Below are 144,179 nucleotides of genomic sequence, written 5' to 3' on the forward strand. Positions count from 1 at the left end.
GAAAGATAAGGTCAACACACTCAATAACTTGTACCAAGACTTACATCAGACAGAAGAACATCAGAAATCTGGTGATAAGAAGGTTTTATTGGAAATTTACAAAATAAGACGTCGAATTGAAGTGATAGAAACAGAAGAGATGCCCAAATGACTGAGATTTGTCAAACAGAAAATCTTTGAGCACACCAATAAACTGGGAAGACTGCTGGCAAATACATTTAAAAATCATGTTTTGACTGGCTAAGTGCCGCAAATAAATTATCTAATCTACATTTAAAAAAGAATCGGAGAAGAGATGGAGTCTGGCAGTCTACAAAGATAAACAGCTATCATAGAAAGAAGAGGACATACAAGAGGTTTTTAAAACCTTTTATATTGAGCTCTGTGAAAAAACCAATTCCCCGTAAACCAATATGGATAAATATATACAGACAGCGAATCTTAGTGGCTTTTCAGAAGACTCTCTCAATCAAAGAGTCATCATGCAAGAATTGAATGATGCCTTTAAGAAATTAAAAATAGACAAAGCCCCAGGCCCGGATGGTTTGTCAGCCAGTTATTAAAAAGCTTTCGAGCAATTGTTGATGCCCCATCTTCACCAGGTCTTTAATAATCTATTGGAGGAAGGTAGAATACCGAAATTGTGGGGGGAAGATCACATATCAATAATTCCAGAAGAAGAACAAGATAGTCATCTTCCCCAGTCTTACAGACCCATTTCTCTACTCAATGCTGACTGCAAGATCTTTGCGTCGATTTTGACAGAGAGGTTGAAGAGATGTATTACGAAATTAATTCACTCAGTCGGGGTTCATTCCTAGGAGACAAATGAAATATAATGTTAGAGTCGTACTGGCTGCTATCAATCACATTAAGGCTAAAAAGATTAAATCAGCAATGATATTCCTAGATGCAGAGAAGGCATTTGATAATGTCTCTTAGAATTTTTTGTTTAAAACTCTTCAGCACAAACTGTGGCAAGCAATTTTTGATGGCAGTAAAAGCAATTTATATGACACAAAGAGCAAGGCTTGGTAAACAGAACATTGACCAATAATTTTCCTATTGAAAAAGGCACCAGACAAGGTTGTACTCTTTCTCCTTTGTTCTTTAATCTAGCCATGGAAGCGCTGGCTAGTAAGATAAGAAAGAATCCTAATATTAACGGTTTGAAATTTGAAGATCAAGAATATAGAATAAGAAGCTATGCTGATGATGTGGTGCTAATTTGTCAAAATCCAAAGGCGTCAATACAAGAGATGAAACAGCTGATAGACCTGTTCAGCTATTTCTCTGGATACAAGCTTAATAAACATAAAACCAATATGATCTTATACAATGTTTCAAGCGGGGAGAACAAGAAATACAGAACATTCTGCAATGCTCTGTAGATAAAAGGAGTGTAAAATATCTGGGAATAAAGATTTCTTTGGTGGGTGAATCATTATTTGACCTGAACTATAAAGCACTGTGGTCTAAAATGGAAAAAGATTTGGATAGATGGAATAGACTTCAAATATCATGGCTTGGTTGGATTGCAACCATAAAGATGAATGTTTTACCGAGAATGAACTTTTTGTTTCAGATATTGCCAATTTTCATAAGTACTGCAATTATGAAAAAGATGGAAACAACAAATTAACAAGTTTGTCTGGAAAGGGAAAAAACCTAGAGTCTGAATCACAGTTTTGCAAGATGAAAAAAAGAGAAGTGGACTAGCACTTCTGAATTTGAAACTTTACCATCAAGCGGCTTCTTTAGTGGCATTGCCAGACTGGATATTGTGTCCAGAAGACAGAAAGATCAGAGTAGAAAAAGCAGGACTGAATCGAGGCTTTCATTATCCTTTATGGAAAGAGAAATCCAAACCACCCAAGATAGCTGGCCATGAAGAAAACTTAGCAGGACATCTTTTGAAGGTTTGGGGCACCCTGAAAATGATACTAAGGGCGAAAACGCATGGTCGCTTTATCCTCCTTTAATCCCTGTTTTAGCCAGGATCGAACGCACATTAAGCGAAACGCATGCGTTCGATCCAGGCTGAATCCTGGCTGAAACAGAGATTAAAGAAGGATAAAGCGACCGTGCGTTTTCGCCCAAGGTCTCTCCCCATCAAGTTTAATGTCACAAACGGAAGCCTATATGGACTATGAGACCAGGAAGAAAAATGACTATTTAATATACCAGGATTTAATGAAAAAGAATGGCAAAATAAAGACTTTACAAAAACTCCAGGATGAAAATTTTAAGATCTCTTGTTTTGCTTACCATCAGGTTGTTTATGGTTTGAGAAGTGACTGTCAGAAGTGGCTAAAGGAAACTAATGGAGTTTGAACAGATCATTATGAGATCACTTTTTAACCAAGATATACCAACTTTTACTAACCTATGAAACTGCTCTGGAACAAGTCAAAACATGTATGATTAAATGGATGCAAAACATTGGAGAGATGACACCAATGTTAACTTGGGAAAGATTATGGACGACTGAAATCAAATTTTCCTCTTCACAGCTTATTAGAGAAAACTGGTATAAGATGTTCTACAGATGGTTTCTAGCACCGAAAGACCTCCAAACGATGTATAAAGCCAGTCAAGCAAACTGTTGGAAATGTTCTCAATCAGAAGGCACCTTCTATCATCAATGGTGGACATGCAAGAAGACTCAACAATTTTGAAAAATGATACATAAAGATGTTTGAGAAATGCTACATACAAACTTCGACTTGAATCCCAAATATATGCTGCTAGGAATAATTCCAGCTCAGATAGACTCTACTCATAGAAGGCTGTTTCAGTACGCAATCACAGCCACGAGAATCTTATATGCTTCCCACTGGAAAGCAAAGACAATTCCTGCTCTAGCTGATTGGATTGCTAAATTATTTGACTTTGCGACAATGTCAAGGCTAACAAACCTGGTTCATAGAAAGCCAATAGACGAATACAAACAGAGATGGCAACCATTCTTTGATAAATATACGTGACTCTATTCTAGTTAAAATTGGAGAATGGTAGATACTACAGATACTTCCAGGACAAAATCAAATAATAATCGTTGTAAGCTTTTAGAAAATTGGTAATTGCTTGTTTTTACAAGATGCTTGATTGTTTCAATGAGATATTACCCATGGTGTATACAGTCAACAAAGTGCCAATAGATATAGAAGAGAACTAAGGCTCATATTAAACAATTAGCTATGATAGTTAGTAATGTTCTACATTTATTGTAATGGATAAGAAACAAAGATTAGTTTAGTTTTTTTATAGTCAGTGATTGTGAAGACAGAAAAGCCATTTTGTGTTAGCTTTAGCTTAGCATCACTTATTCTCCATTTTGAGTATCCAGAATTCTGCCTTGTAGTTGTTGAGGCCTAGCAGAATCCTGCAGCCTGTTACCAGGCAGATAAGACCCATTCAAGGATGAGCCAACATACCAGCCTAATTGGGAGCTAGTTTCATCTCTGGGAAGTTGGGAGGGGGGGAATGATCTCACTCTTCACTCCTAGGGACCCGGTCCAGCCTGAACCATCTAGGAACTTCTCTGTAGTACCATCCCTGATTGGAAGTCATGGGTCATCTGACTAGGGTCCATATTGCCATACGTTTAGCCATACTCATTCTATGTTAACCTTCTTCATCACCTGAACTGCTTTGCATGTTATTCTGCTTGACTACAGCAATGCAGCAATTCAAGAAACCAAGGCCTGAACCAGCTTAGCTTAATAGCAAGGAACATCAGCTATGTAGTAGAGTAGTAAGTATAATTAGAAAGATTTTGTTATTTTCTTTGCCGGTGTGCCTTTAAGATTACTGTAACTCGCATTTCAATTAATTTGACTTTTTATTGCATAATAAACCCTTTCATTTAAAAGGTGGTTTGAGTTATTTGGCCTGACTCGGTTACGTTACAACACGGCTGGGGCTCAGGAGAGGGCGGCCGGTCGTGATAGCGATAAAACCTGCAATCAAGAAAGGTAGTTTTTTATGGGGGTTTGATTGATCAGATGAGCTTGAGCACTGTTAACTTGTATTCTTATTTTCCCCAATGTGTCTTTTTCCTTTTTCTTTCTGTACCCATACATTAAAAATAAAAAGAAGATCCCCCAGCCATAAAACCAACGAGTGTTTTTGCCATATGACAAGAAACAGATTTCTGCATGGAAACACTTCCTAAAGTCCCTTTGGGCATTCAAAGCTCATTTAGCAGGTTTTTTGTATTCCAGTTTAAATAAATAGTAGTACTTTCTGTGATAATGGAATGCAGGATCTATTGATTTACATTCAGAGGGGCCCTCTGTTCTCATGGAAAATATTATTTCCTGTGCAATGAAGCAGAAGAAAAAACTTCTCTGGTGATCTGTTTTTTTAAAAATGAAAGTTGATATTCTCAGGAACAAGAATTTTGTTTTTGGTACTATATTCTACACACACACACACACAAAAAACAGTCCTATATTGAGGCAGAACCTAACTGTCCCTATTTTAGGAAGCCACATTATTTGCAGTGATTCAAGGAGTGATTTGAAGTCTCATAGTTACAAACCACATATTTGCAATGCCCACCTCTATTCATTTCTTTGGTTCAGGAAGCTAGCAGCAGTCCCTACCAACCTATTACTCATCCTGTGGCAAACATTTCGTATTTCCCTCCCCTTCTTATTTATAATCTGTGTTGAAGCGGGAGGCCTAATTTCTTGCTTCTAAGGGTTAAAAGTGTTGTTTTCAGAGTTGCATAGCACTAAGCTATAATAGCAGGGACAAACATAACTCCATCATCATTCTGTTTCAAGTTTCATCACGTGAGGATGCCTGCACATGCCTGACTGCAAATGCAGACACTGTATTGTAAGTATGGAAACAGAAGTTCACCATCAGTCTCAATAATTATTATCATAGGTAACTGATTTGCCCATTCATCTTTCTGCTTCCTGGTTCAGAGTGCTGAAACAATATAAAATTCATGAGGCATATAAGAAAAAAGAGATGGCAAAAAAAAAGCAGGTAAGCTGTGGGGGGGGGGGAAGGAAGAGTGGAGAGAGGATGATGGAGATGAGAAACCGTAAGAGATGCAAGGTGGGCAGTGGAGATGGAGTTACAACTGCGGGGGGAAAGGCCAGGCAAGTGGTTTGGCAAGGAGGATGGAAGGAAGATCGTGAGTGATGGGAGGAGGAAAGAGTGTGAGGAGTGAGTAAGCAGAGACAGAGCAGAGGAGTTGGGTACCAGTGTGGGAGGGAATGTGTAACCATCTATTTAAGTAATAACAACAGAAACATCAGACCTACATACTACGTGCTTTAGTCTCTAGCTAATAAATCCCTTTTTTGGTTAACTAGTTCATCCATCCCCAATGAACTAATGAAAGTTAACCTTTTCTTTTCTATATTGGCTTTTAAAAATTATGTGCAATTAATTGTATGATCCGATGTGGTAGCATCCTGCTCTGGTAAAGGTTGGGTAGCAATTCAACACTTTGAATAAATGAGTCAGATATTGTGTGTGAAGAGTGTAGGAATGTAGTGCCAGAACTTTAGGCGAAATAAGCATAGTGGGGTAGAGGTTCAGGTTCATCTTCATGGAAACAGGCATAGATAGAGGCAAGGAGCCTTGCTAGTGAGGATCAGAGGGTTGACGCTGTCAGAAGAAGGCTGATATTCTTCAGTTGATTTAGGAGGATGCAACTTCAATTGATTTAGGAGGATGAAACTACGCTTAGGACTGCACTGTTAATCTTGCCTTTGTGGAATTTGGCAGCCCGCTTATGGTTCTCAAGCACTCTCTCATTTGGGCACTAGACTTCTTCAGCTTGAGCAAGGTGGCCGAGTTGTGTGTCTTCAGACCATACTTCAGAGATATAAAGATGACTTTTCAGATGATCCATATCCCCTTTCTAGCAACAAGTCACTTCTTTAGATAGCAAATAAGTCTTTTAAATCATGTGTTTCTTTTGCTTACATAGATAACTGTGCCTCTTCCTAGTAATTCAATGTGTTACAAGAAAATGTCTCATTATAAGACCTATTTGACATAAAGTTGCATGTTGCACTGCATAAATTAACTGAAGTTTTTGCATGTTCCACACCACAGAGTGTTAACTGACTACTTTACTCTCCGAGAACAGAAGTTCAGAGCTGCTTTACTTTGAGAACCACAATTCTGAATCTTTAACTGTGGCACAATTTGATGGAGCCTTTAGCTTTCTGCTTTGGTATCTGTTATGCAAACTTTGGTCTATGGCAAAATGATATTAATCTTCACCCCTCTGCTACAAACAGAATCATGTCTGCTAAGAGTAAGGTGGGCAATGATAAAAGCTATCCTTCTGTCATAAATAAAGGTCAGCTGTAATTATTTGCATGCATTGATCAATACTTAAAGAGAAAACCATTTTTAAGCCCCATAAGAACAACAGGCTATAATTTCTGCAACTCTAAATGCCATTTCTAAATGCAACAGTAGAATGAATATGAGAGAGTTAAGCAAGCTTCTTGTAGCTGGCTGGTGACAATATTCATAGTCCCCCCCCTTCCCGCAACTGTCCTTTTAACAAAAGCTGGCAGAAAATATCTAACATATCTTATGCAGGAGTCATTGGCTTATTTTAGTCTTCCTCCCACAAAGCCAGTTTGCTGACTATCACTTCCAAAGGCATCTTGGCCATCTTCTGGTCACTGGGTGTGTGTGTGTGTGGGGGGGAGGTAGTTGTGAATGTCCTGCATTGTGCAGGGGGTTGGACTAGATGACCCTGGTGACCCCTTCCAACTCTATAATTCTATGATTCTAAATATGGGCTGCTGATAGGTGTCTACGTGATTTAATGTAAGAGAACATTCACTAATAATTTCAGCATGTGTATATTCAACCCCAACATTGTACATGGCCTTTTACACAGTAAGGCATTATTCTACCCTAAGAAATGCATAGCTCTTATATTTACTTCATTTAGACCCCATCTTTCTCCCTTATGGGGCCCCCTTATATCTTTTTCTCCTCCATTTTCTCCTCACAACAACCCTGTGAGGTAGGTTAGGTTGAGTGTGTATGACTGGCCAAAAATCACCCAGCAGTTTCTATAGCAGAGCAGTGATTTGAACCTGGGTCTCCCAGATCCTGGTCCAACTCTCTAACTGCTGTAGCACACTGGCTCTTATATGGGATGTATGTGTGTAGGGGAGGCCCGGGGCCAGATTTAGGTTTGATGAGGCCCTAAGCTATTGAAGGTAATGGGGCCCTTTATATGTCCAGCTGTCCTTTGTCAACAGCAAATTGTCGCTGTTTTTTGTGTTGAATATATACTATATGGTAATTTATGGACCCAATAGGTATCTAAAGCCATTTGCACATAACAAAATATGTATTTTATCAAAGTAATTGTTGAACTGAAATAAAGTTCACAACACAACACTGTTGCTGTATGTAGGTTTTATTTTATTTGTTTTTTTATCTTATATTTTGGAAATGTACATCCAGGTTTTTTTTTTCCTTTAAATTTTTTTGGGGGGAGCAAGATAGTGGGCCCTAAGCTATAGCTTGTTTAGCTTATATGTAATTCTGGCACTGGGGAGGCCATACAAAGGAGAGAAGAGCCAAGGATAATGGGAGGGGACGGACGGACAGGCAAAGAAAATGCACTTTATGGTAGATGCTGTTGCTGGTAGTACTGTAATAAAAAATAACCTTTCACAGTGCACATTCAGACTGCGATGCCCACAAAATAGCATTAAAGGAACAAACAGAAAGCAAACACGATTCCTGTTGGATTAAAACACCCACAGAAAGTAAGAGGATCAGACAAAGGGCCGTATTTTTTAAGGGGGAACGGTAAGTCTGTTTTCATAACTTTGATTTGGATATGTATGCTGAAGCTATGTGTGCTAAGCATATTAAGCCTGCTTCCGCAGAAAGCCCTGCTAAATTTGGGGGGGCTGACTTCCAGGTAACCGTGCAGAGCAGAAAAAATGTAACAAAGTTAAGTCTGTGGGAAAGGACTTGCAACAGGTAGCTCTGAAGTCTCCGCTACGGAAGGGGAGGCAACAAGTAATAGTTCTCACAAATAGTTTCTTGATAATTACTCAACTGTACAGCTGCTATATTTCTTTTGCTTTACTTTAGCCTAGAATTGAAGTTCTGGAAAAAGTTGTGTAAATAAGGTTGAGTTCTGGAAAAAGATGTGTCAATAAGAAGGCAGAAGGGTTTTATTCCCCCCCCCCACCACACACACACACACAAAGAAAAACCCTGCAGAGGAACCTGTATCTTCTCTTTCGCCTGTAAACAAACCCGGTCACCCTCCTGCAAAGTCTATTATTCCATTTCTTCCAAGAAATCACACATTAATCTACTTTAGAGGAATTCCCCCCCCCCCTCTAAAGCTTCTTCGCGGGGCAAACGGCGACCCCCCCCCTCGTGTCATGCTATAGAGTCATACACACGCAGATCGGAAAGGGGGGAAACCCCCTCGACTGAGGAAAACTAGGCGGGAGTCCGAGCCGTCGGGTTCCTGGCCCCCCCTTCGCCCCCGAAGGCCGGGGGAGGGGGGCGGAGACCGGGGCTGCTGGCCGGCCGGGCGGCCCTTCTTAACAGGGGCGGCGGGCGGCGGCGGGCGAGACGCGCGGCGGGGACGATGGCGAGCGGCAGGGAGGAGGAGCCCCTCAGTGGCCGCGGTAGCAGCAGCCGCGACGGGGCGGCGCGGCCGAGCTCGGCTGCGGCGCCCGTGCTGGCGGCCCTGGAGCTGGCGGAGGAGGCGGGGAAGGCGGCGCCCAGGGGCCCGGCGCAGGAGCCCAACGCCTACAAAGCCCTCTCCCTGGTAAGGAGAGACCTGGCGGCCAAGGCGGACTGCAAGGCGGCCCTCCCTGCGAGGGCTACCGGGAGGTGCCAACCGGAGGGAGGGTAGAAAGTCGCCCTGCAGACCGGGCAGCCGGTGGCGAAACGGCCACTTGGGGACCTCCGAGGGCATCGCTGCAGCGGCGCCCATCCTCAGGCACCCCGGAAAGACGCCGCCTCTGCATCGGGTCGGGGGTCGGTTCCTGTCGGGCGTGGAGGCGACGGAGGGCTCCGGCCGCTGGCCCCCGCTCGCGCTCAGCCGGTGCTCGATGATGGAGTGCAGGGCGTGCTCCCGGCCACCGTTTACTAGCCTTGGTTTTCAGGGCTTTGGTTCAGCCTGGGAATACTTGAATTAATAATAATAATAATAATAATAATAATAGCATGAGCATCAGCGCACCCCTGTAGTGGAGTTCTCTCAACGTCCATCACAATGAACTCGGGCATCGGAAGCGGAGCCCAAGGACAGAGGACAGGAGGACCTTCCTTGAGAGCAGTGGCTCCCAACCTTTTCTTCACCAGGGACCACTAGGACTTTTTTGTTCGGTGCAGGGACCCCAAGGTTCACAATAAAAATTCCGAGAATTTGAAAATCAACTTGAATCATAACTGTTAGTTAAACATTAAGCTTAGAATAATATTTGAATCTATATTTTTCTAATAGAGAACTTTTAATTGAAAATATTTATTATGGGTTTATAACTTTGTTTCGCGGACCTTAATTTAGTTCTCGCGGACTCCTGGGGGTCCACGGACCCCTGGTTGGGAACCAGTGATTTAGAGATTAAACCCAGCGCCTCTCTCTCTCTTTATAAAAATTAGTTGCTCCGAATGAGGTGGCACACGCATACTGGGGAGAGCAAAACCATTCAATTCAAATTCTACACTCAAAGAGTTCCCCGGAAATTGGGGATCTGCTGTCACCAGTCATCATGCTGTACCACATGCATCAGACCTGAGAATTCTGATGTAAGATTATATAATGTGAATTAGTTATTTCTCAGCATCTGTTAGCCAACCATAGAAAAAGTTGGATTTCGCCACTCTTCTAATGCATGTTTATTGATGATGTAGGGATTGTAATCTGTGTTACTGATTATGTCTGCATTGTTCCAGATAAATTAATCCCTGCTTCACAGGGATAGTTGAGAGATAAAGCGGGTTAAAATATATTATAACCTGCATTGGGGGTGAAGTGAGAAATGATAACTAAATAGAGATTATGGGAGTGATCTTCCATAGTAAGGATCCGTGGTGTCTAGTCCTGATTTGACAAAAGTACAAGGTATGTTGCACAGCTTCTCTTCATCATATCTTGATGAGAAATCAGACAACAGAGAAGTTATTTTTGGCACTTCTATTTATATGGGACCTTGAGAAGAAAGTGTGTAATCTAGCTCTGGCTGGGTTGCCAACAGGCCTTGATAAAAAAAATATTTTGTCCTTTTAATAGAAGTTTAAAGTGTGGAAATGAGCAACTAAAGCTTTTCATGCCATGGAGGTAAATAGCCTCACCTGGTAAATGTCCTCTCAAGTCTCTGTTAAAGAAACAGGACATTTTTCTCCAGGACTGTTGGCAGCCCTATGTTCTGGTTGCATGTTTACTTGTTCTGGAAGAGCTCTAACCTAGTTGTCATCAAAAATGTTGTAAAGAAAACATGAGATGCAGCAGTGTTCTAACACTCCAAACCTTGAGCAACCTGAAACGACATTTGGAGTCACCCCACGGCACTCATCAAACTTCCGTGATTCACGAACAAAAGCTCTGATCTTTTCTGGAGACTTTAAACCCTCTTCTTCATGCACTACGTGGTGATGTGGCTTGAAGCCTGGTTAGTCATGTTATTGTCCAGTGGATTTATATGGTCAAAGCTGATAGCAAGATTGCAGTATTGGTGATAAACAGCCAGCCAGCCTTGATAAACACCATAGCTTTGCTTTTCTTTTCTTTTTTGCTGCTTCCATAGAACATGATTGATTTGGAATTATCCATCCGATATGTGTGAAGAAGCATTCTTTAGAACAGTCCTTGCTAGATACCTAAGTGGGAATTTGGTCTGCAGAAGAGTTCATTATAACTCAGCTTGCATGCTGCTTCAACACAAATGGTAGTCACCCATAATTACGTCACAAATGTTATATTGGTATTTTACTGAAATTTGCCTGAAAACTGAAAACAATACTTACTGTGAAATTTTTAAAAAATTAAACCACTCTCGGGGGATATTGCTTTGCAATTTGCTAGCTGTCTGCTGTCCACTTCAGTGTCCAGCAATTGCTGTTCTAGTTGATGCAATGAATCCTGCTTCAATTTCTGCTGTAGGTGAAAGTAGGGCTGTCGATTCGGTTCGGCCTGAACCCAAAAACACCCGAATTTCCCCTGATTTGGCGGTTTTAGTCCGGGATGAACCGAACTCAAAAATGGCGGGAAAATGGGGGAGCCGAATTCAGCGAGTTCGGGAGTTCACTAATAAATTCGGCAAATTCGGGGCGCAGCAGCATAACCGTCAGTAAGCAGCATTCTCCCCTGGCCAATCGGTGGCCAAGCTGGGTCTTCTTCTGGCCAATCAGTCAGGATTGAGTACTGGAGGAATCAGCTGCTGCGCGGCCCAGCCGGGGAGAGAAAGAGAGAGAAATCCTCGTGGGGGGGTGCGTGTGCACATTTGCTCCTTTCCGTGGCTGCAGGGGGTGCATTTTTGGGGGTAGAGACCCAAACTTTCAGGGGAGCTTCAGACGAGCCTTCTTAAGAGACCCCCCAAGTTTTGTAAACATTGGGTCAGGGGGTCCCAAGATTTGGGCTCCACCCCTTTTCCCTCCCCCTTTTCCATTTCCGTGGCTGCAGGGGGCACTTTTTTGGGGGTGCAGCCCCCAAACTTTCAGCACAGCTTCAGACGAGACTTAAGAGACCCCCCCAAGTTTTGTAAAGATGGGTTCAGTGGGGGCAGAAATATGGGCTCCCCCCTTTTCTCTTTCCATGGCTGCAGGGGGTGCATTTTTGGGGGTGCAGCCCCCAAACGTTCAGCATAGCTTCAGACAAGCCTTCTTAAGAGACCCTCCAAGTTATGTAAACATTGGATCAGGGGGTCCCGAGATATGGGCTTTCCCCTTTTCCCTATTGGGATGAATGGATCACCCAATCTTGTATGCATCTCCAGAGCGGCAAATCCAAGGCAAAACCTCCCGTGCTTAAATAGAATCATATTGGATTACCCAGTCCTCCCAGCCCCTCCTGATGGAACAGAAGACAGCCACAGTAAGACCCCTTTGGGGGCTTTAATCTATAATTTTTCTCCTGTGTGTGTGTGTGGGGGGAGGGAGCAGTTTCTGTGGGTGGGGGGGGAAGTCAAAGGGGGCTTTCGCCCGTTCTGCCTGGGGTGTGTGTGCCCCCTCGAGTCTCTCTCTCCCTGGTTTGAGGGGGGGCTTCAGTTGTGTGTCCTCAGGTTTTCCCTCATTCATAAGATCGGTTAGATCTATTTTGATGCTTGCTCAAAACTGGTTTTCAAATGGTGACTTAAAGAATGCATTTGCCTGGTCCCGAGTCCCATGCAAAAGGGGAAATTCCACCCCCTCCTGCTCATTATGCATAGCTAGCTGCCTCTGTCACTTTCCATGGTTTGCAAATTCCCAGGTGTCAGGTGTTGCTTTGCATGGTTGTGTTGCTTTGCAGTTGTGTTGCTTTGCAAACTTCTTCACACCTGCCCCGCCCTTGCTCCCCACAGCTCAGCTGTTTGTCGGGGCTGGGAGCTTTGTGCGTGGGCGGCAAGCTCTGCTCAGAGGTGCACACATTAAGGGTGGGGGGGCCCTTTCGGGGCCCATATCTCAGCCCCCCCTGACCCAATCTTTACAAAACCTGGGGGGTCTTGCAAGAAGGGTCCTTTGAAGCTCCGCTGAAAGTTTGGGACCTCTACCCCCAAAAATGCCCCTCCGGAGCCGCGGAAAGGCGCTGTTGTGTTTTTAATGGCTTTATTCTGCCGAACTTTGAATTCGCGGCGAATTGCACGGACCCAAAGTGGGGGAGTTCGGACTTTGGCATATCCCGAATCCAGACGGGCCAAATTCGGCTGAATCCGAACTATACCGAATTTGTTTTTCCAACAGCCCTAGGTGAAAGAAGGCTGCATTCCCTGTTGGCGATATGAAGAGAATACAATCCCTTCCTACTTTTTCTGACAGCATCCCATAAGCCTTTTGGGCACACTGCTGCAGCAGAGTGAGCCACTCAGTTTGCCACTCAGGGCTTGTTATTGTTCAGATCACAACTCTTAGGGCATAGGCATAACTACACAATATGTCCAACCTGTGTCAGGTCACAGATATGCCACCAGATTCACAGTCAGACGTGCATCAGGGGAATTCCCTGTAAAAGTGCCTGTTTGCTTGGTGCTGTGAGGGGAAGAAGGAGCTTCCAATTTCTGTGCCACTGGTTTTCTCTAGTCACCTCCACCCCTGCCACCATTTCAACTGGCAAAAAACTGGGTGAGAGGAAAATAAGAAGCATTTTTTAAAAAGATTTTTAAAAATATATGAACTGAACAGAAGAAAAATAAAAGCCATATCCCAGCAGCAATTACATCAAGGAAAAGGAGAAATCTAGGTCACTTTCACACATGCCAAATAATCCACTTTCAATGCACTTTGCAGCTGGATTGTACTATGTGAAAATGGTAAAATCCACTTGCAAACGATGGTTAAAGTGCATTGAAATTCAGGATTATTCAGGATGTGTGAAAGCACCCATATATACATAGACTATAATATAATAAACATGATATCATAAACAATATGATAGCAATAATTATTAGCAGTAAAGTAGTGATTTAATAGTTCGCACTGAATGGTGATTATCATAATATATCTTAGCATGAATTATAAGATATATTTTTTTGAAAATAAAATTTAAAAAGTACCATTCACCTCTTTATATTTCCAACATTTCCCTTTATAATTCTTCTTCATTTTCTTGATATCTTTTTGAGTAATATACTACCAATAAAACATTTTATATCAATTTTCTCTTAATGTTTGGCGGGCTGTAAATTCTATGTCTTTCATCCATAAAGTTTCCCATTGTTGGAGAGAGAGTCCTTCCTCAAAGTTTTGCATCCATGTAACCATACATGATTTAACTTGTTCTGTTTCTATGTCAAATTGAAGCAAGTAGCTTGTAAAAAATTTTTAAAGACCAATTGTGCCGAGTTAAGAATTTGAAACCCAGGAGAATCACCCCCACTTAGCCTCTAACCTAATTAATTGGGTTGGGACACAAACCTGCTTGTGCTTCCGTATTGTACACATTAGGCTGAGCAACCTTTGTGAGGTTTGGACTATGACCTTTATAAAGTTAGTCATTCAGTATCCTGATATGCAAGAGCTGCTTTTCTGAAAAAGAGAAGACAAAAAATGAATGTATTACAGTAATTTAAAAAAGAGAGATAGAAGGAAGGTGAGGGGTTTAGTTCAGTTTCCTGGCACAGCCTAAAAAAAACCTCTTCTGTAAAAAAACATCAAACAAATGACAAGTGAAATTCCAAACTCATAACAACACAAGAAGAATTCTGCTGGAACAGACCAAAATCCATCTCTGCCAGAATCTTGTTTCACACAAGGGCCAGCTGGATATCTTTAGAATGCCTACAAGCAGAGGCTAAACCTGTTGTTGCCACCCCAAAATTGGTATTCAGCGGTACACTGCCTCTGAGCATGGATGTTCCGTTTAGCCATCATGGATCATAAACACGGATGTATCTTTCTTCCATTGATTTGTTCAGTGTCATTTTAAAGCCGCTTACAGTGCAATCCTATGCATGTTTGCGCAGAATTCTGTTTTGTATAATGGGCCATACTTCCAAGTAACTGTTCTTGAGATTGCGGCCTTAATCTAGCAGCTATCATTATAATTTGGGGCAATGCATTCGTTACACAAATTATGCATTATTTGTACTTTCTTTTGTCTTTTTTGACTCCGCTGCCCAGCAGCTTACCTGTGTGCCCCTGAGTTCTAGTTTTAGAAAGGGAAAAATAGTTTGTTATATATTTATAAAATTTTTATTCATAATAAAAATTAGTATGTGTGTGCAGACACTGTGGCATAAAAAAGCCACAGTGGCATTTCAGGTTGCACAACCCAAAATGGTGTCCTGACAATGAAAGGAGGGAATGGGGCAGGGTGAATTGGCGGGGAATGCAGGGGGCAGCTGATAAGGGGGCAGAACTGGGTGGTGCAGTTGATGAGGGCAGGAAAGTCTGGCCAGGTGGTTGGAGTAGAAAGTCTGGGCAGGTGGTTGGAGTAAAGTGTACTACTAGGGGAGGGGGGGAGAAAAGGTGTTGGAAAGTGCAAAGGTACACCCATGGGCACCACTTTGGGGACCCTTGCTTTAGGCTTTTTTTTTTTTTTACCAGGAAAGGGTCTAGCCCATTTATTTTTATGGTTGCCCCTTTCTTCTTGTATATTGGCCTTTCCCACTGGAATATGCAGGAGAGAACGATGCATTCAGGAAGTTGGCAAGGCTCTGTAGACCAATAGAAGAACAACAAGAAGAAGAGTTGATTTTTATAGGCCAACTTTCTCTACCACTTAAGGGAGACTCAAACCTTCACCTTCCCTTCCCCTCCCCACAACAGACACCCTGAGGTAGGTGGGGCTGAGAGAGCTGTGACTTGCCCAAGGTCACCTAGCTGGCTTCGTGTGTAGGAGTGGGGGAACAAATCCAGTTCCCAGATTAGCCTCGGCCGCTCATGTGGAGGAGTGGGGAATCAAACCCGGTTCTCCAGATCAGAGCCCACCGCTCCAAACCACCACTCTTAACCACACTGGCTAGGAAATTAAATGCATCCATTCTACTCTGCAATTTATTGTTTTGGATATATAAATATGGGATTTTGAAGCCACCGCTTTGCAATGGTATGCTAGAGCCTGCTTCAGGGTTGCATCGGATTTAACATTTTGTGTTTGGAGATACAGCTTTTAAAGGCGATTACATGAGCATCTCCACATGGAAACACTGCAACCCTATGGTTCTTTCATCTACTGTTTTTTTTAAAAGGCACTGTAGTGTATAGAAAAAGGGGATCAGTAGCAGATGGAATGATTTAGGTAGCATGACAATAGGGTAGTGTCTAATGGTATGTGGTTGAAGCCTAAATGCAGTGTGGCAATGAAATTTGAATCAATCCTTTGGTTCTGTTCTGTCTTAGTTAGAGTTACCAGGTGATATACAGGCATACATCCTGTTTCAGAGATTTATGTACATCAAAATGTGCAATTGCTTTCTTGTAGTATAGATTGATTTTTCTACTCACAAATTGTACATGCACCAATTTGGCCCAACTGTGGAATACACGTCCTCTGCCTGCATACTACGGGATGCTGGCAACAATCCCCTTCCTCACTGATTACCACTTACCTTGGCAATGCTGTTATCTAATCACAGGGAAACAAAGGATTGACCATGCTCTGAAGTCCTGCAAAGGTTAGAGTGTGACATGTCATGATTGTGTGGGAATTGAAAGGGTTGGAAAGGGACGGGAAGTGTTAAGTATGCCATGTTTTCTTCCCCTTGCATTGGGATAATCCATAAAATATGTTGTGCATCAGAGAGTGGAGAAGGGTAGCAAAGCTGTGACAGAGGAAGGGTAAGGCCAAATTTGACAAGTATGGAAGAAGAAGATTATAAAATGATACATAATTTATAGACAATTGCTTTTTTATAAATTTTAATGCCAACCTTATCAATAACCAGGGAGATAATATTTGTTAGGAGCCCCATGGCGCAGAGTGTTAAGCTGCAGTACTGCAGTCAAAAGCTCTGCTCACGACCTGAGTTCGATCCCGACTGTGGTCGGTTTCAGGTAGCCGGCTCAAGGCTGACTCAGCCTTCCATCCTTCCAAGGTCGGTAAAATGAGGACCCGGCTTGCTGGGGGTAAAGGGAAGATGACTGGGGAAGGCACTGGCAAACCACCCCGTAAACAAAGTCTGCCTAGCAAATGTCAAGATGTGACGTCACCCCATGGGTCAGGAATGACCCGGTGCTTGCACAGGGGACCTTTACCTTTTTAATATTTCTTGAGTGTCATGGAAATGCATGCAAATAGAAAGCTGAAGGTACTTTGGTTTCCTGTTTCTTACACCTCTGAATGTTTGAAGTTGGAATGTTTTTGTGCCACTTGTAAAGTTGGGCAAAGAGACATCCCAACTGAAAAAGGTTATTATATTATTGGTAATTCACAATGGCATGTGTAGACTACACACTCTAATTATTTACAGAAATAAGTATAAACATTGTGTTCCACACAAAATGAATGAACATGAAAAAATTCAGATGTTCAGTTTGATTTGCTGTTTTGAAGTCAAGATGATGTTTTTTGTTCAGGTTGTTTTCAAATTTTGGATACTGTGCATTGATACTGAGATTTTTCTAGTCTGTAGTTAAAACAAAAATATTTTGAAATGTTCTGGGGTTTGTGGTGCTGTGAACCTGCCTTGTGTGTGGTTTGTATAGGACCCCAGAATGATATGAATCAGTCCAGCTCAACAGTAACATGGTCATTTCTGTAAGACTTCCTGACCACAGGAAGAGTTTACTGCAGTTTACTGACCATGATGATATCATGCAGATTGCTGTTTCAGATTAATTATGTCCATGGTAATATGGAACTATTCAGAACTATGACATGCAGTAGTTAGGTGGTGTCAGCTAAGGCTTCCTGGCTTTCGGCCTCTGCCCATCCCCCCCGGCATCTACACCTCAATGGAGACCTGCCCGGCTAATCGTTACTGTGTTACCAGGTCCAGGGGAACAATGCCTGGGAGCCCTGGCAATCACCTAGCTATTTCACACATTAGTTTCATGTATGGTTTTTCCTGTGAGTAGTTACCGGCTGTTACCTTCTGTATTGTTTCCTTATACCTAAGTCATCAAGACAACTCTGCCTCAACTCGATCCTTTTGTATTATGTCCTGAAACTAATCAATCCTATTGTATGTATCCTTTAAATGTACTGGTGTTTCCCCATGTCTGCATTCTAGCCTTATGTCCCAATGGACCCACTGAACTCGCTGGCTTTCTTAAATAAAACTTTTTAACTCGTGATTATGTCTGGAGTAAAGTTCCTTATGAGAGAAACGCAACGAGGTGCTGGAGTTTTACAGGTGGCAAGGTGGTGTTTCGGGATTAGCCAGTTTCTAGTAAATCATCTGTCTGAATTTTCCTAAAACGATACTTTAACCTTCTAACATCATCACTTCATAACTGCTGGAATATATTTTCTGTGGGTTGGATCCAAACCTGATATACCGTATATACTCGCGTATAAGCCGAGTTTTTCAGCCCCAAAAAAGGGCTGAAAAAGCCAAACTCGGCTTATACGCGGGTCAATACGGTAGGGTAGGGGAGGGGGGAGGAGGGAGGGGGGAACTTACTGCCGCCGCCGCCGGGCCCATGCCGCTTCCTGCTTCCTGCAGCTGCAGGGAGGCTGCCCCGGCCCTCGCCCGGCCGCGTCGCCGCTTCTGGCGGCCGGGAGCGGCCTGGGGCGGCGACCCCGGCCCTCGCCCGGCCGCGCCGCCGCTTCTGGCGGCCGGGAGCGGCCTGGGGCGGCCTGGGGCGGCGGCCCCGTCCCTCGCCCGGCCACGGCGCCGCTTCTGGCGGACGGGAGCGGCCTGGGGCGGTGGCCCCGGCCCTCGCCCTGCCGCGCCGCCGCTTCTGGCGGCCGGGAGCGGCCTGGGGCGGCGGCCCCGGCCCTTGCCCGGCCACGCCGCCACTTCTGGCGGCCGGGAGCGGCCTGGGGCGGTGGCCCCAGCCCTCGCCCGGCCGCGCCGCCACTTCTGGGGGCCGAGAGCGGCCTGGGGCGGCCTGGGGCGGCGGCCCCGGCCCTCGCCCGGTCGCGCCGCCGCTTTTGGCGGCCGAGAGCGGCCTGGGGCGGCCTGCGGCGGTGGCCCCGGCCCTCGCCCGGCCGCGCCGCCGCTTCTGGCGGCCGGGAGCGGCCTTCTGCAGCTCCAGGGAGGCTGCCCCGGCCCTCGCCCGGTCGTGCCGCCGCCGCCGCCAGGACTGCGCCGCTTGCTCCTGCGCCGGGAGCCCAGGTAAGCCTGCGGGGGGGGGAGGGGTTATAAGCCGACCCTCGGCTTATACGCGGGTGCCTAATTTTTCCCCATTTTTGGGGAGAAATTAGGCACCTCGGCTTATACGCGGGTCGGCTTATACACGGGTATATACGGTAGCAGAAGTGGAAAACCATTTTTTGTTTGTAGAAACTGGGCACTGTTTTGCAGGCCAAATCTCATGCCATACCCAAAGACCCACTGACCCCTAGAAGAAAACTTTTCTGGGGGCATTGTTGGGAATGCATCAAGAAGGTAGAAGCAGGAAAGCTAGGATGGCCAGTCTCCAGATGGAGACCTCCCAGAATTTGGTTTCCAGGTCACAGAGATCAGTTCCCCTGGAGAATATAGCTGCTTTGGAGGGTGGCTTCTATGGCATTATGCCCTGCTGTGGTCCCTCTCCTTCCCAAACCCCGCCCTTCCTAGGCTCCACCCCCAAAATCTCGAGTAATTTCCCAACCCAGAGCTAGTAACCGTAAGAAAGCATTTCTGCATGTGGTTCATTAGAAACAATCCTATATATTTAATGCATGCAAAACTCAACTAATTGATTTGAATATTTGATTTAAGATTTTTGAAACAATCTAGCAAATTTTGAGCATAAAAATTATACCTATCTGGCTAATAAGACCCCTAGGCCAGTTTTTGAAACTCCAGTTTGCTGTTTGGAGGTGGAGAGACAGACTGCTCTTTGAGCAATGCAAGTCCAAAATCCAAATGCATAAGTTACTGGCATGGTTTGGAAATAAAAAAGGCTATTCCTACAGGTATTGTAGCTTCACAGTATTGTGTGAGCTTTTATTAAATATGCTGATTACTGTTTTCATCCTGTTTATCATAATCTTCCAAATAACATTTTGTATGTTTGCTGCATTTGCTGGATTGTATGGGTTCCCTGTTGACAACTGGAATGTAAAATTGAACTCAGATTGCCTGGGCTTTCTATTATTATTATTATTTTTTGCCAAGTGAAAGTAATTAAAACAGAACGTATATTTTGCATGAATGGAGATAATGTTTATCATTGGTGTTTACTGTCGGTTGACTATGCCTTTCTTTTATGCTCTAGGTATTGTGTGTCATTGTGTTAACAACAATTTTAGGATGCATATTTGGACTGAAGCCTAGCTGTACAAGAGATGGTAAGTACAGGGAATTCTGCCATACATATTTTGAGGAGTTCCATTGACGAAAAAGCATACCATGTTAGGGGTTTATCATAGCAGCTCAAAACACTTCTGTTTATGTATATTGTTGGAAATAACTGAACTCAACTAAAATATAAAATTCTTTGTAAGGAACAGTAACTTAAATGGTTCTTGTAGGTTATCCGGGCTGTGTGACCGTGGTCTTGGTATTTTCTTTCCTGACGTTTTGCCAGCAGCTGTGACAGGCATCTTCAGAGGAGTAACACTGAAGGACAGTGTCTCTCAGTGTCAAGTGTGTAGGAAGAGTAATATATAGTCAGAAAGGGGTTGGGTTTGAGCTGAATCATTGCCCTGCAAAAAGTATCAAAGGTAATGTGCTAATCATTGTCCTGTAAGTATCAAGATAATGTGCTAATGAGGGTGTGGTATGTTAATATGGAACCATTGTATCCTGAAGTGATCTGTTAATGTGTGAAATCCAAAGCTAATCTGCATGGCTATTGTGGACTGTAGTCTGTAGTAACTTAAATGGTTAAGAACTTATAAGTTCGAGTACAGAACTAATGAGGTATAGAGGTATGTTCCTCTAGAATCTCTGTTCGATGTAACATATTATTTTGAAACAGCTCCTTAAGACTCCAATAGATTTAGTACATTTTCTGGTTCATCAAAACTAATCAGGGAAGAAGCCATAGCATCTGCTTTGCCTGCAGAAGGTCCCAGGTTCAACCCCTGGCATTTCCAGGTAAAGGGGTCAACTAGCAGGTGATGTGAAAGAACATTGTCTGAGACCCTGGAAAGCTGTTGTCGATCAGAGTAGAGAGTCCTGACCTGATAGACCAATGGTCCAACTCAACGTAAGTCAATTTCATGTGTTCAAACGTACACCAGCTCAAGGTCTTAAGCCTAACATTTCCATTAGTATCAAGTCATAATACAAATATATTGTGTGCCAGTTAAAGAGTTTATATTGATACATTTTGTAGTTCCCTTTTCATTACCATCTTTCTGCCTTAAAAAAATTAGATAGTAACTTTGTACCCACATGGTGTAATGGTTAGAATGTCTGAGTGGAACCTGGGAGAACCAGCTTTGAGCCTCCACTGTACCATGCCAGCTCAAATGGTAACCTTAGGCTAACTACTTTCTCTCAGTCTGATTTTCCTCACAGGACTGTTTGAGGATGAAATGGAAGAGGGGAAGCATATTGCTGTAAGCTGCTTTTGATCCCCATTAGGGAGAAAAGTATGGCATAAACACATAATAAATACCTATGAAATGTATTGATTAAAAGAAAAACATTAAGGCTCTTGCAAGTTATAGTAAGGTTGTAACCCAATGAACAGATGTCTTTCACATGTGTTCTACTTATCATGGCTGCCACAATAGCCAGGGTTGATTTCATGGTCTTACCAGACTGATGTAAAGGCTTCTGTATCGTTTCTCTAACTCTGGGTTTACCGTATCACACACAGCACACCAAGTGCACGGTACTAGCTGATGTATGTGTGGTATGCTAACAATGCTGTCTGAAGAAGTGAGCTGTGACTCATGAAAGCTCATACCCTGCCAGAAATTTGGTAGTCTTTAAGGTGCTGCTGGACTCTTGCTCTTTTCTACATGCTGTTAAAGGAACACTTACGTGTGCTTTGATCAGTACACAAGCAACCATGGTGAATGCAGAAAAGAGGGTCCCACTAGGAGCAAGTTCCTCAGAATGACTATAGAAAGATTGCAGTGTAACCTTTACATGATATTTTACTTGACTGAAGTAGATGGATTTGGGACCAACTATATAATGAAGTAATATGATGCAGCCATTAAATACATCAGATTTTAGAAGGGGTACCATTAGGGTTGCTGGGGGCCCCTGTCCACCAGTGGGGAATGGGGGGGTAGTGTTGCCATATCCAGGTTGGGAAACTCCTGGAGATTTGGGAATGGAGCCTGGGGAGGACAAGGGCCTCAGTGGGGTACAATGCCACAGAGTCCACCCTCCAAACATCCATTTTCTCCAGGGGAGGTGATCTTTGTACTCTAGAGATGAACTGTAATTCCAGGGGATCCCCAGGTCCCACCTGGAGGCTGGCATCCCTAGGTGCCATTTTCCTAGATTGTTTCCACATGGAGGCGATTTCCCCATTTTGCTCTCATGATTGCAAAGACTGTGCGATAGCAATGGAGCCATCATATGAATATTTTCTCTGTTTTCCGTTATGCCTGCCATTTTTAATCCTTCAGTAAAAGAAAAACCTGGCAAAAAGGTTGTCAATGGTGTGTGTATATGGCAGGCACAAAGGAAAATGGGGAGAAATTACACTGGATGTGGATGAAATCCACACCTTCGTGTCCACATTCACCCCAAACCCACTGCAAGGAAAGATCATACCAAAGCAGGTTTTGGAAAACTGCAGAGCGGAGCTGCAAGAATCCTGTCAGTGGATGACTGCACAGTGATGTTGTGCGGAAGCCCTCCTTACAGGAAAAACACCCCCCCCAAAAAAAAAACACAACCCAACTCTGAAGTTTGTGGGAAATCGCTTCTGTGTGGAAGCAATTTCGGTTCCTCTCCAAACAAGAGGTGCATGTTTTTGTTTTCCCTTCTGTTATGAAAATTTTTAGGGCCAGAACTTGGTGAATTAGCTTTATCTTAGAACTGTCTGGTGGTAGTCTTGGTAGAAATTATATCTTCTCCTAGTTCATATTATTCTGACCTAAATGTCTTGATAAGGAAAACCAAACCCATGGGTGCACAATCCACAAAACCCTTTTTGTGCACAATTTATATTTATTTTAATTGTAGCTTGTGCACAAGACATTTGAAATAAAGGGCTGTTACCTTGCTGCACTATTTTGAAGACTTCCCACCACAAACCCATGCACACCCAGTGGCATTTTCATTTTGGTAATTCATTAAGGAGAGACAGCATTGTGTAGTGGTTAAGGTGTCAAACTAAGATCTAGGAAACCCAGATTCGAATCCTCACTCTGCCCTGGAAACTTGCTGGGTGACCTTGGGCCAGTCACACACTCTCAGCCTCAACCCTGGCTAGTATTTGGATGGGAAATCTCCAGGGAATACCAGGGGTGTGATGCGGAGGCAGGCAATGGCAAACCACCTCTGAACGTCTTTTGCCTTGTAAACCCTACCGGGTCACTATAAGTCAGCTGTGACTTGACTGCCAAAGGGAAAAAAAAATCCATTAAGATCAGTTTACTCGTTGACCAATACTGAATGTTAATCAATGTAATATCCGTGTTCAGGCCATGATTCTGAAGATGCATTTCCTTGTTAAAATTTCAGTCAAAACCTGCAAAGGTCGCTGCTTTGAGAGAACATTTGGAAGCTGCCGTTGTGACACTGAATGTGTTAAACTTGGAAACTGCTGTTTAGATTTCCAAGAAGCCTGTATTGAACCTGGTAAGATTTTTTTTAAATGTTCCAGTTCTTTTTTTTAAATACATATTTTTTATTTTGTTTCAGTGAAAATAAAAAGAAATTAGAATTCAAAAAAATTCAGAAAAAACCCCAATACTATACTATACAAACATGGAACAAAAAATAGAGGAAACAACATATAGAATTTTGATACCAATTCAGTAATTCCTCTGTATTATATGCTATTCTAGCTTCTTGATAGCAAATATACTACTTTTAACTTACTCCTTCATTCTCTATGGTATTAATATTTTTGTAATTACATAGTAGAGTTTGCCTTACTAAATGTTCATCTGATTTTAACACTAGTGCTAACCTATATTTAAACAATTAATTTCTATTAACTTTTCCAAAATAAAGTTATTTCTAATATTTATCTATTTTGTGCACGTTTTACAAAACAAATGATACAATTTCCAGTTCTTTTGGAACTCTTTGCTGGGTCTTTTATTCACTCCCCACCCCAATTTGGCCATCATTGCATACTCTGTTTGTTTATTCTTCCATTCTTCTACATCCGGGCAGCGTTCTGATTTCCACTTTGTAGCAATCACTGCTCTAGCTGCTGTGGTCATATATATAAAGAACTCTTCTGAGGATTTCACAGTGGTGGTTGGTACTATTCCCAGCAGTATGTTTTTAGGATCCATTGCAAATTCAACTGTTAAATTTTTTTGATTTTCAGTACGGACTTTGCTCCAAATTTTTTAAATCTTCTTGCATGATCAACGTGTGTGAAAAGAACTCGTGTCTATCTCTTTACACTTCCAACAGTGTTCATTCGCATCCTTATTCATCTTCTGGATCTCCTTTGGCATGATGTACCAGCGAAAAAGCATTTTATACCAGTTTTCTTTTAATGCTTGACTTGCTGTAAATTTGATTGCTTTAGTCCATACCTGCTCCCACTGTTGCATCGTTATCGTCTCTCCAAAGTTCTGCATCCATTTCACCATGCATGGTTTGACTTGTATTTAAGTAATAATCATGCTTTCAAATTCTGTGATTTCTCTCAGACAATCCTGTCAGTTTTTATTAAAAACAGTCGTAGACCAGATGTCATTTCTCTCATTTTGCCCATTGATCGTCTTTTCTTAATCTTGAGGCCAATTGGCAACAAGTGAGCCATTGTATATTTTTGTTCTCCTCTTAGTCATCTGCCACGTTTTAATTTCTTCTGTCCTGTCATGTCCTGATATGTTATATAGTTATTTTTCTGGTTCAATGAGGGAATTTAGATGTCTCAGGGAATGATGTGTGCAATAAACTGTTCATTTAAATTAATAAGAATAAGGGTTAAGTTTGATAGTCCTGGATTTGGGAATTCAGGTTTCCACTAAACATGTGAAATGTTGTACAGAAGAGCATGAATTAAAGGGAGAAAGCAACAGGGAGGGCAAAGTATGGGGAGGGAGATATCAGCCAATGAAAGGTCCATCCCTCTCTCAATCCCCAACCAACCGCGGGCCTTTAGTAGGTTTACAGATGACAGTTTCTCATAGCCTCTAGCAGAAATGGAAGTCTTAGAGCATCCACTCTCTGCAGCCGCTCTAGGACTGCTGTTTCTCCTAGGCTCTGTGGCATACTGTAGTGTCCAACCTCCAAAGCTGCCATTTACTGTAGGGGAATAGATTTCTATAGATCTGCAGTTCAGTTATAATTCTGGGAAAATTCTAGGCCCCACTTTGAGATTTTTAATCCTAGTTTTAGTTTGGCAATGATACTCTGGTCCTCTGCCGTCACCCCATGGGTCAGGAATGACCCGGTGCTTGCACAGGGGACCTTTACCTTTTACCTACAGAATCTATAGCCTAATAATGTAAAGTCCCCCCCCCCCCAAAAACATATCCTATAGACCACTGAAGGTGTTCTGTGGAAGCTAGTGGGAAGACATGGTAGTGAATAAATTGGTTTTGATTACTTCAATGACTTGTGCAAGATTTTATGCCCTTATGCCCTCATCATGGACATGAAATTGTATTCCGACAGGCAAGAACTAAAGCATTAAAATAGTTTAGGGCTTTCCTGCTTTTCCTTGGTGTATCATATTTTGTACAAGTGTAGGGAAATTATCAGCTTTTTAAATATATCCTTTTAAAAAAAGCACACAGAAAGAAGAGTTGGCACGCAGTTATATTCATATGTGTTTGTTTGTGTTATGGAGTTAAGCCATATTTAATGGAAAGTGGGTTGCTTGGTTTTTTTATTGTAGCTCATATATGGACCTGTACAAAGTTTCGGTGTGGTGAGAAGAACCGGACAGAGTATCACTGCTCTTGTTCAGATGACTGTGTGAAAAATAATAATTGCTGTGTCAATTATTATTCAGTTTGTGAAGGTAAAAACAAATCTGCTTGCTTTACATTTGCATTCTTGAAAGATTTAAAGAACAGTAATGGAGTGGTCTTCATCAGGGGAGTTTTGCACATGTCTTTCTGAACTCTTTAGGACTTGGACAAAAAGGAGCTGAAATTTGAAAGAAGTTGTAAATGATAAGGCAATATGATAAGATACATTTAGCGTTACAGACTGGAAACCAACAAACCATGGTTTGTCATTGAGACATAATGACAGAACATGATTTGTAATTATAGCTGAATGCAACCTTGGATGGTTAAAGCTTAATGGGGGGGGGGGGGAGAGTTACTCAAGTTACTATTGCCCAGATTTAGTGAATACTTCTTGTCACTGATTTTATCAACTATATCAAGTAGTGTAGGTGAGGATCAAAGAATTTCCTGAGATATGCTGAAGGTCTTGGACATGCCTAGTGGGATTTGTTATTTTCCCACCATAAATAGTTTTTAATATTTTAGAAGAAATTAACAATACAATCCTAGGCAGAATTACACCATTGTAAACCTATTGATTTAAATGTAACTGATTAGGATTGCACTGAAAATGAGTAGGTTAATGAATTTCAGCTTCAATCAGTTCATTGATTTTTTTCCCCTAACAAAAATAGATTACTGTAATATTTGAAATAAAATCTCTTTTCTTAAATAAGGAAAGGCAAGCTGGCTTCAAGATGAATGTGAGGACATTAAGGAACCCCAGTGTCCGGACAGGTAAGGATATTTAAATTTGATTTTACATCTTTTTAAAAGGAAAAAAAAAGTTGCTTAAGTCTTTGACAGTGTAAATATTTCTGTATTGTAATTACCCAAGTTGCTAATAAAAGGCTTCCAGGGAGAAGATTACTACATAGGACATCAACTATGGCACATATATAACCCCCCACCTGATTTCAAAGACAGGAATTTTCACTGTTTAGTTTTCTTACTCGTTGCATTCTGAAGGAGATGGACATGAGTTTATGTGTTCTATATGTATTGCTGACTGTGAAGTCCTAGTGGCTTTAAATGACTTTTAGCCATAGATGTTGAAAGCCTCTTGGGAGAAGGCATTGTTGTGGCATATGTGGACTAGTTGTAAATACAGAGAATGAGGCTTACAAACCAAAATATTTTGGGGAAACTTCAGATAAGAAGCTCCAAGACCTGTGGCCCAATTCAGATTTTTTTTTCCAGTCCAGAAGTGTGTTAAGACCTTTGCCTTAAGATCTACGTTAATACGACTTTTTAAAAAATACTGTGATGTCTAAGGCACACTTTTAACAGTTTAATTTTTAAAATACAAATGTTGATAAAGAATAAATGGACTATTGCAGAACTGGTTTGCCAGCTTCTAAAAATTTTATTTGTTTTGCCGGCTTTTGAACTTGTCCCTCTAGCAATACTAATACTAGTTAAATCTGCAGCAATTATGAGGTGATGTTATTTAGCTCTATGCCATGACAAGCTTCAACTGCCCATTTCTACATAGTTAACCGCTGTTAAGGGGTAGGACCTTTTCCTAGCCAGATGGCAGTATTATTCAGAAGGATACTGCAGAATGCAAAGGGAATGATAACATATTACACGAACACTATTTTTATATACCAATATACAGTATAATTCAATTGTTTATTAAATGTCATATCCTGTTGATTATCTTTGCTCACTCTTCGTAATTCTCTTTGAGTCCAAGTGAGAAAGGTGGATGATAGTGTAAATAAATAAATAAAAATGAAATAAATAAATTCCATGTAAATAATAATTTTTTACTATTTCAAGATGCAAGTAAAGGTATTGTATTGTTGTAAATAAAAATGAAATAAATAAATTCCATGTGATCAAAAGGCATCCACTTTTTTGGGGGGGCAGTTATAAATAAAATGTTTTAATATTTTTTTTAAGCAATGTAAAATAACTTGGCTAGTCATTAATTTACTTGTTTTTGTTGCAGTAGGTTTAAAACTAAACAACATTTTATAAAGGGCTTTCTGCAAGTGACTAGAGCTTTACTGATGGCAGATTCACACATTATAAAAGTCCTCAATGCCCGCCCCCCCATATGTCTGGGCTGACCCATTTGGTTAAGCTTAAGCTGGGTGTTTTGTGCTTGGAACTTAATTCTCAGATGTGGATGGGCCCAATTTGGATCAGGATTGTGGTACATGGGGAGGAGCTTCCCCCCACTGTTTTCATAACCTGAAACAACCCTGGGGAGCCACTATTAGCCCTGGTGGGTGCTGTACGTGTACTGATGTAAAGTTACCCAAGAGGGCAAACAGTGGCTCCTCAGGGTAGTTTCGGATTTGGAAAATGCCATGGGGAGAGAGGTTAGGCCTCTCTGAATTGGGCCAACACATACCTGGGAATTGAATTCTGAACACGAGAACTCCCAGTACACATCTGATTGAAAGGACCAGAGCGGAGAAGTGAGAGATACAAGGACTTTGTAATGTGTGAATCAGCCCTGAGTGATTAATTCTTCAGGCTATAAACCAGAATGTCCCAAATGTCTGTTACTACCCCCAAAAGTGTATAGGAACTGTCTATTCTCAGAGGATCTTATCTTCTATGTTTTCACACAAGTCAACTTTTCCAGCTGTTCCTCTTCACAGTGTAGGTAATTTGTCTGCATTGGGAATGATTAGGGGTTGCCATCTCCAGATTGAGAATTTGTGGCTATTTTGGGGGTGGAGCCTGAGGAAGGTGGAGTTTGGGGAGGGGAGGGATATCAATGAAGGATAATGCCAGGTATTTATATAGCTATAAGCATAGGAGCAAAGGCAAATACTTCAGATAAGCAGCATAGTAGAACTATACTTAGCTTGTGGGTTTCATGCTAGCAAATGCCAAACCAGAAGATAGTTAGCAAAAACAAAACACAAGTTACATTTTTATTTTTATAGGAAATTGATGCTCCAAGCCTAACCATTCAGGAGTCACATTGACCTTTTCCTTTACAGAAAGTGTGCTTAGTACTGTGAAACATGTTTCTAAGGTTTTACGGGTACACCGATTTCACTGACACCTAAATAAAGAAGGGCTAAGAAAATTGCCAAATATGAAAGAAATGCCAGCAGCAGGAAACTTGTATGAAGTATGTTTGTTAGTTCCAGTGCCCACTTCCAATTTTCACTACTGTTATAAAACTGAAATTACCTTAAGAAATCATCCAGATTCTTGTCTCATGGATGAAGTCTGCTAAAACAAAACAAACCAATTAGTTGTCCATCTTGTTCTTGAAGATCCCATGTGATAAAGAACAATACTAATAGTCCGATCCTGTGCATGTCTTCTCGGACGTAAGCCCCACTATGCTCAAGGGTGCTTATTCCTGGTTAACTGTGCATATGATTGCATCCTAAATTAACTTCACCAGTGTCTCACCAGTTAGACAAGTTCTCCTAGTATTCAGCCAGATATTGTGACTGACTTTGAACATGTCCAACACATCTTACTATCCTTAAAGCATATGCAACACTTCAGGATTGACCTTCTGCATCCTCTTCTCCCACAGTGCCTTTAAGGCATTCCTTGTGGCCAATAAGGACAGCCAGTCTTTCTGGCATTGTTTACAGTGCTATCACTTCCATTACTAGCACTAATAGAAATTTTTTTGCTAGACTGTTTACAGCATGCCTCTTGATATTCTTTGGACTATGTTTATACCATTTCTGGTTAGTTCTGTCTCCTCTAGACATGGCTTGGCATGCAGAACTGAAGTTGATCCAGATGTTTTTGTTTGGTGAGAGCTGTCTCTCTCCCAATTGCTCTTTGGGTACACATCAACATAGGTGTCCCAGACTGAAAAAAATGTCTAGAACATGAATTAATAAATATCAAGTCCTTGTTTCTAACTGTCTCATTTCTAATTGCTCAGATTCACCAAGCCTCCAGTGTTGTTGTTTTCTTTGGATGGATTCAGGGCTGAGTATTTGCACACATGGGGTGGACTTCTTCCTGTTATTAGCAAATTACGTGAGTAGTTTCTCTGTCTGTGGGATAGCATGTTGAAATATTAAGAAAAAATAATTTAAGCTGCATATTTCCCTCATTTTATCACTTGAATTCCTTACACCTTCCATAAACTCCTTTTGACCTATGGTACCATGGTTGTTTTTGCAGCAAAGGATCAGTGAAGAGACAAGAGTCATTCTTGAGTTCCATAAAGCCCTGTCACGGTTAAGCAACTGTTTCTACGGCTGGGCAGTAATTATTTTGCACATTTCCAAAACCACATTCCTAAATATGGAACATTTGGTGAGACAGGACTGTTTGCATCCTTAAGATTTGTTAGGAGTTAGTATTGGGTAAAATATTAAAACACAGTATCACCTTAGAGACTAACAAGATTTTTTTGGGGGGGTATGAGCTTTCAAGAGTCAAAGCTCCCCTTGTCAGATACAAGTTGGAATGGAGATCTCTGAGTCCTTATATCCCTGAATATGGGAGGGATATATATGGGAGGAAGGTGGGAGGGATGCCTAATGGGATTTTTTTTCTTTGAACAACAGAACTATTTGGCTTGTGTTCTTCAAATACTTTTCCATCCGAGTCAAAATCTGGATGTGATTTTTAAAGTCCTATGAGTGTCAAAAGCAGTTCTGCTAATGGCAGGTAGGAGGGAAGGCTGCAGGTTGAGAAGTACAAAACAAATGTCGTGAGTATTCAAAGCTAGGTGCATAATTCTTCAGATCCTAGTTGTTGCTAGTTATAATTTTTAGTTGTGAATTTGCCTTATATAAATGGATTTGTAATAATTAATCCTCTTAAATTCAGATTGATGTTAAGTGAAATTCATAAAATCATAGAGTTGGAAGGGGCCATACAGGCCATCTAGTCCAACTCCCTGCTCAATGCAGGATCAGCCTAGAGCACCTTGACAAGTATTTGTCTAGCTTCTGCTTAAAGACTGCCAGAGAGGAGGAGCTCACCCCCCCCGGGTAGCTGATTTCACTGTTGAACTACTCTCACTGTAAAATATTTTTCTTAATATTCAGACAATACCTTTCTGCCTGTAATTAAAACCCATTTTTGCGAGTCCTATCCTCAGTTGCCAACAGGAACAGCTCTCTGCTCTCCTCTAAATGACAGCCTTTCAAATACTTAAAGGGAGCAATCATGTTCCCCTCAACTTCCTCTTCTCCAGACTGAACATTCCCAACTCCCTCAGCCTTTCCTCATAGGGCTTGGTCTCCAGGCCCCTGATCATCCTCGTCCCTCTCCTCTGGACCCACTCCATTCTGTCTACATCCTTTTTGAAGTGAGGCCCAGTTTTTGAACTGCACACAGTACTCCAGGTGTGGCCTGACCAATGTAGCGTACAGCAGGACTATGACCATGCAATTTGCATTTTATGCCTCTGTTGATACACCCCAAGAGCACATTAGCTTTTTTTGCTGGTGTGTCACAATGGCTGCTCATGTTTAGCTTACAGTCCACCCGTGCCCCAAGATTTTGTTCACACAAACTGCTACCCAGAAATGTATTCCCCATCCAGTATGTGTGTTTCACATTTGTTACCCAGATGCAGAACTTTGCACTTGTCCTTGTTGAATTGCATATTGTTCACATCTGCCCACTTTTCCAGTGTGTTCAGATCTCGTTGAATTCTATCTTTTTCTTCTGATGTGTTCGCTGCTCCTCCCAATTTGGTGTCATCTGGAAATTTAATGAGTAGTCCCTCCGCACCCTCATCCAGATCATTTATAAAAAATATTGAAAATACCAAGCCCAGAACCAAGACCTGTGGCACCTCACTGCTCACTTTCCCCCATTCAGATGAAATACCATTGATAGGTAAAGGTAAAGGTCCCCTGTGCAAGCACCTAGTCATTCCTGACCCATGGGGTGACATCACATCCCAACGTTTACTGGGTAGACTTGTTTTATGGGGTGGTTTGCCAGTGCCTTCCCCAGTCATCTTCCCTTTACCCCCAGCAAGCTGGGTACTCATTTTACCGACCTGGGAAGGATGGAAGGCTGAGTTAACCTTGAGCCGGCTACCGTCGGGATCGAACTCAGGTAGAGCTTGGACTGCACTACTGCAGCTTACCACTCTGTGCCACGGGGCTCCTACAACTGATAACTACTCTTTGAGAAATGCATGAAAAGGGACCAGCAATGGCTACTATTTTTGTGTGTGTAAAGTGCCGTTAAATCGCAGCCGACTTATGATAACCCCTTGTGGGGTTTTCAAAGAAAGACACTAGCAGTGGTGGTTTGCCATTGCATTCCTCTGCACACCACCCTGGTATTCCTTGGTAATTTCCCATTCAGTTAGTAACCAGGGCTGACCCTGCTTAGCTTCTGAGATCTAATGAGATCAGGGTAGCCTGGGCCATCCACATCAGGGCAGCTACTAATTAGGGTTTTGTAAATCTGAGGAAACACCAAGTTTACAGGGAAATGGGAGGTAACCATCCCCTAGACAAGTTACTGTGGACATCAACAAATACCTGGCTGAGTTGGACCAGTATGTGGATTGTTATATCAACTGTTGTGGATGTTGAGGCAGCTGTCTGGAAATTTGCTGAGGGCTGTGGAGGCAGAGGTGGCCAGGACAAAGGGATGGAGGAGAAAGATATATTAACAGGGAGTAGGGTGGGATAGTCAGGGGAAATGGAGAGGGGAGGTAATGGTGATCAGCACAAGGAGGTAAATAAATTAGAAGAAGGGAAAAAATGGATTTCTCCTTCCTCCGCAGATACCCTCCTTGTTCCCTCCTAATAGCATCCTGTTCTGCTCAGTCTGGAATGTCCACAGTGTGAGAATGGCAGGTAGCTAAGGAAATTGATTGTTTTATTTGCTTGCTTGTTTGTTTATTAAAACATTTATATCCCGCCTTTCGTCTTGGTTCAAGATGGCTTACAATAATAGTTAAAACATCCAAACTTAAAAGGCAAAAAAGAGAAATGAGGGAAAAACTGATGGGTGAAATTAAAAAGCTAGAAAATCAACATAGCAAGACATAAAAAGAGCATATTAAAATAAATTAAGAGGAAGAAAATAGAAATTGACATGATAGATACAGAAGAGATAAAGAAAAAAATAGTATTTGCCAAACAGAAATACTTTGAACAAGCGAATAAACCAGGAAAATACATAGCCCACTGTCTTACAATCTGTATTAAAAACAGTCATAGACCAGCACACAAATTACCACTGAAATTCCTAGTTTTACACTCTACCCACAGGTTTATACAAATAGTAAATAGTTATTTGCACAATTTGCAAACTATATAAACTACCCATTAAAATTATTGGCATACCGATGTTCTCAGCAGCGTCTGACGGATTCTACAGGCCGCTGCACAAAACTTTGCCGTTCCTACTGTAACCTGTGGATTTTCATCTATAAGCAACGTTTTAGTATACTCTGGACCTGAATGGCCAGGATGCCGACTAAGCCAGGCAGAGATAAACATAGAATTAACCTCTTGGTATAGTGGACAGTGCAGTAGAACGTGCTCTGTAGTTTCAATTTCCCTTAAAGCACAGGGACATACCCCGTCCTCCAAGGGAACCTTTCTGTATCTCCCATCCAAAACCGCAGAGGGAAGAGCTTGGCATCTGGCAAGGGTGAATGCTTTCCTGTATCTGAAGATCTCTAATTGGAAGAGGTAGGCGGCAGGAGAGGCTACATATCTGGACTGTTCTCCTGATAGCAAAGTTGGTGCCTTCTCTAGATCTTTTTGCTGCTCTGTATCCAGTATGCTTTGTTTTATAACTTGCCTTGCCTGATCATATCCCATTTCCAGGGCTGATTGAGGGGAAAAGCCCATTTCGGCCAACTTGCCTCTGACTGCCTTCAGCCATGTAGACTGGTAATTATCTAGAAGAATCAAGGGGGTTAGGCCGTTTTAGGTTTAACTTGAGCCAGAGGTAGATAGAAACAAGACATGCCCTAGCCTCTACTTTGATCTTGCCAGTCTCCAGGCGCAGAACAGCATTTGACACACAACAAGCTGCTCTCAAAAACTTCATTTGCACCCATTCCAAAGGGTGTGAAGTGAGAAGAAGGAGGACCTATCATGGTCCCATATCGAAGTTGGGCCATTGTTTTAGCCTGAAATAATTTAAGAGCAGCTGGGACATAGTGTCCACCCTTTGTTCGTAAACATTTAATTATAATGTGGGGGATTTTTGGCCAGTATCTGCTGTGTGCTGACAGTGGGCTTTCCTTGAACCTGATGCCTGCAATACTACCCTTAAATATGTAAACCTAGTCACCTGCTCTATCTTGTGTTCATTTGTACTCCATAACCAAATTTTAGGTCTCCTGCCAAATGCCATGATTTTGGTTTTTTGATAATTTATTGCTAGGTGTTCCTTGCTGCAATACCGAGCAAGTGTCCTTAATGCTCTTTTAAGCATTAAGTTCTTGATAAAATTACAGCATTGTTGGCATACAACAGAACAGAGATCTGGTGGTGTGCTAGCTTAGGAGGGTGAAAATCAAGGTTACTTAGGCATTTAACCATATCGTTGATATAAAAGATGAAAAGCTGCTTCATTCCCTTCGAGGTGTTAATAGGGTTTGTAAGATGCCCCTGCCTAGTGCATCTAACCTTAAGGGTGGTGTTATTATAGAGGGCACAGGAGTTAAGTTGAATTTTGATTAAATGAATGATCAATGAGATCTTAGCGATTAATACAAAATATATTCTCTGAAATATGGTGCACGTTCTATGTTTGTGAATGGATGTGATTGGTAGATGTTTGTTTGTATGTTATTGGAAAATTTAAATAAAAACCTATTAAAAAAAAAAAGTTAAAACATCCCCAGCTAAAACCAAAGGTGAAATAAGATTGAATGATAGCCCAGAAAATCTTGAAACATCCTATTAAGTTCCATGTAGGGTCTTATGAAACTTAATTATTGGCGGCAGGGCACACCCTTGCCATGTTAATATTGGTTCCACAAAACCCTGATTCTTGCCATATTGAAATATTGGTCATAACAAATTCTGGGTCTATGGAATGCTCCTGGCCAAATTCACTGACTGTATAGTGACCTCCTTACCTCAGTAACCTTAAAGGGATTAGCTTCGGGTAATCTCATCATTCTATGTAACAGACAGCCAATGTTTGCTCAAAGGATGCTGGCTACAAGGTGGAATGTGTCATTGTCTTCTTTATGCCTTGATCTCATTAATCATTAATTGTGGTATGCCTTGCCTAAGTTCCATTGTGTGATCACTGACTGACCTTTGCTATCCATTGTAATATTCCTTAATAAAACAGAGAGATCACTGGGGCAATTCAGTATGCGTCTTCCCTCAAAGCACCGTGAGTGCTTTCCCCAAGGCACTTTCGGGGTGCCTTCCCTTCAGTTCCACTGTATGGATTAGCTTTGCCCTACTTGGAACTGTTAACGAACAGCAACTCATAGTAAGAAATCAGATGGGAAGAGGGTTCTTTAGAATGTATTATGGTAATATGAGGAATGGAGATGGTTTGTTTTGTCTGTTGTAGTCTAAATTAAAACTGAAAACTGAAGCCTGAAGATATCAATGTTGGTTGTTTTTGTGGTTTCCTCAGCATTTAATTTAGAATTTCAGTAATGTGGGGTGATAATAAACTGAATACAATTTGTTCAGCACTTGTTTTATGTGTGTGCTCTCTTTGCTCTAATACAGAAAATTAATTCCAACATTGAAAAATTAATTCCAACATTTTGCCACCTGAAGAATTCTCTGTTCACATTTATGAAAGCCAGTCTTCATATGCAAACAGTTGTGTAGTAGTCTCTTAAAGCACCACTGCGGAACAGGGGGTGACTATGTGGCAGCTTCTCTCATGATCTAGGTGATTTTTACCAGTACAACACAAATTTTGCACAAACAAGAGAGTCACAATGGCAGGGCAAAAATTGCCTGAACTTGGGAGGGGAGCTGATTCTCACAAATGTGGTAAGGCATCTATGTGATTGATCCTGCTACCAAACAATAGATTACATGGGAGGAACTGGTGTTGAGCAGAGTTGCTGAATGCTCATTTTGCCATACTCTTTTAATAGTCTATACATTTTGATATGAACATTAATATGCTCTTTAAGTGTGGAATCGTTGAGTATTTATAACTTTATTTTTTACTGGTTCTTGTAGGTTATCCGGGCTGTGTGACCATGGTCTTGGTATTTTCTTTCCTGACGTTTCACCAGCAGCTGTGGCAGGCATCTTCAGAGGAGTAACACTGAAGGACAGTGTTTCTCAGTGTCAAGTGTGTAGGAAGAGTCCTACACACTTGACACTGAGAGACACTGTCCTTCAGTGTTACTACTCTGAAGATGCCTGCCACAGCTGCTGGCGAAACGTCAGGAAAGAAAATACCAAGACCACGGTCACACAGCCCGGATAACCTACAAGAACCAATGAACTCTGACCGTGAAAGCCTTTGACAATATTTATTTTTTACATTCACCAGAAAAATGTGGAACGTTTACTGATGGCATGAGACCAGTGTATCCATCAAAAACATTTCCCAATCATTACAGCATTGCTACGGTAAGAGCATTTTGTGATTTCACAGACACACTGAAGAGGAATTGCATTGGTTTCATTTACTTTCCTTGGAAATAGTATGTTGGATTTTACAGAATATTATGTTCTGTGACTATTGAAAGTATGCTGTAGTAATATGGAAATTAACATTCCCCCCCACATGTTTACAGCACATTTGCTGATCATTATCTTACTGAGTTCTTTATTTAGAATTGTACCTGTAGTTAGTTGGTTACTGAATAAAATCATAGACTGCAGGAAAAGAGCTGTAGCTATATACTATTTTGCAAATATCACAAGAGTTTTGGACAACTTGGACATGTAGGGTGGAACTTGGAACGGGTGGCCGGCTGCAGCACTTCACTCCAGGAGGAGGACGGGGACAGTAGACTGAGTGTCTGTGTGTGTGTGCGGGGGGGGGGGGGCAGTAGCCGCGCCCACAAGTCTCCCTGTTGAATCCTCACCTGCAGGAAAACAAAACAGAGATCCTTTCAGCAACAACAAGCAGCCAGGTGTGCCTTGCTGGGCACAGCCATATCTGTAGTGGCCCGCCAGGGACATCACACCATGGTCCACAGGGCAGAACTTCACCGCACACATACACTGGCACAGGCTGGCGCCATCCGAACCATGTTCGTCTGCCTTGCATTGAAGTGCTTAGTGAGTGCTAATGATCCCTCCACCACAGCAGCTGCTGCACAGGGCTCTGATTTTGCAAGAGAAGGAGTTAAAGGGTTGTGTGGCAACCTACCCCACTTAAAATGGAAGGGCTCCACCCCCCTCCCAACAAAGCGCCCTGCCTGGAAGTGAGCCCAGTCAAGGAATGATCTTAAAGCCCAGTGTGGAGCTGAAAACTTGGGCCACCTTGCTGGAAGCTCCCCTGGAAACTCCCCGCACACCAGTCCCTCTTGTGCATGAGGGGCTGTAGTGCTGGGAGGCTGTAGCTCTTGCTGGCCTCGCTCAACCACCATGCAGCTGGGCTCAGGTGTGGGAGGCAGCATCACTGGGGCTGCTTCCAGCCATGAGCAAGGGGAACGGGAAAGCAGGTTTGGGAGCCAGGCCCCCTGCTTATCTGTCAGTGTGCAGCCACCCCTTTGGATCAAGCCTCTGGAGATGGTAAACCTGTTAGCATCCTGAAATGAGAGAGGTCAGCCACAGAATGTGGACTTTGCTCTCCCCTTTGGGTGTTTGTGAAAAGTGCTTGCCCAGAAGTTTAAAGCGCCCTCTCTGTGCTCACTCCAAGTCCTCATGGCAGGGAGCTGAGAGCCAGTGTCCCATGCTGCACTCCCTACCTCATAAGTTGTGGGGTGACTTGGCAGGGTTTTTTGTAGGGCTGGGGGGGCATTTGGGTGTGGGGGAGGGGGCTTGGCCCCCCAGGGCAGGGAGGTGATTGGTCTGTAGTGGGAATCTTAAACTACCCCAGCCCTTATAGGCGTGGCCATGTCAGTGGGGGAGGGCACTTGATTTTTTAGTACAATTGGTGCCTATTCTGTTGGTGTAACTTTGCACCTCTGACAGAGGGTGTTCCTGGGCTGAGAGAGCTTAGGGATCCAACAGACTCTGGCTGTGCCCCCAGAATCAAACACACCAGTGTGGGGGCCTGTGCCTCAGTTGCACTGTCAGGCAACTACTGCAGGGCTGCACTGGTGTCTGAGAGCAGCGTAGTGGCGCAGAGAGCCTGCGCTGATGTGACTGCACCTTACGCTGATGTATCTTGGAGATAAGCCCATGTAAAGGTCAGTCAGCTCTGAAGCGCTTTCAACCCCCCCCCCTTAGGATAGCACTGTAAAGCTGTCAGCCCTTTTTCTTATACTCCCAAACTTTTTAGTTGATCCAAGCCAGTTAAGACACCCCCTGCATCCCAGTTTTCATCTGTATCTCAACAGGTGGCACTCCATTTTTCCTTTCAAATAAATTCTGTCCTTTGCTTTTACAATCATTAAAGGATGTAATCCCATAACCACTCTTGAACTTTACTGTTGCTCCACATGAACTGAGAGCATGCCTTAGAAAGCACCCAAATTTCCCTGAAGACTCACTGCAAAGGAAGACTACCATGCTTTCTTTTAGGGAATCAAGTTTGAAAATCACCGTTTTAGCCTTTTACAGAAGAGCCATGCCAGTATTCTCTTGCCTTCTCTTGTTGCCTGAAAGTTTCTAAGTGGACAGTAGCATAAACAGTGTTGATACCAAGGTAATAATGACTTGATCTTGCTTGCAGGGCTTATATCCAGAATCACATGGTCTAGTAGATAACAAAATGTATGAGCACAAGAGAAATGCTTTCTTCACCCTCAGAAATGAAGAGAAGTTCAATCGACAGTGGTACCTAGGGCAGCCAGTAAGTGATGATTTTAAGCATACAGCCCTGAGCTGTATTAATATCTAAAAATTTATGAATTTTAATGTAATCTGTTGTTCTTGTTTTTACTTCTTTAAAATGGGAAGTGTGTTCTGGGTTAATAGTCTTCAAAATAAGTATTTTATTGAACACCAAAGCAATGAATAAAGTTAGAAGGGTTGGTACAATGAGAAAATATAGTATTTTTTATGGAAAGTTATATTTGTACATGTTTTAAAAACTGCAAGGAAAAATTGCTAGCAGGCTGAGATCCAGGAAGCCATTTTGAAGCTGTGAATTATATTCCACTAAATACATAAATAGAAAGAATTCATGAGCAGCAATATTTTCTCTCTTTGTACAGATTTGGCTGACAGCTATGTATCAAGGACAAAAATCTGCTTCATTCTTCTGGCCTGGTTCAGATGTGGATGTTAATGGAAGTTTTCCAAATATTTACAAAGTATACAATAGGTAAGACTTTGTAGTTTGGGGGAAAGTGGTTAACAAAAAAGAATTATAGATGTTCCGAAGCATCAAAAATTGGGGACAGCTGTGATCTCAAGATGCTGGTGAATACAACATCTGCATTCCTCACGTATTTATTTTGCATGGTTTCCTTTTGTAGCAAATTCTCCCCACCCATCTTTTGTTCTGCAAATGGAGTTAAAAGTCTGTCCCTAGACGTCCAATCCTACTGTATGTTTACTTGGAAATAAATCTCCTTCAGCAAAGATTTTACTTCTCCCTGAGATTTACTTTAGTTCTGTTTTCAGGATAATTAATGACTTCCATTTTTCTCAAGCTCTCCTGGCACTCACACATTAAATGCTTAATGCTTAGTTCTTGTGGGGTAATTGTTTTAGCTTGCAGCAAGTCACAGTCACCACTCAAGGTTTATTGTTTTTATTGTTGTAGCACTATTACAACATCATAGTTATAACATGGGGGAAAGACCAGTGGCTTAATTTTCTGCAGTGCTCTACAAAAGTTCTTTCCCTCCCTGAACAAGAGTTGATAGTTAAGCATTTATTAATGAGTGCTGGGGGAGAACCCAGAAGCTCCTAGAAAACGATAAGTAACTATTCATGCCAAAAAAAGAACAAAGTGCTTTTCCTAACAGGAACAGTAGCCTTGGGAAGGCTCAATAGTATTCTCTCTGCCAGATGAATAGAAAAAAGTCACCACAAACAACATTGTAAGAGATGGAAAATTGGAGCAGAAAATGCTAGAAACCAATGGGTTGACTACAATACCATCTGGAAACTGAATGATCAAAATATGACAATTGCAGATTAAATGGCTATTGTGGAATCAGCCCTACATACACATTGTGCCTCTTGTGAACATGAGGGCAAACATGCGCACATAGACAATACTTACTGTCTTTCTCACACTTCTAACACTGCCAGTACGGGCTCAATTTGGGTCATTGCAAGATGCTGTTGGGTTTGGTAGGGATAGGGTACAGCTCATCTGTTCCAATACTTATTTCACCTTCTACAGGTGGAGTGTTAGGGTTCATGTTAGGGTTTCAGACACAGGGAATCCTAAACAGAGTTCCTTGACATCAGCGGGCTTAGAAGGGTGTATTTGTATATTGGATTTCACTGCCAGTTCAGTTCATTTCAGTGGGACTCTATTAAATTGTCTCCACACCTTCAACCCATTCACAAAGCATAGCACAGCCCATCTACCTACCAAGCTGTAGACACCCACATAATGTTAGTGTAATTTCATAATTTTTAAAGTAGTGTTTTTGAAGCAGTCAACCTTTCCTATTGGCAAATACAAATTTACAATCTCCAAAGCCTAGAGAATGGACCTTAAATAAGTATAATGTGAGCACTAGTCCCGTGATAATCCCATAAACAAACATCCACAGACAAGTAGTCCAAAAGAGAGTTGATTTATTGGAAGATCTACAGGCTAACAGCAGCTAAGAGTCAAGTTGACACTAACGGAAACTAAAAGCATGGCACAGGGCCTATATCAGGAGGCATAGAACAATTCAGGATGCCATGGCAACCCCCCTCCCACTGAGGTACGATTCCCACAGAGTCCTGAGTCAAAACAAATACTTGGCCAGGAAACTAGGACAGTTTGTGAGCCCCCGTCAATGCTTCCAGGTTCCGGTGATCACTCCACACTTCAAAAGGGACTTTGGAACCCTCTAAAAATTGTCTCCATACCGTGAGGGCATGTTTAACCGCGCATGCCTCTTTTCCCCAAATTGGCCAATTCAACTGAGAGTGCGTGAACTTCTTTGAAAAGTAAGCGCATGGATGGAGTTGACTGTCTTTCCCTCACTGAATGACAGAAGCATCCACTTGGACTATAAACATTTGGTCCGAATCAGGGTGTTTTAATACCGGTTTGGAGGTGAACAGTCGTTTGAGACTGTCAAATGCAGTTTGGCACTGGGGCGTCCAATTCACCTTAGCCGAGGGCAGAGTGGCTGCGCTTCCCTTTCCCTTAGTCTTAAGGAGGTCTGTGATGGGCAGTGCAATTTGAGCAAAGTTTGGGAGGAACCCCCTGTAGAAATTTGCAAATCCAAGAAATCTTTGAACCTGTTTACGGGTTGAGGGTGGTTCCCAATTGGTTACGGCTTGTACCTTCTCCGGGTCCATTGTGAGTCCTTGGTGTGAAATAATATAGCCCAGAAAAGTCAACTGTTTTTGGTGAAATTCACACTTGGACACCTTAGCATAGAGTTGATTGTTTCTGAGACGTTGTAACACTTCTCTAACCAGGGCAACGTGTTCATCCATGGTTTTAGAGTAAATAAGAATGTCATCTAAATAAACCACCACTCCTTTATATAACAAGTCATGTAATATCTCGTTAATGAGTTGCATGAAGACCCCCGGAGCCCCCTTCAATCCAAAAGGCATCGCCAAAAATTCAAACATACCAAAGCAATTAGAAAAGGCTGTTAGGGGCTCGTCCCCTTCTTGAATTCTGATTCTGTAATAGGCTTCAACCAAGTCTAACTTGGTAAAAATGCACCCCTCCTTTAACTGCCCCAAAAGATCTGAAATCAGAGGAATGGGGTAGGCATTGGTTTGGGTGACCGCATTGAGTTTCCGAAAGTCAATACACAACCGCAGGTCACTGGTCTTTTTGCGCACAAAAAAAGCGGGGCCCGAATACAGGGCGGTAGAGGGTCGGATAAAATCTTGAGCCAGATTTTTGTCTAAGAAATCCCAAAGCACTGTTCTTTCAGAAATGCTCATGGGATAAATCTTGCTTTTTGGCAGTTTCCCCTCCCCCACCACCTCAATAGCACAGTCTGATCTGCTGTGGGGGGGGGGGGTAGTACGTCGCACTCTTGCACATTGAAGACATCTGCAAAGTCCTGATATTCGGCAGGTAGTTGGGATAATCCGACGATGCAGAACCATCCCCTGTTGGGGCAATTGTAATCCGGGACCCCGACGGGTCAATTGTAATCCGGGACCCCGACGGGTCCGCTGGCGAGACCTCGTGCGCCGGCTCCTCAACGTGGAGGGCTGGGGGCGCTTTCCGTCCCGGTGCGGCACTGAGATCCATCGTGGCGCTTCTCCGCCAAACGCGTCCTCTTCCGCGAGGTATCCCCTCCAGGCGGGGAGTGGGAGCTGGTTGTTCCGACCGAAATGGGCAGGCCGTGGCAAAATGACCCATGGCACCGCAAAATGACCCATGGCACCAGGGAAGGAGCACTTACCACCTCTCAAGGAAGTCTGTTCCACTGAGGAACCGCTCTAACTGTTAGAAAATTCTTCCTAATGTCTAGACGGAAACTCTTTTGATTTAATCTCAACCTGTTGGTTCTGGTCCGACCTTCTGGGGCAACAGAAAACAACTCGGCACCATCCTCCATATGACAGCCCTTCAAGTACTTGAAGATGGTTATCATATCCCCTCTCAGTCTTCTCCTCAATACCAGTAGTATGCTTTAAAGAATTCTTCCAGTCCGAAGCAGAGTTATACATTTCTGAGCCCATTGACGTCAATGGATTTAGAAGGGTATATCTCTTTTTAGGATTGCACTGTTAATTCCAGGCGCTTAAGGAGCAAATAAGATTACCCCAAAAAGGTACCCACAACAAAAACACACCTGCACTAAAAAGTCTTTGCGTTTTCTTCAAACAACACTTATTTTCCTCCATTCCTTATCTCTGCTCCATACAATGACCTCCTCTTCTGCAACTCAGGAGTGCTTTTCAGTGCCTGAAAATTCCTGCAACCTATTAATTATCCCTGTATCAAGTGAACCTCAGGGCCAACAAAGAAGGAAGAATATTAGTACAAAAACATAAACCATAAACAGTTCTCAAGATGTAACAAAAACTTCATCTAATAATAAGCAGTGTTTTACATATGCAAATAAAATTGGTTAAGTAATACATATCACAGTTTTTGTTAAGTTTCTGATTTTTCATTTTGATTTAGGTCAATACCATTTGAAGAAAGAGTAGCAACTTTACTTAGTTGGCTACAGTTACCAGAAGACAAAAGGTACCTGTTTAGAATATTAGAATGAAAGAACAACCATGTGTTTCTTAAATAGTATTTGTATCCATCACAATGCACAATCAAATCAGGCCTGTTTTCCAAGCTTTCTCTCTTATGCAACACTTCTTCAACTAATAGCTCCAGAAGTGTAACTTTGTTAATTTGTCATAGCAGAACAACAATTACTTCTGTTGCCTCTTAACAACTAACCACTTTATTGGCTGCATTAAGATGTTGCAGTAAACTATGGTTTGAACTGTGGTGTATTGTGACACATAAATGGAGGCTGCACTTTGTTGGTGGCTGCTAAACAGGCATTCTAAACCTCACTTTGTACCTGGCTTGTTAACTATGGTTTGTACTAACCTCTGATCATTGTGAGGTGTGAATACAGAAAACTTTGTTCATTAAATAGTTCATTAAGTAGTTTTGCCCTTCTCAGCTTTCTGAATTTAGACTTCTGTACAGAGCAACAGAAAAATCTTGTGCTTTTTGTGCTTCATAAAGCTACTGATGGTGCTTTCTCAGAAAACAGCCTCCCTCCCTCCCTCTGCTTCTCTTTTTTGCTAGTGATAAGTCACCAAGAGGACTACATTTCTAGAAAAGTCACAGTTATGTCATTTTGGGCTGAATTTTCATAGCAAAACCCTACTGATGGACCATTTGAAGATGAAGGTGGTGCATTTGATAAGACGGGATCCTGCCCATGGCAGTTTATGTCTTAGTGCATTTGCTGGCATAGTATCCAAACAAAGGTATTTATTTCAGTGGGAAAGACTTTAAACGCATGCTTCACTTTCCTACTGAAATCGGTGAGTCTTGGAAGTGTTTGATTTTGAAGGAATTGTACTGCCAGGCTGTGATCTTATACACACACTTACTTGGGAATAAGACCCATTGAACCCAATAGGACTTTTGTTTGACTGTACAGAGATATGACTGGGTTGTAAGTACTTGAGGGCTACATATCTTTTTGTTGTTATCACTTTAGTGAATATTGCTCAGATGTTTCTGACAAATGCTGTCTGTATGAATTCCACACCTTCTCACAGTTTATCTGTAAAATATTAAAATTTTGATACTGTTTGATATAGACCACACTTTTACACTCTGTATTTAGAAGAACCAGATTCTTCAGGCCACAGATATGGACCAATCAGCAGTGAAGTAAGTAAATGGATATTATTTCTGTTTTTAAATAAGTTCTATAGTGAGTCAGAGATATGGACTTTAAAAAGTATATAGCTAATATTGTCGAAGGCTTTCACGGTTAGAGTTCATCGGTTCTTGTAGGTTATCCGGGCTGTGTGACCGTGGTCTTGGTATTATGACCACGGTCACACAGCCCAGATAACCTATATAGCTAATGCTTTATACCACAATTGTAAAGACTAATACATGCATATAAACTGGTACATTAAGTATAAAATGAAAAATGACTTAAAGTCTATGATTTACTATTAAAGACAGGTGATATTTTCATTTAACCATATTCCTGAGGCTTTTCATAATTCTGTGGATATTCTTTAATTTTGTAAGCCCTTTCAGGTGGAAAGTATCAGATATAGGCCAGTGGTCATTCAGTCCTGTTGACTAGATAGACCATCAATGAAGTGATTTTCCATCTTGGTTATAAAAAATAGTATAATTAATCTTTGGTCTTCTTGTGCAGCCCCACATGGGGACTGCGCTTGCGCAGGCCTGCCACTGGGTTGATTTATCTTAAAAGCTTAGACTAACCTAGGGAGCACTCTTTCCCTAGTCTGCCCAGTGACAGCTTCCTGCCTGAACCGTAACGTGAGTAGGGAAGAACGACCCCCTCTCCCTCAGTTCCTTTCTTGCTGCCGCTGAGATTGGTTCTTCTTATGAAGTGCTTCAAGGTTTTTGTGAATTTATCAAGGATCTTGTGGGTGTTGGGCGATTCTGCTCAGCCTAACCCTATGTGACTGTTTTCAGCTATTTCGCTGTTCTACTGAGAGAGCTGCTGGGGTAAGACCTACCTTACCATTTTTTCCATGGCATCGAAGGCTCTCTTTAAAAAATGCGAGAGGTGTTCAACCAAAATGCCCCACTCTGATGAGCACCATTTGTGCCTCCTCTGCTTAGGAGAGGCACATGTTGTCCAGTCATGCAAAATTTGCATGAAGTTCACTCCCAATCAAGGGGAGATAGGGACACCAGGCTCAAGAAACCCTTTGGCAGAGCGCCGTTCTGGCCAAGCCGTTATCTGAAGTGGCAAAGAACTCTTCCTCTCAGTTGGTTCCTGCCATGCCATCCGAAAGGTCAAACATCGAGACTACCTCAATTCGATCATCAGCTTCATTATGGGCTGTTCCAAGCTCGGTTCTAGCCTTGGTTCCGAAGGTATCTTCAATGCAGCCCCCTGTGGCGCCCAAGCACAAGGATAAAAGGCTTGATGCCGAGGTGGAGCTGTGTTCAAAGAGGCATCACTCTAAGTCCAAACAGAAGGATGGATCCAAGTGCAAGAAGAAGAGGCCTCCCGAACCAGAGGTCATTGCTTTGCCTCCTCAGACCCCTGCCCTGCAATCAGTGTCATCAACTCCATCACTTACCGATGTAGTTCCTGATGCCCTCTTCAGAGATGAGGTTCAGTCTGTGCAGGACTTTGTGGAACCTAGCACTGGAACGGTACAGGTTCCATCTATGGAATGGATTTACAATCCTATGATGGTGCAGGACTGGCTTGAATTTTGCCAATTCCATCAAATGGAGAGATAATCTTCACGAGCTCCCTCTGCCCCTGGGATCCAAGAAACATCAGTTCAACCACCATTCCGATTATGAACCGTCAGAGATGGATTTGATGGATATGGATCCAGACCCCTCTTTGGTGGACTCTGAGAGCCACTCTGGCACATCTCTGGATGAGAGGGTTGAGGACCCAACCCCCATGTCTCCTACTGAGGATGCCAAGCTTCACATCAATCAAATTCTCAGGATCACAGAAGCTTTAGAAATTGATGTGTACATGACACAAGAGAAGCCCAAGGATAAGATCCTGAGCAGACTCCATCCTGACAGTCCATCTGTTGTGGCCTTCCCTTTGTTAGAGGGTTTAGATGATCTCAAGGACACTATCTGGAAGAAACCTGCTTCAGCTCCACCCTCAACCAAGAGGCTGGAGAATCCTTACAGAATAAAGCCCAACACATCTGAGTTTCTTTCCATGCATCCGCCACCATCTTCTATTGTGGCCTCCGAGATGCAGCCTAAGCAGAGGCAGGGTCAACACTCCTATCCCAATCACCGCCGTTTTCTCAGATTCTGTTTCGTGGATTCAGTTTACCAATACCTTTTGGATTAGCTACAGCTCCGAGGGATTTCACTAAATGTATGGCTGTAGTGGTGGCCTACCTTAGGCAGCCATATAAGTGTCCATCCCGATCACCGCCGTTTCCTCAGATTCCGTTTCGGAGGTTAGATTTACCAATACCTGTCTGGATCTGGGCTTAATTGTCAACAAGGAGAAATCTAAATTTACCCCTTCCAGATGGGTCCAATTTGTAGGAGTAGTTTTAGATGCTGACTTGGAAAGGGCCTTTCTCCCTTTGGATAGAGCATTGGCACTCAGGAGCACAGTTAGGTCCTTAAAGAGGAAAAGGAGGCAGTCTGCAAAGGTGATTCAGCGACTCTTGGGCCTTATAGCTTCCACTACAGCAGTGGTGGAACTGGCCAGATTGCACATGAGGGACTTCCAGAACTGGTTCCTTAGGCGACACAATCCGAATTTGACGCCTCACTACCATCTCTAATCTATTTCAAAGATCAGTGATTAGATCACTGGATTGGTGGCTTAAAAAGGACAGCTTGGAAATGGGAGTTCCCTTCGGTTCCTGGTCCCCTGACAGTGTTATTACCACAGACTCTTCCCTCATAGGTTGGGGAGCACATGTGGGCCATCATTTGTTTCAAGCCTTGTGGGATTATCAGTCCGTGGGTTTGCATATTAATGTGCTTGAGCTTCGTGCAGTTAGATATGCCCTAATATATCTCTTTTACAGATATATTACTGGGAGCCAAGATGTTGGTTCAGACTGACAACATGTCAGTGATGTATTATATCAACAAACGGGGGAACGGGCTCCCTGCCCCTTTTGCAGAGAGGCTCAAAGGACATGGCAATTTATATCTCTACACAAAATGCAGCTCAGGGCGATACATATAGCCGGTGTTCTAAACTCATGGTCATTCTGAACAAATCACAAATTGACTATCAAGACCGAGGATCTCACTCCAGTGTTTTCCCATTGGGGTTCCCCGGGGTGGATTTATTTTCCAACAGAGTCAACAAAAAAGCAGAGCAGTTTTGTTCACTGGCAGGTCACGACCCCCTATCTCTAGGGGTGCTTTTCAATTCCGATATGTGGAAAGTCTGTTCTACGCATTTCCTCCAACTTCCCTGCTTTCAAGGGTCTTAGGCAAGACAATGTTGGACCACACAATCTGCATCTTAATTGCTCCCTGCTGGCCGAGACAAATTTGGTTTCCCCTTCTTGCCAAACTGGCAGGCCCCAATCGTATTCACTTACCAATAGTTTGGGACCTTTTGGAAGGGGAGGGATTAGGGCTTCACATGGTAGCCAAACTGAGACTGACCACTTGGTTCTTAAATCTCGGTCCTTATCTCAGCAAGTGCAGGACGTTCTTTTGCAATCCCAGAAATCCTCTACAAGGAGGTCTTATTCTAGAAAGTGGGATTTGTTTGATGAATGGGCATGTGCCCAGGGCTGTTGCCCATTTACTTGCTCATTGGGTAAGGTGTGGGAATATTTGCTTTTTTTGGCTCAGAGAGGCCTCTCTGTTTCATCTATCAGGCTGCTATTGCCACTTTCCATGATGAAGTAGAGGGTAAATCTTTATTCAGCCATGCCCTGACTAGAAGGTTTCTTAAGGGAATATTTTCCCACCCAACCCTAAATTGGTACCTCAACGGTCTTTATCTTTGGTTTTGGCAAAGTTGCTTGCCCCTCCCTTTGAGCCATTGGCTTCTTGCTCATTAAGCCAGCTTTCTGTGAGGTAGCCTTCCTGGTGGCTGTAACATCTACGAGAAGGGTGGGTGGATTGGCTGCTTTAAGAATTGATCAGCCATTCTTAAAGGAATTCAACAATAAGATTACACTTGACCCTAGTTTGGAATTTTTGTCCAAGGTGGTTTCCAAGTTCCATTTGGTCCCAGGAGGTTTCCCTTCCAGTTTTCTTTCCAAATCCTTCTTCCCGGGCAGAGAAATCACTATACACTTCAGATGTAAAAAGAGCTATTCTTTATTATACAGTTAGGACTAAAAGTTTTAGGTTAGAAAAGTCTTTGTTTGTTTCTGGGGCCCTACGAAGGGAAAGGCCGCTGCACAGACGATTGCACATTGGGTGGTCTCCACTATTCTGGAAGCCTGTAGGTCCGCTGGAGGGGCTTATTATCCTCTAGGAGTGAGGGGGCCATTCTGCAAGGATGGTGGGTGCTTCATCCACGTTCCATCGCATGGTCCTTCTGAAGGAAATATGCAGATCAGCTGCCTGGTCCACAGAGGAAAACTTTGTTAAACACTGTGCCTTGGATTTGCAAGCAAGGAGAGATGCGGAAGTTGGAAAGGCCATTTTGCACACATTGTTCCAGTAAGAGGCCTGACCTCCTCCTTTGTTGGTAAGCTTGCTAAAATCTCCATGTGGGGCTGCACAAGAAGACCGAAGATGAAAACAGAGTTTCACTTGCCTGTAACTGCTGTTCATTGAGGTGTTCTGTGCAGACACACATCCCTCCCTCCTGCCCTGCTGTGAGCTCTCTTACTGGGTCTTCTGCTGGACCTGGGGGGACTCACGGTGGCATACAGGAACTGAGGGAGAGGGGGTCGCTCTTCTCTAGTCACGTGACGGTTCGGGCGGGAAGCTGTCGCTGGGCAGACAAGGGAAAGAGTACCCCAGGTTATTATTATTAAACCCTTGAAGATAAATCAATCCGGAGGCAGGCCTGTGCAAAAGCGCAGTTCTCATATGTGTCTGCGCAGAAGTCCTGAATGAACAGCAGTTACAGGTAAGTGCAACATTGTTTTCTCATAGACCAAGAGTTCAGGATATTTCCTATGAATAGCTTGCTACTCTTGAAAACCTTCAGAACCATAGATTTTAAAATTGGCTTTTGCATGCTAAATTAATGTCTGTTTTACCTCTCTTTATTTTTGTCTGTAGATAATTCTTGCATTACAGAGAGTGGATAAAGTGGTTGGGATGTTGATGGATGGTCTTAAACAAATGAACCTGCACAATTGCATTAACATTATTCTTCTCTCTGATCACGGTAAGTTTATTAAAGGTGTATAGCATTCAGGTTAGACTAAAAATTTGGGGTCATTTTATTTTTATAATAAGAATATTTTCTAGCAATATGAAAAAAACTTTTAAAAGTTTATTACCGTATATACTCGAGTATAAGCCTAGTTTTTTAGCCATGATTTTTGGCTTAAAAAACTCACCTTGGCTTAAACTCGGGTCAATATGGTAATTCGCCTGCCGGGCCCTCTCCCAGCGCGCTCCCTCCTGCCAGCTGATAGGCAGGCTGTCCTGCCTTCTCTCCTCCCACACACCCGATCGTACCTTCTGCGCAGTGGCCGCGGCGGTTTCTCCCCCCCCACCCGCGGGCGGCGGTTAACCTTTATTAACTTTTATTATTATAAGTAAATATAACACAAAACAGAATAATGTCAAATAAATATTTGTATCATAATGCACATTCATAAAGTCAATAAAATAATACTATACCTATCTTTACATAGCTCATATTGTCTCTCAGCTGTACCAATTCAGTTAGTTTAGCCATACTCCAAGACTTAGCCATTCAGAAATAGAAAGTAGGCAGGGCTGGTGCCAAATCTTAGGTGCTAATTCTCTGGAAACTTTTAATATATTTTGGTCAGTGATGATGCAAGGGGCAGGCGTCCCATTTAGTTACATGTGTGATGAGCTTGCAGTATGATCCTAAGCGGAGTTACATCCTTCTAAACCTACTGAAGTCAATAGGCTTAGAAAGGGGTAAGTGTTTAAGATTGCATGTGTGAATCAGTTAATCGCTGAGAAGCGAACAAGATGTGGCACTAGGAGCTGTGTTTAGAACTCCTAAACATGTTTATCTTATAACTAAGCTGTACAGGTTCTTAGTTCAGATGGTGAGCCCATATCCTTTTTTTTCTGACCTGAAATAGCCCTGTGGACCTGTGATTTGCCCAACTGGAGAGAACATACAGGCAACATGCAAATTACTTGTATGTTTACCCCACTGAGGCAAACTGTCGTTTCACAGGGCCCTCTCCCCACACCACAGCACTGATCCCCTGTGTAACTTTTATTCCCAGAGTAAAATGCTAACATGGTACTCCCAAAGTCATGTCTAGTTAGGCCCCTACCAGGTCATGATTCCTGCTAAAATAATTGTGACTTACTTCCATGTAAAAGAATTCAGAAGCAGAGTGGAAAGGGAAAAAAACACCTTTAAAATCAGTTGACCATATTTGTTCAAATGTCCATTCACATCCTTCTATGTTTGTTTTTTTACTGCTAATTAGATATGGTTAGCTACATTTTCTCATTGTATGATAGGCAGCTACCCATTAACCAGCTGATTCTTTAAAATAAAGATTGCTTTTTCTTTAAAGGGATGGAGGCAGCTAGCTGTAGTAAAACAGCATACCTGGATACATACTTGGATGATGTTAGAAATGTGGCTGTAGTATCTGGCCCTGCAGCTCGTTTAAGGCCAAACAATGTTCCAGATGAGTATTTCTCTTGTATGTAATTGCTAGTCTAATATGCTCAAGTTCAATGTATTCTTTTGTGCTTTAAAAGTGCATCAAATGATACAGCAGTAATAGAATTAAAGCCAAGGTCAATAGTAAAATATCAGTGTTGAGCTTCTCCTGCCCTTTCATCCTGGGAACGGCTTACCTTTGGACTAGTCACAGCTTTTAGAGCTCTCTCAGCCCCACCTACCTCACAGGGCGTCTGTTTTTTGGGAGGGGAAGGGAAGGTGATTGTAAGCTGGTTTGATTCTTCCTTAATTGGTGGAGAAAGTTGGCATATAAAAAACAACTCTTCATCTTCTTTGTTGTCATTATTATTATTGGAGGGGAAAATAGGATTGAAAGAGAACTGAACGCTTAAATAAATTATGGCTTTCATCATCTGCATCCAGAATGATTTAAAATTGATTTAAAATTTAGTTATATGAAACATCTCACAAAGTATGCTCTGAGACATGATATCTAAAGGTAAAAATTAAGATGTTATTTATACTTCTGAGGATTTTGGCTAAGATGAACTGTAGATATTGATGCTTTGCTAATGATCACACAGGGTTTAGATTCTTCTAATAATTTTAGTAGATTTGAATAGTTGTCATTGTGTCTAATAGCCCAAAAGTAGGGTTGCCAGGCACTGCCTGGCAACTGATGGGAGGGCAGTGGGTGGGGATATTGAGAGCCACAATGCTGGGTGTGCCATCACATCACTTCTGGTAAAAGAAGTGACATAAGCAGCTCTAGAAATTGCCAGAAACTCTATGGTAAAATCATATTGTTTACAACAATTCCTAGAGCTACCCTTTCCCACTTTTTTTTTTAAACTGGAAGTTATGTGACACCACAGTTGACACCACTTTTTTAAATCACTACCACTCAGACCAGTGGTGGCAGGCAACAGGAGTGGCTGGCAACCCTGCCCAGAGGAAAGCTCAAATGGATCTGGAAACTGAAGCATAAGAATGATTATGGTTTCTGAGCAATTTGGTATAGGATTGCTTAGGAAGGAGTTGCCTGATTTGTGTAAATCATGAATTTGTTGGCATGTAGTTTAAATAGGTAATACTACTTTCATTCTGAAACAATGTGTTCTTACACTGAATATATTAGAAAATGGTTCAATTCTGTTAGAGAAAGTGAAGCAAATGAACTGGCAGGGGGGATTAGGCTGTGGGATGGGATAACAACAATCCTTACCTGGGCAGGAGTGGCAGGAATACTGTCAATGGTATTGCAGTCCACACAGGTAAATGGCTGCTGTTAATTTCTATCCAAAAATACAGAGCAGGTGCAAGTTTTTAATAATTATACTGTGTAAATATGTGAACAATGCCCTGGACTTTCAAATAACTCAGTGTCCATGAGAGTTTCAATAGTTCAATTGCTTCTGATCCTTTCATGATTATTTCATTGGCCAAAGACAGTTGCTGCATGTTGTTTACATTGATCTAAAAACTTGCATTTATTTAAATGAATTTGTATGGTTTTATATGTTAGCCACCCTGAGCCCAGTCTTGGCTGGGAGTTGAGAGCAGGGTATAAATAAAATAAAATAAATAATGTACCACTTAGAGGTTGCTTGCGGTTCAAAAAGAAGGCTGAGAGAATTTTTCAGCCAAGCCAACTTTGTGTCAGTCTGTAGCGTTGTCCACTCCCCCCTGAGGTATCTCCATGCTATATTATGCTATGTTGAATCCACATGTTGTGGACAAGAGCAATACAAAAGATTTTAAAAGAGACAAGTATTATGTGATAGTTACTTCTGATGTTGATGTGGGGTGGTGAAAATGGTGTTAATTTGATAAGAAAGATTAAGTATTATTCCTTTCCTTTATCAATAAATCATCATGCCTCATGAGGAAGTCTTTTATTTTCATTTTATCTTAACCTTTAGGCAATTAATTATTCCATCTAACTCTTCCAGTTGATTATGAAGGCACTGTGAGAACCCTTACAGTAAGTAAGTTTGTAGCTTGTTTTGAGTTTGTAGCTTGTTTTGAGTTTGTAGCTTGTTTTTTCACATGTGTGCATCATCTCCTATTCCAAAAAAGGAATGAATGCCTTTTTCTATGGAGCTGTTTGCATATGCAAAGATATGCAGATTTGATCAATGAAAGCATCATCTAATTAACTAACTTCTTTTTAACAGTCCTGGTTACATTTTCCCCCCCATAATGTGTTGCCATTGGTCAAGAGAATAAAAATGAGTTATGGTGATTAGTTGAGAAATCTTGATGCTATTCTGCCTACCCATGTGACTTATGTTCACACTCATTTCCTGGAGCCATGATTCTGCATCATGGGGGGGGGGGATGCTCTCTTGGTGCTGTTTGTATATATGTGCAACCATGTACATGATGAGTTGAGAGTGAGCAGCTTATGCCAAAAAGTTTCAGGTGGGGTGAGCCAGCCCAGATCTGGATGAGGTGGTGGTGTCCACAAAGGCAAGGAGAAAGAGAGAGAGAGAGACAGGAGGTGAGGTAGACCTGGCCTCCGGTTCTCTGTCGGGCTGCAGCTGGAAACCTGGCCTCACTTGCCCAGCCATCTCCCCCCCCCCCCACAGAAGCCAGGTCTACCCGTTGGCTTTCTAGACCTGGCCTCCCGGTGGGGACTCCGGATGAGGGAGAAGGCAGGGAGGGCGCGCCTGGCCCGCGGGGGCCTGGCTGCACCCAGAAAGCTGCAGGGGGGTGGCAGGGAGGGCACGCCTGGTCCGCGGGGGTCTGGCTGCGCCTGGGAAGTGGCGGGGGGGTGGTGGCAGTGAAGGTGTGCGAGGCCCAAGAGGCCTCGCTGCACCTGGAAAGGACAGGGGAGATGGGCCACATGTTTGATACCCCTGGTTTAGAGTGTCAGGCTAGGAGCTGGAAGGTTCAAATCTCCACTCTACCAGGGGAGCTTGTTGGGTGATCTTAGACCAGTCACACACTTTCATCCTAACCTACTTCAGAGAGTTGTTGCAAAAATAAAATGGAGGAGAGGAGAATGATGTAAGCAGCTTTGGGTCTCCATTGAGAAAGACAGGGCATAAGTGAAGTACAGTAATAAATAAAGTTTTCCATAGACATTATTGAACTGGCTTGCTGTGTGATGTGCTTGAGAATTTATAGATGGGAACACTTATGATGTATAACTGTAATATTAGAAATAATATAAATATTAATGTCAACATTTCAGTGCTTAGTCCCAGATCAGCATTTCAAAGCATACATGAAAAACCTACTCCCCAAGCGATTTCACTATGCCAACAGTGACCGGATTGAACCAGTTCATTTTTATATGGACGAGCAGTGGCAATTTGCTCGGTAAGTTACTAGTTTTTCTTAAGTAGCTGTACAAGTTTAGTTTTTTGTGGACCCATTACAATGTACCAATTCATGGACGCAGGGCTTCCTTGCTGGACCATAAAAGGTATGGTCCCATTTAATTCTTTAGGTAGGGATAAGAGACGTGGTCAGATTCTCTTCTATAGTAACTTCAAATTCTTCTTGCCTGCCTGCCTGCCTGCCTGCCTGCCTGCCTGCCTTCCAGAGCGCTGAGACTGATTTTTACTGGCTGGTGCCTAACTGCTCATTCAACAGATATGTATCTGCCAAAGTGGGCCACCTGTGATTCACAAAAGCTCATATTAAAATGAGTGTTGTTAGTCTTAAAAACACCACAGACTTTAAAAAAATGTTTTGTTATGACAGACTAACATGGCTATGCTTTTGCAAGGAATATTAAAGGAAATGAAGCAAAAAATGTTAAAGAGATTTAACACTAAGGGCAATAAGGTTGTTTTGGATTTGGAACGGGATAGGAGGCCAATGAAGAGGTCTGAAAAGGCATGTCACACTGCCTGAACAGACAGGTTTATTATTCCAGCAGTGGAATTTTAGGCAGAGGGGGAAAGGGCTGAAGTTCAGAGAAAACAGGGTTGCAATACTCACAGTTTTTCTATAATACATCAAAGCAGGTATTGTCAGTTATGTGTTCATGGCTATATTTTGCAGAATGCCATCTGAGCTCAAGTATTGCAAAGGTGGATTCCATGGGTCAGACAATACATTTGCAAATATGCAGGTAAGTTTCAGAACATACTCATTCTTATTTTTAACTGGACCAGTTCTTGGCTTCCAGTGAACAATTCAAGAGAAAAGAAACATAATTACCAACTTCAGACTTAAATGATAGTAACTGGGACTGAACAAATTAAAGTCAGCAGAATGTTGTAGAGGCTGGTTTTCTTGGCAGAGTCTGGGGTAATAGGGGGAGGAGGAAAAGTATTGGTGTACCTTCAGTCTGCACTGTGCCTTTTGGAGTCTGCAAACCTTTCCCCATATTCAGGGTTCAGAGTGCACCAGTTCCATAGAAAAACATTATACTTCCTAGAAAATATAGGCCATCTCTTTTGTGCTACCTGAAAGCCCTCTAACAGCGCATTCCTGAGCCTCCAGGGTGAAAGCCCTTAGATGGTCAGGAAGGTGCTGCGCCGGCATTCGGGGGCCCCCGCCGGCATCTGGGCTACTTATGCCGGCTTTAGTGTCCCAAACGCCAGTGTGAAGGCCCTGTCGTCGGTCACTGCCATAGGAGTGCCACCCCTGGATGCCGACGGGGCCTTCTGCCAGTGTCCTACTGGCGTAAAAACCCATGGCAGCATTCCAGGAGGCATTCCAGTGTCCCGGGGCAGGATGGGTGGAGGAGCTGCCGTTAGGCAGCTTCCTGTCCACTTTCACCCAGTGAACACCGGCACAGAGAAGAGCAAAGCTGCTCCTGCTTTTTAGCAGGTGTAGCCTCGCTTTTCTCTATGGGGTGAAAAGGCCTTGTTTTACAAAAAAAAGCCGCTAAAAGGCTTTTTTTTTTTCTGCGTGTGGGGAATGGCTTTAGGAGGTGGCGCGGCTGCGCCTTCTCCCCGCCGTTCCCCCACGTCAAATCTCAGGAATGCGCTGTCAGGAACCTGAACAAGCATTAAATACTTGAAGAAAGATGCTGGGCACTGAGATTTCACTGATGTTTCTCACTCAGATCAGGTCAGCCTTGGCTACTGACACGCGAGGCTTCGGTTTATTTGTTGGACTTGTGTCCATCCTGTTTCCACATTTTTGCTCATTTCACTCATGTTTGTTATGGGGCAGGACACCTGGGAGAAAAACTGGAAAGTGTTTCATAGCTCCTTGCAATTCCTTTGGGAGCTTTCTTCCAAAAAACTATCATCAAGATTTTTCTGTTTATTGTGTAGTTGTTGGCATCCAGCAGAAAGTTTTCCTACAAATTAAGAGAGAGAGAGAGACAATCTCCCTCTCTCTCAAAACTATACCACTACAGACTTCTGGTGAGGAGATGCATGGCTGACTGTTTATCCTAGGTTAAAATGTTCGGCATATAAAAACTAGCAAGGCAGATGCCAGGCTAGGCTATATTGAGTGCAAAAGCTTCTTTTGTAGAAATAGAATCTGACATTTAATTTAAATGTTTTGACAATGTGTACAAAGCCTACATGGATATTATGGCAACACATAGACCCCTGCTGGTGTCAGAGGTGGGACCAAGGCACTGGGTGAGCTGGATAGTAAGGCATGCTCTCCCTCGTTCCACCACAAACAGGGCCAAAATATTGTCTGTTTTGGCCCTACATTGTTGTTGTTTTTTAAAGACGAGGCTAGATGGATTCTTAAAGCACTCTTTTTTGACCCATTTCTTTATCCAAAATGGTCTGGTGATGCAGTAGGGTTCCTGAACCAGTGCCTTACTTCTGTGGCTAAATGGCTAAGAGTGAACAAGTTGAAACTGAATCCTCACAGTATGGAGATGATGTTAGTTGAAAAGGTTGAAGTCCTGAAGGACTCTGTATGTTCCATTTTGGTGGATGTCCAGCTGAAACTCGCTGACTTTGTTAAGGGCCTAGGGATTATATTGGACCTAGCATTATTATTGGAGAAGCAAGTTAATGCAGCTGCAAAAAATGCATTTTTCCATCTTGATTTAGCTTGGAAGACAGTACCCTTGGCTGATTGGGCCATGTAGGTTCATTTTATGGTTACCTTGAGGCTAGACTATTGAAATGCACTCTATATGGGCCAAAGTCACTTGGAAACTCAAGTTGGTACAGAGCACTGCAACCCAGTTAATATCAGGTGCTAGGCAGAGCATGCATGTCACACTCATTCTTCAGTCATTCCATTGGTTACCAATCAGTTACTAGGTCTAATTCAACATATTGGTTATCACCTATAAAGGTCTTAATTGCCAGACCCACATACCTGCAGGACCACCTTTCTTGTAATGACATGCCATGCTATGGCTGTCATAACAGCTTCCCTCATCTGAGCAAAGCCTTCTGAAAATGCCAATTTACCAATGGATAAGATCAGCAACTGCCTTTTCATGTGCATTCCTTGCGGTGGCTCATGGAGTTCATGAAGGCTCTTATACTTCTATCATTCTGCAGAATGTGTAAAACAGAACTGCTCCGGGGAGCATTTTTATAGAACTGTAGTAGAATGGAACAGTCCATGAGGGTGCCTTTATAACGGGACAGGATTTCAGTCTACTACACTGATTATTTTAGGTATCATCTTGCTTTTACAGCATTGTCTCCTATCTGTATAATGCCACTAAACCTTGCCTTGGAAGTTGTGTTTCAAAGGGTGAGTGTGTTAGTTTGCATTAGAACAGCTAGATTTAGTCCAGTAACACCTTAGAAGCCACCAAGATTTTGGGGGGCATGAGCTTTCAAGAGTAAAAGCTCCCTTTGTCAAATACAAGTAGGAATGGATATCCATGAGTCCTTATATCACAATCTGAAGGTGGGAGGGATGTTACAAAGAAAGGAGTCAAGAGGCAGTGGTTCAATGTGAAATGTAATTAGCTTAAAGCAGGGGAGAAATGCATAGGGGCAGAAAATTAGCATCTGGGGTGAGATAAGAATCCTATGTCTGTATTCAGCCATGGGAGGCAATTGTTCTGAATGAACTCAAGTTCAACAATCTCACATTGTAATCTCCCCCTGAAGCTTCTCTGTTTGGGTACTGCCATTCTTAGGTGAGCAATGGAATGTGTGGAAGATTAAAATGTTCTCCCACTGTTGCAGGCAGTTGTGGTTTGCATTGTTTACTAATTTCATAATGCTAGTCCAATTGCACTGTTCATTGGATGTCTTATACTGTATGATTGCATTGTTTTTATTCTGTAATTTGCCTTGACTATCAGTGAAAAAGGTAGGCTAAAATAATGTTTGAAAAATGTAATATTAGTATAAAATTTGATTTGGACTTCTATATTAGCCTAAGAAATGTTCAAATTCTGCTTGCATGTATTGCTTTACAATAAAAAGTCATGTAAAATATTTTAGATACTATAAGAAGGCTGAGAGCCAGGATGGACTGTAGTGGTTAAGGTGTTGAACTAAGAGCTGGGAAACCCAGGTTTGAATCCCCACTCTGCCATGGAGAGTTGGCTGGGTGACCTTGGGCCATTAAGTTATTCTTATCCTCCACCCTGGCGAGTATTTGGATAGGAGACCTCCAAGGAATACCAGGGGTCTGACACGAAGGCAGGCAATGGCAAACCACCTCTGACAACAGCAAAAGAATAAAAATAAAAATCCATGTACTATCACTGATATGCACTAAGTCACGTTTGCATTCATATGTCGCAGGTATGAATTGCATTCATACGTCGCTTGACCAAATGGGGTCAAGCACTTGTCGACTGCAAATAATGGGCAGGGTAAAATAAGTGGTTAAATATCTTTCTTGAAGAAAATGTGTCCTTTATATTTGTGCTGTTAATGAGAAGCTCTACATACAAATGTTGTTTATAGTGGAAAGTTAGTTATTGCTGCAAAATGACAATTCTTTTTTTTTTAAAAGATGAACAACATTTACAAGAGAAGAAAACGAAACCGTTTTCTTGGAGTGCAGCGATCTTGTATTTGTTGTTGTTTGTCTTGATGCAGCTGTGTCTGAATGTCTGAAAAGAAATAAGAGGAGACTAAGATTTAAACCACAATTGTAATGCCATTCCTACTAAAACATGTATAATTTGTTGTTTGTTCTAACAAGAAAAGGAAAAGCACTTTAAATTGAAGATTTAACAGTGTCTCATGGCTGAGAGCCAACATGGCGTAGTGGTTAAGAGAGGTGGCCTCTAATCTGGAGAACTGGATTTGATTCCCCAGTGGGTGACCTTGGGCCAGTCACAGTTCTCTCAGAACTCTCTCAACCCACATGGAAGCAGGCAATGGCAAACTACCTCCCAACATCTCTTGTATTGAAAACCCTACAGGGTTCGCTGTAAGTCAGCTGTGACTTGATGACACTTTGCACCCCCCACCCCCACCACGCCAGCCAGGTTAGATCAAATCTTGCTTTTTTGCAGGAATCTGTGTGCCATTTGGTGAAGGTAAACGGGTGGGACTGGAGATAAACCTCTTCAAGGGCTGTGTGGCCACAGGCAGCACCATAGATTGAGTTAGAGAAAACCTTTGAAATGCAGATGTGAACTAAAAGCCCATTTCTATTGCTAGCATTCTATAAACTATCTGAACATTCTACAAACTATCTGAGCTCTCTAATGTATGCCAGAAATATCTTCCTTTCCCCCCCCCCCCCTCAAAAGAACAGATCATTTTAGGTTTGTTTAGGCAACATGTGTACCATCAGTTATTATCATTAAATTGTTGTAAATGCATGTTGTAAATATGTGTGCATCTTTCCCCTCATGTATATACTTTGTAACATATGAGGACTCTCCTTTTTTCTAGGCTCTGTTCATTGGCTTTGGACCTGGATTCAAGTTTCAAACCAAAGTCGAACCCTTTGAAAATATTGAAATCTACAATATAATGTGTGGTATGATGAAGCAGCCATTTTTATTCCATTTGGGAATTAATCCTTATTGGAAACAAATAGTTCATCAAACTACAATTTCACTGGTCGTTATTTCTTGCATTGGAATGCTGTAGTATGCCCCTTGTATGTTTGTGTTTCTGCTAATATAATTTCCAATCCAGTCAGTGTTGGACTGTGATATCCACCTTAATTTTTATGCCATCTCCCCTCATGCATTTACTGTTTCCTTTCCCTTGGAAGAATGCTGAGGAACAGAATCTGACATTTAATATAAATTAAATGAGTGCGAGGTTATGGTAGGTTCCTCCTTCAGGATGAGCAAGGGGTGGAGGCAGGCCAGTGTGGGTGTGCAATCCTTAGAAGATCCCAGCATGCCTAAATGGCATATTCATGTTCATACACGAAAACTGCAGTGCAGAAGTGCATTTTAGAATATCTTAACGGGTTGGATCCTCCTGGAGCCATTTCTGATCCTGGCAAAGTTTGTTCCCAGTATCAAGGGATTTGCATGTACTGATTGGGTGGCTGCAGTGGGGAGAGGGAAGGGAGTGAAATCGCTCCTTTCTGCTTTGTGAAGAGAGCTCTTCTTATACAAGAAGCAAAAAAGATTAATCTCATTCCCCTCCCCCTCCCTACTACAGCCACCCAACTGGTGCAGCTGTTAATATTTAGAAGAGAGGGCCTCACTAGTAAGCAGAACAAGAAAGAAAAGCAATTGGTGTAGTGGGAAAAGATATTTTATTTGACTCAATGACCCCTCCGCATTTCCCCATGCGTCATCAAGGGGATCTATGTATACCATTGCCAGAAAGTTCCAACAGCTACTAAGCTTCTGAGTCAAGTAAAATATTTTTTTCACACTGCGCCAACCACTTTTTTGCCTTTTCTTGTGCAGCTATTAGTACATAGAAGTCCCTCAGCCCTGGAATAAACTTTCCCAGGTTCAGAAATGGCTCTAGGGGAAGGCAGGAAAGATCCCAGATCACTGGTGGTTTTTCAGGATCCAAGCCATTAATTATGTGTCAATTGTTACAGATCTACTTGACTTGACACCAGCCCCTAACAATGGTACTCATGGAAGCCTCAATCATCTTTTAAAGAAACCCACTTATATCCCAAAGTTTCCAGAGGAAGCAAGTTATCCTTCTTCATGCCCTTTCACAAGGCGGAGAACTTCTACAGGTGATCTTGGCTGCTCATGTGATTTGTTGGTATGTACATACACTAATAGAAATGTTTAGCTGTTTGCTTGTACTCCAGACTGAAATGATATACCCTTTCAAACTGTGAGATCATTGCCAACATTACTTCAGATTCAGTTAATGTCAATGAGAAGTTCCCATTGGCCTGGAATAAGAATAAGGTCATACCTTCAAAACAGTCCCATCTAGGGTTGTGCCCCCACCAAGGGTTGTTGAAAAAAAATTCGGTGAAGTTCGGCTTCGGCAAAATTCGGCCCTTTTTAATTCGGGACGTGCTGAAGTCTGAACTCCCCCGCTTCGGATTCGCCCCTCCCCCGCGCGCCTTCATTGTGAATGGGTTGGTAAAATGTTTGTTCAGAATCAGGTCCCGATGACTTCTGGAGAAAAGTTGAACCAGGCAATCCCTTGGAACTTTATTTTTTGTTGCAAAAGCAGAGTTGACTCTATAAGCTGTTACAATCATGCCTTCCACAATTGTTTCCTCTTCCCGAAGAAAATCAGCCAACAGCATTTTCAGATAATTTTTTAAGTCTTTTCCCTCAAGTTTTTCTTTGAGACCGTGTATGCGGATCCAGCTCTCCTTTATTTTTAGTTCAAGCATTGCTGTATGGTCATCATGTCTTTCTTCTCTCTCTTGACTTGCTCCATTGACAATTCTAAGACATCAACTCGTTTTCTGGTTTCTTTGCTGTCCTTTGAATGTTTCTGAAGTTTTGCCTCTAACTTGTCCTGTCTTACTGTCAAAGATGAAATAGAGTCTTGTAATGCAGAAATGGCAGCTGTATTTTGACCTACAACTGCTGTGTTTTGGTTCAAACCTTGTTTAACTGCTTCCACCTCTTGCTTCATTGATGTCACCTCTTGTTTCATTGTTGTCACCTCCTGAAGTGTTTTAGTCAAGAGTTCTTGTAGAGAGTTCAGGGTAGCATCTGGTTTTTTAGCCATCTTTGTAGCTACAGTTGTCGCTGTTACTGGTGAGGTGGCTGGTGAAGCAGCTGGGCTGGTAACAGAAGCTCTTCTGCAGGGGTGGTAAAGGTTGCTGAATCTGAAGATGTTTAGGATCTTTAATGAAACCTTTGGGATGTTTTTCTATGTCTTTCTTTTCTTTCTCTTCTTTATCTCCCATCAAAAAACTTGAAGTGGCTGCTCTTTATAATCCAGTAAAAAGAAAAGGAGGGAGGTGAAACTTATTGTTTAAATCATCAGTTCAAAAGTCATTTGCCACTGGAACTTTAAATTGCTTCAAAAGTCAGACCTGGAGGAACACATTAGCACAGCTGTATCTTCAATCAGTTTTCCTTTGCCAGCTTTTAAACACTTTCAGGTTTCTACTTAGATTTATTTCAGAGTTAGCTTAGCTGGCAGACTGAATTCCAAGTGTGCAACAGCTGGCAAAATGCCAAGTTTCGCTTTGGTATTGTTAGCGAGTGTAAGACAAAATCCAGGGTGCTTTTCACTACTTCACAATTACTGTCAGACACCTTCGTGTTTTTAATATCCATAAAACGTAGAAAAAAACCTTATTTTGTTATAGCGATCCGAGTCTCTGCACCGCCTTCCCCGGCTCCTGCAATTTTAATGGTGCCGGCTCCTCCGTTCGCCCGTCCAGGCGCTTGCCGCCGCTTCCGAGGCAACAAGCGTGCCTAGGACGGGGAACGTGCCGGCGCCCCGATCAGCATCCCTTCTCCTCCAAGGGGTGCCGCGTGTCAGGTGTTGGGGGGGCGGATTCCCTACCCCCCAGCCGCTTTAAGCCCAGAGTGCGGTACTCGCGCTGCCGCGGCGTTCGCCCCCGGATCTGGAAGATGCCTTCTTTTGAATTAGATTTGATATGTTCATATTTTTATTTTATTTATGCTCAAAATTATTTATTTAGAAGTGCTCAAAGTAGCTAAGAATTGAAGCCAATAGCAAATGTAAACATGTAACAGAAAAACAAAATGCTAATGCAGCGGTGTTAAACTCAATTGTTACATGGGCTGGATATAACATAAATGTCACTTGGTTGGGCTGGGCCATGCCTTGCTAGCCCATATTGAGAGCGGGGTGTGTGGCTGCCTCAGCTGGTTCGCGGGCCTGATAAGAGCTCTCAGGCCAGATTCAGTCCATGGGCCTTATGTTTGACACCCCTGTGCTAATGCAACCATAAAACATTATATTTGAGGAAGCAGAAGTCTCCAAATATGAATAAAAACATGAGTAAACAGGGCAAATTACACCTGGCATCTCAAACACATTAGCAAAGGCACCAGGTAAATGTGTATAGGGAGTGAGTTTCACAGTAGGACCACTACCACAAAGACAAAGATCAGTTCTCTCCAGTAGCCATCTACCTAACTTTAGAAGGTGGAAGCAACTGGAGAAAAGCCCCAATGACTATCTTAATTGATAGGTTTGTATAAGAGGCAGTAGTGCTTTCAATGCCCCAGATCCTGAATGTTTAGAATCGTACAAGTAGGAATCTGCAAGAAATTGTAGGAGGCATCTCATTTCCTCCTCTCCCACTATTTCCTCTTTCCCTTTCCTGCAGACCCCCATAACCTCTTTCTTTTCCCTGCTTCCTTCTCTCCATCCCACCCAACAGGGAACCTACATTTATCTGTCCCTCAGCATTTCCTCCCCTTTCAGTAGCCTCTGCTGAGGAAAACCGTGGCCCAGTTGTAGAGTTGCCAACCTCTAGGTGGTAAAAAAAGAAGGAAAACCTCCTGCTAAAGCAGAAATTTGGCAAACAAACTGTAGCACTGTGGCTAGAAAGTTTCACTTGAAGAACTATGTCAAAGACCAATTATATAGCGTTTCTAAGCAAAACTGTATTTATATAACAATTATGTAGCAATTTCTAAACAACCAAAATCTGTATAATAACAAATAAGAGAATCCACAGGCTTAAGGATTCTACATATACAAAACAGGCCTATCGATTCGGTTGATCCCAAACTAGAAATCAGCTGAATCCAGTTTGATTTGTGTCTTCCAAGTTTGGGATGAACCAAAGGCAAAAACCGCTGGAGATTCCCGAAGCCGAACTAAGCAGCTTCAGGGAAACGCTGATTAAATTCTGCGAGTTCTGGGGAATCCCCCACGCCTTCCTGCTTTCTTTGACACCAGGGAGTTAAGTTCTTTCTGCTGGCCAGGTCAGAAGTTAAAATCGTAAATTGCCCTGGAGGGGAGCTTTTTTTGAAAGCTGCCCTCAAGGGCAATTTACGATTTGAACTTCTGTGGGCTGGGCTGGGCAGTGGGCACTGGTCTCTGAAGAAGACTTCTGGCTTTCTAATCCCTGCTGTGGCCTGGAGTTGGCATAGGCCAGAGTTAGGCCTGGCCTGTGGTCTCTTCTCATGATTTAAAAGTTGCAGTGTGTTCAAACTGCAGGGAGATCTGTTTGCCTCACCTTTCTTCAGCTAGTTGGAAGGCAGTTTTTCAATAGCTAGTTGCAGAGGGTAAGCTGGAGACAAATGCAAAATAGGCAATCTCCTTGCGATTCATATGCAAAAAATTGCATGTCAGAGTCCGAATGTTTGAAAGTTTTGAAATGTTGCACAAGAGGAGCTTCTAAAACTTGATTATGGATATGGGAGCAATGCTCACCAATATGATATTTTATGGGGTGAGTAGTATTCCCCACATAAAGCAAATTTCCCAGCCTGGAGCTGTCAACCTTAGCCAGGCCTGGTTCCAATAAGTCCTGGGGAGGGTGGGATATAAATTTAATAAAAATGCTAAAATAGGAAAAGGCTCTGCCACCCCCACCCCCCATCTTCTGTTAGCAGAACCAAGACTGGAATGCTGTGGTTGCCTAGCAACAGCCACTGAGGGAATCCATTGCTGAAAGCTACAGATGCTCTACTTATCATTTTTGGAAGGTTAAACCTCCAATGTGTGTGTGTGTATTTTTTTTTTTAGTCACATTATGAGAAGACAAGAGTCACTGGAAAAGTGACTAGGGAAAGTTGAGGGCAGCAAGAAAAGGGAAGACCCAACAAGAGATGGATTGACTCAATAAAGGAAGCCACAGCCCTCAGTTTGCAAGATCTGAGCAAGGCTGTCAAAGATAGGACATTTTGGAGGACTTTGATTCATAGGGTCACCATGAGTCAGAAGCAACTTGATGGCACTTAACACACACACATATAATATAATATAATATCACATTTCAGGTTTTTCTGAAAACCTGGGGCGTTTTTCAGGTTTGTAGAAAGATCTAGCTTGTCTATTCACATTTCCAGGCACTGGATTTAAGTATCCTCAGATTAGGCTGACTTCACTATTAGAATAAAAGATAAATCAATGCTGGACCTTTGAATAGTGCTTAGAAACAGAACCAGTGAAGTCCTTTCAAAACTGGGAAAATGTGTTCTCTAAAGTGTGTTCCATGTTACAGCAGTCAAGCCTGTAGTCAATCATATTTATGAATAACTATAAGATCATGTCTGTCTATGAGCAGCTGACATACTGGCTTAACCTTATGAAAAGCACTCTGTGCGATGGGTTCTACTTGAGCCTTAAGGGAAGCTCTGTGAATATATTCAAACTACACACATGATTCTTATGGGGGAATATAGTCCCAAGTAGAACTAGAGAAGTAAGACTATCTTTGATTAATCAACTACTTACCAAGAACTTACTAGTTTTCATCCAGCCCATTACTAACTCACAAGAACCTGTTCGGAACATCCACTGCTTTACCTGATTCAAATGTAAAGGAGAAACACAATCCAGTATCTGCAAATTATTGACATTTCATGCCAAATCTCCAGATTACCTCATACCACTATCACTACACAAAATGATTTGTTCTCACCTTTTTCCCCCTTTTGCTTCTAGGGTTCACCACAGAGACAACCACAGATAAGTGTCACCACTTTACAGGGTAAGCATTTTAACTGCTATGAAAAAAGGAAAACAAGCAGAAAATATCATCAGAAAATAGACTGCATATTGGAGGTATAATTCTTTTTCTTTTTCCCACTGTAGTAAAGAAGGTAGAACAATACAGTTTGCCTTTTGGGAGACCCAGAGTGCTACAAAAAGATCTAAACTATTGCCTTCTTCACAATAATCACTACATAAATGGATATAACAAGGATATCAAGATGCCTTTGTGGAGTGCATATACTGTTAACAAGCATGTGAGTATGTTAGTACTAAGGAATAACAGAGAAAGCCTCTTGAAGCCTTTGAGCATTTTGAGGGAAAGTGGTTGTCATGGAACCTGGTCATTGTAACGGCAGTCTCTCTCTAAACTGCAGGTATTACACTATCAGTGTATCTATGTATAGAGAATTTTAGTAAGTAGCAAATGCAAAAGACAGGTCTTTGCTTTGGGGAGTCTACAGTGTAAATGGGGCAAGAAAGGGGAAGATGACAGAAGGAGAATGGACCCTACCAAAGCTTTATTTCAGTTGGGGGTGAGGATTTAAGAGTCAAAGAAAATATTTCATGGTCTTGGTGAGTTATGAGCTGGATTTGAAGGACATGGTACCATGTTGGTATTGTGGTCTGAAATTCCAAGCATAAGGATAGCATGTGAGAATCGAAGGAGTATTTTGGGCTGATGAAAGTTGGAAGGCTGAATGGAAGTGGAAATGGTGGGAATATATTATGATACAAGTTGAGGGAGATAACTGTTGTAGATGGGGAGCTGTAGGAATCATTAAAGGCAAAGACAAACATTTATGCTGAATGTAGAAAGGGTTGAAAAGTGATCTGAAGGCTTTACTAGGTATAGTTCCAGTTAATTACTTCATATCTTTAGAATGGTTAGAAGTTAATGAGGCTAGGAATCTGGCCTGGTTCCTTGAAATTACCCAAGGACTGCAGTAATCTTCCATTATCCAAACAGCACATGACCTCCCCCCCCCCGCCTGTCCAGTTGCCTATCCTGTTTGGACTGCATCACTGATTCTGGTCCTCACTGGCTCTGAACTCTGGGGTTCTGTGGCATACTAAATAGAAGTCACCTAGCCCTAGACAGTGCCTCTGCTGTGGGAAAATGTTGGTAGATATTGAGAACTAGAAAATGGAAGAGGTTTTCAGAAGTCATCTGTTCAGCTGCCAGAACTGAGGATTAGTAGTTTACATCGGGTAAATATTTAATTATCAAATTATGTATTGGTTAGCTCTCTATAAAAGATGCTTGAGATGGCTGACAATGTTAAAAATGCTAAAGATCAAGTAGACTTCCTGGACTTCATAATTTCATAAAATAATAGTCCAATTTTAGTGTTCTACAAGAATAAAATTACAGGGGACTGTTGTGAATCCGTATCACACATATTACATAATGGGTACATTGTGCTTGTGCAGCTATTGATAACCTGTTTTGTTATCTAGGACAATCAGAATGCCTCTAAAGAAGCCATCTCCAGCTGTCTCCACATTGATAATCGTATCCCTTTAAGTCTTGGCCAGAGTTGTTCATTTTACAAAGGCCATCCACAGCTAAACTATGGATTTCTTTTCCCACCAAGTAATTCAGTTTCTTTTGCATTTTGAAGCAAAGTTATTTATGAGCAGACATTGCTAACAGAGTAACCATTAGAGTTTGTACTGGCATATGAAGATTGTGCAGGTTTTCAAAATGCGTAAATTAAGTTTGTGCCTTACATAATCATTAAATGTGGGAGATAATACACGTGCCTAGGGAATGCCTAGTTCATGTTTAGAAAGACATTACTGAGCAAAAAAAGCCCTTTAAAATAAAGCAACATAAAGTCTTGTGGCATTCTATTGACTAACAAATTTATCATGGAATAAACTTTCGTGAGTTATCATCACTTTGTCCAATAAAAGCATATAACAATAAATTACGAAATTATAAAAGGCAGATAAAAATAATGAGATCACTATCAGTTCCAGTTTAAATTGTAAGAGACATGAACCAAGGTGTCATGTACGAATGCTGTACATATAAGGGCAATCAGGAAATGTTTCCGTGTCTGTTATGGGGAAACCCAGTCATTTATATGTTCTTATGCCATTCACACTAAATGGTACCATGCATGTATTTTGAAGTTTAAAATCAAGACACTTTTTGTACTGAGTTTTCATAAACATAAAGGCCCCCATTCACAAGCATTCTTGTTGCTAATATACAGAAATGTCTTCAACATTGAAGTTCCCTTGCATACATGAGAATTGGATTAGTATGATGCCAACTACATCTAGTAAAGCACATTTAAATTCCCACTGGAGTCAAATTTAATTCTTTAGAACCATAAATTGGAAAGTAAGGCTACAATCCTGAAAGTGGGGGCAAAGCTCCTTAGGAGTCAGCGTGACCCCACACTGGCATGAGTGCCAATTTAACCTGGGATAACAGGCACTTACGAGGTCCCAGGGGCAAACACGCTGACATTGGGGAGCAGCAGAGCTGCGCCGGCCCACACCACCAGCACAGCCATGCCGACAGGGAATTCTTGGAAGGGAAAGCGTACGCTGGCGTGTGTGTGTGTGTGGGGGGTGTTCCTGGGGCGTTCCTGGGGGCAGAGCTGCCTTAACCCCTTTTGCCCCCTCTTGTACCTTTTTTGGTGGCGTAGCCCTGTTGCTTTCTACGGGGGATTTTCCTGTTTTTTAATTATTATTTTTTAAAGATTTTTTATTATTTTCCATAAAATCATATATAAGCTTTTCAACAAATACTCAAAAATAACTACATAAAGATTCATATCAAAATATAGTTGTTGAAAATACATCATTATTAAAAGATTAAATAAGTGAAAACTTCCCCTTCATCCTCCTCCATCTTTCTATTTGCTTGTTTGGTCTTTTGCATTTAAAATTCTAATCCTAATGTTATTTTATATTATGTCAAACAATAACTTTCTTATTGCATACTAATTTCTTCATTTCAACCAAAGAAAATAAAAACAAAAACATAATATATTGTTTACAAACCTTGGTTTTTAAATATTATGTGTAATAATAATAAAAAAAATTAAAATAAACTATTCGGTAGAAAGATATGGTTTGAGTATTGCAATTTTTTACCTATACCTTATTGATCAGTGGATTAGAACAAAGAATAACCTTGCAGTTTCACCATATAAGTTTCAATCTCACAGTAAGCCCTCCATGCCTCCCATTCACCCATAAACTGATTGTTTTTTTTTTATTTATTTTAATGGTTAGATTTTCTTTTTGGCAGCCAGGATACCTCTGTGGAGGTGGTGTGGCTGCGCTGCTCCCGGCCATCGTGGAGCTACCCCCCCCTTCAGGAATGGGCTGCAGTCAGCAAGACTTTCTTTTGGATAAGAGGCCACAGCCCAATAGAATTAAGTGCACTAAACTCATTGAAATTATTGCCTTAAGAGTGCTTAAATTTGATTTGGATTATAGCCAGTGGCCAGAGTCAAAAAAACTATATTAGATGTGCTCAAGAGTTCACCCACACTTAGACGGGATTTTTTTGCTCCCCCCCCCCCACCCTTAAAATAGACTTTCCATGGACATGTCACAAACTACTTCAGGAAATATTTGTAGCAAAAGAGACAATCCTGTAACAAATTAAATTTATTTTTTTAGATTTAATAAAAGATGAAAGAACTGGGAGCTATGAAGGATTTTTCACAAGCAACATTGCTCCAATGTATCATGCATTTCAAGGTAAATGTTACTTTTACATTTTTACAACAAAAAAGGCCAATGTTCGTCTTTGGTCTTCTGTGCCGTCACATGGGGACTGCACTTGCGCAGGCCTGCTGCGGGAAGGGTTTTTTCTTAGCTTGTTGACTATGGGCAGGGAGCGCCCGCTCCTCTGCTCATGTGTCAGGCTTTGTGCTGAAACGCAACGCTGGGGAGCCATGCCCACTGCCCTTCAGCTCTTCTTTTGCCACTGACGAGGAAGGACATCTCTTGGCTTGCTCCTACCGACTTCTCTTGATCTGTAAGTTCAGCCACTGAGGTTCTACGATGGCTCAGTTGGCCCTATTTAAAAAATGCCTACAATGTTCAACGGAAATGACTGAGACAGATGTTCTGTCTTTTTTGTTTGGGAGAATCCCATAATGTCGGGACCTGCAAAGTGTGTCAGCAGTTCACTGCCAAGGCCTGTGCTGATAGAGCCTCTTGTTTGAAGGCCTGGCTGTATGAGAAGGTTCTCTCTGGGTCTGTAATGCTGGCCTCGAAGCAATTTGCCAAGCAAGACCTATCCTCGCGCCCGGAGTCGGTTGGTTTGATCAGAGCCAACTCCTGTTCCACAGAAAAGGCGAGGCCATTCCCCTTAACCAAAGGATCCGAAGGAGAAGGCACAGAGTTCTTTGGAACCATTGCCAAAAAAGGCCAAGCAAAAGACAAAGCATTTAGAAAAGTGCCCTTCTAAAGCTCATAAGGATGCAGTTCCAGCCACCTCATGTCTATCAGAACTGAGTCTTTTGGGGAATGTCTCCACTCCACCACCTCTGCCATTCACACACCCTCAGCCTAACTTTACTCACATGGTTGTTGTGAGGATAAAATGGGGAAAAAATGATGTAAGTCACTTTGGGTTCCCATTGTGGAGAAAGGTGAAGTATAATACAATAAATATATTGACCATTTAATTAGAATGTGAAGTGATCTTAAGGGGCTGTGGTGGTTATGGAAAACTTGATATGGAAAGACTGTCCTAGATAACTACCAAAACGTCTTCCAGATTTTGAATATGGATGTGCAGAGTGCTTTCCAACCTAGTAACCAGACCAGAGCCCATGGCTTTCTATCAGGGTAGATATATTTGCAGAAACAATCTAGAACTGACTGCTTTCTAACAGTTTCTAGGGCTATTTTGTAAATACATGAAAGGTAGGCATAACAATTGTCACCATACCCTTAGCACAATGGAAGCTTCTGAATATCAAAGGCCAGGCCTAGAGCAGTTAAGGATGTCCTCTAGTTTGCATTATATATAACATTGTAGACTCCAGGACTTCAGTGTGTAATGACAGATGTTTTGTAGCCCTAGCCTGGCAGCAAAATGACATACAGTGTACCAAGGCAGTGGTGAATCAGTCCAGTTTGGAATTTTGGTAGACCAGAAATGCATTCATTTCACACAGATTCTACAGGTAAACAAATATAATGCAGCCTAAGAATTTAATGTGGGAAATGCAGTCCAATGTACTTTTATCCAGGACTGTGATGGGCTTTATCTTGTAACCATCAATCACACAAACTCATCCTTTTGTCTCCAGTGATCTGGAACTATTTCAGTGCAGTCCTTCTACCAGCATATGCTAAAGCCAGAAATGGAGTAAACGTAATCACTGGTCCTGTGTTTGATTATGACTACAATGGCTTGTACGATACACCCAAGGAAGTGAAAAGGTGGGTACATGGTAGGTTTAGCTTTTATAATAATGAAAATAAACAATAGTATGTTTTTATGAATTAGTTACCAAAGCAGAATTCTTCTTAGACTTAATTTCTGGCAAGAAAACTGCAGTCCAACTCTTTGTGACCCCATTAAGATAGTCACATAAACAAAACATTGACGAATTATCTGAGAAATAAGTGAAAGTCACAGCAACAGACACCCCCCTCCCCAGGTTTATGATTGTACAAATTCAGCTTTTGGTCCACAGTGCTATGAATCCTGTCTTAAGTTTTTCTATCAGCGGAATGCAAGTTTGCTTCCTCTCACTTCAGCCCTCTAACCTTCATGGAAAATGCTGTTCCTGGAGGATAGGAGAGGCTGAGGAATGACATGAGGGGGCTCTGCAGCAGGGTGGGGTAAATGTTGGAAATTATCCATTTAGTGGGGGTTCAGCCAATGAGGGATCAGCAACTAGAATGACAAAATGCAGAGGGATAAAAATGACAACGAAATCACAGACTGTCAACCCATCATAATTCAAAAGAATTCTTTGGCACAAGAACAGCCCATTCCTGAGACAGCTCAGCCGCATTACCTCCAGAGGAGGTTTCAGCCCCCTCACTGAGGCCAAAGCCGAAACCTTCCCCTTCTCACAAAAACCCATGCAACCATTCCATGCAACCACCCTATGGAGTGGTTGCATGGGGATACACCACCTAAAAAGGGCAAGAGGGCATTCCCGGGCCGAATGTGACTGTTCTGCTGCAGACCAACATGGCTGCCCTCTGAAACTATTTTCATGCATTATCTTTATGCAACACTGTGTTATCCATGCACTCAAAATTAACAATAATAGTGTGAGTGGAGAATCCTGAGGTTCACCTGAGAACACAGTGGGGAGCCTTGAATGCACAGAAAATCACAACCACAAATGGAGAGCAAGCAGATTACCCTGGGCTGTCTGGAACCTCTATTGCAAGGGCAGTTTCACACAGAATCACATCAGCAAACAAGCTACCACAGAAAATCACCCTGATGTGGAAGCAGCCCAGTTTGCAAAATAGGTGTGTAACTGAAGTTAGAAAGTGTGTTTCAGCCTGATGAAATCAGTAGATTAGGACTGGAGTAATTCTGCATTGGCTTGCACTGCAAATGTGCTTAAAAGTTTCACTGGGCTACAAACACAGTTGCTTGTTGTAGGTATGCAATTTTGTAAAAATGTATTTCTTGCTTTAGAGCTTTCATTGTTTAGTGTTATCATTGTTCTTGAAATATATGGGTGTTGACTGTAGTATACCTGCATAGGCCTAAATCTGCCAGGAAGTTCTCCTGTGCAGGTATCATTGAATTGAGTGAATTTATTGCAGTGGAACTTACCTCTAAGAACATGTTCCAGTACAATAAGTTCATTCGTTGTAATGGAGCCAGCACTGGAGAACTTCCTGTTGAATTGAAGCCGGTGGAACTGCATCAACAATTTAGTTAAACAGCTAGTAGGTTGTTCTACTCATGCTGTTGTAGTGTGTTCAATTTTTAGCTTACATAAATGCTAATTTTTTTAAAGAGTGATTTTTTTTAAATTTTAGATTTGCTAATAATTCAGAAGTCCTGATTCCAACTCACTATTTCATTATGTTGACAAGCTGTAAAAATGTTTCTCAGACTCCTTTGCAATGTGAAGGGTCTCTCGATGTAAAATCTTATATTGTACCTCACAGAGAAGACAACAGTGAAAGCTGCGTGGTGAGTAATCTTCATTTTCATGCATGAATAATAAGCACTTGTACGTATGTACTACCCAGCTTTGTGTTTTCAGCTTTTTCACCACAGTGTAAAAAATGTGCATAATTTTCTGTTCGGTATGAGTTTCTAGCCCTTATAGTTGTGAAAATAGGTTTGAAAACTGTGTAGGCAATGTCTGGCAAAAAGCTCTGAAGCCAAAAGAATGGGTAGTCTTGGGTAACTTGAATAACTCATTATTCTTTTTAGTAATAAGTTGAAGCCCCTCCAATATATGCAAATTTACTTGATCTTTATTTTATTTTATTCAGTTTGTACCCTGCCCTCCCCCAGTAAAAACTGGGCTCAGGGCGGCTTCCAACAACATATACAGTCTTGGTGCCTTACAAGAATTCCCAGTTTAACAACATTCTACATTTATAATGATAAAATCATTATGATCAACAATAAAATCATTTCCAATTAAAACTCAGCATTTGGCTCCTTCTATTCTAAACAGTATGGCACCCCCCAAAATTGTGGTTAGATGTAAGTTTTGGGGAGGGGTAAAAGTGAGTATCAACAATTTAGCAGAGTTTCTCTATGTTAATAAACCAAAGTAAACTTAGTCCTGGTCCTGTTTCAGATGCAAGCATCTTTGTTTAAAAAAAAAAAAAAAAAGACACCTCACAGGCATTTATCCTTTTTATGTAGAACCTTTCTCTCATATTAGCTTTCTGCAGAAGCCTGTCCTTCCTCCTAGCCTGCCCTGTTGCTGTGAGGAAGACTGGGATTGCTAGTTACCCAGGTAGTTGGTTGGTTTTCTGTAGTTCATACAGCACAACTGAACAGAAAGGGAATAGAGGAAACGTTTTCCATAACGCCCCACCGTGATCATCTCAAACGTATTCAGTTTGGGGAGCAGGGATGGGATGGATCAATCTCTTGATTTTTATCCTTAATACCAGGAATTATTTTAAATACCCAAGATGGCTTTTTATGCATTTTACTAAATATTGAAATGCTGTACTAATATTGTAAAGCAAATTCCAGTAGCTGGAATTTGACAAGGGGCAGGGGATGGAGAATCATTACATGCATTGCACAGCCACCTTGCTGAAGTAAAGCAGATCTTGGTCAGTACTTGAATGGGGGGGGGTACCTCCTGGGCCTCTGGTCCATGCTTCCTTGAGTTCCATCACTGGAGAAAGGCAGGATATATACAGTATGTAATAAATAATGTAAACATACAACACTTTAAATCTGTGGCAAGAAAATACACAAGGTTTTATAAAGACATTACATTAGCAGCGCAATCCTATACAGTGTTATTCCAGTCTACACTCATTGACATCAGTAAGTTTAGACAGGAATAACTGCACTGTAGTCTCACCTTATTCATTGAAATATTTTCTTCAGTGGAAATTACCGGCTTCTTTGTAGTTTGCTGAGAATGTAATCCCAACAATAAAGTATTTCTGTAGCAATCTTTTCCCCTCATATTCTGAAAACCCTCTCTCTATCCCAACAGAGTGGCAAGACTGAATCCTTGTGGGTTGAAGAAAGAATGAGATTTCACACAGCCCGTGTCAGAGACATAGAACTTCTGACTGGGCTAAGCTTTTTCCATGAAAGAAAAGAGCCTGTGTCAGACATTTTACAGTTAAAAACATATTTGCCTAGTTTAAACAAGGACTAATTTTAATGCTTGCACACTATTGGAATTTTTGTACAGAAAGAGAGCGACTATTATTGCAGGAAAGAAGTGTATATTAAACATGCTGGAAGATTGTCTGAGGATGCTTGAGCAAAACTGGAGCAGGAAAGAATCTGTGCCATGTTTCTATCTCAGGGACGTTTTATGGACCAGGCATAATAGAGGAGAGTAGCTTCTCTCAGCCTTATTATTCACAATGATGTGGTAGAATTTTGTTCTTTGTCATTAGTGCCAATCTGCCAGCATTTCATAAAATGGCACACATATGAGGGACAATGGTTTAATTAAAAGGGAACTGGCAGGCATGTATATTTTACACAAAAAAGAGAAATAATATAAATAGTGTATAAAAACACATTTCATGTTCTCTAGTTTTTTTCCACTCTGTAGAGGTACTTTCAGAGTCAAACTATGTGATTTAGAAAGCCATGACCAAACCTTCTCCCTTTTAAACTTCTTTTAATATCAGCCTGAATTGGATTGAAAGCACAGTACAGAAGGATGGGTCAGTAATCCTTCATTCTGCACCATTTTCCTGATGTAAAATGTTCTCCTTGAGTTTTTGAGGCATGTGGTAGCTCCAGAGGGACCATTTACTGTATTTTTCAGTGTATAAGATGACATTTTTAGTTTAAAATTTAGCCCCCAAATTAGTGAGTCTTATACACGGAAGCTGGCTGTTGCTGCCTCTTTCCTCGCTTGCTCTCTTTTCCGCCCGTCAGCTGTTTGGCGGGGAAAGAGAGCAAGCGGCCAAAGAGTCCTGTTGCCCTAGCCAGCCGGAAACTAAGGAAACATGCCAGTAGAAAATTTCTACTTTGGATTGGAATCCACCTCCCTGATTCACAGAGATCACAGAGCCCCTTTCATGTGGGCTCTTTAAGCTGCTTTGGCTTCTGAAGGCAAATGGATTTTTTTTTTTACAGTTTCACACACCTCGAGTACTCCTGTAGTTAATGAAGTCTTAATCTGGGTTTTCCAAAACCTATTCTAATCTGAGTTTTCTTTTTGTCGTTCACTTTATCCTTTAAGGTGTTTGAAACCTTAACAAAATCCATTTTCCTTTAGAAGTGGGTTTAAAGAACCCGTATGAAAGGGACCCGGCCAGCCCCTCCCTCCAGCACCCTCTTTCGTTCCTCCCAAGGATGGAGAGCGCTGTCTCTGCGTGCGGGGGGGGGGGGTCCTAACGCCCCCCCTAGTGGGTATTTTTTTTGTTTGTCTTTAAGGTACTACTGGACTCTTGCACTTTTCTCTGGTAAAATGTTTTACAGATCAGAAGAGATGCTGATCTACAAAGCCAAGACATGCTGACAGTGAAGCTAACAAACACTAAGTGTCTTGAAAAATGTGTTTATTTTGCCCAAATTAATCCTAATTACTATGGGTTAGAGTGACACTAGTTGCTTTTTTCATGACACATGATTTGAATTTCATATGCATATTATTTTAGCTTTCTTTACGAGAAATTCAGTTCTTCGTTGATGATTTTGTTTTCAGTTTAAGAGAGAACACATATATATGGGAAAATGAAATCTTAGTTGAACATTCAGTGTCTCTCATGCATGTGCCCCAGACATTACAATATCCTATCAACAGTATGTCAGCATTATCAATACTGTGCCTTAGGAAGAACTTCACCTGGTCAGACTCTTTGACTCCAGTCACCTTTCCAGCTACTTCCTCAATACTGAACTAATACTGCATTAATAGACAGCCATTTATAGTGAACATAAGATCATAAGAAAAGCCCTGCTGGATCAGACCAAGGCCCATCAAGTCCAGCAGTCTGTTCACACAGTGGCCAACCAGGTGCCTCTAAGAAGCCCACAAGCAAGACGACTGCAGCAGCATTGGCCTGCCTGTGTTTCACAGCACCTAATATATTCATCATGCTCCTCTGATCCTGGAGAGAATAGGTATGCATCATGACTAGTATCCATGAATACTCCTCTCTTCCATGAACAAGGGGCTAATCTGCAGCAAAAGCTGAGAAACCACGAGAGGGCGGAGCCAAAAAGCGGACACTCTGAGCTCTGAGGGGGAGAAAGAGATTCTAAGCTGGGTAAGGAGCCTGGGAGGAGGCTGTGAGAGACTCTGAGCTTGGTAGCGAGTCTGAGAAGAAGCTGGGAGAGGTTCTGAGCTGGTGAACCTGGGTGACCGGCAGGCAGCAGTGAGCAACTCTGTGGAACCCGAGGGGGGTTCTGTATAGGCAAAGCTAGTGGAGCACACGACCTGTGGAAGTGACAGGGGTGAGAACTGGGTGGAAAAAGGGGCCCTTTCTCAGGTCCCAAGGGGGAATTAGTCTCTGGGGCAGAGCTGTTCCGGTCGCAGGGGTGTGTGGACGATTACTGCCACTGGTGTGGGGTAGTCAGAACTGGAAGAGGGAATTTGGTAATTCCCCATACTTCTGTATGTTCTCTGGGAATAAGAGATTCAAAGTCTCTTCATTCCTGTGAGCCAAGCTGGGAACAGAGTTTGTGAAACTGAGTCTGTGAGAGTTCTGAGGAACAGAACTAAGCGTGAAAACTAAGAACTGAAGGAACTTGTGAAAACATCTAAGCTAAAGACAACCTGAGTAACACCTAAACTAAGCTATCTCTCTGAAAGAATCTTGTGTACATATATGTGATTTTGTGTTTTCCCTCCAATTCTGCCTTTTCCTCAAAAATCCATCTTATGAATACTGTTAAATAAATTTCCCTGTTTTGTTTGTTTACATTAAGAAGCCTCTTGTGTCAAATTTCTCTGAGGTAAAACAAGGTGTGGGACTGGAGAAGGAGAAAATTAATCTCCTCACAAATACACTCAGGCTAACGCTTTCCCTCAGCATACACAGTCAGGCTGAGAGACTGGATACTAAAGAGGGTAGAAGGGTGTGTGTCATACATGTCCACTCCCCTCTTAAAGCCTTCCAAGTTGGCAGCCATCACCACATCCTGGGGCAGGGAGTTCCACAATTTAACTATGCGTTGTGTAAATAAATATTTCATCAGTTTTGAATCTCTCACCCTCCAGCTTCAGCAGATGACCCCGCACTCTAGTATTATGAGAGAGGGAGAAAAACTTCTCCCTGTCCACTCTCTCCAAACCGTGCATAATTGTATAGACCTCTATCATGCCTCCCCTTAACCGCCTTCTTTCCAGGCTAAACTGCCCTAAGCATTTTAATTGTTTCTCATAGGGCAGTTGCTCTAGTCCCCTTATCATTTTGGTTGCTCTTTTCTGCACTTTCTCAATCTCTATAATATCCTTTTTTAGGTGTGGTGACCAGAACTGTACACAGTATTCCAAGTGTGGCCTCACCATAGATTTGTACAATTGCAGTATGATATAGCAGTTTTATTCTCTATTCCTTGTCTAATTATGGCCAGCATGGAATTTGCCTTTTTTTACAGCAGCCGCACACTGGGTTGACATCTTCATTGAGCAATCCACTACCACCCCAAGATCCCTTTCTAGGTCTGTCACATATGTGAAGTTGGGATTTTTTGTCCCAATATGCATCACTTTACACTTGCTCACATTGAATCTCATTTGCCATTTTAATGCCCATTCTTCCGGTTTGTAGAGATCCTTTTGGAGCTCTTCAGTCTGATTTTGTTTTAACCACCCTAAATAATTTGGTGTCATCTGCAAACTTGGTCACTTCGCTATTCACCCCCAACTTCAGATCATTGATGAACAGGTTGAAAAGCACCCGTCCCAACACAGATCCTTGAGGGACTCCACTGCTCACATCCCTCCATTGTGAGAACTGACCATTGATTCCTACTCTCTGCTTCCTATTTTTCAGCCAGCTCTCAATCCATAAGAGGACTTGTCCTCTTATCCCATGACTATGAAGTTTGCTTATCAGTCTTTGCTTAGCAGACTTTGTCAAAATCCTTTTGGAAATCCAAATACACAATGTCCACAGGCTCATTCCTATCCACATGCTTATTGACACTTTCAAAAAACTCTTATTAGATTAGTGAGACAGGACCTACCTTTACAGAAGCCATGTTGGGTTTTGCTCAGCAGGCCTTGCCCTTCTATATGCTTGACAATTCTATCTTTAATAATGGTTTCCATCAATTTACCTGGAACAGACGTTAAGCCTGTAATTTTTTGGGTCCCCCCTGGATCCTTTTTTATAAATGGGTGTAACATTGGCCTTTCTCCAGTCCTCTGGTACAGAGGCTGATCAAAGGGACAAGTTACATATCTTTGTAAAGAGTTCAGCAATTTCCCATTTGGGTTCTTGAAGAACTCTAGGATGAATACCGTCTGTTCCCTGTGACTTGTTAGTTTGCAATTTGTCTAGATGTTCTAGGACTTCCTACCTTGCTACCAATATTTGCCCAAGTTCCTCAGTCTCTCCTCCCCAAAACCTCTGTTCAGGAGAGGAAATCTGCCCTATATCTTCAACAGTGAAGATGGATGAGAAGAATTTAGTTTTTCAGCAATCGCCTTATCCTCCCTCAGTGTTCCTTTGCTCCATTATCATCCAATGGTCCAACCGCTTCCCAGCCGCTGAACCTCAGCCTCCCAAGAACGCAGTCACCAGGCGCAGTTCACCATTGACACACCACCACAACAGCCCCTTCCACAGCCATGCCCATCCCTCCCCAGGGTCCGCAAGTGCCGCATCTGATGTGGCAGCCCCCAACCCTCCTGCCGCTCCCCTGCCACAAAGCCAGGAGTCAGGAGATGCAGTGTTCAGGGAAACTGCCTTTATTGGGGGGGGGTGGCCCATTGGGGAATAGGAGCATGCACAGGGAGGGCATTGGGAAGACAGAGGAGCAACGCGGTGGGCCGGCCATGGTGCGGGGTGAGTTGGTCGGCGACATGGCCACAGGCCCTCCAGCCTGGCCTCTGCTGAGGCCAGGTGAGCAGCCAAAGAGCCACTGTCAGTCCTTGGGCCATGGAGACTCCGTTGGCCACCCTCAGAGCGGCAGGTAGCTGTTCCAGGTGGCAGTGGGTTGTGCTGGGGCGAAGTCCCGGACACTGGCCATCACTGGAAGGGTGGTGAAGTCTCTGCCAGAAGCAACTTCCAGCGGGGGAGGGGGGAGCTGATGCGGTGTTCCTCCCTTGTCATCCCCCAGCCGTGTCTGAGCCTTACCAAGGGGCTCCCACCCTGGTGATGCCCACATCTGGACCCAGGCCGCCCAACCTAGCGGGCGATGTCCGACCTGTCCGCAAGGGCCAGGTCTCTCTCTGCATGGGCCACTCACTGCTCCTGCAAGACCAGAGGACATAGAGCTTATGGGGGCCTCCAGAAGGTCTCCTGCCGCACTCGCCCCACCCTTACCCTGCCCCCACCTTTCACTGGCTGTGCCATGCTCTGGCAAGGGGTGCGGGGACTCGTTCTTCTTGTCCGAGCAGGCTGGTTGGGGTCCTGTCCAGGGCCCCTAGTTGCCGGTGACCCCACTGGAGGCTGGGTGGTCAGGAAACAAGAAGAGCCAGCTGGGCAGGAGAAGACGCTTACCCTCCAATGGGTAGGGCCGTGGGCTGCTGCTTGGGGGCCCATAGATGGGCGACTTCCGACCCTGCAAGGAAAAATAGAGAGTCATCACCCCCCCCTCGGCTGCCTCTGTGCCCACAGCAGGCTTTTTCATCAGACACATGGCCTGAGGCGGGGGAGTGGCCGGGAGAGACACCCCAGCAGCTGCCCCCTCAGTGCGCTCTACGCCTCCGCTGGTGGCCGCCCATAGCATCCGTCCCCCACCCCTGCATGAGTGGGAGTGGGGGGCATGAGGCCCAGGGGCCAGGGCACCCCAGCCCCTCCAGTCACCCCCTCTCCCTCCTCCTCTGTCCCCTCCCATGCAGTCTGCCACCTCATCCTCACTGCCCTCAATACGCAAAGCCCAGGTGTGGAGCATGAGGGAGTGCTTTTGAGTACCAGGGCGCCCACACACCAGCACACACTTTGGAACGGGGCAGGGCAGCCTCCCCTGAGCAGCCACAGGTGAGGGTGTGGTGTAATTGGGGCGACCGGAGCAGGAGAGACATCAAACCTCATGGAGACGTCAAACACCTGGGGGTGGCCCTGCGAGGATGCCTCCTCCATTGGTAGAGGGCAGCTTGTTCTTGTCACTGCAGTTGTTGCCTTCCCCGTGAGAAGGGCTTGTCTTTGCATTGTTGTTGTTGTTGGTGGGAGTCTTGGTCGGAGTGGAGGTGGAAAGCATGGTGGGTGATGTGGTGGGAGTCATGTTGGGTTTGTGATCACGGCTGTGGAGCTTGGGTGGCCCATGTCAGTCAACAGCAGATATTAGGGTTCCAGGGTTAGCTCAACGCCTTCACTTGGAAAGTAGCGGCTGGGGCCTGTGATCCCCTGCTAGGGGCAAAAGCCACCTGATCAGATGGCTGTTTCCACACCGGTGCAATGCCCGAGGAGGGTGGCTGCGGAGGAGAGATGAGCCACGGCAAAAGAGCTGCAGCCAACTTGCTTCTACTGGCTGCAGGAGTTGGGCGGCTCTGCCAGGGAGTGCTGCCCAACATAGGGTGGCCCAAGAAGAAAGGCCAACAGAGTCTGCCATGTAGCCGGCATGTCTGATATGAGCCCCAGGTGAGTTTCTGAAGGCACCCAGATGGGAGGGGGCTCAGTATGGGCAGCCAGATTAAAAAAAAATGGTATGCCATGCAAATTAAGGGGTGGCTCCTGCCAGGTGCCCTTTCTTGGAGCTCACTAGCACAGCACCAAAGGTTCATTGGTGGCCCACCTGGGCCGCCTGGCCCCCCAATCCACCCTCTGCACCAATCAGCGGCACAACCACACCACCCTTACACAGAGCTTTCCCCAGCCCCGTGTCTCAAGAAAAACTTTATTGGGAAAATCCATGGCGGGGGAGGGCGGTGAGGAGCCATGAGTGGGGCGGGATGGCTGAGCACGGAGGTTGCTGCCCGTGTCCGGTCGTGTGGTTGGGGGGGGGGCAGCAAGTCGACATGGAGGATGGAGGTGGCGGGAACCTTTCTCCGGCAAGAGCTTCCTGTTCAATTGAGTGCATGGGGGGGTTCAGGTGGAGCGCCAGCCCATGGCAAAACCTGAAACGAGAAAAAAGGGTGGGCCAGCCAGGGGTCTGCCAAGCTCAGCATGGTGGTGTTTCCGTGCCTGGGCTGGTGTGTGAAGGCAGCGGCATCGAACGCAGGCTGCCCCTGGAGGCTGCAGAGGGCTGACTGCGAACGCGGTGTGAGTGGTGGCCGGGCGGCCCACGGGTGGGCGCAATGAGGGATGGGCAGAGTGGCATACAGGCGTTGGCAAGCCCCTGTTCTGGGCAGGGCGGCTGCAGCATCTGGAAAAAAAACAGAGGGATCAGAGGCGGACTCAACAAGGGGTTAGGCCGAGGCTGTCACTGGCACAAGGACAGGTGTGCGCATCCACTGCTCCATTGGAGAGGGCGGAGGGCGGCAGGCTCCCAGCAGGCTGCAGAGCTTGCCCACCCACAGCCCAAGTCCTCGACAGAGACTCCCGCCCAAGAGGTGGCTGACCCCTGGTTTTCGGGGGTGGCCCAGGCAGAGTCCCCCAACAGTGAGAGTGTGCAAAGTCCCCCGAGAGTTCGGCAGCTGGAGGACAGAATGCGCCAAGTCACCCGAGAGTTCTGGGGTTGGAGGAGAGAAGGTGCACAGTCCCCCAAGAGGCTGAGAGTAGGAGGGGGGAAATTGCAATGTCCTGAACTCCCGGCACAGACTGGCAGCATACCGGCCCATGCAAGGCTTACCTCTCAAGTGACTGTCGGCTTTGAAGTGCCGTTTATGAGGGGAATTTCCCACCACCTAGGGCCCTCCCCCAGGGGGTGCTGCCACTTCCTGGCCCGGCCCCATTGGTCAGCCTTCTAGTTGGGTTCCAGAGACACCAGGCTGTGATGGGCAGTGCTTGCATGCGGTGCAGAGATGAGGGTCCAGAGTGGTTGCATGGTGGTCAATGGGCTACGCCAGGTTGATACCTGGAGTAACTTTTTGGTGGCAAAAGTGGGCATTCCTGGGCTGAAAGGGCCTTAGCAGGCCTCCTAGTCGGCGGCATGCCCCCGGGAACGCCCCCCCCAGCCACTCCTGCGCCTCTCGGCTGTGGGCGTGGCCCTTGCAGTGGTGTGCCCACGCCTTCCCCCTCCGCCACCTGCCACCGCCGGCCTAACTCCCCTTATGCTGGCATCCAGGCCAATTGCACAGGAGGAAGGCCCTGTGCGGCACTCCTCCTAAGCACTTTCGCCTCCAAAGCTCAGGAACGCGCTGTTAATCTACTTAAAGAATTTCTTGCTGTTTGTTTGATGTGTTTAGCGATATGCCCCTGAATTTTTTTTTTCATCTCTACTTGTTTGCTTATATTTCCTTTGTGCAAGTTTGTGTTTGCTTTTGTTTGCCTCGTTTGGGCAATCCTTCCAGTTTCTGAAGGAAACTGTGCTATATATCTTCTGCCATAAGCTAGGAGTTCACCTTGCTTTCTCTGTTTCGTGGCTTCCATGAATTTCTCAAAATGATCTTTTTACTTATGTATTCTACTCCAGGATCATATTCACACTGTTTTTATACCTCTGTGATGCTGCCTAACATCCACATAACTCCAGCAACACCCTTTGTGATTTTGCATCAGACCTATGTCTCACCTGAACATGACTGTGCAAGACTCAGTGCGTCGACGTATGATAATTTCTAGCTTGGTACAATTACAGTACATGTGCAAAATACAGGTGTAATGCAATAGTTATGAAGGCTGCGCATGTATAGTATGTCCCATCAAAAACTCACAAGTAGAGACCATTCCTAGTCACCATTTGTAAGTACTTTGAAGGAAGAAGCCATACATGCCCACTGATGTGTTACGTCTGTGTTTTGTATTTGGATACTCAAATCTGAGTCCTCAGTGTATCATAGCTGGTGGCCCTTAAAACCAGGCCAATAATCTGTAGAGGCAAAACAGACTGCAAGACAGTTCACAGAGATCCCCTATATGTAAATTTTTCACATAGGGGTAAAATATAATGTGTGTTTGGAAGATATGCACATTGTATGAGATGCAAACAAGAATCAAGATACATGGACTGCGCATACATACATTTGGGATGTACACTCATATGCACTGATCACGAAATGTTCTACATGTGATAAGGGAGCTTACATGAGCATGACACCTAGATGACTAAGTGAACTGGCTCGTGAAAAATGTTGCAGATGTAATAATGAATTTCTACTTCAAAAGACATTGCACCAAAACTACATTTATGGTTGCAATCTTATGCACATTTGTCTGGGACTAAGCTCAGTTGAATACAGTGGAACTTACATCTGAGTGACTATACAAAGGACTGTCTGAGTGGCCATACAAAGGACTATGAGGTACTGAATAAGCTTTCAGTGGAGCTTGAGAAATGCACAGGTGCTGTGGTCTTCTGGTCACCTGTTTCAGTATTGTGTTGGAGTTAATGGAAAGCAGTGATTTTTTTAAAAGGCAATAATTTATCACTGTATGTATTGTCAGTCACAAGTTTACAGTTCTCATCCATTACTTTTTCTGAAGGATAAATATGTGTGTTATAGCAACGGTACAAATTAGTACAATACTGTATCAGTTGTGATCTCATTGCAATGATCTTATAAAATCTCTTTGCCAAATAATTCATAATTACATCTATACCTTTTCAGTACCTAGAACATATACTGACTGTATTATATTATACCTTTTCTTTAGAAAATGAAATATTCTCATTACTGTTGGAAGGCTTCAAAGAAAGATTGAGAAATGATCTGTATTTATTTGTTGATACATTAATGAACAATGTTAAAGCACCCATAAACATGTCCATTGAGTGGCTAGAGTTGCCAGCAAAACATTTGGAGCACATGAAAGAAGTTTTTCAGTCACTTTCTAAAACGTTTATACAATGCAGTGCACATATTTATGATCCATGTATATGCTTTATAGAATTGTATTCTGGGCTTTGAAATAAGGGAAGATTGCACTAGCAATCTAATGGTTATGTAAGCACTTGTCCCGTGGTAATCCCACAAACAGCATCCAGAGACAAAGAGTCCAAAAGAGAGCTGATTTAGTGGAAAACATACAGGTATGCAGAGCTCACAGGTACATTGGCACGAATGGCAATTGGGAGCACAGGGCAGGCCTATAAGGGAAAGTATTAGTCACAACAGATCAAGGCGGGGCCCCCCTCTACTGAGGAGCCGTTCCCACGGGAGATAGCACTGGAACAGGAATTCAGCAGTTAGCAAGTTCGGCCTTGAGGGGCACCTGGTGGAATCGAAACTAAAACAGTCACAGTCTGACAGGCTGCTTAGAGCTGTGGAAAGCAGTCCTGACAGGTTATGAGAGTGATTTTCTGAATTGCCAGTGTGATTTTTGATACCTCTCATTGATGTCTTTGAAATGTGACCCCTGAGAACTTTAGAAAGGCAATTTTCTCTACTGAGAAAGGGCACATGCTGCATAAACTTGTACCTTTTTTGGTCATTTATGATAAGTTCTCCTGTTTGAATGTATAGTACCTTCTGTGTAACTTAATGATGTTCTTTATCGATAATAATCATGCATGGTCTTGAGAATGAGAAAAATTGTTGAATGTGTAGCTTTTAGGGAACATTGATTGAGAACAGCTTTATAGTTGAGAAGCAGAGATTCATTTCTCCTAGATCGCCAAGGACCTAACTACAGAGGTCACGCATAGTGGAAAATTTCTGATTTTCTTTGCTTTATGTTGGCTCACTAAAGAAACTTTAGCTGCTATACCACACTGGCTCTTAGTGGGATAATTAGCCTAGCGCATCATGGTTTTTCTGGATTGTGCAGATAGTTGACCTTCTGTTCCAAAAATAGTGTAATGTGGGTGCTAAGAATTCTGTTAGATAGCTCTCTTCACAACTGAAATTCCCATGGTTCTTAGGGAATGGGAATGACAGTTCAACAAGTATATCTGCAGTGCAGATATGGCCTGAGAAAGACAGAGAGAGTAAATGAGGAAAACAGAAACTGAGGAGGATAAAAATATATGTTTAAAATTAAAGTTTGTCTCGATCTGAAAAAGTTGAATGCTATGGCTCTACAAGCGGGGGGGGGCACTCAAATGGTAATGCTGGTCTGATGTTCTGCCATCCCTTCTGCTTCAGTCCTATCTGAGTTCTACTTAAGTCAGCAAACCTGGTAAGGGCCGGTCAGACAATCGGAGCACTAAGACTGCAGCATCTGGACTGAGTGAAGAATTAAGCAATTCTCTACACAAACTCTCCAAGAAAGATCTTGTATGTGTTGAATGGGAGTTAGGAGAAGACAGATCCCTGCAGGGCCCAAAAGGGGATAATCTTAGCAAAATGATAAGTAACCAACTGGAACCACTCAGAAATCTGAAGAGTCCTCATCATTTCATGATGAGCAATAAAAAAAGATCATATGAGATGAGATTAATAAGATCTCATTAACTGGTTGAGATAATAAAATCAGAGGTACCGCTTCTCTGCCCCATCACTCCCCTTTTCCATTATCTGTATGCTGATCCCCTGCTTGGGCCTATGATGCTGCCTTATACAGAGTCATAGAAGTTGTCTAACTGGCGGTCACTCCCTAGAACCTTTGACAAAGAAAGGTCTTTCCTAATGCCTTGGGCTCCTTGAACTGGAAAGGTATGAAACCTAGGATGTTCTCGGGGGACAAGGCAAGTGATCTACCAGTGAGACACATCCCCTGTCTGATATTTCTTGCTGAGACAAAAAGAATGAGTAACTGATGCAAATTAAAATGTACTGGAAAAATGCAGAAAACCCAGGTCACTTTGAACTAGAATAAGTTCTTCATTGGAAGATATTTCTATTCAAAAGAAGCCACTGATGGGTATAAACATTTTCCTTTGGTTCCCAACATTTCATTTGTTTTTGCATTCATTTGTTTTTTATTTTCCATTGCTTTCAATGGAAAACAGATTTCTGGCTGCAAGTTCCCCCAAACATCCTTGAAATTTGAGCAATCTCAGCTCTCTCCCAATAAATTAGAAATTGGTTCAGAAGTGCTCAGACCACTTGGAACTTTCCCTTCCCCCATCTCTTGTTGCACCTGATCCATGTATGTTTACTTGGAAGTAAGCCCTACTGTGTTCAATAGGCTTACCCTGAGGAGACCAGGCCTCTTATTCAGGTTATTCAAAATGAGGCCATTTCTGTGACAGTGAAGGAGATCTCCGCAGGTAAACACGCTGCTGAGGTGTCCTTTAGACCTCTCTCAGCAGCAGTTAGCCTTCAGAGTCATGCATGGCTGTGCACAACCTCTTTGCCCATCCATACCAGGACACAAGTGGAGGACTTACCCTTTAAGGGTGACACATTGTTTGCTTCTAACACCACTGAGTTTCTAAAGGATATGAAAGAAGAGAGGAAGAAAGCTAGGGCTGTACAGCATACAGTGGACAGGGCAGAGAGAAACCACCCTTCCAGAGACAACAGGGTTACGCCACTCCTCAGAAACCAGTTTACCAGCAATAGTAACAATCCTTTCAGTCTGGAAAACACAGGGGTGGCCCTAGGCCCAAGCCTAATCTCCCTCAACAGTCCCAGAAGGATCAATAAGGGCAGAGCCAGAGATTCTGACTATCTCTGAACGTGCCAAGCTCTGGATGCCCATTTGAGGACAGGCTGGCCCCCTTTTACCCATGTTGGCCTGAAATTTGTTCTGATCGTTGGGTCTGTAGTATTATTAGAGATGGTTATAGGTTGGAATTCAAGTTTTTGCCCTCCTGTTCCTTACCTGAATCAGCAAGCGATAATCCTTTTCTTGAGCTGACTCTCCAACTACAGGAACTCTGGTCCAAAGGAGCAGTTGAGAGAGTTCAACCCATACATCCCATTAGGGGATTCTTCCCGAAAGTGTTTATTGTTGACAAGAAGGATGCGGGTCACAGGCCCATCCTTGATTTGAGAGATCTTAATAAATGTTTAAATGTTTCAAAATTTAGAATGGTTTCTGTTCCTGAAGTGCTCTTATTATTGTCCAGGAACTCTTGGATCGCAGTGTTAGATTTTAAGGATGCTTATTTCCATATAAGTGTCCACCCTGATCACCGCTGCTTCTTCAGATTCCGTTTTGGGGATTCCATTTTCCAATACTGGGTTCTACCTTTTGGACTAGCCACAGCTCCAAAAGTGTTCACTAAGTGTATGGCTGTAGTTGTGGCCCACCTCAGACAGCTAGGATGTTGCATTTTTCCTTACCTGGATGACTGGCTCTTGTTAGCCGATTCCAGGGAAATATTACAATGCCAGGTCCAATTAGTGTTAGAGACGTGCCTGGGTCTGGGGTTATTGATCAACAAGGAAAAATCTAAACTTGTCCCCTCCAGATGGGTCCAATTTGTGGGAGTAGTTTTGGATTCTGACTTGGAAAGGGATTTTGTCACAGGCTACCATATGTGAACAGGATTTTGATATGAAAACATGTCCCATTAGGCTTCATAAGGATAGAAATGTGTTAAAACATGTTAAAAAGATGTTATGTCACTTCATGGACTGGAACACCTTTGACTGTATAAGCTCAAGGCTTACTTGCTATACTGTAGAAGCAAACTCAGATTCTGCTGCTATAGTCATTTACTACAGCTGTCACAGATAAAGGTCACAGCTGCAGGTGTGCTTATCTGATTAAGCAAAACATACTGCTTGACAAGGAATGATAGACACTGTCATATCTACTAACTACTGCAGATGGCAGTCAAGTGCATAGTACTGCTTATAAGGCCTATTGATGAACTACTGGCTAAGTTACTGTTTATTTATAGAATGCTTTAGCTAAGGGATTCTAGAACCAAAGTTGCCTGGACCTATTCCAGCACAGACGCTTCCCTCAGGGGTTGGGGAGCACATGTGGGCCATCATTCAATTCAGGCCTTGTGGGATGATCAGTCCGTGGGTCTGCATATTAATGTGCTTGAGTTTCGTGCAGTTAGATATGTCCTAACCTCTTTTACAGATATATTACTGGGAGCCAGGGTGTTGGTACAGGCCAACAACATGTCAGTGATGTATTATATCAACAAACAAGGGGTGGGTGGGTTCCCTTTCCCTTTGCAAAGAGGCTCAAAGGACATGGCACTTCGCATCTCAACACAGGATGCAACTCAGGGCAATTCATATAGCCGGTGTCCTAAACTCACGGGCAGACATCCTGAGCTGGTCATTTCAAACAAATAACGAATGGACTATCAAGAACAAATACGTTTGATGAATGGGCACGTGCCCAGGGCTGTTGCCCATTTACTTGCTCAGTGGTTAAGGTGTTGGAATATTTGCTATCTCTAGCTCACAGATGCCTCTCTGCTTCATCTGTCAGGGTGCATTTGGCTGCTATTGCTGCTTTCCATGATGAAGTAGATGGTAAATCTCTATACAGCCATGCCCTGACTAGAAGATTTCTCAGAGGGTTGGTGAATATTTTCCCACCCAAGCCTAAATAGGACTTTATCTTTGGTTTTGGCAAAGATCCTTTGAGCCATTAGCTACCTCCTCGTTAAGCCACTTCTCTATGAAGGTAGCTTTCTTGGTAGCCGTAACATCTACAAGAAGAGTAAGCGAATTGGCTGCTTTGAGGAATGACCAGCCATTTTTAAAGGTGTTCTAGGATAAGATTACACTTCACTCTAGTGTGGAGTTTCTGCCCAAAGTGGTTTCTAGGTTCCATTTGGCTCAAGATATCTCCTTACCTGTTTTCTTTCCGAATCCTTCATCCCAGGCAGAGAAGACTTAACACACTTTAGATGTTAAAAGAGCAGTTCTTTATTATATAGATAGGACTAAAAGTTTTAGGTTAGATAAGTCCTTATTTGTTTGTTTCTGGGATCCTAAGAAGGGAAAGGCTGCTTCGTTGCAGACGATTTCACGTTGGATGGTATCCACTATTCTAGAAGCCTATAGGGCTGCTGGAGAGCCTTGTCCTCTAGGAGTGAGAGCCTATTCCATGAGAATGTTGGGTGCTTCGGCTGCATTCCATCGCAAGGTCCCTCTGTCCAAGATATGCAGATCAGCGACCTGGTCCACAGAGGAAACGTTTGTCAAACATTATGCCTTGGATTTGCAAGCAAGGAGAGATGCGGAAGTTGGAAAGGCCATTTTGCACACATTGTTCCAGTAAGAGGCCTGCCCTTTTCCTTTATTGGTAAGCTTGCTAAAATCCCCATGTGGGGCTGCACATGAAGACCGAAATTGAAAACAGAGTTGCACTTACCTGTAACTGCTGTTCATTGAGGTCTTCTGTGCAGACACATCCCTCCCTCCTGCCCCACTGCAAGTCCTGTTACTGGGTCTTCTGCTTGATCTCGGGGGCTTGCGGCGGCATACAGGAACTGAGGGAGAAGGGGTCGCTCTTCCCTAGTCACGTGACGGTTCGGCCGGGAAGCTGTCGCTGGGCAGACGAGGGAAAGAGCACCCCCAGGTTATTATTATTAAGCCCTTCAAGATAAATCAATCCGGAGGCAGGCCTGTACAAGTGCAGTCCCCATGTGTGTCCGCACAGAAGACCTCAGTGAATAGCAGCTACAGGTAAATGCAACTCTGTTTTTTCTTCAATTTGTTGGCAGCTTTCATAATTCATACAGATCTTTGGCTTGAAGATTTTGGACTAACACCTATGAAGGCTGCCAATTACTATCAGCAACATATTAATTGTGCTGTTGAGTTGGCAACTTGCTTCTCCTTTCAGTTATGACATAATATTCTTTTCATTTGCTTACCTTTTACCTAGCTGGGCTTCAAAACAAGCTCAAAGTCTAACAGTGTTATACTAAGCAAAGTTACATCTTAGTCCATTGTAAAGTTAATGGAGAGCACTATAAACCTCTTACATTTCAGAAGGTTTTTTTTAATAAATGGAGAAAGACACCTAAGAGCTTTCAAAACAAATCAACCACAGCCTATTTTTGACTGCAACAGAAGAAGCAGCACTTTAAATTATTATTGTCCCCTGATACTTCCAACTTCCACAGTTCCAACGAAAGCACTAAACCTGAAACACACGGGGGCAGCATGGCTTTTCACTGAGTTCACTGAGTTCCAGTAGTAAACTGCAGTTTTTTCAGAAATATGTGTGTGTTAAGTGCTGTCGAGTCGCTCCCAACTCATGGTGACACTATGAATTAATGTCCCTCCTAAACGTCCTGTCATTAACAGCCTTGCTCAGGTCTTGTAAACTGAGGGCCATGGCTTCCTTTATAGAGACAACCTTATCTCATAGCAAGAAGAAATTGGTATGTTCAGGGCCATGGACCATGTCTCGCCCCTGCAAAAATGATTCTGGCTAAACCTTCTCTATTTAAAGATAAGGGGGGATAAGATGAAAGAGAGATGGAGGAGAGGAAGGAATTCACCAGTTCTTAATGGAACAAAAAAACCTTTCTAGGAATGCCTAATTGTTCCCTTAACCCTTTGCTTAACTGTAAAATCCAACAATGTTCTTGCTGCAGGAGAACATTGGCTATTCTTAATTTCTCATGCTTTAGAATACTTCTTCATTGATTAGAACTTTGTCCTACCTAAATAAACCTTTCATTATCTGCACCCCATGTGAGAGAAGCTAGAACCTTTGACCTCTCTAATCTGTTACAGTCCCTTAAACAGAATCACACCTGAAAGACTGATGATGAGATTCACACCAAGCCTGTTTTTGCCCCCAACTCCTCCCTTTTATCCCTCATGGCTTATTTTACAGCTAAATTAAACATTTAGTAATTCAATCTTGAGCAACCAACCCCCCAAATCACACATAATTTTATGGGTCCTGACCATATACACGTTTGACCCAATACATTAGTGTTACAAGGTTCTTTATGGTTTATACTGCTACTTCTAATCCATACAATATTTAAATGTGAACAGTATTTTATTTTATTTTTGCCCTCAAAATAGCTCTGTGAAGAAAGGTGTTGTTTTCATTTGTTACAGACAGAGAACTGGAAATTGTGACTAATATCAGAGATAGAACCTGAAACAAGATTTCACAGCTACATAATTCAACAAAAGGATCTCAGCGTAACCTAGAATTTATACTCTAAATGTAATGTAATGGATCATGGTGATTTGCCCCTACACAGGATTTTTTGTGAACGGATACATTTTTATGCAAGAATGCGCACCCATAAATCCATCTACTTGTTGCAGTGCATGGATTGGATAGACAGGGGTGCTAAATGTATACAAGGCGATTCCTAGAGCTACCCAACTTCCAGATTGTACCTGGAAGGGATGTGCCAGCACAGCAGCCGGCAGCATTTTTATTTTTCTCACGCTGATGCTTGGAGTGGCAATGGGCCACAGTGGGAATCAGTGGGAGGCCTGGCAGCCCTAAGCCCCCCTCAAGTTCTTGAAACAGACTTTCCTGTGCTATCCTGATGCCTATGATGTGTGCTTGAATATTTCCATGCAGTTGGCCTCTTCCTTCATCCTTCCTCAATTGGTAGGCTTGCCAGCCTCCTGGTGGGGCCTTGGGTTCTCCCAAAATTACAACTGATGTTCAAACTGCATAGATAGCTCCCATGAAGAAAACGGTCACTTCAGAAAGCGAACTCTATGGTATCGCATCCCTGCTGAGCTCCCTCGCCCCCCCAAAAAAACTTAGCCCTACCCCAGTACTACTCAAAAATCTCCAAGAATTTCTCAAGCCAGAGCAGGCAACCTAGAGATGCTAGCCTCCAGGTGGGATCTGGGGACAACCCCCCCCCCAGAATTACAGCTCATCTCCAGACTACAGAGATCAGTTCCCTTGGAGAAATTGGATGCTTTGGAGGATGGACTCTGTGGCATTGTACCCCACTGAGATCCCTGTTCTCCCCAGGCTCCATCCCCAAATCTCAAGGAGTTTCCCAACCTAGATCTGGCAACCCTAGCCTTCATCCCCCACTGGTTGCCAAAGTGGACCGGGCAGCCCTAAGGCAACCCTACCAACAGGTGTTATGAGATAAAGGATGTGACCCTGAATCTGCTGAGACCACTGGAGCCATGAAGCAGTCAACAAGGACTAAGCAAGAAGTAGGCACACCCACATTTTGAAGGCTAAGGGGGAAGGATGAAAGAGGTGAAGAAACAGCAGAGAAGGGCCAGAGGCACTGTGTCATCACCAGCATTGGAAAGGAGGGGGGACAAAGAAGGAACAGTGCCCCCCTCCTCAAGCAGTCTGTATGCAACTGTTAGGTTTTGCCTACCCAACATGGGGAAAGTGAGAGTGTGAATGAGGTTAGCTTAGGATTCATAAGTAGTTGCAATAAATCTTTATTTCATTTTAAAAGATCCTTGCCCGCAGAAAGTTTCAAGCACCCAGGTTTGAAACTTGGGTGCTTGAAACTGATATGCAGTAAATAGAAGCATCCTATAATCACCTGAGTGGTATGCAGAACCTTATGCAAAAGGTGATACAAAGTGAATGTCTTATTCTGTGTATTGGTTGCTCTTGGTTATTCAGAAGTTATGTGTGACTATTTTTGCTTTGTTTAAGAATGGTGCCCTTCCCCAGTCTGTGTATGGGGTTGACATAGTCGGTTGGTATGAACAGTTGTTGCCACACAGGGCCAAGACAATAAAAGAAAAAGAAACTGATCCAAACAGGTTCAATAATAGACGTCGCATTTATAGAGACAGGACCATTAACGGTGGGGGTCAATGAGGTTGTACTACAGTCAGCTCTGCAGGAGTCAGCTATGGATTCTGTGCCGAAGAGATTTATGGAGCTGTTTATAAGCATTTCTGGGGCACTGACATGAAATTCCACAGGTAATACAAAATTTTCATGGGAGTATTGCTCCTCCCTCATCATCTGAACAGATGATCAACATCATCACCAAGGATATGACTTCTTGTGTACATACAAATCTAACTGCTGACCTGTAAGGGTCAGCTGCAGGTGGGGTATGGAGTTCTCCTGCAGGCCCAACTGACCTGAGAGATCAGTTCCCCTGGCAGATACGGCAGTTTTGGAGGTGGAGCCTATGGCATCACATCTCTGCTGAGCTCTCACTCCACCCCCCCCGAACACTGCTCCAAATCTTCAGGAATTTCCCAGGCCAGAGTTGGCAACCCTCGTGTACAGAAGCTGCTTCCATTGGATGCATATATTCTGCTTGCTGGAGCAACACAACAGTTGAACTCATTCAATATATAATTTTATTTTTATCTTGATAATATTTTGCTTTCCCATAAGTATGTCCTAAACATGTCGAACATATCACAAGCTGTGCACTGCGATCCTGGGGAGAGGTATGTTCAAAAGTGTGTTCCATTTAAGTCAGGGGAACTTACTCTGCTGTAATGGATTTTGGCCTTGTTGTATCCTTGGAAAAGGTTGTTTTAAGAAATCCCTGGTATTTCCTGGTTAATTCAGGCTGAAAATCCTGCTTAAATGTGGTATTTTGGTGACTTCCATGTATGGTCATATGTGGGAAATGCAGAGGTTAGGGGAAAAGAAATGGAAAAACGAAGTAAAAAAATATATTGACTGAACTCTTTCTGTTCTCAGGTTCCTCTTATTTTTTGGGCACAGCCTTCTGTTGCTTTTTCAGCCCAGCTGGACCGATTTCTTGGTAACTGCTTCCATATGTAAAGAACATAAAACAGCAGAGTCTATGTGAGTGAAAGCCACACCCTTCTCCAATGAAAGTGGGGAATCATAGACTGGAAGCACAACAAAATTTAGTAGCATGCCAGGTGGGTGGAATAATTTTTGTTTCGTTGATTTGATACCTTTCATTATAATAATAGCTAGCGTGTCTTCTTACCATGCTGTGTGTTTGGTAAAGGACTTGCAGTAATCAGAAGGAATGCAAATTACCTAACGGACTGTGCTATTTCTACAGAAGTTACTCAAAAGTCAGTTTTCTTAAGTGAATCCTGTTTCTTTATAAGTGAAACCGCTGGATTCTATACAAAAAATATCTTTGTTCTTGTGTAGTTAGGGATGATTTGTGACTAACCGTGCTGTCCTAGGAAGAGTTACACCATTTTCAGCCCACTGACTTCAATGGATTTAGAAGGGTGTAACTCTACTGTGGATGGCATTGTAATTCCTGAAGAGTTTCTTAAATGGCTATTATTATAATTAAATCTGGCTGCACTACATCTGATTGCTAGTATGACATTCTTACAAAAATTCCCATGTCTGTTGGATACATCTGCTTTTTTACAGAACTAAGGAACTTGTAGAGGATGGGACACCCTCCCCCTTTTTGGCTTCCCCAAGCTGTCTCCTTGCCCTTTCTCCCCCCCTCCCATTTACTCTGGCTCCCCCCCCCCCCCGCGCTTGCTGACCCCTGCTTTCCCCTTCTGGCTTTCATTTCCCTTCTTGTAGCCCCTGCATCCTCTTCTCCTATCCCCCCCTGCAATCCTTGCATCTCCTCCTGGTTGGGCATCCATTGGCACTGGGAAGGTAATGGAAGTAACAGAGGGCTGATGCCAAGAAAATGGCACCAACATGGGCAGGGCCTTCAAAAGTGAGCACCTTCCTAGCCACACAGTATGCAAAGGCACCTCTGCAGAGTAATCCCTCAAAGAGCTTCAGATCTAGCAGTTTATAAACCACTTCCACTTGACCTCTGGCATCCTTAGTCCCATCTTGCCCTCCTGTTGCTACCTAAGGATGCCATTTCTCATTTACTGTAGACCTTTCTCCATGATCCCTCACTGGATTTATTATCAGTTTCAGAGATCATCTGACCAAGGGAGCTCTGGACTCTCTCAACAGCTCAGACCCCGAAAATCTTGTTGGTCTCTAAGCTGCTACTTGACTTGGATCTTGCTCTGAATTCGCAACAAGGAGGAAAACCCTGAAAAGGCAATGCCAGAAATCATAGAACCCATGTGGAGAAAAAGCAATACAGCTGCAATGAGGAAGGAAACCCAGGTGAGATTATCCCTCCTCCCTCTAGCATCAGTGGAGAAGCTGGTAGGAACCACCACCTCAGATAACCATGCCTATGAAGGGGGAAGGATACAATAATTTATGTAGGAGTCCTGGTTCAGACACAATAGGGTATTTTTCTTTCAGAAATTGTGAACTACCTCTCGGCAAAATATAGGGTTGGGAGGAGTCTGAGGCTAATGTAGCTAGTTTTTCTCTGCCATAGTTCTAGGAGATACAGAAAACCATGGTGGCCATAGAGACCAAGTAAGGAGTGCCTGCCTTTTTAAAGCCAAGGGACTTAAGCACTAAACTATGCTCTTGATTTCACTAGGGTTTAAAATACTGTCTGTGCTGAAAAACCTAACAGAAAAAGTGTTCCCATTTTTCAGCATGCATGTTTATAGCTGAAGTCCATGTAGTAGTGAAATTGCTTGACTTGAAGCCAAGTAATCCCCATCCAACTCTTTGTACACTGAAAATAAATTCACTCAGATGAACAGAGTGGTTCTGCTTGTGCATTCATTTGTGGACAGGCAGATGTTCCCTCCTGCTGAAATAAATGGGGGAGCCCTGACAGGCAAGAAAGCTCTGAGTGTGTGTGTTTCAGTGGTACAGCATCTACTTTGCATGCAAAAGGACCCAGGTTCAATCCCCAGCACCTCCAATCATGATCATGTAGGAGGGGGTGTGAAAGGCCTGAGACCCTGGAGGGCCTTGCCAGTCAAAATACTGACTTTGATGGCCAATGGTCTAATTCAGTATAAGGCAGTTTCATGTGTGTGTGTGCGTGTCATTGCAAAAGTGCATTGGGTAATATTGGTGGGACTCAACTGAATCCATATAAATCCAAAATTTTGACTTAATGCAAACACAAGGCCTCCACATGCTACAATATGGTGTAGTCTAACTAGTGCACTTTACCGCCAAATCAAAGTTTCAGGGTAACATGATTTTCAAATAGTTGATGGCCAGCTTTTAAGAACTCTAGACATAATTACTTACATTTTCAGCCTTACTAACCAGCCAACATGCTGGACTTGCTCAGAACTTCCTGGTTGTGCTTTGGTTGACCTGGTAATTATATGCCATATTCACTCACCAATGCATCTGTACACATGGAGCATGCCAGAAAACAAGTAAAGAAACTTCCCAGGGTATTAGACTCAACAAAAGCAAGAGAACTGCAAATCAATTTATATAAAAAAATAAAATACTTTATTTTTCATCTAGAAAGGTGCAAACATGTAACTTTTGGTCACATTTCTCAACATATAACAAACTGTCCCCAAAACAGCCATGGTCAAAGAAAGAAACAAAGTTCTCCAGGTGGAAAGATTAGTAGTTGATCAATGAACCACTCTTCTTAACTTGGGGCCATTAAAGCCCTTCTTATCCCCGATTTGATGAAATGCTTCCCCAATTTGATGAAATGATTTGATGAAGGACATAATCAATCATCAATTCAGTTCACTATTCCCCCCCCCCACATTAACTGAACAAAACTCCTATTATCTATTTGAATGGTTGAATGTATTGGATTAGACAAGCCATTAAAAACAAAGGTAGAGGCTAACACTGATGTATCAAAGCATTTAAAAAGGCAATAAAACTTTAAATTAACTTAGATAACTGTACAAAATATATTTATATATATACACACATACACTATTTACAATATTAAAAAATCTGGCTTGTAACAGGGAAGCTCACTGTACAAGCTGTCCAGTCTAACACACACAAGACCAATTCATTTTGAAAGAAAGTACTTGAATCAGAACTTCAAAAAGCAGCATTATTGCTGTTCTGACTAACAGAATGTCATTACTTAGCACCTTGCTGGGTGAGGGGTTCCAGTCCAATTACCAGCACAGAAACTAGTGCTGGTAACCTTGCTAAGGGTCTTTTTCAATTGCACTATGTCTGTGAGTGCACATCTCCTTCAGTAATCCCTGTATATCATCCCCATAAACATTATATTCTATTCTGAGGCACAGTTTTTCTGTGGTTCCTCACTGTCCATCTTATTTTTTTTCCCTTCAAACCAAAGTTTGGGGTCAGTAGACACTTTTGTCTTAAGTCACATGGAACAGTTTGATTAAAAAAAATTAAATAACTTGTGCTATTGAATCAGGTTTTACAAAATGAGATGCAATTATCAGTTCAAGTTGACAGTCAAGTTTAAGAGTCCCTGGTCTGGCTTTATGCCATGTCTCCATACATCTTCCTGTAATACACAGACTCAAAGATATCATTGTCTCCAGGGCAGTTGTAGTGGCATGCACAGGTCTTGATGAACATCATCCTCTTCTTCATGACCTCACCGTCGGGACACTTGAATTCCACGGGGAGAGTGGCTGTTCTGTGGGGGGTGCAGCAACGCCCGTCAGTGCAGACGCCACAGAACTTGGCTCGGTATGTCTTCACACTGGTACAGCCAGACAGCTCAAACTTGACAGGACTGGAGATCTTGGGAGTACGAATACACTTTTTGCCTTTCTGTTGAGCAAAGCAGATAGGATTCATACATTTAAATGTCAGACATATTACGAATGGAAACCTGACATATGTAATGTAAACAAAGTATTTTTAATTTTACGTAATCTTAAAAACACATTGGGTACAATTCAGCTAGGAGACCATGTGATTATTGAAATCACAGAGGTGCTTAACTTTGACTGGCAAATCCTAAAAACTTCAATGGGGTTTGCATCCATGTGAGTTATATTACATGGACCCTTTGGAAAGCTTCAACACGTCAAGGACAAATCACATGTTCTCTTAGCAGCAAAAAAAATCTGCCTTTAAACTGCTTTATAATTGCTATGTATATTTGCATATTGGACTATACGTGCAATCTATTTGTTGCAGAGGGAAAGGAGCCGCAGGGCAATGCAGAGACATTTGCTGAAGAAAAACAAGCCAGTATTTACCCTGATGCTCTCCTCCAGGTCCGCTTCACACGGCCTCACCATGCACAGCCTGCTTTGCTTCTCCAGTCTGCAGTAGGCATTGTCATTGGTGACTCTGGCGGAGATGCCCATTCCACAGGTCTTTGAGCAGGCGCTCCATTCAGTGGTCTGGACCAAACAGTTGGCACGCATCAACGACGGGTCAGGGCCGTAAGTGTCTTCCAATCTATATGCTGAAGCGCACCGTGAAAAAAGAAGAATAAGTTGCAACTGTGTTGCGGGAGAGGTGGAAGACGTGGTCCCGGTACCCAGCGCCATGGGAGGCCGATGCTCCCATTGTCTGCAGGAAAGCTCCCACTTACCAGCCAGAGCCGGTCCCACGGCCGTCTGCTCCTTGTCCTTGGGCTGGTCGCACACCCATTCCTCGCAGCATTTGCCCGGGAGCTTCGCCCGCCGGGGGTGGGGGCAGTCGGGGCTCGGCAGGCGGACGTCCATGGCGCAGAGGGGCACGCAGCCCACCGCCCCGTCCAGGCAGGTGCACTGGTACTTGCAGCTGCTCTGGAACGACTCCCCGCTCCGGTAGACCAGCCCTCCGAACACGCACGGGGCGCCGTCCTTGGCTGCGAGGGGGCAGGGAAGAGCGCCACTGAGGACTCGCCCCGAAACCCAGCCCAGCCCCCCCAGTGCTCGTGCGCCCCCTCCCCGCGGGCCGGCAGGAGCCTTCCCTCCCCGGGGAAGCGAGGGAGGGGTGTGGGGGGGGGTGGGCGCTCACCGGTGCACACGCCGACGCGGCGTCCGGCGGGGGCTCCGAAGTCGCAGAAGAGGCCCTTGTGGGGGTCGCAGGGCTCCCGCTCGCCGCACAGCTCGCCCAGCTGCCTGGCGCACACGCGGCAGCAGCCGCAGCCGTCGCCCACCAGGCTCACCCCGGGCGGGCACGTCGGGGCCGTCGTCGCGGCGCACCGGCTGCACGGGCCGCCGCACTCCTGGCCGGACGCCTGCTGGGCAGACAGACAGACAGACAGACAGTCGGACACGCGCAAGAGCCGGGCCGGGAACAGCCCCCCGCCCGCCCTCGACGCCCCCTCCGGAGACGCTTACCCGGCCCGAGAGGGCGACGAGGAGCGCCAAGGCCCAGGCGCCCAGACCCGTCCTGGCCGGCATGCTGTCCGCTCGCTCGCAGCTGGGGGAAGCAAGAAAGCAACGAGGAGGTGGCGGCGGCGGGGGAAGCTGGCGGGCCGGCGAGAGAGTTGCGCTGCGCTGCGACGGCTGGGCTGGACTGGACTGGACTGGTCTGGTGCGGCGTCGTCCTCCGGCGCTGGTCTGAGGCTGCGGCGGGCGTCGGCGCGCCTTTTATGGCCTCCCGGCGGCCGGGCCGGGCCAATGGGCTGAATGGGCTCCTGCGCAAACAGCCGCATTCCTTGCATTCCTCGCCACCTGCCCGCCTCTTCGGCTCGAGCCTGACCCCTGCACACGCCGCATTCCTGCCGTCGGGAAACGCCGCCGCCGCGCTCCGGCCCACAGACGAGGCGCTGGGTGGCCGCCGCCGCCGCCGCCGCCGGCCGGGAAGGGAGGGCGTTTGCGCCAGCCGCCAGCCCGGAGTCTTCCCACCGCCACAGGCCTGACGGAGAGGACCCCAAAAGACGGCTCCTTTTCGCGCGCAAACCCCCCCCCCCCCCGGCCTTCACCGCACCAGACCCGCGTTCCGCAAAAACGCGGCCGCGGCGGGTGTCCGCCCTACCCCCCAGAACACAGAAAGCACCTTTACGACAAAAGGGAGCAAGAAACGAGATTATTTATTGCTTGGAAAGTACTGTGGCTACAAAAGAATCAAGTCCGCGGTTGGAACCCTCGCTGGTTACTTTTGAGAGGGGGGGGGGGACAATCCCCTTTAAATCCACAGGGTTCAAAATAAGCTGCTTGTAAAACTCTCTGGTCCTCGCACTTTAATGGAGAACTTGAAATGAACAGAGGGGCCCCTAAAAATCATCTCCATCTTTCAGGACTCCCCAGTTACATACAATATCTCCTTAAAACAAACGGATACGTTAAGAACACCCGCCTTTCAAACTTGGATGATACGCAGTACCAAGAAACCCTTAAAGACTATTTATTTAGATACTTATACCCTGCTTTTCTCCCCAAAGGGGACCCAAAACATCCTTTGCCCCTGTGCTATTTTATCTTCACAGTGACCTTCTAAGGTAGGTGGGACTGGCCCAAGGTCACCCTGCAAACTTCCATGGCAGAGTGGAGATTCAAATCTTGGTCTCCCAGATCCGAGCCGGACACTCGAACCACGACAGGTTAGAATCCCACCTGTGCTCACGAGACAAAAAAATGTGGCGTGCCTCGACTGCCCCTTTCTTTGCAATGGCAAGGTGAGCTCCTGGTGCAAAGAAGGATGCAGGTGCAGTCTGGTTCCTCTCCACCGACAGAAACGAGACGCCTCCGTTTCGAGAATTTGTGGCTGGATCTTGGCAATTTATTTATTTATTCTCAACAATTGTACTTCACCTTTGGCCATAGGAAGGGCCCCAGTCTCAATAAAGTGCAGCCGAACTGTGCTCTTAAGACCCATTTGCAATGAATGAAATGCGCACACTTTTCTTTGGATTGTGGCCACTGTGTGACATCCACAATGCACAGGATTTGGTGCAGAAGCCTAATAGGAATGAATGAAGGCTGCACAGTAAACGTTACCTGGTATCTGGGATGTAATCCACTAAGCAGCAGTTTATCAGCTCCATTTCCATTTATTTACTAGCTCCTTTGACCAAAGGTCTTGAGCTTAACCATAACAATAATACATAATACAACAACACATAATCAATTTACAACACCCAACGTATAAGTTTATCAGCTCTAATAAGAATTGACTTGGTAGCCAGTGGACTGGGCATTTAGACCCCGTTGGCTAGGTTCTTAGCAGAAGGCATGATAAAACTTCTGTTTGACTGGACGGGTTAAATCTCTTGTTTTTCTCAGGCACTTAGCGCCTCCCCCCCCCCAATATTTAATCCTCCCCAGAAACAGGTTAAGAATGTATTGTTTGATTCATCTCATGCCATTAGTGTTGTGATGGGCAGAGAGTTCAGATGGAAGAAGGGGGGGCAGGGAGAGGTTGCCAGGGTGGTTGCTATGATCATGCCTGGGAATTCCCCCCTCCCAGTTTCTTATCTGTGCAAGAAGACAACAAGGCTCGACAAATATAGAAGCAGACTGTTTTTGGATAATTTCTCATGATGAGTCAGTTTCCGACTGTGGTTGCGCTTTTGTGTGTGTGTGTAACATAGATATTTGTGGACCTTTCTTATTATCTCACTCCAAAGTAATATGTTATACAGTGTCTGGTTTGCAATGGGCTCTGTGGACTGCTGATTCACGCAGGGATATTTTTCCTAATAGGTACTTTCTATGAATAGAGAGAGTGAGCATGTTTGCCCTGAAATACTTGGCACAGGAAAGTGAGGCTGAAGCATAGAAGATGTGGCTCTCTTTTTCCCACTGCGTACGTTCAAGTAATTTGTAAGCAACACATTCCGCCCTCACACTTCTGTGCTCCTTATCCCCCCCTCATGACTATAAAAATCTATTAAAAATGAAAGGTCACCACTATTCCCCCCAAAAAATATTTTAGTAGAATATGGCACAGTGAACAGCAGTAGGCTTGCTATGGGAAGCCTGCTTGAATACGTCTCTCCCCCCCAGCTATGAAACTTATGGGGCAATCATAATTTTTTAGCTTATCCTACTTCACAGTGTTGCTGGGAAACAAAAACATTGCTCTAAGAATGGTCAGCAGCACCCTAGTCCGAAGAGCAGGACAGTTGCTGATTCTTCTCCCTTAAAGTTCTCACTGGTTTACCACAGCTGGTGCTGCTATCCTGCCTGTTAGCTTTCCAGGCCATGCCCCAAGGGATGCTGTCCACATCTCTTAAGACAATGGGAGAATCTTCTTCTTTGGGGTAGAATATGACCATGCTGGCCCTGATCTTGTCAGATCATGGGAAGCTAAGCCCTGGTTAGTATTGGGATGGGAACAAGGCTGGTTCCAGGTTTGGAGGGACTCCAGGCAAGGGCTCCCCTCCCCTCCTCTGCTCATCTCAGGCCCTCCTCTCACACTCTCCTTCTTTCCCACTCATCTGCATGCCTCCCACTTGCCTGTGTGTCCTTCCCCTGCCCGCCTGCAGGCCCTCTCACCACTGCCAGTGTTCACAGTCATCTGCACTGCCTGCGATCCTTTCCCCAGTGGCACTATAGCAATGTGAGTATCTGGGAGCACAGGTGGTGGAAAGCTAGCAAGTAAGTGGGTGGGAGTGACAGCAGTGAGACCTTCCAGAAGCCCTGGGCCCTGGCAGCTGCCCCACCTCAGGGTATGCTGATGCTGGCCCTGGATGGGAGACCATCAAGGGAGTGGAGGGTTGTTACGCAGAGGCGGGTAATGGCAAACCACTTGTGTTAGTTTGTTGACTTGAAAATCCTACAGGGTCACCATAAGTTGGCTGTCACTTGATGACACTTTCCACCACCATCTTGGCTCCAGGGAGGTCAACAAAAGTCCTCTCCCACCTCACTTTCACATTCCCACCCCTCCACCCCACAGTTCCTCTGGCCATCAGGAACAGTCCCACCAGGTACAGGATGTTGGGTACCATGGACATGCATCCATCTAAATTTCTCTTAAGTGGAAGTGAAAATATTAATATCCGTGCATAGAGTGGTAGCTTTTCTTTCCTAAATTCTACATTCTCTTAAACATTCTTCTTAGTGCTATTTGAAAAATGCTATTTAGGTCATATAAGAATGTATTTCTGTTTAACCGTTTAACAAATCAATGTGAATAAATTTAAAAGACAGACAAATAGATCAATTAAAATCAGCTACCAGCTTTAATCTTGCCCCCCCAGCGCAGCGCAGCTTGAACATTCTTTTTCACACACACCCAAATAAATCCCCCATACTTCCATTTATGATTCTATAGTATGTAAAGTAAGATAAGGAGCCCTGTGGAGCAGAGTGGTAAGTTGAAGTACTGCAGTCCAAGCTCTGCTCACGACCTGAGTTCGATCCTGACGGACATTGGTTTCAGATAGCCGGCTCAAGGTTGACTCAGCCTTCCATCCTTCCGAGGTCGGTAAAATGAGTACCCAGCTTGCTGGGGGTAAAGGGAAGATGACTGGGAAAGGCACAGGCAAACCACCCCGTAAACAAAGTCTGCCTAGCAAATGTCGGGATGTGACATCACCCCATGGGTCAGGAATGACGCGGTGCTTGCACAGGGGACCTTTACCTTTTTAAAGTAAAATATCTTCATCCAATAGTCATTAGATCATTTTAAGCTTTCTTTTTACCTGGCTACATTTTCATTTTTGTAAGCAGGTTGTATATAGTTTCGTGTGTCCACTATTTACTCAGTGCTGAATAAATGCAGCCATTTGCTTGCAAGCGTTCAAATAAATGTAGGTTTCAAATAAATGAAAGGATTTTTTCCATTAAAAAGGAGATTTTTATTCAAAACTAGTGTGGTACTGGAAAGAGGTATTACGTATGTTGTGGGATGGAAGGAGGAGAGAGAAACTGGAAATACAAATCACTAACCTATAAAGTTCATGGCATGTGAGAATGAATAGCTCTAATCCCATATGGGAATAACTTTTAAATACCTCTTATCTACAAGGTTGTTTTTTTTTTTTGGGGGGGTGTCATTTAGGAACCTGAAAATCACCCAGTTAATTCTCCTGAAGATAATTTGCATGTAAACTATCCTTAATATTCACCCATATAACAAATAATGCTAGATTGAGAAGTCCGGTTTTAATAAATAAAAGCCACTGTGCTGTGTTTCAGAACCCTTCTGGATCCAATAGAAAGCCAGCATGGAGAGGTCAGAGTGTTGGACTAGGTTCTGGGAAACCCAGATTGAAATCCCCACTTTACTATGAAGCTTGCTGAATGACCTTGGGCTAATCTCTCTCTCTCCCCATCTAAGGGTTGTTGGGAGGATAAAATGAAAGAAAGGAGATGTGCCTCCTTGACTTCCTTGGATGAACAGTAAGATAAAAAGGTACTACATAAATAAATACTGCAAGCCACAAATGCCCTGCTTACAAAAATGAAGATGATTACAACACAACCCATAAACAGGTTAAGTGTGGTGCTTAGATCTGAGCCAATAGCATGGGACTACCCTCAGTTATTTTGAATTACCAACGAGATTAATGGGACTTTGAAATATGTGTTTCTAAGGTCAGAGTGCCAACCAATTTCTATCCAAGCATTTCAGCTTCTCAGTGTGATAGATCAAATAATTGTGTTTGTTGTGCAAGTTACACAACTTTCTCCCACGAAGTTCAGAGCCAGGTGTTGAGATGCAATGTGGCTTTGAACAGGCCTGTACTTGTCAAAAGGGAAGGAGAAGTGAAGGCACAGTTAGTGGCAGACAGAGGTGGGCATGGCCTATGAGCTTAGAGAATGCCACAAAGTCCCATGCTTTGTCAGAGGGTACTGTTGGAAGTCTATCACAATCAGAGGCCATGTGTGACTCTTCAGCATGGTCATGTGAGTGTATGTGTCATGTGTCATAAAGTCACAGCTGACTTAAGGTGACTTATGGGGTTTTAAAGGCAAGAGACTAACAGAGGTAGTTTGCCATTGCATTCCTCTGCGTAGCAACCCTGGTATTCCTTAGTGGTCTCCCATCCAAATACTAACCAGGGCTGAACCTGCTTAGCTTCCAAGATCTGACAAGATCGGGCTAGCCTGGGCTATCCAGGTCAAACCAAGATAGGTTTGGATAAAATTAACCACACATATCCTTCACAAATTCATCCAAATCTGCCTTGAACTCATGGAGGTTGTTACACTTATAAGCAAAGAAAATCTGTAGAACTTCATCAACAAAAACCATAGAGCCCAAAATAATCACTTGTATAGCACTTTAGGTAGGGTCCTTCCCAAATAGGGTTGACAATCACATGGACTAGCTGGAGATCTGCTATTACGACTGATCTCCAGTTGATAGAGATCAGTTTACCTGGAGAAAATGGCCACTTTGGCTATTGGACTCTATGGCACTGAAGTCCCTCCCCAAACCCTGCCCTACTCAGGCTCCACCCCAAAAACCTCCCGCTGGTGGTGAAGAGGGATTTGGCAACCTTATTCCCCAAGGCATTTTCTCCAGGTTTGCAACAGTCCTAAGATGTCTATGAATATCACTTGAAGCTACCCTACTACGTATATCATATATTAGAGCTGTTTGCCTTATGTATTATCTTGCTCTCAATACATATCTATCTATCTATCTATCTATCTATCTATCTATCTATCTATCTATCTATCTATCTATCTATCTATCTAATTTCACTTTTGGGCATTGTTAACATATGTCTAATACTGATACTTTGTTTTCGGATTTCTGACCAATTTTATTCTCCATTTTGTTTTCAGAACTACACTGTGAGATAGATTAGACTGAGAATGTATCACTAGCCCAAGGTCACCCAGCAAGCTTCTATGGAAGAGTAGGGATTGCAACCTGGGTTCCCCAGATCATAGTCCAACCCTGCCCATGTGCCATGGTGAGAAGGTGCTGCCCTCCCTCTCCCCATACCCTGGCAGCCAAGCAACCCACTCTCCTTGCCCCCTGCAAGGCCATAGAAAGGTGGGAAGCCTGTGCGCACTAGGGGTGCCAGCTCCAGATTGGGAAATGCCTGGAGAGTTTGGTGGTGGAGCGTGAGAAGGGTGGGGTTTGGAGAGGGGAGGGACTTCAGTGCCATAAAGTCCAATTGGCAAAGTGGCCATTTTCTCCAGGGGAACTGATCTCTGTCGCCTGGAGATCAGCTGTAACAGCAGGAGATTTCCAGCCACCACCTGGAGGTTGGCAACCCTAGTGCCCACCCCTCTGCACTGTGGTGAGAAGCTGCTGCTGGCCTTCTTTGCCCCCACAGTGGTGAGGTGCCTGGCATGGTAATGCATGCCCTCCTTGCCTCCCACACTGTGGCAAAAAGGAGCTACATGCCTCCTCGCCATTCCTTATACTTTGCTTCACCATGTGAGGGCCCTTTACATGGACATTCATGTATTTCTGAGAAAGATTTATTTTGGTGTTTGAAATATTTTGAACTCAGTTGAGGACTGGATCGCGTATAGGAAGAACGCCAGTGGGCGGATTCTACAACTCCCATTCCCTGAGGGAGGAGCTTAATTCCAGAGGAAGGTCCCTTGCTCTACTCTAGAAAGGCTTCCTCACTCAGCAGAAGGGAACTGAAAGGTCTGGCACTTTGCGTCCCGGCTTTTTATTCTTGTCACTCAATGCACTTTTTGAAGTTATTCAACAAGCATCATTTGTGCTGATGGGGTGATGAGAAAATAAAAAGAACAACTTTTCTTAGTATGGGTCTTTGTTTGCCTTGAGGCCGTGCCACAATATCAAGAAAGAGGCTGCCATTGATACAGAGGATTGTTAAAATGGACTAATTTGGACTTGCATGCAGGTGTTTATACAGCAGATTCTTTTCAGACAGTATATTTTTTCTGGTAAAATTAGGAATTCACTGCATTGGCAACAGGGTTATGTTTACACAGCTATATGTGGAATGTGTGTGCTGACATTTACTTCAATTGGTTAAGTCTTGTAAAATGTACAGGTGTGGATATGTGGGGTTCTTTCTTTCATGTTTATCCGTCTTCTTCCCCCCTTCTTTTGGATGCTTTGCCCACTTCCCCAAAGAAGTCACCTGATCGAGTATCAGACGTACTGAAAAACCTGGCAGGACTGCAGGAAAGTGGCTAGACTCAGAGTGTTTGTGTACTTAAAGAAAGAATCTTGCACATTTTCAACCTTCAGCTGCAGCTATTTTCTTATAAGAACCACTGGAGGTCTGTGCCAGCCCTCAAAGCGGAAATCAAAGGCTCCTGGAGAAACACACCCGAAGAATGTGAACCTGATCCAAGAGCTGTACGCAATGCTCACACTGGGCTGTCAGCCTTGGAGGAAGTCTAGCCGTATATGGACATCGGCTCCCTGAGTTATTTGTCATCCTGATGAGCTGGTAGGCTGGCCTGCAGACGCTTTTGGCCTCAGGTTTAACGGCGTTTATTAATTCTCCTTGCCAGGATATTTCCACAAAATGTTTATCTTGCACTCCTAAGGGATCTTTCTTAACCATACATTAAATGTGTATTTACTTAAAGCACTGATTCCAAGCAAGGCTATTCAGCTTTGGAGCTGGAAATGAAGGACAAATAAAGGAAGTTTGCTTTTTATCCGGAACTTTGCTTTTCTTGTGTTTATTTTTTTTAAAGTTCATTCACTGGCTCATTCAATATATATATATATATATATACACACACACACACACACACACACACACACACACACACACACACATACATACAGAGTAGAATACACACATGTGTACACAATATATATATATTATATATATATATATATAAGCATCCCATTTTATAAACTACCACGAGAGTTTCATAAAATGTTTCCACTGGTTTGGTTTGGTTCCTCAGGGTGCAGCTCAAGGAAAGGCTAGATTTACTTGGGCCTTCTGCCTCATCTCCTGCAAGACCTCCCGTGTGCCACCCATTCAGTGCACTGGAGCCCTAAGAGCCAGTGAGGGGAGTCATTAGGTTTCCTGAAAGAGGTTACTGGATTGTGCTATGTGCCTAGGCTTGTCAAGCCCCTGTTGGGGGGGTGGGCAGGGGTTCCCCAGCTGCCAGTGGGCGCTTCCCACTCCTGCTCAGCTGGCTGGCGGGGGGGACATGGCAGGAAACTGGGGAGGGGTGGGTGCCAGCAGTTTTCTGATGCATTCCGATGTTCAGAAGTGAGGACTGTGTATCCCCCTGGACATCAGTACATCACAGCCAACATTATATCAGCAGCAAGCACACACCCCCAAGGTCAGTTTCCCACTGGTTGCTGTGGAGGGGGGTGGGGCTGGCAACCCTATATAATGTGCCTCTCCTTGTCTTCTTTGAAGCAACATTGCTATCTCCTTGGCATGCTATAAGCATGACAGATGGACATGGCATAGCTTTGGGACTTCCTGGGCCATTCAGTTCAAATACTTTTAGCACCAAACCTGCCAAAAGATGTGGCTGATGTATTCACTGAAAACACTTCTACCCTACTGGAAGCCAAAGAACTGTGACCTACCCCCTATATCCAACAGAGCTTGAGTGGAAGGAAGGGGCACAACGTTCAAGGCTGTTATGTGCTTTTTTCATTTCAAGTACAGAAATCCAATCTTGTCCCACACCAGGGTTGCCAGGTCCCTCTTTGCCACCAGTGGGAGGTTTCTGGGGCGGAGCCTAAGGAGGGCAGGGTTTAGGGAGGGGAGGGATGTCAATGCCAAAACGGCCATTTTCTCCAGGTGAATCAATTTCTATCAGCTGGAGATCAGTTGTGATAGCAGGAGATCTTCAGCCACCACCTGGAGGTTTTTCAAAAACACAGATGTAGGCTAATAATTCACTTATAACTATATTTTATACATATATAATCTTATAAGGTTGCACTATTACTTCATAGTGCCATTTCAACCAGCAAAATTAAATGTACAGAATTGTATATACAACAAGGCAATATTCTTATGAAATTAATAAAGTTAATAAAGTTCAACAGAAATCAGCAATTAGCTTGTAGTGTCTTTATTTCATGAGTTATGTATATACTGTCCATAAATGTCCTTAATTCCAGTTGGGTAGAACAGGATTCCGGTATCTTTGCCTGTTTCAATATTTCTTCAGCTACCCTGAAGGACATATATTTATGACATCTGGATCCTCTCTCAGAACGTCCTTTGTATCATCAGCATTTGCCTGCAATTTCAGAACGCTGCTCTGTTGATAAATTTTTCAAGTAGAACTATGATTAACATTCTTAGTCTTGAAACATTAATTATTTTATACATGTGTAATATAATTACATTTATACTCACAATCATGAACAAATTTTCATACACAGTAACTTGTGTGGTTTCATCTTGTGTGTGATATCTTGCATATAACAAAGTTGTTTTAGAAAAAAATCTTTCAAGAAATAAAAATAAATATACTATTAGAAAATCCTTCTTCTAAAGACTTACTAAAGCTGGTGCCATAACATCTTGCAAATGCTTGAACGCCAGGGTTAAGACATTGCCATGAAGATCCAACATGCATTAGACTGGTCTCCCTTATGTATGTTTTGGTTTCAGTGAAAAGACTTTAGCATTTACTTCCTTTCTTGATTTCACACAGAGATGTTTAATTGGCTTGCAGTTACTTACAGCGCATTCCTGAGGCCGCAGGCGTGGCACCGTGGCGGGGAGAAGCACAGCAATGGTGCAGCCAGAAGGCCTCCAAAGGGGCTTTGCAGTGGCATACGCGGCCAAGGAGGGGGGAAGCAAAAAAAAAAAAAAGGGAGAGGGCGAGGAGCTGGGCTGTGGTGGCACTGGGCTGCGGCGGTGCAGCCTGAGCCCAGCTACGGCCGTCAGGAGGCCGAGGATGGGGGCTGGAAGGCCGGGGGCGGGCCCAGGATGGGAGAGGATGGCCAGGGGACCCTCGAGGTTGGATCTGGAATTGTTGTGCCAAGAAGGACCACTGCGGTGGGAATATGGAGAGCTGCCTTGCCGAAGTCGGCACCCCCCCCGGGTCAGTGCGCCTACCTGTAGTTGCACCGAAGCACTACACCCTCTCTTCTCATGTCTGCCAGGGAAGCTCACGAGGAGTCAGCAGGAGCCATATTGCTGTGCTGCCTGTGTCCTGTTATCTGGGGCGACCGTGCAACAGCTGCAAGGGCTTCACCTGCTGGCGACTGTGGCATTGGGGATGCCTTGTGCCCGGCAGCACCGTCACCAGCACCGCAGGTACAGGGAGAGTGTCAGGACCCTCTGGCTAGTGCACAGGGAGGGCCTGGAGTGCTTCCACCTGCACAGGGCAGTCATGCCATGGCCGCGGCCATCCCTCCCCAGTTTCTGTGAGTGCCTCATTTGGTGTGGCAGCCCCCTACCCTCCCGCTGCTCCCGTGGCACCAAGTCAGGAGTTAGGAGATGCTGTCTTCAGGGAAACTGTCTTTATTGGGGGTCACCAGAGCATTGGGGAATAGGAGGACGCGCAGGGAGGGGGTTGGGAAGACAGAGGAAAAATGAGGTGGTGTCAGCACTTGCCCTATAGAGAACCACTAGCCACAGCAGGAGACGTAGGTGTCCAAATAAGTTGGTTTAATGGTAACAAAGGCAAACAGAGCATAGAGAACCCAAGACAGCAATGGGGGAAACTGGCATGCACTTGATAGTATAAAAGCATTGAAAAAAGCACTCAGCAGTACAGTCTCATGAGATTACTTCGAATACATTACAAACAGCACAGAGGTGCCGCTGCTCCCACGGACATCTGCAAGCTTCAAAGGGAACAGGAATGCAGTTTTGGGAAAACAGTCCTTGAAGGGGAGTCTGTGAGAAAACGAAACTATCTGAGACACAGGCCTGACATTCTGCTCCCCTTAGGGCCCCCTCTCATTCTGCAAGGGGGACGGTTTATGGGGGTAGGCGGTGTGGAAGGCGCTCACCAAGTGTGGGGCGGAGACATCTCGTGCATGAACCCATTCATCGTAGGCAGGGGGGAAGTGTTTCCAACAGACCAGGTATGCAGGGAGCCGTGACGCACACAAGAGTCCAGGATCTTTGACACTTCAAAATGCTCCTCCCCCCCCACCATCACAGGCTGCTCAGGAGGCAGTTCCGGGTGCCAATCTGAGGAGGCAACATGAGGCTTGAGGAGGCTGACATGGAAGACAGGGTGGATACGCCTCAAGGTTTTAGGGAGAGTCAGTTCCACAGTGACTGGGTTAATTATCCAGGCAATGGGATATGGCCCCACATACTTGGCACTGAGCTCATCACATGGTCAGGTGGACTGCAGATTCCTGGTGGAAAGGTACACTAAGTCACCAACCTGAAAGTCTTTGCTGGGAGAGCGATGCTTATCTGCTTGAGCTTTGTATTTGCGTTTGGCCCTGTCTAAGTTCTTTACTAGCCAGGGCCAGGTGGTGTGGATAGCTCGAGTCCAAGAGGCTACATCATCATTTCCCTCCTCCCCCGCCATATCTACATGACCAATAGGACAGAAATCCTGACCATACACAGCATAGAAAGGACTAAAGCCTGTAGATTGATGCACACCATTATTGTAAGCATATTCAGCAAAAGGCAATAGTTCAACCCAATCATCTTGGTGATAATTGACATAACTACATAAATAACACTCCAATACAGCATTTACACGTTCAGTTTGCCCATCCGTTTGGGCGTGATAAGCACTAGACAAACCCTGTTCCACCCCCACCAACTTGAGAAAGGTTTTCCAAAATTTAGCAACCTAGGTACTTCAGCAGTCGCAAATTATCTTACGCGGAAAGGAATGTAAACGGAAAACATGTGACACAAAGAGGCGGGCCAACTTGGGGGCAGAGGGTATACCTGCACACGGAACCAAATGTACCTGTTTGGAAAACAAGTCAGTAATAACCCATAGCAGAGTTTTCCCTTCACTGAGCGGGAGATCGGTCATGAAATCCATAGCAATCACTTCCCAGGGTCTGGTGGGAATTTCCAGCGGTTGTAACAGTCCTGGGGGTTTACCTTGGGAACGTTTGACAGTGGCACAGATGGGACAGCTGCGAACGAAGGAATCTACATCAGTACGCATGCCCGCCCACCAAAACTGCCTGCGCAATAAGTGAAGGGTTTTTAGGAAACCAAAGTAGGGCTGTTGATTCGGTTCGGCCCGAACTGAAAATCAGCCGAATTTCCCTTGATTCGGCGGTTTTTAGTTCGGGACAAACTGAACTCAAAACTGGCGGGCAACCGGGGGGCGCGAATTCAGCGAGTTCAGGAGTTCACGAATAAATCCGGCAAATTTGGCTTCAGACAATCCTTCTTAAGAGACCACCCAAGTTTTGTAAAGATGGGTTCAGTGGGGGCAGAAATATCGGCTCCCCCCTTTTCTCTTTCCGTGGCCGCAGGGGGCGCATTTCTGGGTGTGCCGACCCCAAACTTTCAGCGGAGCTTCAGACAAGGCTTCAGACAAGGTTGGGGCGTCAGTAAGCAGCATTCTCCTCTCCCGGCCAATTGGTGGCCAAGCTGGGTCTCCTTCTGGCCAATCAGTCAGGATTGAATACTGGAGGAATCAGCTGATGTGCGGCCCGGCCGGGGGGGGGGGGAGAGAGAGAGAGAGAGAGAGAGAGAGAGAGAGAGAGAGAGAGAGAGAGAGAGAGAGAGAGAGAGAGAGAGAGAGAGAGAGAGAGAGAGAGAGAGAGAGAGAGAGAGAGAGAGAGAGAGAGGGAAATCCTCCTGTGTGTGTGTGTGTGGGGGGGTGCTTGTGCACATTCGCTCCTTTCCGTGGCTGCAGGGGGTGCATTTTTGAGGGTACAAACCCCAAACTTTCAGCGGAGATTCAGACAAGCCTTTTTAAGAGACCACCCAAGTTTTGTAAACATTGGGTCAGGGGGTCCCGAGATATGGGCTCCCCCCTTTTTTCTTTCCATGGCTGAAGGGGGCGCATTTTTGGTGGTACAGACCCCAAACTTTCAACGGAGCTTCAGATGAGCCTTCTTAAGAGACCCCCCAAGTTTTGTAAACATTGGTTCAGGGGCCCCCGAGATATGGGCTCCAACCCTTTTTCCTCTCCCCCCTTTTCCATTTCCATGGCTGCAGGGGGCACTTTTTGGGCGGTGCAGGCCCCAAACTTTCAGCATAGCTTCAGACAATCCTTCTTAAGAGACCACCCAAGGTTTGTAAAGATGGGTTCAGTGGGGGCAGAAATATCGGCTCCCCCCTTTTCTCTTTCCGTGGCCGCAGGGGGCGCATTTCTGGGTGTGCCGACCCCAAACTTTCAGCGGAGCTTCAGACAAGGCTTCTTAAGAGACCACCCAAGTTTTGTAAACATTGGGTCAGGGGGTCCCGAGATACAGGCTTTCCCCTTTTCCCTATTGGGATGAATGGATCACCCTCGAGAGATGCATACATATGGATCTCATATTGGATACAAATGGAATCATATTGGATTACCCAGCCTCCCAGCCCCTCCTGATGGAACAGAAGACAGCCACAGTAAGACCCCTTTGGGGGCTTTAATCTAAAAATTTTCCTTTCTGTGTGTGTGTGGGGGGGAAAGCAAAGTCTGTGTGTGTGTGGGGAGGGAGCAGTTTCTTTGGGTGGGTGGGAGCCAAAGGGGGCTTTTGCCGGTTCTGCCTGGGGTGTGTGTTCTCCCTCCAGTCTCTCTCTCCCTGGTTTGAGGGGGGGGCTTCAGTTTTGTGTCTTCAGGTTTTCCCTCATTCATAAGATCAGTTAGGTTATTTTGATGCTTGCTCAAAACTGGTTTTCAAATGGTGACTTAAAGAATGCATCTGCCTGGTCCCAAGTCCAATGCAAAAGGAGAAATTCCACCCCTTCCTGCTCATTATGCATAGCTAGCTGCCTCTGTCCCTTTCCATGGTTTGCAAACTCCCAGGTGTCAGGTATTGCTTTCCACTGTTGCAAAGGTGTTGCATTGCGTGCTTGTGTTGCTTTGCAGTTGTATTGCTTTGCAATTTTTTTCACACCTGCCCCGCCCTTGCTCTCAGCTGTTTGTCGGGGCTGGGAGCTTTGTGCGTGGGTGGCAAGCTCTGCTCGGAGATACACATTAAGGGTGGGGGGAACCCTTTCGGGGCCCATATCTCAGCCCCCCCGACCCAATCTTTACAAAACTTGGGGGGTCTTTCAAGAAGCGTCCTTTGAAGCTCCTCTGAAAGTTTGGGACCTTTACCCCCAAAAATGCCCCCCCAGAGCCATGGAAAGGCGCGGTTGTGTTTTTAATGGCTTTATTCGGCCGAATTTTTTCCCCGAACTTTGAATTCCCACTGAATTGCACGGACCCGAAGCGAAGGAGTTCGGACTTCGGCATATCCCAAATCTAAACGTGCCAAATTCAGCCGAATCCGAACTATACCGAATTTTTTTTAATTCAACAGCCCTAAACCAAAGTGTCCTGTCGTTTTAGCTCCATGGATCTCTCTCCGAAGTATCTTAGGCACATATAATTTAGTCTTTGTACCAACAACCACCCCGTTCTAGCTGGCCTGAAGGTAGTGCCTGAGCAGTGCGCTCAGCTAGGCACTGAGTACGAAGGGAGTCCAGGAAGGAGTCGGGCAGGATCACCCCCCCTGCAGAGGGTGAAACAGGAGCCGTCGGCAGTGGCTACAGGGTGGAGGGGGGGCCCGGGTGATGTGGAGTGCTGGTAATAGGTGGCGCGGGTGGGTCTGGTGAGGGAGTCGGTTCCCTTTGGACAGATGCTCTGCTGTCCACTGCTTGGGTTTGGGACTGGAGCAGAGTTTGGGACCGAGTTTTTACAGCTAGAACTGGTAGAGCTCCCCTGTGTACTGGGGTGAATAAGGAGTCCGTAGGACGGTCGATTTTCACTGGATATTGGGGAAGCCTGGAAAGAGCATCAGCAAGCACGTTTTGCTTTCCAGGTACAAAACAGAATTGAGAGAAGTCAGCCCAACGTTGTTGTTTTGCGGACAGTTTGTGGCTCCCCATGAGGGCCTCTAGATTTTTGTGATCGGTCCAGACTTTAAAGGGGACCCTGGAACCTTCCAAAAATTGCCGCCACATAGTGAGGGCATGATGGACGGCTGCAGCTTCTTTTCCCCAAATGGGCCAGTTTAGTTGAGAGTGCGCAAATTTCTTAGAAAAATAAGCACAGGGGCGAAGAAGACCGTCAGGTCCCCTTTGCAAAACAGCTCCCCCCATGGCTTTAAGTCACCATTTGAAAACCAGTTTTGAGCAAGCATCAAAATAACCTAACTGATCTTATGAATGAGGGAAAACCTGAAGACACAAAACTGAAGCCCCCCCTCAAACCAGGGAGAGAGAGACTGGAGGGGGAACACACACCCCAGGCAGAACCGGCAAAAGCCCCCTTTGGCTCCCCCCCCACTCAAAGAAACTGCTCCCTCCCCACACACACACAGACTCTGCTTCCCCCCCACACACACAGAGAAAGGAAAAATTTTAGATTAAAGCCCCCAAAGGGGTCTTACTGTGGCTGTCTTCTGTTCCATCAGGAGGGGCTGGGAGGCTGGGTAATCCAATATGATTCCATTTGTATCCAATATGAGATCCATATGTATGCATCTCTCGAGGGTGATCCATTCATCCCAATAGGGAAAAGGGGAAAGCCTGTATCTCGGGACCCCCTGACCCAATGTTTACAAAACTTGGGTGGTCTCTTAAGAAGCCTTGTCTGAAGCTCCGCTGAAAGTTTGGGGTCGGCACACCCAGAAATGTGCCCCCTGCAGCCACGGAAAGTGAAAAGGGGGGAGCCGATATTTCTGCCCCCACTGAACCCATCTTTACAAACCTTGGGTGGTCTCTTAAGAAGGATTGTCTGAAGCTATGCTGAAAGTTTGGGGCCTGCACCCCCAAAAAGTGCCCCCTGCAGCCACAGAAATGGAAAAGGGGGGAGAGGAAAAAGGGGTGGATCCCATATCTCGGGGGGCCCTGAACCAATGTTTACAAAACTTGGGGGGTCTCTTAAGAAGGCTCATCTGAAGCTCCGTTGAAAGTTTGGGGTCTGTACCACCAAAAATGCGTCCCCTTCAGCCATGGAAAGAAAAAAGGGGGGAGCCCATATCTCGGGACCCCCTGACCCAATGTTTACAAAACTTGGGTGGTCTCTTAAGAAGGCTTGTCTGAATCTCTGCTGAAAGTTTGGGGTCTGTACCCTCAAAAATGCACCCCCTGCAACCACGGAAAGGAGCGAATGTGCACAAGCACCCCCCCCACACACACAGGAGGATTTCCCTCTCTCTCTCTCTCTCTCTCTCTCTCTCTCTCTCTCTCTCTCTCTCCCCGGCCGGGCTGCACATCAGCTGATTCCTCCAGTATTCAATCCTGACTGATTGGCCAGAAAGAGACCCAGCTTGGCCACCGATTGGCCGGGGGAGGAGAATGCTGCTTACTGACAGTTATGCTGCTTACTGATGCCCCGAATTTGCCGGATTTATTTGTGAACTCCCGAACTCGCTGAATTCGGCTCCCCGGTTGCCCGCCAGTTTTGAGTTCGGTTCGTCCCGAACTAAAAACCACCAAATCAAGGGAAATTCGGCTGATTTTCAGTTCGGGCCGAACCGAATCAACAGCCCTAATGTGCTGTTATGCTTTCAGAAATGCTAAATTGACTGGGTGAGAATGCTCCCTCCCTCCCTCTCTCTCTCTCTCTCTCTCTCTCTCTCATTATTATTATTTCTTTCATATGAGAAGGCTCAAGAGTCATAATACAATTGTATACTTTGGGAATTCATCTACTCACAGATTATAGCAGTCAACAAGGCAGGGAACCTAATGATCAATCTAGTGACTACAATATCTTAATACTTTACCAATCCTGCTCTTCCCACTCCTTCTAAAATAGTTTCCAGTATCAATTTTTAAGTATATGCAGTTGAAGTTATGTGTGCTAGGCAACCTGCTGCATTAGTGATGCAGATAGGAACCTTGGAGGTAGCACAAGAAGTCCGAGGCTAAATCATGAAGGCTTTTCTTATTGATCTGTAGATGGCATGTGAAATTTTTAGCAATTTGTCCAGCACTTAAGCATCATTTCACACGCACCTGAAAGTGGTTTGCTAAGTTGCTGCTGACAATGAGGTGAATGTGGGAGTGGTTGATGCAGGAGTTGTATGAGCATTGGAATTCCCTTCAACCTTTGGATTAGTACTGTTTTTATACATGTGCTAGCAAAGGAATAATAAATACACATTATTAAAAATTAAATTGCAAAGAGACATCCTTTCTTCCGTAAATAACTGTACAATTCTGAACTCAAAAGACTGAAAGAGACTGGTTAGCACCATCCCTGAACCTGGCCACTTGCCCTAGTTTGAGTTCTGATGATGATATTCTTTGATATTTCTTGGATAGCTATGCATATTTATCAGGGGATATGCATATGCAAAATGCTCTCAATATGCACATTCTGCTGAAAATTGTGCAGGCAAGATGCACGCTTTTCTCTTATATTATATATTTATTTTATACTATGTGCACAGTATCCGTGATGACTAGAGAGCATGCCTATTTGAGTATTAGTTATTTATTACTTTAAAATATTCATATTCCATGCTTTCCATAAAATTATGCCCCAGGAAGCTTAGATTTAACCAAAGTAAAACAATAAAATGACATAACAATATATGCATATATAAAACTAGACAGATAAAATAGGAGGTAACAAAATTATCAAAAGTTGTAACAAGTAAAAAAATCTCAAATAGTCCTTGAAACTACTGTCATAAAAGAAGAGTATGCAAACAGGCAATAGGCACCTTTTACCCTGTGCATACTGACTGGATAATGAACAAACGTTTGTCCATATAATCTCCACATTCTGCAAACTCTCTCAGAAACACATTCTGCATGATGCCTGGAGAGGTTTAGTGTTTATTCACATTGTCTATAAGTCCAGAAGCAGTCTTACTGATTCTGGAGCCTTGGAAAAAGTCCAGGATGGGTCCCAGGATACTGCCATCCGCACATATACACCCACCCCAAGCTCAAACAAGGGGTGGTCTTTTTCCTGTGCAGGGTGGGTAGGTACAAGTGGCAGGCCACCAAGACAGCTGGCTGCTGTGTGAGCCCTTGAGGGGGTGGACAGGTTGCATATGGGCCATCAGCTCTTCTTCTTCTATCCCCCCTCCATTATGGGGTGGTGGGACTGTGGGCAATCAGGGCTTGGGGAGGGTGCCCCAGGTGCCCCCATGACTAGACTGACCCACCATACTTCACATATTAACCATGACAGGGAGTATAGAAAATTTTTGCTAATTCCTCCTCTCCGTGATGGTCCCAAAATGGCACCTCACATTCTTTCTGAAGGTCACCAACCCTGAAATCTGTTTTTAGGAAACACAAGGAGTTTCAGCAGGAAAAGGAAAGTGGGAGGACACACTCCATGACCAAGCTGAAGTCCTTTGGCTCCACCTCACTGTTCTTTGCATATTGCTTACATTTTATTTTTACTTCACATTGAGCACAATCCTGAAGGGGGGTAGATTTGTGGTGGCCAGGAGCAGTGGAGCTGCGATGCCTCTTCAGAGGCTTCCTGGCTGCTGCAGACACAAAAAAACCCTTTAAAAAAATAAATTTTAAGGAAAAGAGGGGAAAGGCCCATGGCAAACAGCAAGGTTGCACCACCAAAGATGGTGGCACAGCAACGCGGTTGTGTTAGGGGGTGTTCCCAGAGTGAACAGGGTTAGGAAGCTGCCCAACAGCAGCTCTGCCCCCAGGAAGGCCCCAGGAATGCCTCCTGGGATGCCAGTGTGTGAGCTTGCACCAGGAGAACACTGGTGGGAGGCTGTGCCGGCATCAGAGGGCCATGTGGAAGAGTGGGGAATCAAAGCCAGGTCTCTAGATCAGAGTAAACCGCTCCAAACCACCACTCTTAACCACTACACCACAATGACAGAGATAAATGAACAGGTGAATTAGGAGCATAGCAATACAAACCACGTTCCTGATATATATTTCACAATTATCAAGCAAAATTCAGTGGAAAAGACAATAATGTTAGGAAAAGTTGAAGGCAGTAGAAAAAGAGGAAGACCCAAAATGAGACAGATTGATTCAATAAAGAAAGCCATAGCCTTCAGTTTGTAAGACTTGAACAAGGTTGTTAACAATAGGACATTTTGGAGGTTATGAATTCACAAGGTTGCCATCAGTCAGAAGTGACTTGTGTTGTAATAGTCAAGATCTAAATTTAGTCATTATGGGGTTAATGTATTTGTTTAGTAACATCATAGACCTGACCTCGAAGTGAAATCTGGGTTTTAGCCAATCCTATGTATTATTTGATGTGTTTGAGAAACTGATTTGCCAATTTGAATTATGTCATTGTTTGAGTTGGTTAACAAGCTCGATTGCTTTCCTGTAGAGATTTTAGTAAAATGGCTAATTTGTAACTCAGTCGTATAGCCACTTGCTGGCCATGCCTAATTGCTTCTTGGTATGCAACCTAATGTTTTAGTAAGTCTACTATGTAGAGTTTAGGAGTTTATTATTTTATCAGGAATTTCCCGTTTTATCTTTTCCCCTATAGACTAGATAAAGTTTGTTACTTTGATTAATAACTACCATCTCAGCGTTATTATTTTCAACAAATGGTAGCAGAGCATGGTTGCCTTTTTTTTTTTTTTGACGGTTGTTATTTACCTCATTTCCTATGGTGTTTGGATTGAAAGTTTTTCGGCAGTCTGAGAAGTTTTTCCTTTGCCGGAAGATAAGATACTGAAAGCTGGCACTGTATCTTGAAACTAAAGCAGAAGGCATTTGCAAACTTTCCTTATACTCAAACTGAGGAATATGTTGAAAAGAGCAAGAGTCCAGTAGCACCTTAAAGACTAACAAAAATATTTTCTGGCAGGGTATGAGCTTTCATGAGCCACAGCTCACTTCTTCAGATACAGCTAGAATGTATCTGAAGAAGTGAGCTGTGGCTCACGAAAGCTCATACCCTGCCAGAAAATATTTTTGTTAGTCTTTAAGGTGCTACTGGACTCTTGCCCTTTTCTACTACTGCAGACAGACTAACACGGCTACCCACTGTGAGGAATATGTTGTATCTGCTTCTTGCTCAGAAGTAAAGGAGATAGAGAAGGCAAGAAAGTGCTTGCACACAGCCAGCGATTTTCAGAGACTTAATTAGTACCGGAGTGTGGAGTTTGTAAACGGGAGGAAAGGAATTTAATTCTCATCAACCAGTGAACCTTTTTGGCAGCATAAATGTCCTTGCCCACTACTACAACAGCCGTTACTTCAACTTCTTCAGATATGCCTACTCAGCATTCCCAACAGGGAGTAAATAACAATAGTGTCATATTTGCAATTCCAAAGTTAAATCAGAACAATTTTCAAATGTGGAATGCCAGACTAAGAGTTTCTCTTGAATTACAGGACTGTTTAAATGTAATAGACCAAGAGATGTCAGAAAGTCAGCTTGAGCAGCATGAATATAAAAGGAAAGAGACAAGAGCTTTAATGACAATGTATTCCTGCATAGAAGACCATGAGAGTCCTTTAGTAACCTGTCAGGCTGTTATCTCAGTTTCTATGTTGCCTCTGTTCCTTTGCTGAACCGTCCAGACCTCAAGGACAGCTCCACATACCAAAGCCTGGGAAAGTGTGCTCTGTTTAGGCTTTGGTGATGCTTTGTAATCTCCCGCTGTTTTCAAGCCTTATATTGCCAACTAGCTAGCAAGACACTCATAGCTGTCATTTTATCTTCTGTGCACTGTATTGCCTATTTGACCAGTAAAAGCCATCTGCTTGGATTCTAAATGTCTCTGTGGTGATTTCTGGTTCTTTGGGTCAAGAGCTCACATGTAACAGCATGTAACAGCTAAAGGTTTATATGATGCTCTTAAAAGGAAATATTCTACCAAATCAAATAAGAATATCAAATTCTTAAAGGAAAAGCTATACAGTATGAGAATGAAAGAAGGAACCAGCATTGATATGCATTTAGATGAAATGTTAAGAATTGTTTCAGAACTCCAGTCTGCAGGAGCAGAAATATCTGACTCTGAGTTTCATACATGTATATTGCTTAGCTCACCACAGTCTTTTGCAAATCAGAAAGCTATGCTTGAGTGTACTGCAAAAGTGGATTTGGATTATACAATTGCTTATTTAAGAGACTCTGGACTTAGAAGGGCAGTGGATGATGGGCCTGGAAAAATATCTGTATTAAGAATGAGACCTGATCCTAAAGAGAGGAGATGTTTTGTATGTTCAAAGGTTGGACACATTTCTAAGCACTGTAGATTTAAAGGTGCAGATGGCCAGAGGTTTAGAGGTGCAACTGTGTCAACTGAAAGAATGCCCTCTAATGGTCAAGGACATTTTAGCAGTCATGGAAATTTTAAGTCATCACGTGGTAGATCAAACACAAGATATAAGCAAAGACATAATGATGGCAGAAATGCTAATGATAATAACCAAGTTATTGTCGAATGCTTTCATGCTCAGAGTTCATTGGTTCTCGTAGGTTATCCGGGCTGTGTGACCGTGGTCTTGGTATTTTCTTTCCTGACGTTTCGCCAGCAGCTGTGGCCGGCATCTTCATAGGGGTAACACTGAAGGACAGTGTCTCTCAGTGTCAAGTGTGTAGGAAGAGTAATATATAGTCAGAAAGGGGTTGGGTTTAAGCTGAATCATTGTCCTGCAAAAAGTAACAAAGGTAATGTGCTAACCATTGTCCTGTAAGTATCAAGATAATGTGCTAATGAGGGTGTGGTATGTTAATATGGAACCATTGTATCCTGAAGTGATCTGTTAATGTGTGAACTCCAAAGCTAATCTGCATGGCTATTGTTGACTGTAGTCTTTGTCAGTCTGGACAACAAAACGCAGCATGCAAACAAGGATAAAAGAACATGAAAGATACTGCAGACTTGGCCAACCTGAGAAATCAGCAGTGGCTGAACATGGACTGACACAAACAGGACACAGGGTCTTATTCCAAGACACTGAAAGACTGGACAATTCTACCAACTATTTTGTCAGATTGCACAGAGAAGCCATTGAAATTCACAAATATCAGCACAACTTTAACAGAAAAGAACTTTAACAAAACAAAAACAACTTTAACAGAAAAGAAGAGAGTTTAAGAATGAATAAGGCTTGGCTTCCTGTCTTGAAAACCTCCAGACTAACAAAGACTACAGTCAACAATAGCCATGCAGATTAGCTTTGGATTTCACACATTAACAGATCACTTCAGGATACAATGGTTCCATATTAACATACCACACCCTCATTAGCACATTATCTTGATACTTACAGGACAATGGTTAGCACATTACCTTTGATACTTTTTGCAGGACAATGATTCAGCTCAAACCCAACCCCTTTCTGACTATACATTACTCTTCCTACACACTTGACACTGAGAGACACTGTCCTTCAGTGTTACTCCTCTGAAGATGCTGGCCACAGCTGCTGGCGAAACATCAGGAAAGAAAATACCAAGACCACGGTAACACAGCCTGAATAACCTACGAGAACCAATAATAACCAAGGGTTTCAAATATCTGACTATCAATGTGTGAATGATAAAAGGCATTTTCTTCTTGACAGTGGCAGCTTCATCCATATTTGCAGATTTAAAGAAAGCTTCAGTGAACTTGACACAGAGAATAGACCAAAGATATTACAAGCAAACAAGCAAAGTTTAAATGTGCTTGGAACTGGGACAGTACCTTTGAAAGTTCTTACTTCTAAGGGTGAAATTGTAAACCTTACAGTAACCAGTGTTGCTTTTGTCCCTGAGGCTTCAAATAATCTTCTTGGTACTAAAAGGATTGTAAAGAATGGTTACACTGTCATACTTAAGTGTGATACTGGCAAAGTTATTAATGAAAAAACTGGTCTTGTACTTAAGGTTGATGAAAAGGATGGATTTCACTATATTGTGGATGTTAATGATGTAGTAAATGAAGAATGATCTAGACAGGATGTTTGTGACCATACAAATTGCCTGTATTCATGGCATGTAAAACTAGCGCACAGAAACATGCAGAGTATTGAAAAAACTATTGACTGAATGTGGAATTAATGCTGTTAAATGTGATAAGACAAGAGAAAGATGTGAGATTTGTATAAAAGCAAAGGGAACTGCTCCCAGCAATATTGGAAAATCTAATACAGAGGATAAAAAGTTCCTGAAAGAGGTCTATTAAGATCTTGTGGGTCCCATGCCATTATCTGCAGGCAAGAATAGATACTTTCTTACCTTTAATGAGTCTAAAAGTAAATACAGCTACTGCATGTATATGTACTCAAAAGTAAAGATGAGACTCTTGACAGATTTAAATGTTACATTGCCACAGTTAAGAACAGATTTGGCAAAGTACCCTTGGCTTTACGTACTGATGGAGGTGGAGAATATTGTAATGCATCCTTTAAGAAATTTATGGAACAGGAAGGTATAGAACATAAATTCACCATATCTCATTCCCCACAACAGAATGGATGTTCTGAAAAACTTAATCGTACATTGCAAGAGATGTCTAGGTCAATGTTAATACTAGCTGGATTATCAAACACTCTATGGGCTGAATCAGTAATGACAGCAGTTTATCTGCACAACAGAGTTCCATGTAGAGTGACAGGTAAAACGCCTTTTGAATTATGGTTTGGAAAAAGACCTGGCTTAAAGCACTTAAAGGCTTTTGGTGCTAAGGCATACTCGCATATTCCCAAAGAAAAAAAGAGGGAAACTTGATCCTAGAGCTGAAATTGGAATTATAGTTGGATATCCCTTTGGTGGGAAAGGATATAGAATTTTGAATCCTGAGACTTTGGAAGTCAAATGTTGTAATGTTGTGTATGTGAATGAGAAAAATACAATGTTAACATCAGAGACAACTAAACCCGCAGAAGTAATTGATTCACAGAGTACAGAGGCTGTTTCTGAAGAATTGGTTGATTGGTTACCTGCAGAGATCACTGGTCAACCAGTAGATCCACCTTTACAAGAAATCACAGAAATAGAAGGGGAAGCAGGAACTGGACCAAAGGAAACAGAAACCATAACTACTGTGAGGCGATCAAACAGAGATAACAAAGGCAAACCTCCAGAAAAATATGGATTTTGTGAAAATCTACAAACAGTGAAATACGGAGTTGACTACCTTGAAACATTTGCTCCAGTTATTAATCATACTACACTCAGGATACTTCTCAGTGTTGCAAGCTCAAGAAATATGTTTGTGGAACATCTAGATGTTAAGACAGCTTTTCTCAACGGAGATCTACGTGAAGAAATTTATATGCAGCAACCTGAAGGATTTCAGATAAAAGGACAAGAAAATCTTGTGTGCAAATTGAACAAGAGTGTGTATGGACTTAAACAATCAGCTAAGAGTTGGCATGATAAATTGAAAGATCTTTTAAACAAACAAGGATTTAAACAAGGAAAGGCTGAACCTTGTCTATATGTGAGATCTAAACATGATCAGTATCAATATATCTTCACTTATGTAGATGATTTGTTAATATGCTGCCAACATAAAGAGCATATTCAAGAAATAGCTGATAAACTGAAAGAGGACATAGAGATTAAACAACTTGGAGAAATAAGACATTACCTTGGAATGGAGATTGAAAGACTCAACGATGGAAGTTTTCTTCTAAGTCAGAAACGTAAAATCATGAACTTTTTTGAATCAGTCGGTATGACAAATTGTAAATCAGTAAATACTCCATTAGAACCAGCTTATTTGAAATTGAAGGATGGACAACCACTTAGAAATGTTCATGAATATCAAGAAGCTATAGGCAAGCTCCTATATTTAAGAAAAACTACAAGGCCTGATATTACAGCTGCTGTTAACATCTTAAGTAGAAAAGTGAGTTCACCAGATCACCATGATTGGAGCGCCATTAAAAGAGTGGCAAGATATTTGCAAGGAACTAAAAAACTTAATGTTAAAAATTTCGCCTTGTGAAAAATTAAGATTAATTGGGTACATGGATGCCAGTTGGGGTGAAGCATCAGCAGATTATAAATCAACTAGTGGATATTTGTTTTATTATGGAGATGGTCTTATTGATCGGACTAGTAGAAAACAGAATGTTGTAGATATTGTCGAAGGCTTTCACGGTCAAAGTTCATTGGTTCTCGTAGGTTATCCAGGCTGTGTAACCGTGGTCTTGGTATTTTCTTTCCTGACGTTTTGCCAGCAGCTGTGGCCGGCATCTTCAGAGGAGTAACACTGAAGGACAGTGTCTCCACTGTCTTTCAGTGTTACTCCTCTGAAGATGCCAGCCACAGCTGCTGGCAAAACGTCAGGAAAGAAAAAGACCATGGTTACACAGCCCGGATAACCTACGAGAACCAAAGAATGTTGTAGCTTTATCTTCAGCAGAAGCAGATTGTATATCTGCAGCTAATGCAATTACTGAATTGGAGTGGATTTTTCATCTGTTAAAGGACTTTGAAATTAATGAACCAACACCAGTAGTACTGTATGAAGACAATCAAGCCTGTATTACAATATGTAAAGGAGAAAGTACTAAGGCTAGAAGTAGATCAATTGGATTAAAATGTCAATTTGTAAAGGATTTATATAAAAAGGGACTAATTGACATTTAATATTGCCCTACTAATGAAATGGTGGCAGATATTTTGACTAAGCCATTGATAACAGAGAAATTTGTACACTTTCGTGAACTGTTGAATATGATTGATCCTAATGTGACAAATTTTGATGATTAATGTCATTGTTTATGTGAAATGATTAGATCTTGAAGAAGGGGTGTTGTAATAGTCAAGATCTAAATTTAGTCATTATGGGGTTAATGTATTTGTTTAGCAACATCATAGACCTGACCTCGAAGTGAAATCTGGCTTTTAGCCAATCCTATGTATTATTTGATGTGTTTGAGAAACTGATTTGCCAATTTGAATTACGTCATTGTTTGAGTTGGTTAACAAACTCAATTGGTTTCCTGTAGAGATTTTAGTAAAATGGCTAATTTGTAACTCAGTCGTATAGCCACTTGCCGGCCGTGCCTAATTGCTTGTTGGTATGTAACCTAATGTTTTAGTAAGCCGACTATGTAGAGATTAGGAGTTTATTATTTTATCAGGAATTTCCCATTTACCTTTTCCCCTATAGACACCACACATTAGACTATACCATTTGGTTGCCATATAATGCAAGAATGAAGGAAAACTGGCTATAGCAGAAAAAACATGTGCTCCAAAAATCAAAGGATTTAAAGCAGTTTCACATAGATGTCCTGGTCACAGCCACTGGTTGTTCTGGGTGATACTCTCCTTTCTAGAGTTAGACATAGAATTGTGACGCATGCTGAACTTCATACACTTTATGAAAGTGCGTTGTGGAGTCTATGGCTTTGTTCAGACATAACGCAAAATGAGTGTGATCATGCAAACACAGAAGACTCCACTACGGTTAGTTGGGGTAGGTCAAGCCAGGATCTGAATCTATGATTGGCAGTCGGTTTATTAACCAGATTAGTCATAATTGTGGTTTGGCATGAATATTTATTTATTTAATTAAAACCCTTTCCACACATTATGGACCCCAAGATGTCGAACCAAAAACATTATAACAACTTTGAAAACACTCACACATAAAACATTTAACCAAAACACATAAATGGGAAGAAGAGTCAGTGAGGGAATTCCAAACAAAACAGAGACGTCTTCAACCACTGGCAGAAAAAATGGTAGAAGGTGACAAATGAATCTCCCTAGGGAAGGAATTTCATAATTTTAAAGATGGAGAAATAAAACTTTAGGAAACTCCTCTAGAATCAGAAGTACTAAAATGTTCTGGGTGCCTAAGTTAACGTATTTATTTCAGACGATACCACTAGGAATTAGTACAAAAAAATTAGAACACTGGAATAGAATGATAAGAGGGTGGATATTCGATAGCAAAAAATGTAGAATTCAAAAAAGGTTGGTATATAGCCTTAGATCAGAATTGGGTTGGGGTGTCCCGGATTTGAATAGCTATTACGCCGCCTTTCAATTAAAGTCATTATTAGAGATAGGAGAAGAAAGTGACCAGAAATGGGTTAGATTTGAAAATAAGATTAACAGTGACATAGGAAGATTTGGCATTTTCTCAAAGGTCATAAGTAAAGATTTAAAATTAACCATAGGGCCCAGACGCACAGCACTAGAGGTATGGAATAAATGGCAACCTTTATGGCTAGGAAGGACTTCAAGATGGGCTCCACTAGAGACTATCCACACTGAAATGAGGGAATGTAAATGGTGGGAAACCCTAAGGTCAAAAGGATACTATAGACTGGGTGATATGTACAGAGGAGGAACCCTAAAACCTCTACAGGAGATAGTAGAAGAGATAGGCAAGCAACATTGGTTAAAAACAACAGGCCTTTACAGAAGGGTTAAAATGATTAATGAAAAAGGGGAAATATGGTCAGAGGAACAAATGGAAGAAATATATAAAGAAATGCAAAAATCAAAACAAGGATTGGCAGGAAAAATCTACAGGAAAATGATATCAAATAAAGATAAGACAATATCATATTTACAAAAAACTTGGAGTAAGGAAGGTCAGATATCAGAAAATACAGCAGATAAAATTATGAAAGGATTAGAGGAAATTAAAGTGATTAAATTTAATGAATTGGAACACAATTTTTTCACAAAATGGTACAAAACACCAGCGCAATTAGCGAATATGTTTCCAGGACTAAGCCCCATGTGCTGGCACTGTAGACAATCTAAGGGATGGTTCTCCCACACGTGGTGGGAATGCCCAGAGGTTAGTGACTTTTGAACACAAATACTAAAAATTATAAGGAGAATATGTAAAGTATCCTTAACCGTAGATTTTAAGCTAATGTTAATGAGTACAACAGGGAACTCGGGGGTAAACAAGAGGGACCAGGCCACATTCAAGGCTATGTTATTAGCAAGCAAAGCAGTAATAGCTCTGGGTTGGAAGGATAAAAGTAAATGGACTATAGAAATCTGGCACAACTATCTGTTTGAATTTATACAGTCGGATATCGTCGACATGATGAGTCAGAAGACTTCATGGGAAGATAAGAACAGGGAAATCACGAGTAGATGGAAGACCTATTTAGAGTGGATATCAATGGAAGGAAGAAAAGACATTCGGTGGAAGATTCAGACTTTGTGCCCATGGCTGGGGTTAAGAGACTAAAAATTATAAGGAGGAGGAGTGGGGTTAGCGAGGGGGATGGGTGGGATGGAAGGGAATGAGAAAAGAAAACGTTATACAAACAATGTATGTAGAAAAAGAAATATATATTTGAAACTTGTATAAAAAGAAATAATAATAATAAAAAAATGAATTTCATAATTTTGGTGCCACAACTAAGAAGGTCCTTTCTTGGGTCGCCACTACGGTTGTGCATATTGATAAACCTGAACCCAACCCCCCCACACACAAATTAACAATTTCTGTAATTTTCGGGTTTACCTGGGGATCTCCTTGAAGCTGAATAGGCGATTCCCAAAAAAGCCGAATAATTATTTGGCTTTTTGGGGTTTGGCTATTCACCTTTGCTCAGATGCACGGCTCTGTGCTTCCTCCCATTTTTCTATCTTTTTTTTAAATGGTTTTGTTAGGGCCCAACCCTGTTGAGGTTGAGGCCATGTAATCAGAGTCAGCTTGGTCTGACCAACCATTCAGTGGGTTGATATGGATCAAGCATAAGGTTTTTTTTTTAAAAAAAGACAGGGCTCACCAAGCCCTGTCCAGAGGGATATACCCTTCAACTAAAAAGTGCCAGTTTCAACTGCTGCTACCACCAGGCTTCTGAAGGAGACCCCCTCACCTGTGTGGATGAGCCCTCGTGGTTGAGACTTTGGCTGGCTCCTATAACACCCCCCCCCCCCGAAAACGTGCTCTGAAACTGAAGGTCGCCCCAAGTAGAGGCTTCATTTCCCCGCACTGTGATCATCTCTTGAAATCAGATTTTTGATGACTATAATAAAGGACTGCTCACAGGATGTCATTTGCCACAATGTCATTCTCCTAGGAACCAAGAGATTAAGAACGTTTAAAACAATATAGTAGCTCATTCAGCAGTACAATTCTTATGTTCCAATGCTTCACACTACCCACATGCCATGTGACTGGCCTCCGCTCTCTGTAGCATGCGTATTATGTACGCATGCAGTAAAAGAACCGTTTGTGTGAGATCCTCACATATGATGAGGTTGTAAGTTGTTTGTTGTACAATACTTTCAGGGTAGGATTTTGTAACACATGAATCAGTCCATAGTTTCTAGCACAGATGTCAAGGAAAGACCATATAGATGGTCTTTCCTTGACATTGTCCTTCAGTGTTACTCCTCTGAAGATTGTCCTTCAGTGTTACTCCTCTGAAGATTGTCCTTCAGTGTTACTCCTCTGAAGATGCCTACCACAGCTGCTGGCGAAACGTCAGGAAAGAAAATACCAAGACCACGGTCACACAGCCCGGATAACCTACAAGAACCGACCATATACATTAGATGCATCATGAAAATGTGGCAGTATGATTCCTTCCTGCTGAACAGCTTGAGATATAAAGGACCACCAGCTACCATGTATCCCTGCCTTGACGGACTCTTGTGTTCTCTATCTCAGGCCCTCCTTCATGCCCACCTGCATTCTCAGGCAAGGTGGATGGATTCAAGGACCTTTCCAGGGGCTGCCCCCCTGGCTCTGGAATGCCCTCCCCCTTTCTCTGCCCTTGACACTTTCACTGGGCATTTTTAAAATGCTTAGCCAAAACCTTTTAACAATAATGTGCTAATTTTTATTTGTTTCCCTCCTTGGTCCATATGGCCTTTAGTTGATTTTAGGGTTTGATTATCATTGCTGGGACTGTTTGAAAATCTGTTTGGAAATGTGCATTAAAGTTTCATCATCTTTCCTGTCTTCTTTTTCTTCTGATTTATTTATTGTCTGTATGCTTAACAAAAGCTTTGTTGTTTTTTTGAAAGAAGTACTTGTTATCCAGACTGCATTCAGCTGAATCAATCCCATAAACCTTTGCTACAGGTCCTCAGAGACCTATAATGTGTCTGCAGTCCCTCCCTACTCCCCTTTCAACTTTATTCTAAATGAAAAACTGAACTTCATTGCTTGGAATATGTAATGGATCAATATTAAAGAGAACTGTTATTCGGTTCTTGTAGGTTATCCGGGTTGTGTGACCGTGGTCTTGGTGTTTTATTTCCTGACGTTTCGCCCACAGCTGTGCCAGGCATCTTCAGAGGAGTAACACTGAAGGACAGTGTCACTGAAGGACCGTGAAAGCCTTCGACAATATTTAGAACTGTTATTATTTTTATAATCAGGACTCCCACTTGTACTGTAAGATTCCAGCATCTGTCAGCATTTCTTTATGAATCTGCATCTCAGGAGGATATAACTCGTCCAAAATTCTATTGTTGGGGCTGAAAGCTGGAATAGACACTGTCCATTTGGAAATGGTCCTTATCCCATCCAACTTCAAAAGCAATATGTGATACAACCTCATTTCAAACACAGCATTGTATTGTTTGCTGTTTTTTCCCCCTGTCATAGTGCTAGCCTCGAAAGAAGTCTCTAAAGGCCTGAGAATAAATTCAGATAAGCTTCCAACATTCTGTACCTCCCCCTGTCCAAAGCACTAAAAACAATTAATATAATAGGAAATGATGTGTATATCACATTGACAGTGTCTACTTGAACACACATGTACCAAAGTATTCCCATAAGATAGGGTTCCCGCCTTATCGGGAGCCATGTTTGCTGCCCCGGGGGGAGGAAGGAGCGATCGCGGCAAAGGGGGAGGGAGATCGGGTCCGGCCGGCCAACATGTGCGTTTGCGCGCGCACGGAGGCTCGTGCCGGACCCGATTTGCCCGGATACAGCCTTCTCATTGGCTGGGGCAAGGAAGGGCTCCAGCCAATGAGGGCGGAAGGCGGGAGCTGGGTGGGGGCGTGGCTAGCCTTGCCCCCTCAGTATATAACAGGGGAACGGGCCCGCCCACAGCTCACTCCGTTTTCTTTGTGAACCCACCCACCCTCCCTAAGGTTTATTGGCTTATAGTCACAGCTTGGTGCGGTTTAGCATGTGGATGTGTCATTTTGGGGGGGGAAGCTCCATAGGAATTGGTCGCTTCCCTGGTTTTGGGAACCCTATCCCAAGGGTTTGGGGAGAGGCTTCAGGGACATGCCCTGGCGGCAGGGCAGGTGTCGGCCTCTTCCAAGTGGTGGGGGATAACACCCAGTGGCGTTCGTCCTGGTGTCATCCTGGTACTGCCATCCCAGTTGCCCACAGCGGGAGCCCTGTGGGCGGAGGTTACTTCATGGCCATGGTGGACACGGCCTGGGCACTTGACACATCACGCATGCTGCGCCACAAGGGTCGCAGCTGTTTGCCAATTCCAAGCTGTGGCCAATTTATTCCAAAATCAATCTAATTCCTACAATTAAATGTTTATAATGTTGTTGTTTAATAAAGTTGTGTTTTAATAAAATGTTAACTTTTTAAAAAAATGTTTGAATTTATTGAATAGCGACGTTCCTTTTAATTAACCCTGGGTCAGCAATCAAAAATATATCAAAGGTTATCATGACAGGTTCTGAATCAGCTCAGGGAGGGCCCATGGTTCAGTGGCAGAGCACATATTTTGCACACATAACATCCCAGCTTCAGTTCTAATGTCTCCTGTGAAATACATAGCCAAAAAAGCTTTCTCTGCTTGAGAGCCTGTAAAGCAGCTACCACTGCTAGATAGAACATTGGACTGATTTGATATAAGACATCTTCATATGTTTATATTGACTTTTCCATCCTCCAGTCATGTAAGTAACAGCTGAGAATCGGGAAGCTGAACATTAATGGCCAAATTGTGTCCTCACCCCATGTTTGTAATGGAAAATACAAAAAAAAAAAAAAGCCATTTAATTATGATAACATTGATAGCCACCAACTTGGAATACTTTAAAAGGGAAGTGGACAAATTCATGCAGGATGGGCTTTCAGTGGCTACTAGTCATGATGGCGAGCAGTTGTGCTGAATATCTACTCCCTCCAGTACTAGAGGGAGTATTGCTCTTCGTATCAGTCGCTAGGGAGCATGGGGCAGGAGGATGCTGTTGCAGTTATCCTGTTTGTGGGCTTCCTAGAGGCAATTGGTTGACCACTGTGTGAAAAGAATGCTGGACTTAATGGGCCCTTGGTCTGATCTAGCATGGCTAGTCTTCTGTTCTTATATTCTTATAACAGGACAATATAAGCTGTTGGGGAGATGAGTGAGATGTGGGTCTATTATACAAATAAACCTCTGTGGTCTGGCTTAATTCTTGAATGTCCACAACAAAGAACTCAGGCCATGCAAAGCTAGACTGTGGATGAAAATGTCTGTGATAGAATCACCACAAAAGTAAAAACTAACCCCTTATTTTTACTGGTGATCCTACTAATATCAAACTATTGCCATAGTCACTCTTACTATTAGAATATTTATGTTTACCAAAAAAAATTGAATGTTCTTTGCATGCCATGCCAGTGGATGACATAATGAGTGACAATAATATTAATGTAGCCACAAAATTGTGCTGAAAATTTTGTGAGGATCAGCCATCTCATGTGGTTCCTGGCCCTTTTTGTCACAGAAAGAAAGGAAATCAGGCAAGCAACCATCTAGAACCCCCCCCCCCCATGAAACTCACTGAATAGTTCTTAAGTCCAGCAATGATTCATCTTGGTGGTTAGTTCTAAAATTAGAAGAAGAAGAAGAAGAAGAAGAAGAAGAAGAAGAAGAAGAAGAAGAAGAAGAAGAAGAGTTGGTTGTTATGTGCCGACTTTCTCTACCACTTAAGGAAGAATCAAACCTGCTTACAATCACCTTCCCTTCCCCTCCCCACAACAGACACCCTGTGAGGTGGGTGGGGCTGAGAGAGTGTGACTAGCTCAAGGTCACCCAGCTGGCTTCGTGTGTAGGAGAGGGAAAACAAATCCAGGTCACCAGATTAGCCTCCGCTGCTCATGTGGTGGAGAGGGAAATCAAACCCAGTTCTCCAGATCAGAGTCCACTGCTCCAAACCACTGCTCTTAATCACTACACCATTCTGTAGATGAAGAATGTTGTCTTGAGGTGATTAGAATTTGATTACTGCCATAAATCAGTTGTTTTTTACACGTTAGTGCAGGTTTGAGAAGGCTCCCCAGTTGCAGGTTCCTCTGCCCTGTACAGACATTCAGTTTTGGTGATCCACCTGCCCAATGGGAACAATCACTAGGAATACATTTTGCAGGAAAAGGGACAACTCACATATTTTCCATGTCTCTTCAGTACTTGTGAACAGAACTCCAAATTTATGATGGAACATGTTCACACATACCAAAACTGTATGTGCATGGAAAATATGCCCATTGCTCCCTTTTAGACAAAATGGCAATCAGATGTATTGAATGGATTGTGAGTAGTATGCACAGCAGTTACATCACAGAATCATAGAGTTGGAAGGGACCACCAGGGTCATCTCGTCCAACCCCCTGCACAATGCATGAAATTCACAACTACCTCCCCCCACACACACCCCAGAGACCCCCATTCCATGCCCAGAAGATGGCCAAGATGCCCTCCCTCTCATGAACTGCCTAAGTTCATAGAGGCAGCATTGCTGACAGATGGCCATCTAGCCTCTGCTTAAAAACCTTCAGGGAAGGAGCACTTACCACCCCTCAAGGAAGCCTGCTCCACTGAGAAACTGCTCTAACTGTTAGAAAATTCTTCCTAATGTCTAGACAGAAACTCTTTTGATTTAATTTCAGCCCATTGGTTCTGGTCAGACCTTCCGGGGCAACAGAAAACAACTTGGCACCATCCTCCATATGGCAGCCCTTCAAGTACTTGAAGATGGTTATCATATCCCCTTTCAGTCTTCTCCTCTTCAGTCTTCAAGTTATCATATCCCCTCTCAGTCTTCTCTTTAGGCTAATGTAAGCCCTTGGTCCAAATGAACCAGAAACTACGACATAGACAATTAGGTCCAAAGAAGCTGGTCTTTACTGGTCAAATAGAATAACAGAGCATAAAGGAAAGGGTGACTGCTATGGGGCTGTCTGGCTGAAACTTAGTAATATAGATGCACAGGAAGGGCGAGAGATTACATATCGAAAACAAAGTAGCTTCAAACAGAGAGTAGTAGGCATAACAGTCCTTGCAACCTTGGCTGCAGTTCAGTAGGCATAACATTCCTTGAATCTGGTTGGCAGGATGTGAAAAAAGTGAACAGCACTGATATGCCTAACAGCTAAACATACCCAGCTCCTTCAACCTTTCCTCACAGGACTTGGTCTCCAGACCCCTCATCATCTTTGGTGCCCTCCTCTAGACCCGTTCCAGCTTGTCTACATCCTTCTTAAATTGTGGTGCCCAAAACTGAACACAATACTCTAGGTGAGGTCTAACCAGAGCAGAGTAAAGTGATACCATCACTTCACATGATCTGGGCACTATACTTCTGTTGATGCAGCCCAAGATTGCATTTGCCTTTTTAGCTACCGCATCACACTGCTGACTCATGTATCCAATAGTCTGCATTTTAATCTTTGGAAAGTTTCTTCCTCAGTAAGCATAAGCAAGGAGTCGAAATTAAGGCCAATAGATTTAATTTTGCTCTCAATGTGTTGAAACAAAAGCATGTGACTCCATAAACATATAGTAAATAAGGGAAGAGGGGTCTACCTTAAAGTGGAGGCATAACCAGAATTTTACAGTCAAGAGCCATGCTCTAGTTTCAAGTAGCATTTGCCCAGTTTCCAAGCACAGTGCAGCATATGGGACACAGCAGGGCATAGCCATTATTTTTCTGAGAAATTTGGCTTGAGTGCATTCCAATGAATGTTCCAGTACACTAATCCAGACAGGAATACCATACAATAATTGCGCATTGACTTTAGCGTTATAGACCTTAAGGGCAGCAGGAATATATTGATTCCCTCTACTGAAAAAAAGACGAGTAATTTGTCAGGAGCAGGCCATGGGGATGGTATGCGGTAGTCTGATTGTGCTGCTTCCAGGTGCTGTTGTGCTATTCTGTCCAAGGCCAGTCTATGCCCCGTGTTTAGTCTTCATAGATTCCCATACTGTGGGAATCGCCAAGTACTCCTTCCTGTCTCTGGGAGGGGGGTTGCCTGGGTTACCAGTTATCTCCTTTTGCTCTTCCATATATGCTGTGTACCTTACCTTTGCCCCTTACTAGGGTCCTTTTGAATATGGCTTCTAAAACCTGTCGATTCTAACCAATAAAACTGCTTTTGTGGATTTGCCGTCTGCTGGAATCTGTTTATGGGTTTGCCGCAGGGCTAGAGCTGTCAGGCCTCAGCAAGTCGATGCGTTCCAGGCAATAACTTTCCTCCAGACGATAAAGTGAGTAAAAAGTTTATTTCAGAAGAACAGCGATTTCAGCAGGTCAAAAGACTTAAGGCTAGCATACAGGTATGGGGGAATATTGAAACATATATAGGGTGGATACAATGGGGTTGATTGGATTATTGGAAACAAAGACACAATACCGAAGCAAACTACCGGTAAAGACTTGAGCAAAAGTATTCAGAGTAAAATGCGTGCGTTAAGTGGCTGACCTTCCCGGGCTCCCAGTATTGTTCTGTGGGACCCGGTATCAGATCAGCCATTACCGGGTGGGTCTCCATTAAGCTGCAGATCTTGGGCAGGAGACCAGGTGCAAATGGGGAGGGACGGAGTGCAAAAGGACTCCATTTTGTCCATGGGGGAAACCATCTTGTTTCTATCTGGGGCCGGCGGAGAGCCTATCTGACAAGAGCTTACATAATTGCTAGTGAGCTGAGTTCTGCTGTTTTAGCTGCAAATTGATAATGGGGTTTCCAAGATGCATTATAATGGAAATAAATGCCTCAATTGGTTCTTGTAGGTTATCCGGGCTGTGTGACCGTGGTCTTGGTATTTTCTTTCCTGACATTTTGCCAGCAACTGTGGCAGGCATCTTCAGAGGATTAACACTGAAGGACAGTGTCTCTCAGTGTCAAGGGTGTAGGAAGAGTAATATATAGTCAGAAAGGGGTTGGGTTTGAGCTGAGTATTGTCCTGCAAAAGTAATGTGCTAATCATTGTTCTGTAAGTATCAAGATAATGTGCTACAGAGGGTGTGGTATGTTAATATGGAACCATTGTATCCTGAAGTGATCTGTTAATGTGTGAAATCCAAAGCTAATCTGCATGGCTATTGTGGACTGTCGTCTTTGTTAGTCTGGAGGTTTTCAGGACAGGAAGCCAAGCCTTATTCATTTTTAAACTCTCTTCTTTTCTGTTAAAGTTGTGCTGATGTTTATGAATTTCAATGGCTTCTCTGTGTAATCTCACCTCTGAAGGAGTATACCTTGCAGTTGTGGACAAGTTTACATTGGGACCACAAAACGCAGCATGCAAACAAGGATAAAAGAACATGAAAGATACTGCAGACTTGGCCAACCTGAGAAATCAGCAGTGGCTGAACATGGACTGGCACAAACAGGACACAGGGTCTTATTCCAAGACACTGAAAGACTGGACAATTCTACCAGCTATTTTGTCAGATTACACATTATACCCCATTGAAATCCCTCCCCTCCCCACACCTCACCTTTCTCAGGCTCCACCCCAAAATTCTCAGGTATTTCCTAACCCAGAGCTGTCAACCCTAACTTCTGCTCATAGATGTTTTGGTGGCAGATGCTGTCTTATTAAATATTATCTCTTACAAGGCCGAAGAAATTAGCTCCATGTTATAACAAGGCTATAATGAGATGTCTCCGAGCTAGCATTACTCAGCAGCCAAGGCAGATAAGATTAGAGTCCTACCATAGATACAGCTGAGGATGAAACCCAAACAACAAATGCCTGGATGCTGTTATGAGTTCTGAACAGCCAAGAGTTGGTCTGACACCTTTACAAGAGGAGTTAATAAGAATTAAAAGCAAAGTTGTGGGAGAGCCTCAGAGCAATGCTGTTGATTTGTCCGCTATCTTGGGACCCGCCTGGCAGATACTGAATACTCAGCACTTTTGAGAATGTAATGATTACTTTGATACTTTAATGGGAACAGGAATCTTAGAAAGTCTGGTTCTGACTCGGAATGCTGAACTGTTAGAAAATCAAATCTGGCTATGGTCATATCCAGCCTTTTCTCTTTATGGGCTTCTCCTTTGATGGAAACCCTTAACAGTGAGTCCTCCTGACACACTTGTCCAGTTCTTGTATACTTCAGATTTTGAATGCTTCTGGGTCTAGTATGCCACCTTTTATTTTTCAGGGCTTTTGCATTTATAACATGACAGAAAGGAAACAGCTGTGTTGGATGGATCCATGGATAGGGTAGCCAACCTCCAGGTACTAGCTGGAGATCTCCTGCTATTACAACTGATCTTCAGCCAATACAGATCAGTTCACCTGCAGAAAATGGCTGCTTTGGCAATTGGCAATTGGCATTGAAGTCCCTCCCCTCCCCAAACCCCTCCCTCCTCAGGCTCTGCCCCCAAAACCTCCCACCAGTGGTGTAGAGGGACCTGGCAACCCTATCCATGGAGCTTGTGTGGGTTAGGAAGGCCTGACTGAGCAGACATGCAAGAAAGGATGTAGCATAATCCTCTCTCAGACTTGTGCCATGTTCCTTGTCTGGAAGTACTCGATATAGATCATGTTTATCCTTCCTTTCCTCCAAGGAACTCAGAATTTCCATTTTCTCATCTTCACAGCAATCCTGAGAGAGAGTAAATGGCCCAAGGCCACCTCAGTGAGACTTATGGCTGAGTAGGTATTTGAACCTGGGTCATCTCTGCAGGCCAAAAACCTTCCAGCTGTGGAAACACTCCAGTGGTTCCAAGCTAATGTATCCCAACTTTTTGACATCTTAATTATATAGGAAAGTTTTGACTCAACAGTTTTTTAGACAAGTGATCCCACCTCATTCTGAGGTGGTATGGTCCAGAGAGAAGATGTTGGAATCAGTTATTCTGCTTGCAGCATCTCCAATGCGCCTTATGGTTTCTAGCAAACATTTTGCTCCCTTGGAGACATGTTTCTGCCTTCTTATACCAGCATTCCTCAGGGCCTATAATGTGTGAACCAGCTCTTAGGAATTCAGACTAGGTGAATGCTAAAAGCACCTGTGCTGTGAGTTGGAAATACAATAAATAATTCTGGGTTTTTTGTTCATATACTTTTAATAGCTGATTTGGCCATGGGGTCTTTCATGTTTTTCCTTAAACGTCTTTTATTTTCCAAAGAATTTATCTACATTTGTTTTCAACATCAAGTTGGAATTGTTTAGAACAGTGGCAAAAATGTGTTTTGGTAGTTACGGAAAGATGAGGAAAACATTCTTCCTTAAGTTGGCTTTCTAGGAGGTCTATGCTCGCAAATCATAAATAACTAAAAATAGAAACACTTGTTTTAGAAATTATACTGAGATATAAACTGAAGGCAAGTTTGGGAGAGGAAAAACAGTATCAGCACTATGTGATATTTAAAAATATTTCTTTTACAAGATTCTAAAATCCATCCACTGCCAAAACGATGTTTGTTCAAAATCATCCATTTAGGGTGTCTTGATTTTAGGGCTGCATCCCACCTGTATTCCATAGGTGGAAGTCCTAGCACCCCTGGAAATGGTAGCTTGAACCATTTCCAATGCACATGAAGCTGTGCATAGTATAATGTGGAAATCATTTATTTATATTGTGAAAATGGCTATAGGGAAGAAAGTGTGATCCATGCAATGTGCATGTGATCACATCAGAGTGATACCAGAATTGTCCTTCTGCTGTCTCTCTTGCTCCCCAAAAACGTAGTCAGTGATAAAAGGAACTCTCTTCTCCTGGAACTAGAGGAGAAAGGCAGCCTCAGTCAGCACAAGCATGAAAGGGCTTCCTACAGCACATAGGAAAGTGCCATTTGTCTGAAGATGTCAACATGAGTTCCACGGATTATTCCAAGCAGCATATATTGGTCATGCTTCCAAGTTTCTTCCTGTCTTAGCCTGCATATTTAAGACCTTCACAATGATAAACTAATTGTACTTTGGGAACGCTAGATGATTATGAGGGAACTGTCACAGCTGCTACGACTTTAATGTATAACATTTTTGTATGTTTGATACTAAGAGCTTAACAATTTGCACATCCTCCCCTTCAGTCAGACATGCCTTGGGTGTTCCTTGCTTGGAATTTAGTTCCCAAGTGGGCCCAAATCAGGTCATGGTGTGTAGCCAAGTGGTTGCCATCTCCCGGACTGTATTACCTGGTAACCGCAAAGACACGTGTCATCGCCATCATAGACGGGAGTCAAGCCCAGATGTTATGGACAGAGGCCCCCATACTACCCAGCCAAACGGACACGGAGGAAAGCCCTCATGTAGAACCAGAGGGAATCCATTTTCTCTCTGTGGACAGATTGTGTCTCCAGCAGCTGCCTTTTCACAAGAGACGACCAGACACGCACACAGCCCCCCTTCCATCTGCATGATTAGTGGCTCATCGGAAACCTCTGAGATAACAGCGGCCAGAGATCGCACCTCAGGCATCAAAGGAATGTGTCACCCGGACGCAACATTGCACAAACTTTTGTTTTAGACCAGATGGCCCCATCTACCGACGTCTCCCAACCCTCCGGAATGTGCTTAATCAATAAGTTAGGTTTAGCCCGTCTAAATTGCCCATTGCCCCACCTCTCAGCCGACCATCAAGGTCTTTGTTCACACTGGGAACCACGAGAGAGTAATCTAATTAGCCCCCACCCCAGAAAGGGTATATCTGGGGATACCAGTATACACTCGAGATCTATCTCCCTTTCGTACTTGCTGTTACTCTGTCAGTTTGAGTAAGTGCTGCCCTACCACGCACCCCTCCCGCCTTGCTGGCCAAATCACGGGAATCCCCTGCCCCCTTTTTCTCTCTTGTCTTTGCCACACAGAACTCAGGACACCGTCTTCAGAATCAGGTGAATATTGCCCCTCTTCAAAGGGACCCTCCCACATTGGCGAACGTCTCTACTCCTACCACATTTTATTTCTTAGGCTCTGTTTGTATGCTATGAAAGTTGTTATTTTGCTTGTGTGTGAGTACATATTAATTGAGCAAAAACCTTTTAACTAAATCCCCTGCCTCCACCTTATTTTGAGAGTCACGGAACGGACTCAGGTATACACAGGTTAGATCCCATTTTAGTTACGCCCTTTTGCCAGTTATTAATTCGTGATTCCCCTATTTAATCATTCATAACTGAGCAATTTGGCTAACAGGTGTGTAAGGAGAGGGGTCTGAGTCATTCTTTCCCCCTCATTTTAAAAGGAAAAGGTCCCCTGTGCAAGCACCGGGTCATTCCTGACCCATGGGGTGACATCACATCCCGACGTTTACTAGGCAGACTTTGTTTTATGGGGTGGTTTGCCAGGGCCTTCCCCAGTCATCTTCCCTTTACCCCCAGCAAGCTGGGTACTCATTTTACTGACCTTGGAAGGATGGAAGGCTGAGTCAACCTTGAGCCGGCTACCCAAAACCAACTTCCATCGGGATCGAACTCAGGTCATGAGCAGAGCTTGGACTGCAGTACTGCAGCTTACCACTCTGTGCCACGGGGCTCTTATTTCCCCTCATTTTACTGACCTGTAAACAGTCCTAAAGAGCTGTTATTTGCCACATTCAGGAAACCTAAATGTATCAGTACATTTCTGCTTCTGCAGTGGGCAAATAGTATATACTAGACAAACTAGCTTTTAACATTCAAAGTTTTAATTTCAGCTTTTGTATATTCTTTTAAACATATGCCAATAAAGGTATTTGTATTTGTATATGCTAGGGTGAAAATTTATTTATTTGTTTGTTTAAAGCATTTATATGCCACCTTTCCTCCCAATTAGAGCTCTCAAAGTGGTGAAAAACTAACAACTAAGAAAACATTAAAATAATTTAAAAACAAATCATACATATATAACCAAGAATTAAAACCAAAAGAGGAGGAAAGGTCACTAAAGGTATGCCAGACAAAACTGAAAACTCTTCACCTGTTCGTGGAAGACAGTGATTGAGGGGGCATAGACAAATCTCCCTCAAGAGAGAATCCTCTAATTTTGGTGCCATTACCAAGAAGGCCCTTCCTTGCGTTGTCATCCATCTAACTTCAGATGGTGGGGGTACTAAAGCTGAGCCCTTGAAAATGATTGTAGTGGTCCAGTTGGTTCATATGGGCGTAGGAGGTCCCTAACGTGTATGTAGGGATGATGAAAGCCCATCCCCTTGTGTGATGTACCCTCCCCAGTCTAAAGCAGTTCCCTATGCACTAGGGAAATGAATCCTGACCATGGAATTCACCAGGCACATCTTATTGGAAGTCCTAATGCTGTATCTGAGGAGGACTGTATAGTTAGGTGCTTTAAAAAATATAGTAAGGAATATATAGTTAGGCTCTTTAAAAAATGAAGACTCTTAAAAGTTAAGTTTATCTATGTTATCTTGAACATGACTTCAATTATATCCTCTTCTTTTTACAAATTTCTGCTTCTAAAACCTTACGTTTCTGCTGACATTTTGGTTCTACACATATTTACTTACTGGAAGCAGTGATTGTTTTATTCATTATGTAATTAGCAGATACGCTTACATATTTGGTGAGCTTCAAACTCAGTAAAACAGCTAAAACACCTAAACCAGATTACTTGCTTGCTTGCTTACGTACATAGAAAGCCTATTTACAAAACAGCTTTTGTTTTTAGTATGAGGATCACATAATAACTGAATTAATGTGATGTATTTAGATTAGATGCGAGTACACAAGCAGCATTCTCAAAATGATTAGTTTTGGATATTTTTAAAGGTCAGACCATGTTTCTCTGATCTTTGGAACAAGAACTGAATTCATTAAATCTTTCAAGTTGTTGGATGATAAATTTATTTTCTGGAACCGTTCTGGAGGGGAAAAATGTCTTGTCCATTTAATAGAGACTTGATGCAATGTTATTTACTTCCATGCCATTAAAAGCTTCAGCAGTTCATTTCCACACATTTTATTTATTTATTTATTTGTTTATTATTTCAACTTACTACCCCGCTCTCTCCGGCTGAGGCCAGGGAGAGCCTTTATTAAAAGAACAGGAAGGTTTTCTTTGACCTGATGGCAACCTTATCAGCAAATCAGGACAACACTAACAGAAAACTGAAAGAGTTAAATTTCAGTTTACTGCTTGATATTACACACATACACGTTTGTAAAATTATGCTCAGAAATAATTGCTCGGATCCAACAAAGACCTGTGAACAGAAGGGATTTCTATCAGCAGAGCACAACTTCTTGTGCTCTGCTGCTGACCCTGCCGCAGGCCCAACTAAATTCTGCTCCTGGGTGTCAGGCCTACTTGCTGTGTCTCAGTTCCCGGATACCCGCCTGCACCCCCAATGCCATGGAGGCAACCGAAGTTGAAGATTACTTATGACGGCTCAGTTGAAACTTTGCCCCGTTTTTTACATCATGTGGATAGTTATATGAGGGAGCAAAGACAATTCTTCCCTACCGAAGATAGCCGCGTTCGTTTCGTTGCCTCCCTGCTAACGGAAAAAGCGGCCGATTGGATGATTCTCCAGTTTGATACGCGATCCCGCTCCATTCGCTCCCTCAACAATTTCATGTTCGCCTTGAGAAGGCGCTTTGAGGATCCCTTCATGGGAGAGAGAGCCAAAGCGGAACTTTTGCAACTCAGGCAAGGCTCCTCTCCGGTTCGGGAATTCTACTTTGAATCTCTCACCCTCCAGCTTCAGCAGATGACCCCATATTCTAGTATTACGAGAGAGGGAGAAAGGTTTCCCCCTGTCCACTCTTTCCATACCATGCATAATTTTATAGGCCACTATCATGTCTCCCCTTAACCACCTTCTTTCCAAGCTAAACAGCCCTAAGCATTTTAACTGTTCCTCATAGGGCAGTTGCACTAGTCCCCTTATCATTTTGGTTGTTCTTTTCTGCACTTTCTCAAGCTCTGCAATATCTTTTTTTAGATGTTGTGACCAGAACTGTACCCAGTATTCCAAGTGTGGCCTCACAAAGATTTGTACAAGGACATTATGATAGCAATAGTTTCATTCTCTATTCCTTGTCTAATTATGGCCAGCATGGAATTTGCCTTTTTCACAGCAGCTGCACACTGGGTTGACATCTTCATCGAGCTATCCAGTACCACCCCAAGATCCCTTTCTTGGTCTATCGCTGCCAGCACAGATCCCATCAGTGTATGCCTGAAGTTGGGATTTTTTGCCCCAATATGTATCACTTTACACTTGCTCACATTGAATCTTATTTGCCATTTTAATGCCCATTCGTCCAGTTTGAAGAGATCCTTCTGGAACTCTTCACAGTCTGATTTGGTTTTAACCACCCTAAATAACTTGGTGTCATCTGCAAACTTGGCCACCTCGCTGTTCACCCCCAACTCCAGGTCATTGATGAACAGGTTGAAAAGCACCGGTCCCAACATAGATCCTTGAGGGACCCCACTGCTCACATCCCTCCATTGGGAGAACTGACCATTGATTCCTACTCTCTACTTCCTATTTTTCAGACATTTCTCAATCCATATGAGGATTTGGCCTCTTATCCCATGTCTATGAAGTATGCTTAGCAGTCTTTGGTGAGGGACTTTGTCAAAAGCCTTTTGGAAATAAAAATACAGAATGTCCACAGGCTCTTTCCTGTCCACATGCTTATTGACACTTTCAAAAAAGTCTAAAAAGTTAGTGAGACAGGACCTACCTTTAGAGAAGTCGTATTGGGTTACCCGTATGGTAATAAAGCCCAATAAGGACTTTACTTATTTTAACTTCTCTGCAATCTATTAAAAATTCTCATTTAACAGTCTTTCTGTTGAAATAATGATGTTTTGTGTTATATTACAGCCTGTCTTTAACAAAAACCACTTCCTGGCACAGCGACCATAGAAACCTAACAGTTTGCAGACCCCCTGATGGTATGGTTCTAAATTGCATCATGTTCAGTGAATTAAACAACTTCCAAATTTATTTCATGACTAGCGGCAAACAGATTCTGACACAAATTAAAGTTCAGGGGTACTACCATGAAAGC

At 43.3% G+C, this 144,179-nt stretch overlaps 2 protein-coding genes across 2 annotated transcripts; one reads left to right on the forward strand and one right to left on the reverse strand.

Annotated features, from left to right (window-relative positions):
* Positions 1–8,623: 8,623 nt before the first annotated feature.
* Positions 8,624–74,797, forward strand: ENPP1 (ectonucleotide pyrophosphatase/phosphodiesterase 1). The gene is made up of 25 exons (XM_056856233.1): positions 8,624–8,806; positions 19,987–20,059; positions 23,370–23,486; positions 25,717–25,842; positions 26,512–26,572; positions 29,718–29,815; positions 36,266–36,345; positions 38,564–38,683; positions 39,048–39,157; positions 43,118–43,183; positions 44,275–44,347; positions 49,382–49,490; positions 50,842–50,973; positions 52,907–52,938; positions 54,154–54,281; positions 54,972–55,041; positions 59,723–59,810; positions 60,846–61,021; positions 65,831–65,876; positions 65,981–66,135; positions 67,340–67,475; positions 69,530–69,610; positions 71,176–71,308; positions 72,884–73,040; positions 74,548–74,797. Exons 1-25 carry the CDS (start codon positions 8,624–8,626, stop codon positions 74,713–74,715), a joined length of 2,718 nt encoding a protein of 905 aa, XP_056712211.1. The 3' UTR covers positions 74,716–74,797.
* Positions 74,798–97,081: 22,284 nt separating this feature from the next.
* Positions 97,082–99,639, reverse strand: CCN2 (cellular communication network factor 2). The gene is made up of 5 exons (XM_056856612.1): positions 99,577–99,639; positions 99,251–99,476; positions 98,841–99,098; positions 98,500–98,711; positions 97,082–98,065 (listed from the first exon to the last, which is right to left on the reverse strand). The coding sequence occupies exons 1-5, from the start codon at positions 99,637–99,639 to the stop codon at positions 97,769–97,771; spliced, it is 1,056 nt and encodes a 351-aa protein (XP_056712590.1). The 3' UTR covers positions 97,082–97,768.
* Between the last annotated feature and the right edge of the window lie 44,540 nt (positions 99,640–144,179).

Source organism: Euleptes europaea, chromosome 10, assembly GCF_029931775.1.
Source record: "Euleptes europaea isolate rEulEur1 chromosome 10, rEulEur1.hap1, whole genome shotgun sequence".
In the NCBI taxonomy this organism is placed as follows: Eukaryota; Metazoa; Chordata; class Lepidosauria; order Squamata; family Sphaerodactylidae; genus Euleptes; species Euleptes europaea.

Coding starts and splice junctions, on each gene's coding strand:
- ENPP1 (XM_056856233.1), top strand. CDS start 8,624: ATGGCGAGCGGCAGGGAGGAGGAGCCCCTCAGTGGCCGCGGTAGCAGC. Junction 50,974..52,906: donor TCCAGATGAGTATTTCTCTT/GTATGTAATTGC, acceptor TAACTCTTCCAG/TTGATTATGAAGGCACTGTG. Junction 71,309..72,883: donor ACACCCAAGGAAGTGAAAAG/GTGGGTACATGG, acceptor TTTAAATTTTAG/ATTTGCTAATAATTCAGAAG.
- CCN2 (XM_056856612.1), bottom strand. CDS start 99,639: ATGCCGGCCAGGACGGGTCTGGGCGCCTGGGCCTTGGCGCTCCTCGTC. Junction 99,477..99,576: donor TCGTCGCCCTCTCGGGCCGG/GTAAGCGTCTCC, acceptor CTGTCTGCCCAG/CAGGCGTCCGGCCAGGAGTG. Junction 98,712..98,840: donor CGTGGGACCGGCTCTGGCTG/GTAAGTGGGAGC, acceptor GGTGCGCTTCAG/CATATAGATTGGAAGACACT.